We start from the raw sequence: 144179 nt of genomic DNA on the forward strand, positions 1-144179 counted from the left end.
AAACCTTGCATGTTTGAATTCTATAGAGAGTATAACATACTTTTTCACAATGTGTAGTAAATGAGTTTTAAAGCGGTCTAGAATTCTAGTTTTATTTTTTTCACAATGTGTAGTAAATGAGTTTTAAAGCGATCTAGAATTCTAGTTTTATGGTCAAAACTAATGTAGAGATTTATAGCGGTCTAGAATTCCCACCCGGTGACAAGTCATTGCTAACCTTCTCCGGGTGGCGCACCGTATACCCTAAAAAACATTAAAAAAAAACACATTTGCCGACATGTCACATTCTAAAAGTATGACGTTTGGAATGGCCTATTATCCCATCAAACTCTTGACTAAAAGACTTTTCAATGATGGATTTGACTCGCAATACTTAAAAAGACTTGTTTCACGGGTAATTTAATATAAGGGTGAGCGGAGTGGAGCTCGGTGAGAGGCGGTAAACCTCTTTACTGAAACGGTAAACCACCGCCAACAAAGCCTTTACTGATTCGGTGAGAGAGAGGGGGGGGGGGGAGATGGGTGTGTGGTGAGGTCATTCCTTTTCAACCAATCACATATTTTTTTTCCATTTTTTTTTTAAAATAGCTTACCTAAACCCCATTAGGTAAACCACCGTCAACGTTTTTTGAGTATTAAGTAACTTATTTAGGTGAATTGACATGACAATGTGTGATTGAATGAATTAGGAGTTTACCTATTTGGAATAGGTAACCACTCCCTTCACCCTAACATCTTTCTACTCCTATTAAATAGTAAACTGTCATTTTGTTCCTTGAGGTTTGGTCACTTTTGTCACTTTAACCATTGGGTGTCAGCCCAATGGCCACTAGCCCGCATTCTAACCCGGAGGTGGCAAGTTCGAGTCTTGCTCGTTCCCAATGCTCCTACGGTAACGGATTTACCCCCAGACTCAGACTTGCTGGGTGGCGGTCTGCGAGGTGGGATCACCTCGGCGGTTGGGAGGACCGTGGAATAGCCCCCCCCCCCCCCACTTTTGTCACTTTAGTGTAAAACTCAAAACATTTGCATCTGTGTCCCTCTGGTTTCAGTTTTATTACTATTTTGGTCCAAAAGTAAAGTAAAGTCATGTCATATTTGTCTTATAAAATCCTGCTATTTTGTCCTTTTTCTCAGGGGCAAAATAGTCATTTTAAATAAAATTCGATCTTTGACTTATATAAAACCAAATCAACAGTCAACCCCTCTGCTACTCCAACCTTCTTCCATCTTCGTCTCTTATCTCTCTGCAACACCCACTACCTCTTACCACAACATCTACCATGCACCTCCACCTCTGCCACACACACCGATCTGAGAAACGTTTGGAGATCAGAGAGGTCAAAGATCCGTGCTGAGAAGTGGTTGCGACACGACGACGTTTGATTGAGATAGGAGACGGAGAAGATGGTGAATCTGAACGCCATAACCGTTTCAACGAACAGAGAATGACAGTTGTGGAATGCTTAGATTTCGATGAGTCGGCGGTAAAATTTCAGATCCAAATACACCACAAAGAATATATTTTGAAGGGGATTCCGGGTGATGATGGTCGTTTGAAGGGGGTTCGTCACCGACATAGGAATTCTGTTTGAAGGGAATTTAGTTTAAAGGTTTAATCTTCTCTATTATATTGTGATTTATATGTTAGTTGTTGGTTGTGGTGTGATGGTGGTGGATGGATAAGGAAGGAAGTGGTGGTGGTGGAGATGGGAGGTTGTGGTTGTGGTTGTGAACGTTGGTGGTGGTTGTGTTGGTGAATGACGATGGCACTGGTGGTGCACGGTGGTGGTTGGGGTGGGGAATGATGGTTGACGTGTGTGTGTGTGAGAGAGAGAAATAGAAAGTTAGGGGATGTGGTTGTTGTAACTAGTGGTGTTGGCTGCAGTGATGGAATGGTGGTGGTGGGGTGAGGTGAGTGGTGGCAGGTGTAGATTGAATTTTATTTTAGTATTTTAATTAAAAATGACCATTTTGTCCCTGAGGAAAATGACAAAATAGCAGAATTTTATAAGACAAATATGACTTGATTTCATATTTGGACCAAAATGGCAATAAAACTGAAACACAGGGACCCGGATGCAAAAAAGTTGAGTTTTGTACTAAAGTGGCAAAAGTGATCAAACCCTAGGGACCAAAATGACAGTTTACTCCCTATTAAATAAAACAAGCTTAACTATTATACCACAAAATTATATTTGATTCACATATCTTATAAAAAGAGTCGGCTCAAAATATTGTAGGCCCAAAGCGGATAGAAAATTTTTGCCCTTTCGTAAAAAAAAATGTTTTTTATCTTATTATTCATATTCATCTTTGTCATAGATCATAAATCTCAATATCAATAATATTAAATCCAAGATCACCTACATATAATATGTTTTTTTTAGAATTTGACGCCCTACCCCTTGAGCCGGCCCTGCTTATAAAGAATTACACGGATAGGTAATGTGGTTTGTTATAAGTTTAGATTTTATGCTAAGCATCATAGGTAACGTGGTTTATTAAGGTTTAGATTTTATGCTAAGCATTATAAACTATACTTATGATTTCAATAGTTTGATACTTTGTTAATACTAATAGAGTAATACGATTAATATTTTACACTTTTATTAACTAAAACCCTTCAAAACACACTCGGTCACAACTCACCCCTGCAATCTCCACCCTCTTCTTCTGTGCCGTCCCTCTACACCCAACGAACATCTTCTTACCGCGACACCACCGCTAACTTCCTCCATTGACGGGCAATATAGTGTTTGTTATGTTTGTTGGTTGTGGTTCATTTTAACACTCATTTTTAATGTTCATTGTTAAATAAATATCTAATATGTGACAAATATCAAAATTTTGGGGTGGAAAGTATAATTTATAATTTATAAGCACAAAAATCAATTTGAACATAATATATGGATCATTTGTGTAATTTTTTTCTATATATATGTGGTTAGATCTCAAAGAGAAATTTCATAAATATTAAGTCATGGCAACAAAGCTTCTACTACTTGGTCTACTCATTAATCTTCTCATAGTCAAAGGTTTCCTCTCTTTGTTTTTTTTAATTAAAAACATTATTTATGTTTGTATTAAATTTGTATAAGAAAGATAATTAACACTATAGTGTTTGTTTGAATGTAGATGCACAATCCGTAGGCGTGTGCTATGGCCGAAACGGCAACGATTTGCCCTCAGAACGCGACGTGGTAAGCCTTTACCAAAACAATGGTATAACCAAGATGCGGATCTATGATCCACATCAACTTACTCTTGAAGCACTCAGAGGAACCAATATCGAACTCATGATTGGCGTCCCTAACGACGCTCTTCAATCGCTCAACGACCCAAATGCCGCAAACACATGGGTTCGAGACAACGTCCAAAACTACCCTGATGTCAACTTTAAATACATAGCCGTCGGAAATGAAGTTGACCCAAATAACGAAAACAGTCAATACGTTGGCTTCCTACTCCCCGCTATACAAAATGTTTATAATGCGGTTAGAGCCGCGAACCTAGGTGACCAGATTAAGGTGTCCACCGCAACCTACACCGGACTTTTAGGGTCCTCGTCTCCACCAAGCAATGGCGCGTTTAAAGACAACGTGCAAGGGTTTATCGAACCGATAATAAGATTTCTAGCACAAAACAACTTGCCAATGCTTGCCAATATCTACCCCTACTTTAGTGACCCGGGCAGGAATCTCCCATACGCGTTGTTCACCGCGACACAACCGGTGGTGAATGACAACGGCCGCCAATATTCCAACCTTTTTGACGCCATCTTAGACGCTCATTACGCGGCTCAAGCGCGACATGGAGGAGAGAATGTGGAGATTGTTGTGTCCGAGAGCGGGTGGGCTTCGGCCGAAGGGGGTCTGGTCGCAACCGTGGAAAATGCTGGAACTTATTATAGGAATTTGATTTCACATGTTAAAGGGACAAATGGAACACCATTGAAGCCTGGAAGATCTATAGAAACTTATTTGTTTGCAATGTTTGATGAAAATAATAAAGGTGGATCACCGGATGAGAAACATTTTGGGCTTTTTACCCCAAATCAACAACCAAAGTATGGTCAACTAAGCTTCAATTAGCACCACTCGATCAACATTGATGAACAAATCAAGTATATAAAATAAAGGGTTGCCTTGTTATGTTATGTATCTTGTATCAATAAAAACTTCAACTTATTTTAATATTAAATGCTCTTAAATAATTTTTTTTGTTTGTTTATGTGCTACAAAATATTAAATGCTCTTAAATAATTTTTTTTTGTTTGTTTATGTGCTACAAAATAAAGTGTTAGCTATGAAGATAATATTACCAACGTTAAGGACATGTGTAGTTATAAAGCCTTTTTGAAGGCGTTATGTGATAAATGGCACGCCACGTCATATAAGGGCTTTATGGGGCGTTATATCACTAGAGCACGTAGTCATAAAGCCTCTACTCATCATTACCTAATTATTAATTTTCATTTTTATTAATTAATTAAAAAAACACTTAACTATTTTTGATTGGTCAAAATTTTGAAACTCTTCTCCTTCACGCCGCGATTAACATACCACCCCCAACATTTTGAGACCCCACAACGCCGCCTGTTTTGGTGTGCCCAGGCGCTATAGATGAGATTGGGGTGATATACCGCCCCATTATACATGATCTAAGTAATAATAAAAAGCCTACATGATCTACACAATCAGGATAGGTAGAGTATCATATCCATAAAGAGTATTACGTTAGTATTATACGACTTGTTGATTATGATTTAACTTAGTTACAAGTTTTATGATGAACTAGGTTTAAAGAAGTTCGCCGCGTTGCGACGAATTTCTTTTGTTATTTAGTCTGTGTTTACATGTGTTTTGAAATCACTACGAGCGTGTTGCGAACGGAATTGCTGACAAGAATAAAAAAGAAAATGTAGAAAAAACACTAAAAGATAACCGGAAGAAAATCAACCAAAAAAGTTGTAAGGTAACGATGTTGTTCGTATGAAACCCGTGATCAGAGATGAGCAAATTGTTCTGGGTACCGATACCAAATTTGCCGAACCAAAAAATCTTAAGTACCAATTCGCTACCGTTTTTTACCTTCATATACCGGTACCGTAACTGGTATTTTCGGTATCAGTACCGATTCTGTATCGGTTGGCACCAAGCTCATCCCTACCCCTGAAACTAAAAAAAGAAGAAATTAAAAGTTGAAGAAAATCAACAAAAAAAAGTTGTACGATACCGTTGTTCGTACGGTAACCGTGATCAGGGATGAGCAAATGGTACCGGGTAGCAGCACTGAATTTCCCGAACCAAAAGATTTCAAATATCAATTCGGTACCAATTTGTGGTGTTTTCTGTATTAGTGTCGGTTTTTACCTTCATGTACTGATACTGAACAGAACCGTACCGGTATTTTCGATACCAGTACTGGTTCGATACCGATTGACACCAAGCTTATCCCAACCCCTGATATAAAAATAGGATTAAAGTTAAAAAGTAAAGAAAATAATTATTATTATAATATTAAAATAATAGAAGTATTAAAAAAACTATATATTATTATAATATTAAAATCATTATTCATTTTAATTCGTTTATTAATATATAGTAAAGTAATAATAATAATTGTTTAATTAGCTACATAGACATAATTTAACTTAATCATATGATTATTCTAAAACACAATCCATGTACTTACACATCAAAAGTCCGATCCCTTAACTTTGCGTTTTTTTTAAAGAATAAATAGCCAATATCATTCCACACGAAAAATGTCACGACCCTAGCCCCGGTTTGACCCGGTCAAGAGCCGCGGGACAGGAACCCCGTGGTATTTAATTTAGGCGACAGCGGAAGTCTTTAATACAGGATCTTTTAATACTAAAAATGCCCGTTTACTTTATTACACAATTTAGGGATAAAAAAAACCTGTAATTTACAATAAAGTGATTTCACTGGGAAATCTTTATTTTACAAAACATGTTTCTTTATTTATTTATATTGAGCCACTTCCTTAAGCTTGTAGTGCTTCACGACACTTTTCCTGGATTACATATAATCACCTGAAACATGTTTGAAAAAAGGTTTTGTCAGCGGAGAAATACTGAGTGAATCATTCTTTTTGTCTAAAACGATGCATTGTTATAATTTACAGTATTAAGAGCGATTACAATGTTTCTACATGTCAACAATATATCCATGGTATTTGTCACTCGACCACCCATTGGCTATCTCATTGTCCAATGGTGTCTGTGACTATGGTCATATCACCCCTTGGCTATCTCGTTGTCCTATGGTGATGGATTAACAAGTAATGTATACAAAACCCCACATATCGGCTGTAATGGAAGACTACAAAGACTTAATCCCTGTAATTATAACTTTGAAAACAAACATGATTTTGAAAGCAAGTTTGGTAAAAAGAGAGTGACTCACATTGCAGATTTATGCGGGGGGAGTTTAGTCTACTGATTAGCCTGTTTAACCTAATTTAAATAACAATGCACACGAACTGGGTTAGTAACTAATACAGCATTTACGACAATTCACGAGATTAAACCCTCACAACAAACGACAAAGTGCAATACTTAAACATCCATCGAATTAACGACGAATGACAAAGTATAAACCCAATTTGAGCAGCACTTAAACATTCGTTGGATAGTTTCAATCGATCGGACCTTGAATCGTAATAGCGATCGAGTTATTACCCTGTTTATCGCGGCAGCGTTTAGTGATTCGTGTATGTTTGTAGTATTTGGACTATATCTCAGCGTATAATTGGAATTTGAACGTCGTTCTAACGCCGAAATGCAAGTCTCAAAGCCCTCTATTTATACTGAAAATTTGATCCCCTCACGTGACGCGAGGGGTCTACGTGGGGGCGTCGCGTGACGCGAGGGGTCACCCTACACCATAGGGTAGCCACGTCCCTAACTAGCTTAGCTGAGTTGACGAAAATGATAAATTCGATTTCTACAACAAGTTATGTGGATAATCATAAGCTAGGGTTTACCCCCCTTGAGTTTTAGGGGCCCTGATCCTGATTCTGATTGTTCTGAAAATTTTAGGGGTTATGCAGGATTACTTGGGTTTCTCAATTAGGGTTTCCTTTTTGGACAAGTAACATAATAAGTAATAATTATAGTGAGAGTTGTTACAAAAAAGTCCGATCCTTAACTAAAATAATTAAGGTGTGCTTGGGGATTATTTTGGTGTATGATAAACTATGTGTTGGATTAACATGTATATGATTAACACTTGTTCAAATGTTTAAACACGGACATCATTCAATAAGTTGGATAACCACTTGTTAACTTGGTTTTTGATATAAACTAGCATTAATGACCCGCACTTTGCAGCGGGATAGTTAAACAAAACAAAACGTCGATGTAAAAACAGTGAACCACACACGCGTGTTGCAGTGTGTTAACTTGCAAAACTTAAACCGAAACGTAGAAAAAAATAACTAAGTCGACTTAGGACCCGCACATCGTGAAATAACGCAAAAATGTTGAGCCACACATGCGCGTTGCACGTGTTAACTCCCAAGATTTAGATTAAAACGTAAAATGATAAATTTGTAAAAGATGAAGAAAAGAAAACTGAAAGTGAAAAGGTATTGCAGTAAAAAATAAAAAATGATTTTTGATAAAGTTGTAAAAGAAGGAAATTCTAAGGGTAAAAAGATTAACAAAATTGAATAATGATCTTGTCATACAATCAAAAGTTGGTAAATAATATATGGTTAATATTCAATTACTTATACATTGACATAACATATGTTGTGTGATTAACTAACCTTAAATCATAACAAATTGTAGCAATGAGATATCTACTACACATCATACACCAAAGTTAAACATCACAAGAAGTTGTGTGATTAACTAACCTTAAATCATAACAAATTGTAGCAATGAGATATCTACTACACATCATACACCAAAGTTAAACATCACAAGAATAGATACATGTATCCAAATTGTCAATAAACATCAAGTGGTGCGTCAAAGTTAAACAAACTAAAATAACCAAACCAGTGATCAAAAGAAAAGTGTTACTCAACCATAAATACAAAAGTAATATCATTGTCACTTTATAAATCCTCATACCAAGTTTTTATAAGGAATCATAGTAATTAAAATTACATGTAAAAGAATTAGAATTAACACTTTATTCTAGCTGTTAAAACAAGGGAGCTAAAAGCTTCCTCGGGGTAACTGCAAGCAAAGAAGCACCGTTAGCCTTAGCGCAAGAGATGGCCTCCTGCGTTTGGACTTCGGCATGAGAATCAGTAAAGGATTCCCAAGAGTACACAAGTTGGAGATAATAAGACTATCTCCAATGGGAGATCCATAATCTCATCCAAGATGACTTGGAATAAATCCTTGTTTAAGGGCTCATTGGAGAACATTTGATTTTGGTATATCCAAAAGAAAAATCCTTGTGCAAGGACTTCATTATTTGGGTTCTTGTGCCATTTTGAGCCATTTTTCATTTTCTTTTATTTTTTCCCAATAGTATTAACCAATTGATTTGTTTACAGCTTTACTTAATAGCTCATTATCATGCAATTTATTTTATAGCTATTAATTAATAATTGATTTACCATCCTGATAAAAAGCAAGCCTTAAATCTAGTTTAATTATGATTTCTAAGTAAAGATATATCTATAAAAGATATATATACGTTTTCTTAAATATTGTTTACTTTTTATTTTAAACATTATTTATTTACGTAATTTGATTGTATAATCATTTAATTATAATACATTTATATTTTAATAATTTAGATAACTAAGTTTAAATAAAAAAAATAGGTAATGATGTGGAAAATGTAAGGATATGTAAGGATATTTGTATGGTTGGAGATGAAACTATGAATTTTAAGGATTTCTAAGGATCTTTAAGGATTTGTGAGGATATGATGTGGCAGCTGACTAGGCAGCTAAGGGCGCCTAAGGGCACCCTTAGCATTGTAGATAGTCTAAGTGTAGTGAGAGAATTCTAGAGAGAGTGTGAGAGTGAATACCGAGATGTGAAAATGTTCTTATATAGGCAGGGTTTCCTGCCTAATGAACAAACTCCTTTACAGCTCACCTTCCCATTAGGGCAAGTCTTATCATCCATGATGTAACATGTACAAGTTGCCTTATCTTTTTAAAGTAAGTTCAAAGTTCGTAGAATTTGTGTGTCTGAAGGAGACTTTTATATGCTTTTGGATAATGTCCTCCAGCCTTGGAAATTGAGATGTGTATAGTTGAGCTTCCGGCTTCTATCGCATGCGCTCCAGCTTCCTGCTTGTCGCCTCCAGCTCAGCTGAGTGGGAGTTTCCGGGCACCCACGTCATCACCAGCCGACCATTCTACTTGTTTATTGGGTTGAAAGATAAATTTGACTTCCTTGGGCTCCATCATGTGGGCTCTTCTACTTTGTTTATTGGGCTGAAGATAAATTAGATCTTCATGGGCTCAAACATGTGGGCTGGAATATTAGCCTCTTAAGACCATTTTAATTATTAAATTTTATGCCAAATCCATCTTTAATTCTTTGATTCGATATCTTTAACTTTTCATCGTATTCGTTCTCTTTTCATAAGTTAGCCGTTTTCCTCGTTTTTTCCTTGATACCTATAAACTATAAAAACAAAAACAAGTAACAGATTTTATAGATATATTGATGCGTTTAATAAAAAAAATATATACAATAATGTAGAAGTGCATGATTAATGCAACCCTTCGAGCGGGTTAGACTCCAAACAAAGATGAGAGAACATAATATACTTCGATCCAGTTTTTCTACATTTTCTTTTTATTTTCTTGTAGAACCATTTGAATGTGCAAACAATCAGGGGCGGACCCACCCTTTGGCCAAGATGGGCGGCCGCACCCTTTAAAAAAAGTTAAATGCTATTTTAGTCCCTTGGTTTGGACTATTTTGTCAGTTTAGTCTAAAAGTTTCGTTTTTCTCCTGTGGGTCCAAAAATGTTTCACAGTTGCCATTTTAGTCTACTGGTTAATTTCATCTATTTTTTGTTAACGAGAAAAGCAATTCGGTCATTTTATATGGCCAAATTGCCCTTCTAGTTAACATAATTACATATAAAAATGACCGAATTACCCTTCTCGTTAACAGAAAAAATGGATGAAGTTAACCCAATGGACTAAAATAATAACGGTGAAACCTTTTTGGAACCACAGACGAAAAATGAAATCTTTGGACTAAACTGGCAAAATGGCCAAAACCAAATGGACTAAAATGCCATTTAACTCAAAAAAAAATTGGTGTATATTTTAATAAAAAAATCCGACCGCATCTCTTGAAAATATGACTAAACACCTTATTTGCACGGTTGCACCCCAAACAAATAATTCCTACAACTGAACAAGAAATATGTTCTGCAAGTATGGAGATCATGCAATACATGAATGAATTCAAACGTGATCTAGTGAAGTTACAACCATGCATACACGTAAAAAAATGTGGAAACATAAAACATGTTAAACTAATAGAAACATGGGCTATGTGGCCCTGTTGGTGAATCTGGGATCATGGCAGGTGACTTGTATCAATAATCATAATTATGGCATAAACGAGTTTATTCATTTGCGAGCTACTTAAAATCAACTTACTAAAAGTTTTAACCGAGCCTATCTTGTAGTGAATTACTAGCTAAAAGCTCGATATCCTATCTTGCTTAAACTAATATGAGTTCGATATTTGATTTATGTTAGCGAGTTTAAATAAGCCTATTACTTGTACGAATATAACAATATTTGTATAATATACAAATATATATTATTATGATAAAAAAAGAAACTATATAATATATATTATACATGCTATATTCTATATTATATTTATATGTATTTAAAAAAATCAAAATTATGCATACACAGAGTTAATATAATATTTAAAAAATCAAAATGAACTCTTTTTTTACAAGGATTCCAATTTTATTATCTGCTTCGAGGCTCCAAAAAACTTGAAAAGGCCTCGGGCCAACACCTCACAATCTATTTTTTTCACTTTTTCTAACACCCTCTGTTGCATTCCTCGTCTAATCACTTATCAGGGCTTAATGTTCAATCACGAAGTCATTGGCTGCAATTGTAGCGGAATGTAAGTGTACAATATGTTTATAGTGTAATTCAATATAGGTTGCAGATAGCCCGTAACACTATAGCCTAGTGGCGTCTTAAGTGTGGGTTAAGGCTTTGAAATCATTAGGTTCTTGGTTCAATTTCCATAAGGGGTTTTTTCTCATATTTATTCGGTTTCTTCCTAAATTGGTTTATAGGCATTGTAGCCTAGTGGAGATAGATATGATCTTGGGTTTCCTTCGGAATTGGTGTATAGACATTGTAGCCTAGTGGAGATGGATATGATTGGGTGATTCCGCTGATGGTACGAGGATGCTCTGATGATCCGTCAGTGATCCAAGTTTGTCGTTCACATATATATATATATATATATATATATATATATATATATATATATATATATATATGTTGCGGATAATTACCGGAGTTTGAGGGACTCATTTGCATCTTTCAGCAAAGTTAGTACGTCTTTTGCTATTGTCCAACACTTCAACATTTTAGTTTGTTTATATGGAAACAAATAAGATAGAAGTGTTCATATTGCGCAATGGGGAGATATAAAAGGTCGATAAATTTAGGTGATCTTATTTTCAAGATTCTTCACAATAGCTTCAATGTTGCTACAAAATACACCAAAGCCATTGATGGTCATCATACTTGTTGGTGTAGTAATCACATATATATCATAGATTCTTAATAAAGTTTGATGCTTAATTTTATAATGAATGTTTAATATTTAGTATTGCATGTTTTTACTAAAAGTTGCATAATTTCTTATGAAAGGAAATATCGAATTTTGTGTGATTTTTAGAGTCAACAAAATATTGATGAATTTATATCTTAGCTCATTTGAAGTATTGTCAACCTATGTGAGCCTCGTTATTTTTAAAACGAAGGATAAATGGAACGACCCAGCAAAAATAATCTATGAGATGATGAGAGATTATGGATAACCAAGTTACTCCTGAATAGATGTGAAAACACATTCTTGAACGGATGTGAAAACAATGTTCTTAAATAGTGAATTGGACGAAGAGATCTATATGAAGTAGCCAGAAGGATTTTGATTCACACTCCATGTTCTGAGAAATATTTACCATCCGAAAAGAGGAAAAAACGGAGATTTTGTCTAAAGAAATGCGTTGAGAAATTGTGTCGAGTCACGAGTATAATGTGTGTAAGCTAAGTAATTCATGGACAAATACAATCACTTAAGTAATGACATCAACATTTGATGATATTATCTTGTTTAATGAATATTAATTATGCCAATCAAACAAATGTGTGTATAACAAAGGTTAACACCCTGGAAAAGCAATTATTGTTTGCTTATATGATGATGACATGGTGATGTGAATTTGGTACAAGTCAACATCAAGTTAATAGAAGAAAAAGAATTTTTTTTTTTTCAATCTTATTTGTTCCTAAAAGTTTTTAGATAGGCTAAAAGTGATACTAGATTAAACAATCAAGCATGAGAATAAACTAATTTTTATTTCACAATCTCGTTATATCATGTATTATTCTCCTACAAGGGTGGGGGAGGGGCATCTCATGATCTTCAAAGAAGTAAACTTTTATAAGAAATTCAACTATAGAGTTTGAGTTTGTAGCAGTAGCCGTAGCCGGTAAAGAGGCTGAGTAGTTAAGAAACTTGAAATACGAGTATTCGTTATGGCTAAGGCTTATAGCCAAGTATACAATTGTAAGTTTAGCCACTTAGGTGCTAGTCATATCATGATTCGTGAACTCATCATGTATGGAGTGATCTCGTTTAAACTTGTCCGTTCACAACAAAATCTAGCCCACCATTTAACTACAAAATTAGGTAGAAACTTGATGCATAATTCAGTCATGGGGATGGGGTTAAAACTTAAAATCCATCAAAACACTCTTTTGATAAGATACTCAATTCCCCTCTATTACACCATCTTGAATTTGAATAAAACATAGAATTTGATATATATCATTTTAAGGTATGTTTAAATAATTATTTTACCAACTGTTTTAAGCGTTGATTGACACTCTTTCGTGAAGCGTTGTGTTGTTTCAACATATCATTATGATGCTTCACAAACTATAAAACATATGATTTTGGTATATTTTCGGGTACATAATTTCTTATTAGAAAATACATACTCGTTTTTAATTCTAAATTATCCGACTAAAATACTAGTGCACATCAAAATATTTCAATCTGACATTGATGAAACACTGTTAAAAAAATAATTCAATACATTTCAAACATATTGCAACAAAAAGTTGTGAAGAGTTGTTACCGCTTGCAATGCTTCTTTCCGGGTGACCGGTTCCAAAGAAACTGAATCATCATCAACCAGATTTTGAACAGTATCCGCCATAATTTCTTCAATGCTTTGAACCTCGTAACATTCATTATTTTCACCTGGATAATCCAACAACTCATTCACATCCATTTTGTGCCGATAATGCATTCCCGTAATCAAGTTCTCAAGCTCACGAATGTCTTCTCCAGAATTTACATCTTTTAAATCATTTGAGCCGGTTGGATTAGTCGAACGAATTTTACAGTGTCGAAACCAATTTGCTATAGACTCTTGTTTCACATTTCTCCAAGTCGAGACGACCAAATTGATGGCATCTAAGACATTAATCTTTTCTGGGGAAGAAATGTCCAACTCATAACCTTTCAAAATCTTACGATAAAACCTTTTACGGTAGTACATTTATAAGGCTCTAATTATCTCAGCATCACATGGTTGAATTTTTGAAGTCATGTTTAGTAGTAGAAAAAACAACTCGATGTTTTGCAACCCTTTAATATTATTTGAATGGGCAGGATAATTATCCACTACCAAGAGAATTTTTCGATCGTGCATTCAGTGGCGGATCCAGGAATTTTTTTCGGTGGGTTCAATTTTTAAGATACTCTAATATAATAGGACCGAACGTAAAAAAAATTCGGCCGATTGGACGGTTCGGGTCGGGTAAAATTCATCATATAATAAAAATACGATACAATAATAAAAAAAAACATGGTCATTAAAAATAAAAAAAATGTAATACAAATACGACGGTTCTTACAAATTAAAAAAAATATTACCTATAATTGTTCCATACGGGTTTTCATCTTTTGAAAACATTGCATAACATCTTCGACCGAAACTTGTTGAAAGAATAAAAGGTCTGATGATGTTGTGCGTTCTTTGATAATGGGTATATTGGGGTTGGGCGCCGCTTGTCTAATGATAAAACCCTAGATGGATTTTAGATTAAAAAAAAAACAAAAATAAAAAAATAAAAGCAGAATAATGCTCAAGAAGGGAATCGAACCGGAGACTTAGCCTTACAAATGCAGCGCCTCAACCTCCTAGCCATCCCTCAAATTCATGAATGGGTTCATCTCAAAACAAATTTATGGGTTCATTAGGATTTTTCTATTAAAAATAACACTAATAATTTGAAACCGAGTGGGTTCGGGCGAACCCGTATGGATCAATGTAGATCCGTCCCTGCGTGGATTTGATCATCTAGCCAACAAATATATTCTTCGAAAAGCAACCCAGACATCCATGCTCTTTTGTTGGCACGATATTCACAATCTAGGTTATTCATGTTGACATTCTTAAAACAACGTGGCTTTGCATACTTACCAACGATCCATAGAGGATTTTTTTCGGAGCCATCCTCATTGCAATAAGTTTTTCCTTGTCCTGTTTCCTACCTTCAAGTTGTTTTGTTGCAAGTGAATGGTCAGCTAACCTGTAAAACAACCCAGTTTCATCCATATTAAATACGTCTTTCATTTGGAAATTGATTAATTTTTCCCCTTATAGACTCCAATTTATTCTCCATGTCATGTGTGTCGACTGAGCCACTTTCTCTGAATCGGTGTTACGATTTGATACCATGCCTTAACTTGAATTTCTAAAGCCAGCCCTGTGAAAGTTTATGTTCAGAAGAATCCTGTGGATACAAAAGTTTCAACGCCTCAACCGCCTTCTCTATAATTAGCTCTCCTGTTATATTCACACGCTCTTGATGTTGGAGAAACCATTCATAAACAACTTTCTCCATGTCTAAATACTTGGCTGCTTTGTGACGCTTGTAAGATCCATCTTTGTCAAAGTTAGCCGATAAGAACTCCGATGATCTCTTAAGAGTGTTTGAATGTACATGAGAATTTTGAAGGTCCTTGTTTCTGTTTTATTCAAATAGGTAAAGTGAACGGACATTGAAATTTTGAAGGTCGATGCATTAATTTGAGAGTTGCTCATGACTATAAGTCAACTTTTTAAATTAATAATTTATTAATTTATCGATATAATAATATCTCGCTAAATTAACAAAATATCTCAGTCTCATCATTATTAATTTATAAAGGTTTTACTGTATATAACCCACGTATATTGTAATATACGAAAAAAATATACAATGATGAATTTTTATAATAGAATACATCAACATATTTGTTTATTTTGCCATCGGAAGCTTGAAAATTCAACGGAAAAAAGATACAATGATGAATTTTTATAATTGAATACATTAACGTATTTGTTTATTTTGCCATCGGAAGCTTGTTTATAATAGAATACATCAACATATTTGTTTATTTTGCCATCGGAAGCTTGAAAATTCAAATTTAGGTATAGATAATTGTTTGTATGTAGTCTATATCGAGAGCGACAAATTTTACATTTAGGCAGGACCCAAAGTAGTATTTTGTCTTTGTGTCACATACATAGAATGAGAAAATTTATCACTTGTCACGTGGTATGAGAAAATGTCAACACAAGACTTAAGACCTTATTTTATAATGTTTTTCTTAATTTGCAAGAATGATTTGCGGATGACTATATAGACGTCGATGTATAATATCGTAAAAGACGTCGATGTAAGCGCAGTAGCGGAGCTTGAATGGAAACTTAGAGGCCACACTTTAAAAATTCAAATCGGTGGGGCTGGACACTTAAAATTACAATATTTTACACTACGAAAAACATTTTTTTTCAGAATTTTTTTGTAAAAATAACACGACGCGTGAAAAATCGTCTCCGCTATTCTCCGCCAATGCATGTAAGACCATATCAATAGCCATCTAATAAAATCCGATATAAATATTGGATAAAATATTGATTAATTTCTTAGGTTTGTTTTGTTATCGTTTTTGCCTAAATTAATTTTTTCTACGATAATGTTTTACGTCTCAGTTTAAATTTGACGAGTTAACGCTTTGTAACGCGCATTTTGGTTCAACATTTTTACATTCATCTTTGGTATAATTTGATAGTACTGCCATAATGCGTGGGTCATAAACTCATAATAACTCGTTGGATAAAATGTTTGAACACAATACCCAAGGGCGGACCCAAGCTTCGGCTTGGGTGGGCGGGCGCACCCTTTGAAATTTTTTTTTTTTTTTTTTTTTTTTTGTGTTTGTTCGAGGTAAAAATCCTGACTGCACCCCTTGAAAATTTGGTTGAACCTTTCGTTCGCACACCCAGAAAATAATTCTTGAGTTCACCAGTGATAATACCTTAATCAAATGACTTGTTCGCTTACTATAATTTCATCCTTTAAGTTCATGTTTCAATGGGAAAAACAGTTTAAGTTGGAGAAATAACTAATCCATTATGTGGAAAATATTGGTTCGCATGTTTGAACTTAACAAGGCCTTAGATAAATTTACAATTTTTATTAATATATTCGAAAATAAAAGAAAATATTTTTATTTAATAAGATATTCAAGATACTCGTTTGTTAACTTATAGAAGATTGGTGGCCCGGGGGTGTCCTGGTCTCCACTGATTTGTTCGTAGTGTTAGTTATACCGAAAATAAAATTTTGTAGTGTAAAATATTGGATTTTTAAGAGTCCGGCCTCAACTGATTTGGATTTGAGCGTTTGGTCCTCACTGAATTTTTGTTCAAGCTCCGCCACTAAGTACAATTGTCTTGTCGAATTGGCGATTAGTTGAATTTAAACTAGAGATATAAATGAGTTGGTTTAGGATGGATTTTGGTAGTTTTAGTTTCATATCCTATATGTTGGATACTCACAATTACTCGGTATCCCCAAGATTCGAGGTTTCTTGTGGGTAATTTGGGTTTTTTTTTATAAATTAATGTTGAATTACCCAAAATCGTATGTCAAACTCACCACATATTCCTATTTGAAAATATCAAATAATCAAGTATAATTTTAACAATTTCAACTTTCTACAACTTAAAATTACTATTTATTATAAATTTAATAATATAATATGTAATATAATAATATGTTTAATTTCAAAGCTACCATGAGATCGGTTTTGGGTTATCCTGCGGGTCTCATTTAATGTTATATTCGTCGCAGTGCCACACAAATTTTATAGTTATTCCGATACTCAATCTCATACCCAAGTATTGGTCTCATATGTTTCAGGTTTTGGTTTTTATCGTCAGGCTCTATTCTTTTAGTTATCTATAATTTTAACGTTCCAGAAGACAAATGGCTGGTCATCTTACTCAAAAACCCTAACTATGACATCTATTCTATCCCCCTTCATTGCGTGCTAACCATGTTGTTGAACCCGCTATTATGATTAAATTACAAACATATCACGTTTTAATTAGAGGAGCCATAAAAAAGTGACGAGTAGATTCTGTTGTGTCCTCCATTACTTCACCTTAGGTTTACGATGAACTTAATGTTGAACTTCCTTGATTTTTAGTTAATATAATGGTTAGTAATATGTGTAGTACTTACTTAGCTTTAAGCTAACATGTTCGATATGCTAGGTGAATAAATAAGCACTTGCTTATTATTGGGAAAAAATAGCATGTAAGATAGATACATAGAGTTGTGGGACTGGGAGATTGAATCATCTGATTTGTATGAGGTCACTAGTGTGTGTATATATATATTGGATAAAGATCCGTTAGGAATCACCCTTTATTGCGAGAACCAATGTGAACACAACCAAAAAATGCCTAAAAATAGCTAAAAAACACACAAATTTTTTTTTTAATATTTTTTTTATAAAAAAATCGCTACTTTTAGTAGCCCAAATTTTTTCTTTCTAATTTAAATTTTTTTTTAATTAAAATTTTTTTTTTTGGCTACTAAAAGTAGCGATTTTAACATAAAAAATATTAAAAAAGAAATTTTTGTAGATTTTTTTTTTAGATTTTTTTAGGTTTTTTAGGGGTTTAGTTTTTAGCATTTTAGCTTGGGGGTGGGGGGTTTAGGTTTTTGGGGGGTGGGGGAGGGGGGGGGGGTTTAGGTTTTTTAAGGTTTTTTTTAGCTATTTTAGGTTGTGTTCACGTTGGTTCTCGCAATAAAGGTGGTTCTCGCATGAACCTTACCCTATATATATATACACTAGGTATTGTTGCATGTTAATGTCAAAGAACGGTGAGCCTGCTTAGAGGATCACCGTCTTTTTGTTGACGTCTCTACGTAGATTATTGATCATGTTATCATGCATTTCGTGAAGCTTGCCTCCTTAGCACTTAGCAGTGCTCCACAATGCCCCCAACATAGTCTAGATCCCAAGATCCGGACGCCATGAATTATACCCAACCCTAATTAAAGGGTTCGATACCATATCTCTTCATGCGCTTAAGATGATTTTTAGATTTTTGTATGGTGTACTTGACTTATGTTACATACACTCCTCTTTATAGTCATCTCAAAAGGTTTCGTAGTTGATGTTACATGTTTAAAAAAAATCATTTTAAGCAATTGTTTTTGGGTTGTTCCTTTCAGTAATATTATATTAGAGGGGCAGGGGCGTCCATTACTCATCACTCACAACATCCAATCAAGTTCCGTCATGTCATCAAACATTATTCCATCACTAGTAATGAATTTTAGTGGAAAATGGAAATGTCCATCACTCACCACACCCAACAATTTCCCTCACAACCCAACAATTTCTCTCACACAACATTCAGCAACTTCTTCACGTGATAGTGGCCACGCGTTGGCGGATTCACGTGTGAAAACAACCACCGGCGGCGGTGTTCCACGGTAATCCACGCGTGGTGGATGGATGATAACGGGGCGCCCCGTCCCCCCTTAGGGGTTAGTTAACGTACAATTGGCCTTAACGTAGGTTGCATACGGGATGAAAAAATAACATGCGGATTTAGGTTACAACATGCGGCTTTTGTTCATACGTGATGAATATAACATTCGGATTTGATATGTTTATAACATGCGGATTTGGGTGATTTGTATGTCTGTTGTATATGCGGGTTTTCGTTTTTGAAGATTATAACATGCGAAATTTACATCGCGTACGATCGTACTTTAAGGCCAATAATTATACATTACACTTTCTTTATTATATTATATATAGAGAGAGAATCTGTGTTTTTATTTCTATTTTCATAATGCAAATGAAGCACGACACTCTATTTATATAAGAGGTGTTGACAAACTCAAAACAGAAAATGCATCATAATAACTAAATATAGCTTCACCGAAACAAAAAGTATAACATGCTGACTTCTATAATATCTTTAAAAAAATATTCTAATTCATTTAAATTTTTTTGTTAAATGAGTAGTTTTTATAAGTTTTTAACTTCTAATCAAATATTTGTTACTAAACAATATATTTTATAATGTTAATCAACCAAATCGTTAAATGCAGCCTGAAATAAATTCATCAAATTCTTGAGTACACTCAAAAAGACTTTTCAATGACGAAAGTGACTCAAATAATAATTAGACGACTTAATGACTTGTGGTGTGGAAATTTCTTATAGCTTGTGTGACAGGTTGTTTACATCCATTAAACGTTATAAGTTAATAAATATATATTACGTATACAAGTTATTTTTGACCGGCCTATTTTAAGAACAAAGTTACATGAAATTACACATTTGATCCTAAAGATTCGACACTTTGTCACGCACTGATGGATTTTAAAGATAAACTTACAGATGTCAAAAATTACTTTAAGATATAAAAAAATAAAAATATCCTCATAAAACGTCCCTTAGTCACCAGAGTCCAAACCACTTGTCGTCGCCCACCACCAACGTACAACCTTCAACCCATCGCCTGCTCCACCATCACCAGCGGTTGTGTGAGTGGTTATCATCGTCATAGTGCGCATGTTGTCTGCGGTTGAGAGTGGGGATCCGAAGAGAAGGAAGGAAGATGGGTATAGCGTTAGGTTTTTTCGTTTTGTTGTTTTTCTTTTAACTAAACGGGTATACTTGTCATTTTAACATCTGTTTTGACGACCTAGTTAAATACTAAATCCATGATAAAATATCAAACTTTTGGGCACCAAAAATAAATTTAAAGTACTTAAGGGCGAAATTCATAAACTAAACAAATCTTGGGCACCATTCATGTAACTATTTCCAATATATATATGGTTAGATCCCAAGAGAAATTTCATATACCAAAAGTTATGGCATCCAAGCTTCTACTACTTGGTCTACTTATAAATCTTCTCATAGTCAAAGGTTAGCTAGCTCTCTTATCTTTATATGCATGTTTGTGTGTTTTGTTATAAGTTTGTACACTAAAGTTAATAACATGTTGCTCATTTTATTTTTACTTGTTTAAATATAGATGCACAAGCCGTAGGCGTATGCTATGGCCGAAACGGCGACGGCTTACCCTCCGAACGCGACGTGGTTAGCCTTTACCAACGAAACGGCATAACCAGGATGCGGATCTATGATCCCCATCAACCTACTTTGGAAGCACTAAGAGGAACCAATATCGAACTCATGATTGGCGTCCCTAACGACGCCCTACAATCGCTTAACGATCAAAATAATGCAAACACATGGGTTAGAGACAACATCCAAAGGTACTCCAACGTAAGATTCCGATACATAGCCGTTGGAAATGAAGTCGATCCAAATAACGGCAACAGTCGATACGTACAATACGTACTCCCGGCCATGCGAAACATCCATACGGCCGTTCGAAATGCGGGCCTCGGTAACCAAATTAAGGTGTCTACCGCGACCTACACCGGTCTTTTAGGGAAGTCGTTTCCACCAAGCGATGGCGCGTTTAACGACAACGTCCGAGGGTTTATACAACCAATAATACAATTCCTAGCACAAAACAATTTGCCAATGCTAGCCAATATCTACCCATACTTTAGTGACCCGGGTTCGAATCTCCCATACGCGTTGTTCACCGCACCAGGGACAGTGGTGCGCGACAACAACAACGGTTTACAATATTCCAACCTTTTTGACGCCATCTTAGACGCTCATTACGCGGCTCAAGCGCGCCTTGGTGGCCCGAATGTGGAGATTGTTGTGTCCGAGAGCGGGTGGCCTTCGAGTGGGGGTCCGGTAGCGACGGTACAAAATGCTGGAACTTATTATAGGAACTTGATAGCACATGTTAGAGGGACAAATGGGACACCATTGAAACGTGGAAGATCTATAGAGACATATTTGTTTGCAATGTTTGATGAAAACAGGAAACCTGGGAACGAGGTAGAGAGACATTTTGGGTTGTTCACACCGGGTCAACAACCTAAGTATGGTCAACTGAGCTTCAATTAGCACATTGGATCGGGATTTCTGAATAAAGGATATAAAATAAAAGAACTCTTAAAAGGGTTTTATAGCTATGTAACAAGTTGAAAATGGTTTAATAAAAGGGTTGATTGGTTATATGTATCAATACAAACTCTAATAAAAGTGTTTTATGGCCATGATCTTCCCAAATAGCACTTACACTATACGGAACAATATAATATATAATTAAAAAGTTTCTAATAACCTCTATTCAACCTCTATTCGAATCCGTATCTGAAATTTCGGATTTCCAAACGGATATCCGAATTTATAAAAAAAAAAAAACAAAAACACTATATCGTCGATAGATTAAACCTAAACCTCTATTCGATTTTTCAAATTTCCAACATTGAAAACAAAAAAAACATTCATAAATCTAGATCCGAATCCAATTATTTACAATTTTTTATTATATTTCAAACTAAATATAGTGCTTAATACCATATATATTTAAAAAATATTAGTTTTACTCGGATAATCAGAAATTATTAAAATTCGTATTATTTGGTTTTCGGATATCCGAATTTTTGGATATCGGAAATTTTGAATATTTCGGATACGGACTTTCGGATATTTCGGATTCAGTTTCGGATCCGGATTTTTTCAACACCCCTAGTTTTTTTTTTAATCTTCTTTCCAATAAAATTTATAATACTCAAAGGACGATATCTAAAATCCAAACCAATCATATGGACCATTCATGTAACTCTTTCCATTATATATATGGTTAGATCCCAAAGAGAAATTTCACATACCAAAAGATATGGCAACAAAGCTTCTACTACTTGTTCTACTTTTAAATCTTCTCATGGTCAAAGGTTTGCTAGCTCTCTTATATTTATAGTTTATATGCATGTTTGTGTGTTTTTGTTATAAGTTTGTAAACTAAAGTTAATAACATTTTACTGATCTTATTTTAACTTGTTTGAATATAGATGCACAATCCGTAGGCGTGTGTTACGGCCGACTTGGCGACAACTTACCCTCCGAACGCGACGTGGTTAGCCTTTACCAACGAAACGGCATAACCAGGATGCGGATCTATGATCCCCATCAACCTACTTTGGAAGCACTAAGAGGAACCAATATCGAACTCATGATTGGCGTCCCTAACGACGCCCTACAATCGCTTAACGATCAAAATAATGCAAACACATGGGTTAGAGACAACATCCAAAGGTACTCCAACGTAAGGTTCCGATACATAGCCGTTGGAAATGAAGTCGATCCAAATAACGGCAACAGTCGATTCGTACCATTTGTACTCCCGGCCATGCGCAACATTCTTACGGCCGTTAGAAATGCGGGCCTTGGTAACCAAATTAAGGTGTCGACCGCCACCTATTCGGGTCTTTTAGGATCATCATTTCCACCTAGCAATGGCGCGTTTCGTGACAACGTACGAGGTTTTATCGAGCCGATAATACGATTTCTCGCACAAAACAACCAGCCTATGCTTGCCAATATCTACCCCTACTTTAGTGACCCGGGTAGGAATCTCCCATACGCGTTGTTCACCGCGACACAAGCAGTGGTGAATGACAACGGTCGCCAATATTTCAACCTTTTTGACGCCATCTTAGACGCTCATTACGCGGCCCAAGCGCGCCTTGGTGGTGGGAATGTTGAGATTGTCGTGTCTGAGAGCGGGTGGCCTTCGAGTGGGGGTCCGGTAGCGACGGTACAAAATGCTGGAACCTATGTTAGGAATTTGATAGCACATGTTAGAGGGACAAGGGGAACACCCTTGAAGCCTGGAAGATCTATAGAGACATATTTGTTTGCAATGTTTGATGAAAACAGGAAAACTGGGAATGTGGAAGAAAGGTTTTTTGGGCTCTTTACCCCTAATCAGCAACCTAAATATGGTCAACTCAACTTCAATTAGCATAAGGGTTATATGGATGAATAAAAGTGTTGATTGCTTCTATGTATCGATACAAACTCTAATAAAAGTGTTTTATGGCAATTATATGCTTGAAGTTTGATTAGCTTTGTGAATTTAAAAGAGTACGTTAAATTATTAGTAGTACTTAGTTACATGATAAATATTTATGTAAATAGTTATAATAAAAAACTATATAACAATATATAACACTATACGTCTATCATAGACATGCTATCAGACAAAATATAGTGTTATATTTGTTATATAGTGTTACATGGTGTTATATGGTGTTACATCGTGTTATACGGTATTTATATGGTGTTATATAGTGTTATATATAGTGTTATATTACACTTCTCACACTTTTGGATTAATGTACAGGATCTTCTACCTATACTATGTATTATATATGTTGTGAAAGTGTAAAATACAATATTACTTAACGTGCGAGCGTACGATAGGAAATTACGCATGTTATAAAACTCAAAACCCTAATGACGCATGTTGAAAAACCATAATTACGCATGTTGAAAAACAATAATCACGCATGTTGAAAATCATAACCACACATGTTGAAAAACAATACTCACGCATGTTGAAAAACAATATTCACGCATGTTAAAAAACCATACTCACGCATGTTGAAAAACCATAATCATGTATATTGAAAAACCATACACGCATGTTGAAAAACAATAATCACGCATGTTGAAAAATCATAACCATGCGTGATTATGTTTTTCAACGTGCATGATTAGGGTTTTGAGTTTTAACGTGCGTAATTTCATATCGTAGGCTGGTACGTTAAGTAATAGTGTACGTTAACATCCACCTGTATATGTTACACATATCTAAAATAATTAAATAATAAACGAGTTAAGTGTAAATCAAACTTAATCTTGTGAAATTACCCATGAGTAAAACGCTCAAACTTAGATTTTATATGTAGGGTTCACTTTGCAATGAAATTAGTGATTAGGGGTGTAAACGAGCCGAGTCGAGCCCGAGCTCGACTGGGCTCGAGCTCGGCTCGTCATGTTTTTATGAAGCTCGAGCTCGAGCTCGGCTCGGTTTGAGTCTACTTATTTGAGCTCGAGCTCGGCTCGCGAGTAAAACCTAAAGCTCGAGCTCGGCTCGACTTGGCTCGGGCTATTTTAAGAACAACCTCGGACGAGCTAAAAACTCGGCTCGAGCTCGCTTCAGTATCGCTTAAACGATCCAAAGCTCGGCTCGCCAATGTTATTATCATTATTATATATTATATATAAAATAAATAACTTTTTGTTTGGGCCCATTTAGGCTCGCGAGCCTAATCGAGCTTTGTATTTCAGGCTCGAGCTCGGGCTCGATAACTAAACGAGCTCTATTTCAGGCTCGAGCTCGGGCTCGTTAAAGCTTGGCTCGTTCGAGCTTTTAACCGAGCCGATAACGAGTAGCTCTCGAGCCTCTAGGCTTGTTTACACCCCTATGAGTGATATATCTCTCACTATTTTTCTTGTAATAATTTGCTTGTATTCTAGTATACCAGTAAACGCAAATAACTTTTTAAGTTAGATTTTATTGTTATAAAGTAAATCTTAACATCTTCTAGATAAGTTGTTGACATGATGTTGAATTATGATAACTTGGTGAAAAATGTTGTTGGGTCTATGTACCCTATAGGGTCACGTATTAGAGCAATTATGTATTTTCATACAATTTGAAATACATTCGACCCAAAATAATAGTCTTGTAATATTAATACTATATTTAAGTTAATTGCAAACTAATACATCGAAACAAAGGTAACGGATAGTATGTTGCGCTGCTACCTTTTTAAATAATAGAATTGTTGTTTAGGATAAATAACAATACTCATAAAGATATATGTAATGTGTATGTATTATTTTTCAACGTGAATTATAAAACTGCAATTTCTAAATATTTATAAGTTTTGGTACATAATCTTTTATACATATACATGTATATTTTTAAAGGATGATGCACGTATGTTACGTCAGGGTTGGTCCAACATTTTTGGAGGCCCTAAGCGAATTATAAAAGTCGGGGCCTTTTTTTAAAACTTTTCAAAATAATCCCTTCTCTTTTACCTAGGTTTGGGATCGACAATTATAAACTTAAAAACTTATAGTTGTCAGAGTTAATCTTTTTTGAGCTATGTGTTGTGTGTATAAATATAATATATGTTTAGATTAAATTTATTGATGCAAATTGTTTAATAAGGTTGTGAGGAATGCAGATGGGAGCGAGGATGCGTTGAAGGTGGATGACGGCGTTCAAGAAAAAAGGGATCCAGACCAATAGTTCTTCAACTTTTGGTCCTAAATATTTTACATGTTTAGGTCATTATCTTTTTACTTATTTGTTACTTTATTTGGGCCAGATACGCATGTAACATATACAATTAAAATTTAAAAGTGGAGGCCCTTATCTTTTGGTGGTCCTGGGCCTTTGCCTAACCTGCTAAGCCTATAGGACCGACCCCGTGTTACGTGATGATTTCATTTCATACGTATAAAAAAAGTTGTACACATATATCAGCAGTGGCGGACCTAGAAATTATTTGTTGGGGGTGCGGATGAGGTGTTCAACCATATTTTCAAGGGGTGCGGTCGGATTTTTAGCCTAAAATATACACTAAATTTTTATTTTCAAGGAGTGCGGCCGCCCACCATGGCCAAAGGGTAGGTCTGCCACTGCGTATATGTGTGTGTATATGTACATAGTATGACCCCTTGTTAGTATTGTATTTATTATGGCTGCCCTTGTTAGTTGTTTCCTCCATGCATCTTAATATTGTTTAGAAAAAAGGAGATGAAAGAGTGGACTTTAAAATTTACAACTGGTTTTGTATACGTTTTACCTTCCATAGTATAGCTTCTTTTTCTTTGTTTACCGATTAATTCCCTTTAAAAGTTGATGGACTTTAGGTTTTTGAAGTCCGATGTTCAATGAAATTGGAGTTGAATTTTTAATATGTCAAGCAGGGCGAAGTATAGAAGGGGCCGGAGGCGCTTGATCTCCCGAACTTTTCGCTCAGTAGTGTTATACATGTAGTTTTCGTGTAGAAATTTTTTGGTATATACATTTTCGACCCCACGGTTCTATAGAATTTTTTTGGTATATACGTTTTCGACCCCCCGTCATTCGGATCAAGCTTCGCCACTTATGTCAAGTCTATTATCTTTGAAAAATAACGAGTATGAGCATAATGTTGTAGAAAAGGAGCTTTTAAAGATTACAAGTTTTTGAGAAAGAAAAAAATATTTGTTTTCGCTTGCTCAGATTACATACAAATGTTCGTAATTTTCAAAGAATATGTTATATATATAGTGCTTGTTAGAAATAGAAGAAAATGATTTAGAAAAATAAAAGATCCCTAACATCATCTCCATATTTAAGTATTTCCTTTTTTATTCTTCTTGTAAAGCCTATAAATAAAGGCTAGTTTTTTATGTTTTTGTATGCAAGAAATAAATCAATAAAATGAAGTCCCTTTTTTATTATCTCTGATTATCATTTACAACATGGTATCAGAGCAGGTTTCTGATTCTTGAAACCGAATTGCTCATCACCTACAATTTATCCTAGCCTGTTCAATCTCAAACTAGAAAAACCAAAATCAAACTCTCCAAAAAATTTAATCTCCTGTTATTGTTCTTTGAACCCTAACTATCCATCAATGGCGCCGAAGAAAGGTGTGAAGGCAGTCGCAACCAAGAAGAAAACGGAGAAGGTTGTGAACCCTCTGTTCGAGAAAAGACCGAAGCAGTTCGGGATCGGTGGAGCATTGCCGCCTAAGAAGGATATTCATAGGTTTGTGAGATGGCCGCAAGTTGTTCGGATTCAGAGGAAGAGGAGGATTTTGAAGCAGCGGTTGAAGGTTCCACCTGCTTTGAATCAGTTCACTAAGACTCTTGATAAAAATCTTGCAACTACTTTGTTCAAGATGCTTCTGAAATACCAACCAGAGGATAAAGCAGCTAAAGAGAGCGCCTTCAGAAAAGGGCACAAGCCGAGTCTGAAGGAAAGATAGTTGAAGCCAAGAAGCCTCATATGGATCAATCGGCACTTGAGATGTTGACAGGATGCTATGGGTTCCTATAAAGGCAAAGGGCTCCTTTTTGAATAAAAAAAATATTAAAAAAAAAGAAAAGAAAAAAAACAAGTAATGTTTCCGCTAAAAAAAATCAAAGTTCAAAAAAAATAGAGCTCAAAAAAAAAAAAAAAAAAAAAACAAAATCAAAACCCAAACAAATGCCAAACCCCAAATGGCCAAGTTGATTTTTCGGCTTGAGGGGAACCCAAAACCCAAAAAAAATCCAAAACCCAAAATTGGCTGCCATGTCGAAAGGCGGTAGCCTCAAATTAAACCAAAAGTTGCCATGTCGAAAGGCGGTAACTCAATAGCTCAAACTACCATGTCAAGGAGACGGTAGCCAAACCAAAAACCAAACAAAACCCAAAATCAAAACCAATCCAAGTTGAATCATGGATATCCCACAATTCAACTTGAGGGGGAGTGTTAGAAATAGAAAAAAATGATTTAGAAAAATAAAAGATCCCTAACATCATCTCCATATTTAAGTATTTCCTTTTTTATTCTTCTTGTAAAGCCTATAAATAAAGGCTAGTTTTTTATGTTTTTGTATGCAAGAAATAAATCAATAAAATGAAGTCCCTTTTTTATTATCTCTGATTATCATTTATAACAGCTTGCAAATCTTATCTTATCTTACTATATAATAAAATAAACCAATAAAAGGACACTTGTCATTATTCTAGATCATCTAATATTACTTAATTGTAGATAATTATTATTTAATTTAAATTATTAGCCTCAATTTCATACTTATTTTATATGAATTAAATAATAAATTAATATTAAATTTTATCCTACTTTAATATTAAATTTTATCCTATGAAATGAAATCCTTTAAATTTCATAAGAGAAATAATTATTCAATATTAAATATTATAATATAATATATAATTCACGGTTTCAAGAAACTTTTTAGATTTAAAATTAAAAAATTGTCGTCATACTTAGATAATTAGATTTTTCAACGGTATGCCAAAATTTAAAATTAAAAATTTCTATCGTACTTAAATAATTATATTTTTTCAAAGATATGACACAATGCATCACAGGAAGATATAGACCACACTCAATTAAACACACTGAAGTTTAGTTAATCTAAATATTATTTTCAAATTAAATTCAAATAAAATTATAAAAAAATAATTTTATCTTACGAATAAATAGCAAAAACGGGAAATAATAGTTTAAACGTATGAATATAATCTAATCTAAATATTATTTTGCAAATCCAATTAAAAATGACAAAAAATAATTTTATTTTGCCAATATATAGAAAAAACTGGAAATAATAGTTTAAACATATAAATTTAATCCAAACATAGATGATTTCTTAGCTTAATTCCTATTTACCATTCATGCGAATGAAAAAATATTTTTTTTGTTTACATGTATTTAAATTATTTACATAGTAATGCAAGTTTTTTATTATCCATGATTTATTTTTATTAAAATATAAAACACATATGAAATAACAAACCTATAAAAATGGCTAATTCTTATGTAGGTGATGACCGTTATAATGAAATAACTCATTTATATGACATTGTAAATGGTATGATATATATCACCTTACATTGTATACTATTAACGTGTTTTGGAACTTTTTGTGTCAACACTCTAACCATTTTTATTATCTTGCAATTTGTACTACCGATAATGCTTATAGAATGCTTATAGAGACGACAATATTACAAATAAAATAGTCAATCTTGTATGTAAGGAGATATTTAGAGATACTTGAATTTTTTATATGTTTTGTGAATTCTAATATATTGTATAGATTTCTCACTTATTTACATTAATATATTATCTTATTTAGTTATAGCTTTAAACTCTATATAAATATTATTTGTTATACCCGTGTGTCACATGGGAAACTAAACTAGTATAATATATCCTAAAGATACTCTATGAAGTATAATTTGTGAACATGGTTCAGTGGGTCGTGTATAGTAACTTTTCGATCCCTAAGACTCAAAGCTTTGTTTTCCTAAGATCGATTTTATTATCCAAAATGGGGTCAAAATGGGGTTGTAGCGCAGCTTATTGACCATATACCAGCCACTTTATTCTAACTGAGTAAATGAAAGCATCCATTTACTTGTTAAAGCATGCTTCAAATTCATAATATTTCGGCTTCTTAAGTACATGCATATTGGTCATTGGTGAGGGGCTTTAAAATAGTTTAAACTTCTTGTATTTATTTTTTTCGTTGCATTTATAAACCTAAATACAAACCGGGTGGAGTCCTTGCATTTTAAGGAAAAAGATAAGGCAATGGCCAATGAGAACTCCTACACGCCACAAAGATATCTTAGATTTTTTTTTTCTCTTAGGTTGACTTGATCACTTTGTGGTGGCTTACACAAGCCGACTAGAAATAGGTTTCACTAATTTCCCTCGTATATATTATTTTGACATTTGTCCCTCTATTTGACAATATGATGCACTCTATTATTATTATTATTATTATTATTATTATTATTATTATTATTATTATTATTATTATTATTATTATTATTATTATCAAATATATTATAGTTTCACTACAAGAAAACGTGGCAATAGCGACGACAGAGACAGATGTCGCCGCTAAAGACCCTGATCTACGACGCTACTAGTAATAAACCCTTGTCGCTGCTAATAAGTCGTCGCTATCTGTTCTCGTTGCTAAAGGGCTGCCTCAATGTGTCGCTGCTAAAAGTCTTTTTCTTTTTTGATTTTTTTGATGCATTTACAATATTTCCGGTTATATACAAATCTGACAATTTTCCAGTTTTTTCGTAAAACAAACAAACTAAATAAACATAATACTTAACATCCTAAAATTGCATAAAACGTTTAATTCGCACATTAACATCCTAGAATTGCATAAAGTGTAAAAAACTACAAGATGGTTGTCATATGTCGATAATACTTAACCGTCATCGTCATCCTCATCGTCATTATCGAAAATGTCATCACATCGTTTGCGAGTTGCTTTCCCTTCGAAGCAAGATAGCAGTCAAGTTGATTAAAAAACGCCGGGGTTTGGAACAAACCAGAAACATATTCCTACAATAATACATATCAAGACCCACATTAGCATATTAACATACTACCAACATATATTTACCAAAGTAACATGTGTTCGCCAAAGTAATATGCGTTCACCAAAGTAACATAACATGTGGTCGTTGATCTTTTATAACTTTTTAAAGTAAAATTGTATAGTTTACCTTAGAAAAGAGTTGTTGAGTTTGAGGTTGCCCACCCAACACATTCGAGGGCATATTGGAAGAAGGTTTATGCCCAATTCCCCGTATCCATCCCCGCCGATCACTCAACACATTCTGAAACACGACAACCTCCTTCGGCGGTTGAGAACCGCTGCCTTCTTCGCCATATTCATAAACACTTACCGAACGAGATTTTATGTTCTTGTTGGTTTGTTAAGAAAATGAACTTGTTCGTGTTTGTTTGTTAATTTTAGGCAACGAGCAAAAACGAACATTGGTAAACACAAATGAGCACAAAGTTCATGAACACAAATGAAAATAAACGAACACAAACGAACATTCATGAACTAAATATAGAAGGGGCCGGAGGCGCTTGATCTCCCGAACTTTTCGCTCAGTAGTGTTATACATGTAGTTTTCGTGTAGAAATTTTTTGGTATATACATTTTCGACCCCACGGTTCTATAGAATTTTTTTGGTATATACGTTTTCGACCCCCCGTCATTCGGATCAAGCTTCGCCACTTATGTCAAGTCTATTATCTTTGAAAAATAACGAGTATGAGCATAATGTTGTAGAAAAGGAGCTTTTAAAGATTACAAGTTTTTGAGAAAGAAAAAAATATTTGTTTTCGCTTGCTCAGATTACATACAAATGTTCGTAATTTTCAAAGAATATGTTATATATATAGTGCTTGTTAGAAATAGAAGAAAATGATTTAGAAAAATAAAAGATCCCTAACATCATCTCCATATTTAAGTATTTCCTTTTTTATTCTTCTTGTAAAGCCTATAAATAAAGGCTAGTTTTTTATGTTTTTGTATGCAAGAAATAAATCAATAAAATGAAGTCCCTTTTTTATTATCTCTGATTATCATTTACAACATGGTATCAGAGCAGGTTTCTGATTCTTGAAACCGAATTGCTCATCACCTACAATTTATCCTAGCCTGTTCAATCTCAAACTAGAAAAACCAAAATCAAACTCTCCAAAAAATTTAATCTCCTGTTATTGTTCTTTGAACCCTAACTATCCATCAATGGCGCCGAAGAAAGGTGTGAAGGCAGTCGCAACCAAGAAGAAAACGGAGAAGGTTGTGAACCCTCTGTTCGAGAAAAGACCGAAGCAGTTCGGGATCGGTGGAGCATTGCCGCCTAAGAAGGATATTCATAGGTTTGTGAGATGGCCGCAAGTTGTTCGGATTCAGAGGAAGAGGAGGATTTTGAAGCAGCGGTTGAAGGTTCCACCTGCTTTGAATCAGTTCACTAAGACTCTTGATAAAAATCTTGCAACTACTTTGTTCAAGATGCTTCTGAAATACCAACCAGAGGATAAAGCAGCTAAAGAGAGCGCCTTCAGAAAAGGGCACAAGCCGAGTCTGAAGGAAAGATAGTTGAAGCCAAGAAGCCTCATATGGATCAATCGGCACTTGAGATGTTGACAGGATGCTATGGGTTCCTATAAAGGCAAAGGGCTCCTTTTTGAATAAAAAAAATATTAAAAAAAAAGAAAAGAAAAAAAACAAGTAATGTTTCCGCTAAAAAAATCAAAGTTCAAAAAAAATAGAGCTCAAAAAAAAAAAAAAAAAAACAAAATCAAAACCCAAACAAATGCCAAACCCCAAATGGCCAAGTTGATTTTTCGGCTTGAGGGGAACCCAAAAAAAATCCAAAACCCAAAATTGGCTGCCATGTCGAAAGGCGGTAGCCTCAAATTAAACCAAAAGTTGCCATGTCGAAAGGCGGTAACTCAATAGCTCAAACTACCATGTCAAGGAGACGGTAGCCAAACCAAAAACCAAACAAAACCCAAAATCAAAACCAATCCAAGTTGAATCATGGATATCCCACAATTCAACTTGAGGGGGAGTGTTAGAAATAGAAAAAAATGATTTAGAAAAATAAAAGATCCCTAACATCATCTCCATATTTAAGTATTTCCTTTTTTATTCTTCTTGTAAAGCCTATAAATAAAGGCTAGTTTTTTATGTTTTTGTATGCAAGAAATAAATCAATAAAATGAAGTCCCTTTTTTATTATCTCTGATTATCATTTATAACAGCTTGCAAATCTTATCTTATCTTACTATATAATAAAATAAACCAATAAAAGGACACTTGTCATTATTCTAGATCATCTAATATTACTTAATTGTAGATAATTATTATTTAATTTAAATTATTAGCCTCAATTTCATACTTATTTTATATGAATTAAATAATAAATTAATATTAAATTTTATCCTACTTTAATATTAAATTTTATCCTATGAAATGAAATCCTTTAAATTTCATAAGAGAAACAATTATTCAATATTAAATATTATAATATAATAAATAATTCACGGTTTCAAGAAACTTTTTAGATTTAAAATTAAAAAATTGTCGTCATACTTAGATAATTAGATTTTTCAACGGTATGCCAAAATTTAAAATTAAAAATTTCTATCGTACTTAAATAATTATATTTTTTCAAAGATATGACACAATGCATCACAGGAAGATATAGACCACACTCAATTAAACACACTGAAGTTTAGTTAATCTAAATATTATTTTCAAATTAAATTCAAATAAAATTATAAAAAAATAATTTTATCTTACGAATAAATAGCAAAAACGGGAAATAATAGTTTAAACGTATGAATATAATCTAATCTAAATATTATTTTGCAAATCCAATTAAAAATGACAAAAAATAATTTTATTTTGCCAATATATAGAAAAAACTGGAAATAATAGTTTAAAAATATAAATTTAATCCAAACATAGATGATTTCTTAGCTTAATTCCTATTTACCATTCATGCGAATGAAAAAATATTTTTTTTGTTTACATGTATTTAAATTATTTACATAGTAATGCAAGTTTTTTATTATCCATGATTTATTTTTATTAAAATATAAAACACATATGAAATAACAAACCTATAAAAATGGCTAATTCTTATGTAGGTGATGACCGTTATAATGAAATAACTCATTTATATGACATTGTAAATGGTATGATATATATCACCTTACATTGTATACTATTAACGTGTTTTGGAACTTTTTGTGTCAACACTCTAACCATTTTTATTATCTTGCAATTTGTACTACCGATAATGCTTATAGAATGCTTATAGAGACGACAATATTACAAATAAAATAGTCAATCTTGTATGTAAGGAGATATTTAGAGATACTTGAATTTTTTATATGTTTTGTGAATTCTAATATATTGTATAGATTTCTCACTTATTTACATTAATATATTATCTTATTTAGTTATAGCTTTAAACTCTATATAAATATTATTTGTTATACCCGTGTGTCACATGGGAAACTAAACTAGTATAATATATCCTAAAGATACTCTATGAAGTATAATTTGTGAACATGGTTCAGTGGGTCGTGTATAGTAACTTTTCGATCCCTAAGACTCAAAGCTTTGTTTTCCTAAGATCGATTTTATTATCCAAAATGGGGTCAAAATGGGGTTGTAGCGCAGCTTATTGACCATATACCAGCCACTTTATTCTAACTGAGTAAATGAAAGCATCCATTTACTTGTTAAAGCATGCTTCAAATTCATAATATTTCGGCTTCTTAAGTACATGCATATTGGTCATTGGTGAGGGGCTTTAAAATAGTTTAAACTTCTTGTATTTATTTTTTTCGTTGCATTTTTTTTTTGAAAGGAGAACTTCATTAAACAACGCCAACCCGAAAACCGGGCCCGACAAAACAAACAAACAATTACATATTCACAAATCTACACCACTCACCCCAATCTAACAACCCTCTTTTTCTTCTATACTTAAACCAAACAAAACTAACCGAACGAACCTCACAAAACAAATCTTCCACACTCCTTCTTTTGTTAGAGAACCGGGCTTCGTTTCTAGCTTTCCAAAGTAACCAGCAGGCAGTAAATATGACCCCTTGAATGGCTTTCTTCTCCGACTCCGACCCCGTCCCGTGATTGTGGACCTCAACCAGATCTCTAAAGGAAAAAATGAAAAATCTGGTTACCCGACACCACAATGTGATCTTCTCCCATAGTCTTAATGAAAATGGACACGAAGTGAACAAATGGCTGACCGAATCCGCTCCTTCATCGCAGAAACAACACCCGGGATTCTCCACCGTAATCCCCCTTCTGTGAAGAGCCTCCACCGTTGGGATCCTGTCTAATTCCGCCCGCCACACGAAGATGTTGCACTTTAACGGGACCCAAGAGCACCAGTCCAGCACGAAACGATTACTAAAATCCTTCGATCCATCAATGAGAATCTTGACTGCAGCCACAGAAAAGTTTTCCGACCCAGCCCCCAACCATGCCCACTTGTCCGGACCAGACGAGCACGAAACCGACCCCAGCGCTGAAGATAACTCGGTCCATTCCTTTTTTTCCGACTCCGCTTCCAGGTCATGCTTCCAAAGCCACAAACCATCCCCGCTAATTCTATCGCTGACGCTGCAATTCTTAACCAATTCTAGCTTAAACAGGTCAGGGAATTTTTCTTTAAGAGGGATATCGAACAGCCACGGGTCCAACCAAAAGAAGATACTCTCACCCGAGCCTACTTCACCACGAATGAACCTCCGAATCGGGAAATTCTCCACAATCGGCTTCTTGAGCAAGGATGCAATATTACACCAAACTCCACCTATAGTCTTTCGGCTCGGAAGAAAATCCCACGCGGACTCGCCAGAATGGATAGCACCAACCACTTTAGCCCATAAATTCTCCTTTTCCGTTTTGAATCTCCAACACCACTTAGCGATGAGGGCTAAATTAACCTCCTTCAGTTTACGCAGACCAAGGCCTCCCGACTTCTTAGGCGAAGCAACTCTATCCCACGCTACCCAATAAAGTTTTTTGGCTCCATGCGTACCCCCCCATAGAAACTTCCTGATTATGCCTTCTAAATCCTCCACAACTTTTACCGGAGCACGATAGAGAGACATAAAATAAGAGGGAAGACTTTCGAGGACTGACCGAATCAACGTGACTCTCCCCCCTATGGAAAGCAAAGAAGCTTTCCACAAGGACAACCTCCTTTCGAAAATATCGTAAACCGGCCTCCAATTATTGATCCTGTTCATATTCGCTCCAACAGTCAGACCTAAATATTTGAAAGGAAACTTTTCTGCCCTGCACCCGATCGAACCCGCCATATCCTCGACACTGTCATCGTCCACCCCAAGGCCAAAGATATTCGATTTCCCAAAATTAATGTGCAACCCAGAGCAAGCATGAAAACACCTCAGGATCCTCACCACGTTCATTATATTCTCCTTATCCCACTCCCCTAGGATAATAGCATCGTCGGCGAAGAAAAGATGAGAAACCGACGGACCGTCATTAGGAAGCACCACGCCCTTGAATATACCCAAATCGCACGCTCTAGAGATCAAGAATGACAACGCCTCCATCACAATAACAAACAAAAAGGGAGATATAGGATCCCCTTGACGCATCCCTTTGCAACACTTGAACTCAAAGGTAGGGGCCCCGTTCACCAAAACAGAGGCTCTAGCCGACGAGATTATCCCTCTAACCCAAGCACACCATCTACTAGAAAAACCCATCTGAGACAGAATATCCACAACGAAGTTCCAGTTCACGTTGTCGTACGCCTTTTCGAAGTCAATTTTAAGAAAGAAAACTTTCTTCTTCGCCTTCTTAACCCAACTATGAATTTCGTTAATTATAAGCGGACCATCAAGAATATACCTTCCACCGATGAAGGCCGATTGAGAAGGAGAAACAACAGTATCCAATACCATTTTCAACCTATTCGCCAAGAGTTTCGAGATGACTTTATTAATAACCCCAATAAGGCTAATAGGACGATAATCCTTAAGACCGAGAGGGTCCTTAATTTTCGGAATCAGAGCGATGAACGACGAACCACACCCCACATTAATCACCCCAGACTCGTAGAAAGCCGTCAAAATATTATAGAAGTCGTCTTCGAGAACGGACCAGAAGTGCTTAACAAAACGGAAGTTAATCCCGTCCGGGCCAGGAGCCCTGTCATCCCCACAATCAAAAGCAGCTGCCTTGATTTCCTGTCTAGAAAACGGAGCCTCCAGAGACTGAGCTTCGTCAACCGACAACCGTTTGATGCCTGGGCAAACAAGACTAGGCCGAACCTCCCAAGGCTCCACAAATTTGTCTCTAAAGTATCGAAAGACCTCCTTCTTCACCAAAGACGGTTTAGACACCCAACTGCCTTCAATATCCAAACCATGAATCACATTTGACGCCTTTCTGCAGTTGATCATAGAGTGGAAGAACTTGGAATTTTCATCTCCATCCTTGGCCCATCTAATGCGAGCCCTTTGCTTTAAATCCCTGTTTTTTCTATCTTCCTCTTCTTTCAATTTCTTTTTGCATTCCAACATAATCCACTCCTCCTCCTCACTCAAGTCTCTAGACTCCATAACAAGCTCCAAATGTTCGAGATCTGAAAGAGCCGTATTCACTTCTTCGGAATTCTTAGAAAGCATATCATCTCTCCACTTTTTTAACCTCTGTCTGAGAATGCCTAGTTTTCTCATGAGAACCGTATCGGGAGGTCCGGAAACCACCTCACAACCCTTTAAAGCCCCAACAACCACTTCCTCAAAACCATCCATACCAATCCAAGAGTCGAACACCCGAAAGGGTTTAGCACCGTAATTGTTGTTAACCGAAGACAGAATAATGGGGCGATGGTCCGACAGAAAACTGGACACCGCTTCAACTTTAGCTTCAGGCCAAGCATTGAAAAAATCGTTATTGACCAAAAACCTGTCCAACTTACTCATCTTCCTACCATCGGCCGAGGCGTACGTAAATCTACTACAAACCTAAATACAAACCGGGTGGAGTCCTTGCATTTTAAGGAAAAAGATAAGGCAATGGCCAATGAGAACTCCTACACGCCACAAAGATATCTTAGATTTTTTTTTTCTCTTAGGTTGACTTGATCACTTTGTGGTGGCTTACACAAGCCGACTAGAAATAGGTTTCACTAATTTCCCTCGTATATATTATTTTGACATTTGTCCCTCTATTTGACAATATGATGCACTCTATTATTATTATTATTATTATTATTATTATTATTATTATTATTATTATTATTATTATTATTATTATTATTATTATTATTATTATTATTATTATCAAATATATTATAGTTTCACTACAAGAAAACGTGGCAATAGCGACGACAGAGACAGATGTCGCCGCTAAAGACCCTGATCTACGACGCTACTAGTAATAAACCCTTGTCGCTGCTAATAAGTCGTCGCTATCTGTTCTCGTTGCTAAAGGGCTGCCTCAATGTGTCGCTGCTAAAAGTCTTTTTCTTTTTTGATTTTTTTGATGCATTTACAATATTTCCGGTTATATACAAATCTGACAATTTTCCAGTTTTTTCGTAAAACAAACAAACTAAATAAACATAATACTTAACATCCTAAAATTGCATAAAACGTTTAATTCGCACATTAACATCCTAGAATTGCATAAAGTGTAAAAAACTACAAGATGGTTGTCATATGTCGATAATACTTAACCGTCATCGTCATCCTCATCGTCATTATCGAAAATGTCATCACATCGTTTGCGAGTTGCTTTCCCTTCGAAGCAAGATAGCAGTCAAGTTGATTAAAAAACGCCGGGGTTTGGAACAAACCAGAAACATATTCCTACAATAATACATATCAAGACCCATATTAGCATATTAACATACTACCAACATATATTTACCAAAGTAACATGTGTTCGCCAAAGTAATATGCGTTCACCAAAGTAACATAACATGTGGTCGTTGATCTTTTATAACTTTTTAAAGTAAAATTGTATAGTTTACCTTAGAAAAGAGTTGTTGAGTTTGAGGTTGCCCACCCAACACATTCGAGGGCATATTGGAAGAAGGTTTATGCCCAATTCCCCGTATCCATCCCCGCCGATCACTCAACACATTCTGAAACACGACAACCTCCTTCGGCGGTTGAGAACCGCTGCCTTCTTCGCCATATTCATAAACACTTACCGAACGAGATTTTATGTTCTTGTTGGTTTGTTAAGAAAATGAACTTGTTCGTGTTTGTTTGTTAATTTTAGGCAACGAGCAAAAACGAACATTGGTAAACACAAATGAGCACAAAGTTCATGAACACAAATGAAAATAAACGAACACAAACGAACATTCATGAACTAAATATATAATACACCATTTGTTGAATATTTTATTTGTCGAAATTTTAAATTCATAAAATAAAATAAAAAACACTAATAAAAAAAAATTCTTGTTCGTTACAAAAACCCTATCTTCCGTCTCCAATAAACCCTCAGCCAATCTCCGCCGTAGAACGCCGCCGCACCGTCGTCTCACCTCTCAAAACAACCTCCGGAATCAAACAATTCAACACAATGGCGAACGTTGCAGACGTAGACGCACTGGATTTCGAACCAGATGACGATGATCTAATGGATGAAGATGCCGCCGTTGACGTCGATGCAACTTCACCTAGGGTTTCCGCTCACATACCGAAGCTTAAATCCGCCATCACCGGTGGCTCCGTCGCCGCTGCCGCTGTTAAGAAAACCAAAGGCCGTGGTTTCCGTGAAGAAACTGACGCTGAACGGAATAATCGTATGTCAGGTCGCTTTGATTCGCTTGATTCCGATGGCGGACCCGGTCCAGAACGATGTGAGTTGTTTTTTGAATTTGTGTGTGTGTGACTGTGTTTTTTTTTTTTTTTTTTTTTTTTTTTTTTTTTTTTTTGTGAATTAGTGTTGTTCTATACTTAATTTGTAGTTGTTTTAGTAGTTTTGTTGAGATTTAATGTAATTAGTTTGTGTAGCGATCGCTTTAGCGTGCTATGTAGCGTATAGGTCTAGGTCTAGGCCAACGATAATAGCAACAATTTTTTTTGTTTATTGTTAATATAAATAGCAATTAAAATATTGCTATAAAATTGCTTGATTTTAGGTCTTTGTTAAATATTATGATATAATACACATATTAAAATTTTAAAATTTTTTTCTCTAGTGTATTGCTATTTATAAAATAGCTGCCCGCGATTTATCGTTATTCGCTATGTAGCATGTTGGTACCTTATCTCTATTTGTCGTTGTTCGCCATTAACAACTGTAGGTTAAAGTTTGTATATCTATTTTTTTCAAACGGTGCGTCGGAACAGTTTCAGTAACTTGCAAATTTAAATTCTTTTTTGTATGTCTGAATGGTGTGTCGGGTAGTAGTAACTCGGAACTTTAAGTTGCTTTTTGTATAGATATACAATTTGGAGGTGTATTTGTATAGATGCTTTGTTTATATTTAAGGTTTAATTGTTAGGGTTTCAGTGGTGATTTGTGAGTTTCATAGGGATGTTATTTATAAGAATTGATGTTTATGTTAATGGTGACAGTTTTGAGGCAATAATATCATTTTATGCAGATGTGGTTGTTGAATGATATGAGTGCTATTTGGTAAAAGTCAAACTAATTGCCTCCAGTAACATAGGATGGGGTTATGCATTATAGGATGAGTAAATTACAAAAATTGTCCTTTATGTATATCACTTATTGCAAATTGTGTTCTTTGTCTTCAATAATTACAGAAAACGTACTCGATGTTTGCAAACTCTTGCAAGTTATGTCCTTTAGCCCTAACTCAGTTAATTTTTGTTGTTAAATCTGACCAAATGGACCCCACATGATGATAATATTTATGGTTAAATCTGACCAAATGGACCCCACGTGAGAGTAAAATGACCAAAATACCCTCATGTGGGGTCCATTTGGTCAGATTTAACCACAAAAAGTAACTGAGTTAGGGCCAAAGGACATAACTTGCAAGGGTTTGCAAACATCGAGTACGTTTTCTGTAATTATTGAAGACAAAGGACACAGTTTGCAATAAGTGACATACATAAAGGACGATTTTTGTAATTTACTCTTATAGGATGGTGAAAGATGATTAAAATAATGGGAAAAATCGGATTCAGTTGTCAACTGTCCCTATCGGAAATAGGGTTGACTACGGATTCGAGCCATAGCACATGGTTTCATAAAACCACACGATTTTCCCGATCTAAATCAAGCAGGTTTTACATGAAGAAGATTTGGCTCAGCGTGTTCTATTCGATACGGGTAGGAGAAGAACCCGACCCGGTATTATTAAAATAATAGAGGAAGCAGAACCAAGTCAAGATGATACGGATCAACCCCTTTTTTTGCGCCAAAGATCTGACCATTTTGAGTGTGTAAACTAACATCATATGTGGTTAATTTAGGATGGTTTAAGATGATCAGTAATTTTCTTGTATGTGGTTGGTATAATGTTTGCCAAGTGACATAACAAGTAGCTTTAAAAGAGTTGATTTTTTGTTTTGTTTTTTGATTATCATTTGCATGATGTCGTTTATCCTTGTGTTATATACTTCCAATTGAGAGCATACATAACATTGTCACATCACATGGTCGAGAAGCTTGTAGAAGCTTCTAAAACCGTTCAGAACTCTAGACTATGCTAGAGTCTCTCTGGAACTATGCAGTTAATACGGTAAAATATCGGATATCGGTCTAGGACCGATATTTGAGATATAGGTTATCTCAGTGGGATATCGGTAATTTTAATATCATGCAGAATTTATATATATATATATATATATATATATATATATATAGGGAGGAGCTCATGCGAGAACCACCCTTATTGTGAGAACCTTGAGAACCAATGTGAACACAACCTAAAATAGCTAAAAAACCTAAAAAAACCTAACCCCCAACCCCCCCCCCCCCCCAAAACCTAAACCCCCCCCCCACCCAAAAAAAACCTAACCCCCCCCCCCCCCCCCAAAGCTAAAAAAACCTAAAAAAAACCTAACCCCCACCCCCCCCCCCCCCCCAAGCTAAAAAAAACCTAAAAAAAACTAAAAAAAACCTAACCCCCCCCCCCCCCCAAAACCTAAGCCCCCCTCCCCCACCCCCCAAAAACCTAACCCCCCCCCCCCCCCCAAGCTAAAATGCTAAAAACTAAACCCCCAAAAAACCTAAAAAAATCTAAAAAAATCAAAAAAAAATCTAAAAATTTTTTTTTGATTTTTTTAATATTTTTTAGGTTAAAATCGCTACTTTTCGAAGCAAAAAAAAAAAATTTTTTTTTTTTAAAAAAAAAAATTAAAAAAAAAATTTTTTTTTTTTTTTTGCTTCGAAAAGTAGCGATTTTAACCTAAAAAATATTAAAAAAATCAAAAAAAAATTTTTTATGTGATTTTTAGCTATTTTTAGGCATTTTTGGTGTGTTCACATTGGTTCTCGCGGTTCTCACAATAAGAGGTGGTTCTCGCATGATCTTCTCCCTATATATATATATATATATATATATATATATATATATATATAGCAATTTAACACTAACAATTCCGTGATATATCGGCTATCTTGGTTTAAAAAAGCTTTCCTTAAGCGCGATTAAGCGCGAAGCGCACCTAGGCACAAAGTAGATCGCCTTGTGTGACATAAGGCGCAAGGTGTACAACAAGCGCAGCTGAGGCGCGCTTTTTAGGGGGAAATCGACATAAGGCAAAGCTGAGGCGCGCACTTTTTGTACGTGGGGTGTTTCTATGCTTCTGAGTGTTGTACAACAGGCTTTTTATGCTGTACATTTATGTTTTTTTCATTTTAAAACATATATAAAGCTTAATTATAGCTAAATCATAGGTATTGGATGCTAAACACTTATGGGATATATAAAATAAATTATATAATCACTTTGCGCTTCGCGTAGGAAAAGCTCACCGCTTTTGTGCTTCGCTTTTTAAAAATCGGTTTTAGGACTCATCGCTTTTGTGCGCTTCCCGCTTTTTTAAACCAAGTCGGCTATATCAGTCAATCTCGGTGATATATTGGTTTTATCGGTCAAATATCGCTGATAATATCGTTACCGATATTCTGACCAATATTTTACATAGGACCGGTCAATATATCACCGATATTAACTGCATAGCTCTGGAAGCTTAAGGAAGTTCGGAAGTAGGTAGAAGTGTAGACCTAATAGGTTATTGTAGACCGTTACGCCTTGTAGACTTCCGACTTGTTGATTTGTGCAGACATAACTATTTACCAATCATTTTTTACCTTCTGTATATAAATTGTAAAAGAAGACTACTTGTTTAGGATAAAGCTTTTAAATTATACAAATGTTCTGCAGCAATTGAAGGGTGGATTATGCTGGTTACCGGAGTACATGAAGAAGCCCAAGAGGATGACTTACAAAATGCGTTTGGAGAGTTCGGTGAGATTAAGAACTTGCATCTGAATCTCGATCGACGAACCGGTTTTGTGAAGGTATAATGATTATTTTCAACTTAGTTATATTCTCTTAATGTATATGAGTGTTCAATTATGAACCACAAATGTTGAGAATGTTAGGAATCAAACATGAACACAAACAAAGAAACTTTAAAGAAGAGATACGGGGATTTAACGTGGTTTGGTCAGTATGAACTACGTCCACGGGCTGCAAGTAGTACTCTTTTAGAGTTAATTACTGTTTTCGTCCCTGTGGTTTGTCAAAAATCACTATTTCAGTCCATTAGTTTAAAATCGCGATTTCAGTCCCTGAGGTTTCACTTTCGTAACCATTTCAGTCCATGTGGTTTCACTTTCGTAACCATTTCAATCCATTATTATGTTAAGTACAGGGACCGAAATGGTTACGAGGTGGATTGAAATGGTTACTAAAGTGAAACCACAGGGACTGAAATCGCAATTTTTAAACTAATGGACTGAAATAGTGATTTTTGACAAACCACAGGGACGAAAACAGTAATTAACTCACTCTTTTATTTAGGTGTTAACAGAGTTACAATGCTAAGACCACTACTTATAATATGTAATTTATCTCGTGTCATGTAATATATGATGTGAAGTATGTATTATACAGGGGTATGCGCTGATCGAATACGAAAACTATGAGGAAGCAGAGAAAGCTATAACTACAATGGACGGAGGTGAACTGCTGACTCAGACGGTCAATGTCGATTGGGCTTTCAGCAAAGGTCCTTTTAGAAGGATAAATAATAGGAGAAGGTATGTTTTCTATTATTCTTGACCCAGGTCAAGTTACCAATTTTTTTTTCAATTTTTTCGAGCCTTAAAAAGTCAAAAATTTAGGTTGGAGTTATGTGGTGGAGGCTCTCATATATCACTTAATGCACAAGCAACATACTAAATTTTGTTTCTTTTATTATAAATATGAATAATCTTTTATTTTCAGTTCAACTCTTATTTTATAACTATGAATAATCTTTTATTTATAGGTTATCCATGTGTTACTATATTGGTTCTTATAGTTTTTAGATTTAATTTAGTTTGTATATGATCCTAATCCAATAATTATAAATATTATATATGATTTTTACAATTATTTTTATTGTTTTTATTTAAAAATAAAATATAAATTTAAAAAGAAAAGAATAAATGGGTAAATTGCCAAAACGGTCTCTAAGGTTTGGAAATTGCCAAAATCGTTTTTGAGTTAATGATACATTTTTACCGAGTTAGTGATTTGGATGGAAATGGCAACAAAAATAAAACGTTAGTGCTTCTGTTACAAAAAAAAAATCTTAATTTGGATGTAACAGGCAAAAGTGCTCGAACCTCGGGGACAATTTTGGCATTTTACTTTTTTTATTAGTTTGCTTTTTATAATCACATTTAATATATTGTCCTTTTTAAAAGGTTAATGGGTCAGCCCAACCAAATCAAACTCATGAAACTATATGTGGCAATCATGATCCATTCTACAAAGAAAAGGTTGATTTGGAAAAGAAATAATGTGTACGGGTCCATTCAAATTAGACAATGGGTCAATTTAGGTCTGCTCAAATTTGACAACATGTCGAAACATGCAACTCTTATAAAACTTGTTACATGACCTGATACCTGTTTGCGCAGATCACCTCATGGCCGTCGATCAAGAAGTCCAAGGAGGAGATTTTGATTTGTTGGACACTTAATCTACAGTGTGCGTTTTGGTTACGTTTATGTTTAGATCGCCAGGGAGTGAGTTTAATTTGTTGTTTTTTATAGTTTCGTTGTTCTTGAATGTTTTTCATTGCCTTTGAAATTCTGATGTATGTTCTTGGACTTTATCCATATGTTCTTGACCCATCTTCATCTACTACACACATATGCTCTTCACATATGCATAAATAATTTGTATTAAAAATAGTTTTGTTTGCTTTGATGCCGTTCATTGCGTTTTCTTGTATTTCTGCATCATTGTTCCAAGTTCGTTTGCTTTAGGATAACCGTTAGTTGATGTTCTATATGTTACTACATTTGGTCCAACTAGTAACTAGTACTCGCACGTTGTGGCGGGACCGTTATAAACGTTTGCAAATTGAGATTGAAACGTAAAACATAGAAAAGAATAACTAAGTCGAAACGGTAAAGAACGTTAAACATATAAAAGAATAAGTAAGTCGAAAGGGTGAGCATTATTCAAGTAGGTTAAAATTAATACAGTATATTGAAATTCCAGGTGCATTGTTACGGATATCAGCCGATATCGGTTTAGTTCATTGTAGTGTCGGTACGATGTTGGTCAGTACAGGTGTTTTGCATTGATTGAAAATCATGGAAACGATACTAGTATCAGTTATGAAAAATAATGAAAATTTTCTATAGTAAATATTATTTAACTTAATGGCGCTATAAATTGTCGTAATTTTGGTATTTAGAAATTTTAAAGTTTTAGAGAATTTAGCTAATTATACTTGTAATAAATGTGAATTAAAACTTAAAGTAAATGGTGATATTTATTTAGAGTTTAGTTAGTTTAAAAGAAGAAAAGAAAAAAGAAATTGAAAATCAGAAATCTTAGTAATCAATGAAAAAGACGAAGACATGGTCACAAAACGAACCTTATCAAATGGGACAATGGATAGTGGATTCAATAGTGGACAGGTGACCCAATAGGTGTATGTAAATTGAATAGTAAAGTTGTCTCAAAAAGTATTTTTGCTAATTTATAGTGGGTAATCTTGGAATAAATGTGAATTAAAACTTAAAGTATTTAGGTGATATTTATTTAGAGTTTAGTTAGTTTAAAAGAAGAAAAGAAAAAAGAAATTGAAAATCAGAAATCTTAGTAATCAATGAAAAAGACGAAGACATGGTCACAAAACGAACCTTATCAAATGGGACAATGGATAGTGGATTCAATAGTGGACAGGTGACCCAATAGGTGTATGTAAATTGAATAGTAAACTTGTCTCAAAAAGTATTTTTGCTAATTTATAGTGGGTAAATTGGATAATAAGCTTGACACGTAGAGAAAGATGTCATGATTTAAGTCAACTAGTTTTTTTACATCGCGTGTTGCGGTGAAACCGAACAAATGATAAAACAAACGTGATTTAAAAATAGATCGTGTTGTTTAGAAAGACAAACCATTAGAACAATTTAGTTTATCATAAAATGATATCAAATACATACTTTATTTTGATTACAACTTCGTTTTTAACAAAACTTATAACGGAATGTCAGGTAAAAAAATTAAGTACAACTACGTACTTAAGTTTTTGGAAAAAAAGTTATAAACGTAGATATTATTAATGAGGTATCAAATTAATCAATCGATATATTAATATATGTTCTAAAAAAAGAAAAAAAGAATTATTAAAAAGATGGTAAAAAAAGATATGGTTTTAAAAAAAGAAAAAAATAAAAATATGTTATTAAAAGTAAATATAATAATAAACTATTATAATATATTAAATAAAAAATAATAAAAAGCTATATATTATTATAAAAATAAAGTTACTATCTATCACTCTTCAACAACAATATATATAATAATATATATAATTGTTTGGTGGTAACATTGTACCAACTTAGGGAGATGAACATTTTTACAAGTTACTACTACCAATTTTTAACCACTTGATGGCATTTTGTTTATAAAAGTAAACGGAAAAGATATGGAAAAATACGACGACACAAACACAACGATGTATAGTGGTTTTGATTGATATTACCAAAATAACAAACTCATCTTACATCCGCTTTGTAAAACTCGGATTAGATTATATTTAATAAGTTGAGATTACATGGAGTTGAAAAACATACTCAAAAATGGCTAATGAATATTTAAACACAACCGAAGTGAGGTTTGGGTCAAATGATGAACCAGAGATTTGAAGTTGTAATTTAGCTAAATCTATAAATTTATTTTAACGGTAAACGAAAATTATATAAATAAAAAGAAAAGAACGACCATCGAGAAACTGACATACAAAGTTGAATTACACTAAATACTATCCTAAGAAAACCAACCACCACTTGTAGCTTATGTATACACTAATACACATTAAAACAAGAGTATTCACCATCTTAGTAAAAGATCCCTCATGTTTTATATACGGGAAAATCTCGAACTTCATAAGAGATCCCCCATGTTTTATATATGGGAAAATCTCGAAAATGGTCATTGACCAATCTCAATTTTCAAAATGGCCACATTTCAAGTTTTGGGAGAGACGTTTCATGGATCCATGTGAATGGAAACCGACATCCAATACAAACATGAGTACATGACACGTGGCGCCTCCCAAAGGTTTCAGACGCTTCCCAGAAGTTTCAGACGCCTCCTAGAAGTCTCGGACATCTCATAGAATCTCAGACGCTTCCCATGCACATGGATCTCTGAAACATCTCTCCCAAGACTTGGGAGGTGGCCATTTTGGAAATAAAGGCTGGTCAATAACTATTTTCGAGATTTTCCCTTTATATATTTCTTGACGACTAAACATTATGTAAATTTTCATGTAAAACCTTAAACGTGAAAGTAGAACATGGGACTCAAAATGGCATGAACCATACGTTTAATTTTGGGTTGTATAAATGTATAACGAGCTTCTTTCACCTCACTTTTGATTTGTAATAATGAATTGAAAATCAACCAATGAGTTAATAATGTTGTAGACCTTTTAAAATTCTTTGCTACAATTTTATATATTTTTTTTTTTTTGAAAAAAGGGAGTTGTGACTCACCGATGAAATATTTCAAATGAACCAATTATTATTATAAAAAGGTTAAAAAATGTGGGTATCAAATTGATGGGTGCATACGTAATACGACTTTGTAGGGATTGTTGTTGTGTTGAAAATAACAAATATTACGTTTTGTGGTGATTTAGATATAAATAAGACGATTAATATAATTAGCAAGTAGTTATGGGTGTATACATAATTAATAAGTAGTGATGAGTGAATATATAATTAGTCTGTGGGCGCGTATGAAATAGGATGTGGGGACTCTTACTCAGCATCCGTAAACCAATGATATGATATCACATGTTTGATTCACACGCTCCCAGTCGTTAATAACTAATTGATTATTGTACGAGAATACCGATGGAGTCGTCGTGAGCTAACCACACGCCACAGTTAGGGTAACATCACTAAAGTCACAATGGCATGTTGATGGAGTTAAAGCCAATTTGATCATATTACTTGAACCTAATATACTATTATAAACAAAAGTTTTAAGGATAAACCAAATATAATCATATGTATATGGTTCCTCTTGCATCTAACATTTTCGAACCCACTAATTTTTTATCAGTGTAACCGTATTTAAAAAAATAGTAAATGTTTTAAATCCGGATCTATCGGTTAAATTGCACACCACTTATCTTACGTTGCTAGTTACGAGTAAAGGAACTAAGTAATAGAGATAACTTAGTCACATAATATATTATACTATTATTGTAATTATTTATAGTTGATGTATCTACTTTGTAATATCTCATATATATATAATCTCATCGCTCACCCTAATTTTAGTTGACGTTTCCAATTATCCACACGGTACAGAGCCAGATTTGCTCTCCCTTCCTCTCCCTATTGCGATCGTAACCTAATTTCCCCAGCTGGTCTCTCCATATGACCCCGACTTAATCAAATGGTTCCCCTTCTCTCTTACCAAAAGCTATCACGTCATATTGATGGATCTTCTATCGCTCCTCTTACTACCATCACTTCTTAGGCAAAATCAGTCCCCAACCCGGACTATGCAACATGGTTCGATTTTGATCAACGAGCCATCATTCTACTCTATTCATCTCCCATTGAGGAAACAGTGTCTGAAGTTCTATTTTTAGTTGGTGTCCCTACTTAACATCTTATTTATATATAATCTGATCGTTCACCTAACTTGCGTTGACATTTCCAATTATTCCCACTAAGAATAAACAAAAAAAGCCGATTTAAAAAAAATACAGATAAACCAAATACCTGAAAACCGATTTAATATTAATGATTACCATCAAACATAGATTTTTAAAGGTTATACAATTTGCATATCGCATTTATTACATCCTCAAGACTCAATAAGCTAGATATTATCTCTAATATCATTTTAAAATCTTAACGTTCACATTACTAACGGTAACTAATAAACTAGATAACATGTCATAGAAAGAAACATTTCAAAATTTTCTACAAAAAAAGGAAGTACATAAATGTACAGGGACTAAACCTGTCAAACCCTATACTACAAGTCCCATTCTTGCCACAAACAAAACTTTTATAACTTATTTCTGAGCGGGAAACCCCTACTATTTAACCCGAAATCTCACACTTGTTTTTTCACACACACATACGCTCTCTCGCTCTAGGTTTTCTTCTCTCTCTAGAAACGATGAACGAAAACGGTCACAAATCGGAATCGGAGGTTGAATCTGCTCGGATTCGGCTTCGTGCGCGTTGGGAGCTAGCGTCTGTTCTCAATTTCTTGCAGGTAGTTTGCGATTTTTGGGGTTTTTGATTCGTAATTATTAGGTTTGATGTTATTAGGTTTAAAAGTTGTGTTTTTTGTATTGGAGGATGTGAATTTATAGTTTTGATATGATGTTTATGTGAAATGTGTTGAATTTTGATGAAACTCGATTGTTTTTGGAAAACCTAGAAATTTGTGTGTTGGTAACGTAGGGAAATAGGGGAAATTGATAGGATAGATTGATAGATACAGGTATAATCGTTGAAACGGACCGAATGTTTGATATTGAGGAAAGAGTGTGTGTGAGTGTGGGGGGGGAGGGGGGGTTGTTCTGTATTTGGAACCTGGAGAACTTTTGAAGATGGAAAATTTGAAGCCTGGAAGCTGAAAGGATATTAAATTGTGAAATGGTTTTTGACATGCAAATAAGTGTGTATCTAATGCATTTTGTTAATAGTTAAGGTTACTACAAACTAAAATGATATAACTTATATAAAGTGAACATGTAAAGAATGATATCGTAAATTTTTTGTTTTTACGGTTATTATGTTTTTATATGGTTGTTTTGATGATCTGCATTTGTACTGTTTGTGATGTTTCTGTGAAACGTTAGTGGTAATTATTGAGTTTTGATGGAACTAGATTTTTGTTAGAACGAAAGCGAGAAATTTGTGTTGTTGAGAGAGTTGGGAAATAGGGGAAATTGACAGGAAAGATAGGATAATTTTTATGGACTATAACATATAGAATGTATCGATTGCATTGAGAACTTTTAAACATAGCTATTAAAGGCGCGAGGCGCACTCAAGGCGATTTATTGGACCCGTGGCTTTATTTGCGCCTGGGCGCTTGCTTTAATAACTATGACATGAACTAACCTGAAGCATAGTTATTAAAGGCGCGAGGGTGCACTCAGGGCGATTTGTTGGGCCCGGGGCTTTATTTGTGCCTAGGCGCGCCTGAGCGCTCGCTTTAATAACTATGCTTTTAAAGATGGTCATTTGAAACCTGAAGAAGTCTTGGAGATGGTAATTTGAAGCTTGAATATGAAAGGATACCAAACTATGTTATGATTTTGACACGCAACTAAGTGTGTATCTAATGCATTTAGTTAAAATGATATTGTTATACGGACTAGATGCTGTGAAACCCGCTGACCCATGAACACCTAGTCAAGCTCCATGTTTCTAGCTGCACGTTTATTTACCCACGTACGTATGCATGAAAAGTAGTTTTCTGTGTTTCCCATTTCTGCACGTTTAACCTCGTGTCTCTTTAAATTCTCGTATGCATATCATGTTTCCTATTCATGTATTGTAAGCCTATTTAAATGGGTTTTATCAATGAATTCAGTAAGAAGAAAACTTTGAAATTTGAATCAGTTTATCGTTCATTTATTTACTTAGTTTGCTGCTTATTTCCTTTCGGAGTCTGGTCTACTCGAACCGACATTATCATTATTAATTAGTGTATATAGTGAACATGTAAAGAATAAAATCATAGATCTCCTGTTGTTTCAGTTATTATGTGTATATATGGTTGTTTTGATGAGTTTAAAGTTTAACGAATCAGCATACGTGTAAGTTTTATAATATGATATTCTATGCAGGTGTTTGAGTCTGTAATAGGCAGTGAGTTGAAGATTGATGCAGAAGAAATTGAGCAATCACTGATTTTACCAGACAGACGTCTTCGTCTGCTTCACATTGCACTCTTGAAGGTTCTTTTTTTCTTCTGTACCGCTCACTACATTGTTACTCGTTTTGTTATGTGTAGTCTTTGTTGTGGATGATGAAATCGTTTTTTTTGTTTTCCAATAATGTTTTTCACTTTGTTGTTGGCGGTTTAGGGTAGCCGTTCAATAGGTCTGAAGCAAGTGTTAGTTTCTTAAATGTTAAACCTTTAAATTCTTATGCTACTTTTTGAGCATGATGAACACGTCACTTATGTTTGCTGATAATGAGAGCTTACAGCTGTTTTTAAATAATTGTAGAGTCAATAATATTTGATATATACGAAAACAATCCGTACTTCTACATATACAAAGAACCACTTAAATGTGATCTGTCACATAAATATGGTGAAGTTGATTACAATACAGTTTCATATGAAAGCTATTGTTACGGTCAGATTGTTCAGTTATGATATTTACATTAATGAACACGGTCGCAAAGTGTTGTGATATTTACGTATCAGGAAATGAGCTCAATCTTTAATGCTACTTGCATGGCTTCATGGTATGGAAATATCAACGTAATAATGTATGATGATATGGACACTGAACTTATATATATATATTTGTATGCTATTTGGTTGATGTATGTAGATATTAAAGCTTCGGTTATCACTCAAAGTTTGTTTAATAATATTTTCTTCATTTCTTCTTAATTTTTTGAATATTTAGGGAATTCCTCCTGTTAGTAGAAACCTAAAAGACCCTGATGCTTGGGTTGTGATACTCTCTAAAAAGGTCTTCATGTGGTGGCCATGGGTAGGTTTACTGAATATTTTTAATCACTATAATGACCTCAATTATTTTAGATTCACGAGCAAAGTAATAGAAAAATTTATATAACTTTCAGGTTGCTCAGGGGGAGTTTCCATTAAAGGCAGCTAAAGGGTATTTTTTTTATCTCTTTATATCATTCATGAAGCTAGAGAATCATCAAAAAATTAAGAGTAAAATGCCATTTTCGTCCCTGAGGTTTGGCCAGTTTTGTGACTTTTGTCTAAATATTAGACTAAATGATATTTAGTGATAATATAGGGTTGATTATGTAACATTGTGCTCTATATAAGTACACACCTATTGTAACCCTAATGATATTATCTAATACGAATCACATTGTTTGTTTTTCTGTATCTGGATTCAAAAGGTTTGAAATATTGCTATTTTCATCTGGCATGTTAACTCCATCCATTTTTCTCCGTTAAGTCATCCATTTTTCCCGTTAAGTCAGGCCTTTAAGTTAACAAAAAAGACGGAAATATCTCTGACTTAACGGAGAAAAATGGTTGGAGTTAATGAGCCGGATGAAAATGGCAAGATTTCAAACCTTTTGGATGTCCAGATTCGGAAAAACAAACATTTAGACGAAAATCGCAAAACTGGCCAAACCTCAGGGGCGAAAATGGAATTTTACTCAAAAATTAAAATAAAGTAAAATAGTAATTTAACTAACAACTTTCTTTTGTTGCTTTGGTGTAATGCAGGGCGGAGATGGAAACATACAAAAACCTAGATCCTACAGTTCGTCTCGTTATTCTTAAAGCTCTCTGCGAGATTCGAGCTGATGTATTACATCCAATCCTTTTATTTCTTTTCTTATTGCAGTTCATGCAACTTTTATTATTTTCATGTTTCTCATGTAATGTGCTGTGTTTTCAATCACAGCAACATGATGTGATTGCATACATCAACGATGCGGTAAAAATTAAGAAGGAGGTTTCGGCTTTTCGTAAAAAGAACATCGGGGAAGATGGAAAAGGAACTTCGTATTGGTAAGTTCTTAAAGCTAATGCTGCTCTGATAAAAGTAATTAAACTTTAATGTAAATGATTAACAGTTAACTAATGTTCGTGTTCATAGTTGTTAATAGCGGCTATAGCGACCGCTATAGCGCGCTATGTAACGATGCGACGTAGTGTCGCTATATGGGTCATAGCGACAAATAGCGATGATAGTGATAGTTTTTTTTTTGATGTAAATAGCGATTAGATATAGCTACAAAATAGCTGGATTTATAGGTTTTTGTTAAATATACATGTAAAATAGCATATATACCAAGGTATTTTGATATAATATACATATAAAAATTTTCAAAATTCTTTTTCTAGTGTATCGCTATTTATAGAATAGTGGTCGCTATTTGTCGCTATTCGCTATGTAGCATATAGGTCCCTTGTCGCTATTTGTCGCTATTCGCTATTGACAACTATGTTCGTGTTTGGCACACTAACAGGTTGGATGGCAATGAAACTATTGGTTTTAGATTGTATAAGGAAGTAAATACTTTAAAAGGAAAAGAAACACCATCAACTATGAGTTATCAATGGGAAACTCTTGCAACCAATCTAGAGGAGTTCGAGAAAGTTATGGTAAGTGCGTATTTAAATCATTTGTAGAGGTGGGAATTTCGATTCATTTACTTAAGAACGGCTATTCGAGTTGTATTTTCTCTAACGGGTAGTTAAATAAAAGAGTAAAATGCCATTTTCGTCTCTGAGGTTTGGCCAGTTTCGCGACTTTCGTTCAAAGGTTCCAGCTGGTTAACTCCATCCATTTTTTTTGTTAAGTTAGGGGTATCTTTGTGTTCTTTTTGTTAACTTAAAGGGCAATTGAATACTTGTACATTATGCTAAATACTTGTACATAAAGCAAAAAAGACCGAACTGCCCTTTAAGTTAACAAAAAAGACGGAAATACCCCTGACTTAGCGGAGAAAAATGGATGGAGTTAACGAGCTGGAAACCTTTTGGATCTAGATGCGGAAAAACAAACCTTTGGACAAAAGTCGCAAAACTGGCCAAACCTCAGGGACGAAAATGGCATTTTACTCTAAATAAATTTAGCGTAAAAGGAAACAGGGTAAATAGGTCAAATTTGTTTAAATAATTTTAGGGCATAAAACCTTTTGTGTCATTTTACCAAATATTAGATTAGTAATAAAGTAACATAACTCACAACCTTGCACTCTATCTTTGCATGAATAAAGTAAAATGATAAAGTGCATGCTCTTTTTTCTTTAACACAGTACATATGATTAAATTCCCGGACATGTTAAAATTTAGCCGATTTTTATTTTTATGTAGTTAATGCGGTAAAATATCGGATATCGGTTATCGCGGTGGGATATCGATAATTTTAATATCATGCTAAATTTATATATATAGCAATTTAACACTAACAACTGTAACAAGTAAGAACTGATTAAGACTTAAAACACTAACATTTAACAGTAACAACTAACAATTAAGACTTAAAACACTAATAGCAGCAATAAGAAGAAAAACGAACGGTAGAAATAAGAATGGTACTGATATTGGGAAAATCGGTGATTTATCGATCAAATATCGGTCCTATATCGGTCAAATATCGGACAATATCGCTGATATTATCGGTACCGATATTCTGACCAATATTTTGTACTGCTATCTCGGCAGGGGGCCGATAACCGATATATCACTGATATATCGGGATATTAACTACATAGTTTTTGCATGATCAAGTCCCTAAACCTTGCACAAAAGACTTTTTTAATATGTTTTAAAGTTGGGTGTTTTATGTGTAGATTCAGCAAGAGGGTTTTGTTTTACAAGTGTCTCTTGATCATACCATAATCATTTAATATTTCAGGACAATCAATCAACTCAACCAGTTTCTACACACAAAATTTTCCATTTTGGCCACCGTTGGCCAATGTATTTGGCCCGCCCGACAGCCCATTTAACACCTTAAATCATTTGTCAGTTCTAAGTTGTAAATAGAGGCATATAATACCTTCTTTTTTCTGGTAATGGCAGGATGAATATTCATCTAGTAAATCAAAACTGGAAGTTGCCATTAGGACTGCTGTTGAAACCGAAGCCATTCCTGTTCTTAAGAAAATGTTTAAGGTTTGTGTCTCGACTCTTATTTAATGTACACGAAACAATAACATATCATGTGTCCAGTGTCAGTTAGTTACTGGTGTCTTTACAGAAGAAGCAAAGAGAACTGCAGAAAAAAATGAATGAAGAGAGGATTATAAATAATTTCTCTAGATCTGGAATCACGCGTTCGTGCCGTAATCGCAATGCTATCAGTTACACCTTTGGTATGTAATAGGTTTTCTTATTTATCTATATATTCTTAGGAGTGAATTACAAGTTTTGTCCTTTATCTTTAGGCTGTTTTGCAAGTTTTGTCCTTTATGTTTAAATTTGACGAGTTTTGTCCTTTATGTTTAAAAATCAAGCACGTTTTACCCTTTGGGCCTAAAAAATCAAGCACGTTTTGTCCTTTATGTTTAAAAATTAAGCACGTTTTGTCCTTTATGTTTAAAAAATCAAGCACGTTTTGTCCTTAAAAATCAAGCACGTTTTGCCCCAAAGGGTAAAACGTGCTTGATTTTTAAACATAAAGGACAAAACTCGTCAAATTTAAACATAAAGGACAAAACTTGCAAAATGGTCTAAAGATAAAGGACAAAACTTGCAATTCACTCTATTCTTAGGAAATCTTTGTTTAGTAATTGTATCGAGTTAAAAAGCTTAAATAGGTAAATATTATGCATGATTCATTGGAAGATTTTTTAATGCGAGCTTGTTCTGTTACGTTAACTTTACAGATGAATACGACAAAGTCATCAGCGAGGCCATACGAGATGGCAAGTAAGTTGCATTTATTTCAGTACTGTTTTTTATTGTTTTTATCTTTTTTGTTAGGGGCGGCAATCCTTGACATGACCCGAACCCGACATGAAATAAAAACAGGTTTAGGTCGACTAACATGACCAGGGCCGTTCCAACGTTTTTGGAGACCCTAAGCGAACTATGAAGTGGGGACCTTAATTTCACCCATAAACTCTCCAATCCCGATGGACCCGTCGCCATGGGTGATTACGGTTACTTTTTTTCGTCTAGTGATAGCCGATAGCCTAGAAATTGAAAGCAGGTTGTGATGGGAAGTGGGAACGATGATTGCGGCTGTATTTTAGGTGCTTTAGGCCGCTGAATAATGATGATCAGGTCGATGGTTGTTGTGTTGTAATAGCTGGAATTCAATACGAAATGGGCTTTTAAACTGGGCCCTTTTCTTTTGCTAAACGATATTTACTTTGGGCTCCTTCAATGAAAAACTAGTTAGGTTTTGAAATAAACGTATTTATTTGGGCATAATACATATACTATATATAAAACTTTCTAAAAAATTGGAGGCCCTTATTTTTTTGGTGGCCCTAGGCACGCGCCTAGGTTGGCAAGCCTATGGAGCCGGCCCTGAACACGACCAATTTAAGAAAACGGGCGCGTTTGGGTTGACCCGTATTAAATACAGGTCGGGTTCGGGTTGACTCGTATAACAATGGTTGACCCATTTAGCTATTTAGAAAAAAAACTTCTATATTTTTGTTTTTGTTTTTTTCATTTCCATTTTACATGGTTAGTCATAATAATGTTAGTTTTGGCACACTATATTATTTACTTGTCACACTCATACTCACCATTAAACATGTTATCGATAATTCGCTTAAAACCCAACAATTCGCATATAAATTGTCTACATTTATGACTTATTTAAAAATACAGGTTAAGCGGGTCGTGTCGGGTTGGCCCAAGGGTTGAAATCTTTGACACGGATAATAAATGGGTCCAGTTTGGGTTGCACATTTCAACCCGCCAACCCATCAACCCGACACGACTGACACCCCTAGTTGTTGTCATCCAATTCACGTGAAATATAAGTTGAAAAATCCGAATTTGGATCTTAAATCTCACATAGTTTTTTTTATAAATATATACTACCATTAAAGTAACAGTTTTTAATATTGCTTTGATAGGAAGATGAAAACTAGAGACGAACAAAAGAGTGTAAAAAAGGAAAATGTAGCAAAAGAGGATCCACAGCAAGCTGGTGAGGGTGAGTCCAGTGAATCAGATGAAAAAGTTGGTTCCGGAGGTTCTGGTGAAGATTCAGATGAAAATGTTGGTTCTAAAGATGAAATTGCTGAAGATTCCGGTGAAGAGTCAGATGAAGTTGCTGAAGATTCCGGTGAAGAATCAGATGAAATTGCTGAAGAGTCCGGTGAAGAATCAGATGAAAATGTTGTTTCTAACGACTCTGGTGAAGAATCAGACGAAAACGATGTTTCTGAAGCCTCTGATGAAGAATCGGATGAAAATGTTGCGTCTGAAGCATCTGGTGACGAATCTGATGAAAATGACAAAGAAAACATGAACCATAAAGACAGGTCAGTTCTAAATTCTCAAAACTTTAAAATTGTAGAGTTATCAACACAACGATTAATGATTGCAGAACTAATATTATAAATTATTACAGTAATAATTCAAATCTTTTGAAGAAGAACGATTTAGGGGCGTTTGGGATTAACTTAACAGGTTATTGCATAATTTAAAAGAAGATAAGCATTTTTCGGTGTTTTCATAAAGCAGTTTGAGATTGCTTAATATCAAACTGATTGATTACTTTTGGCAGATTCAAAAATCAAAATTACAATTTTAACCTTCGTGTGAAATAAGCTCTTTTTTTGATCCGATTCGTCACCATTAGGAGGCTTTATGCATGAAAATATAGTTTAGATCAAGGTTGGAGAACTCGCTAGTCGCTAGCGGGTCGGTGAGTTAGGGACTAGCGACTACTCGGGATTACTCGGGATTAATCGGATCGGACTTTTTATGTATAATTTTAAGTTTTTATACATATATACATATATTTTTATACGTAATTTTTTTAAGTGGACAAGTTTTGACCGGAATCTGGGAGGTTTTGGCCGAAATATGTGTTTTTTTCCGATTTTTTCTGATTTTTCCGATTTTTTTTTGTTTTTTCCCGATTTTTTCCGATTTTTCCCGACCGACTAGTCGCGATTAGGGCCGACTAGGCCGACTAGCGATTTTTTTACTGATTAGCTGAAAATTACTCAGTTGATGGGCGACTAGCGAGGCTAGTCGCGATTTTTGCAACCATGGTTTAGATGACTTTCATTCCGTTTGACCATTGACATGTCACTCCGTTTGACCCATTGACTTGTCTAATCCTCATACAATTTGACCCATTACAGATGAAACACAACCTAAATTGATCCATTCATAGCTAAATGGGTCAAACGGAGTTTGAGGGACATTTAACCTGTTTGACCCGTCTATTTCTGACCCATTTTAGATGAAACACACATGCTCATAATAATATTGGGATGAAATTGTCACCTGATAAATATACTACTAATTTACTATAGCAGCACTTATGCATATTTCTTTAATCTATGTTTCAGGAAGACGAAATCCAGAAACCAACAACGAATTAAGAAAAAAGAAACTGAAGAAAGCGAAGCTGGCGAGTCAACTGAATCTGACTCTGAGAGCGGCAAGCTTGAAGCCAAAGACATTTCTGAAAACGACGATGACAACAAAGAAAACACAAACAACATCAGCAAAAAAAATACCGAGAACGGTGACCGTTTTATTCAAGAGAAACAACACTTTGGTACCAAGAAGCGATTGGTACAAAGGCCAAACCGCAACACCGCCCTTGAGTCTGCCATTGTTCCTGATTCAGAGGATGAAGTTTCTTCGGAAAACAGTGATGACTAAATTTAGCAGAAGAATATGTCTGAGGTATTTAGGAGTTTTGGATTTTGTCTGTTGTTAGTTAAAACAGTTAGTGGGGGCTGTTATGATAGAATGGTGATTGTATCTTTTTGAGCCTAGTGGATGGTTTTTCTTATGCAAGAGAAATCATCCATGTATACACCAATTGCCATACATCAATAGTTTTGTTTAAACCAACTTGTGGGTTTGACTAGTTGAAGGTTTGACTAGTTGTGAATAACTGTTAAACAAACATATGGGTCAAAATTAGGGTGTAAACAGGCCTAGTCGTTGTGAGTTGCTTGAGATCGGCACAATAAAAGCTCAAATCGAGCTTCAACAAGTTCAAGCCCGAGCTTCACATATCGAGTTTGATTAGGCTCGCGAGCCTAAATGAGCATATTATTTTATACGGTTTTATTTATTATCTTAAGATTTATTTTGCAAAGTTTATGATAAAAAAAACAAATAATATAGGGTAAATTATACTTTTCGTCCATTATGTTTATATCAAATTGCAATGGATGCCATTTTTCTTTCAAAATTACAAGAATCATCCTTTATGTATTAAAAACATGGCACCGTATGGCCGTTAGCACTAACCCAATTATATTTATCAGTTAAGTTTGAGCAATTTAGTTATTTTATCCATATGTTTAAAAAAGTATATAAAAAATAAAATATAAAACAAAAAGAATAAAAAATAAAAGATATATTTAAAATAAAAGGTTATTTATCAGTCAAGTATCAAATAGTTTTGAATAGAAAAAAAAAAGATATATTAACTGATGAAACAATGGTTAACTGAGGTGGTTAACTCACTGGTCTCGTCAAGTAGGGTTAATTCCTTCTTTCCGAGGATCGCTGGCTAGATCGTCCGCTGCTTGATCTCCTGCACAAGGAAACAAACCGTGACTCGTAACAAGGAGGATGGGGTGGGGGGTGCTCCTTGTTACCACTCTTCGGCGTGAGAATCAGTAATTTGCTTGAGCTGACCGCGAGTGACCATTACCCTTATCAAAAACCCCCACCAGCAAGAACTTATCTGTGTCCGTGCGGGCACGCACGAACACACCCTTAGAATCCAATCGGTCCAAGAATAAGAAGAAGTCTTACCTTGTTTATGAAAACGGGTGTACATAGCGATGCGGCTGGCACCGCATCCTATGAACATTTTCGTCATGACAAGGGATCTGGGCAACAGCAACAGTCACCACAAGTGGCGATGCGGCTTGGCACCGCATCCCGCATATGTCTTCGTCAGAACGGGAACGCAGGAACATCAACAGTTACCGCAGACAGCGATGCGGCCCGACACCGCATCTTGTCTATGAGGCAAGTGGGACTGACACCACAGAGCAAGTGACACCACTGGCAGTCGCCTGTCAGTCCATACGTAAGCAACAGACTGACACTGCAGTAGGACGCGGCTTCACCTCCACAACCGACAAGCCTGACACACCTGCATAAGGGCGGTACGTCGTCGGTCTGTCCTCTCCTTCACTCCTCAGCTATAAATACCCACCCCAAACCAGATTTGAGGTATCTCTTCACAACTCTCTCACTACTACTATCACACTTTGTTTCTCAAGAAAATTACTGATTCTCACGCCGGATAGTGGTAACAAGGAGCACCCCCCACCCATCCTCTTTGTTACGAGTCAAGATTTGCCACAATTGATGTAATTTATATGTTGCATTTTATGCACATCAAATACCCCCACACTTGAATCTTTGCTTGTCCTCAAGCAAAACTCCTTATAATGTGGCTTTTTCACTCCCAAATGGAATGGGTAGAAGAGAAGATATTTTGGGCTTGTCATAGAGTGTCGGGATTTCCAAGATTCTTTATTAAGTTTTATTTTTATTTATTTACTATCCTATTCGTCATGATTTATTAAAAACATTACATAAGATAGATTACTTATTAGGGCATAACCTGCCTTTTTAAAATTTCATTTATATACAAGTTCACATACCTCACGGGGAATCACTCAACACTCGGCCGAAGATGTATTTTAGTGAATCACTCGAGAACGGAATGAAACTTACTCCTACCATAAGCTTGCCAAGCAATCAATCCTCCTCCTTTTTAAATATATACCTTTGTAAATATCAAGAGGACTTTTGGGGTGAAGGGTTAGGCTTGGGCTAAAGGTGAGTGGTTGGGTTAGTGGTTAGTAAAAGGGCGAAAGGTGTAAAAAGCATCAGTTTTTGAAAGACTTTTTTATTTTTTGATATTTTATTTTGATGAACCATTTCTTTCAAACAAAGTTATTTTTGATAAACTTGTTTGTTTATTTGGTTTCATCATCATAGAATATATATATATATATATATATATATATATATATATATATATATATATATATATATATATAGGGGAAGGATAAATCGAAAACCCACTTGAGTTGAGAAAACTCAGAAAACCTTTGTAAAAACCCATGTAAACTCAAGAAACATTTCTAAAAAATAGGAAATGTAATATACATATATTTGAACATTTTTAAAAAAGAAACACAAAAAAACACCAAGTAGTTTTTTTTTTTTTAAAAATGTTACAAAATTTCAGGTTACATAATATATATGTCCAAAAAAAAATGTAACATACAAATTTTCAATATTTTTTTAAAAAAATAGTGTCACACCCCGATTTCCACGTGTCTCACCAGTGGGCTCGGTGGGGGATTACCGTGACGATGTTGGCAACAATATAGTCAAACCACACAATTATATAAATGCACAGCGGAAGCTTAAAGATAAATATATACTTCAACCTCTGGTTGTAATATCAAATGTATTACAGAAGTCGAATATATCCACAACGGATCAAAATAATAATAAAATATTGTTCATTCAGATACGGCATCGAGTTTGCGAGACTATTCGTGATGCTTAGGAAGCTAATACCAGCCCATTTCGTATAGTACCTGCATTTAATCTTTTTGGGGAAAATACGTCAGTTTACACTGGTAAATACATTCAACTGACACATTTGAAAATGTTTATTAAAATTGATTTGAATGCACAAGGCACAAACTCTTTTATAACTTGGGAAAATTATTAAAATCTTGTGAACGTTTTACATGTTCTTTTATGCGTTCAGTAGCCCGGGTCATGCCGGGTTAAAGATTTATAGACACACCACATCGCGTAAAACCGTAGTATAAAAACCAATGGCTACGTCTTTTAATTTAATGTCGACAATATATACCGGGTGTACGCCTACACCGGGATGTCGATGGTCGTGGCCATTTCGTAAAATGATGCCAAGGATATCCGGGACAACGGTCATTAAACCCCCCAAAGGCTTTTAAGAAACAAAACTGTTTAAATGAGCCGATCATATTATTTAATTAACCACCTAAGCGATGGAAAAATATAATGCTCAATCAAGCGGTATTAATATACCGTAACCCAAGCCCATATAGGGGAAATAAGTTAAAGTATTTACCTTTGCAAGTATATATCCTTAGTTCGATTAAATCACCGATAGCTTTTACCGGGGCTCCTAATCTGGAACGAAGGTTTTAATTAACCTCTTAGAATCCTAACGGGTCCTTATATTAGCCGTAGCCTAGACCGGTTGGTTCCGATATATATAGATATGGTTTAATCGCGCGAAAAGGCGAAAACCGAGAATGGAGTGTGATTCTGACCCAACAAGTTCAGAGACTTGTTTTATATGGGTTTATGGTTCACACTTTGGATTTTGGGGCTCAAATAATATTATTTGACCCGTATCGGCTAATTTATGAAAACTAGTTTCATAAGCCGAACCGTGCGCGCAATAGGCGAAACGGCAAACCATGAGAGTCTTACGCTTATTTCCTAAGTCAATATGCCTTAAAGAGGTTGTGGTATCAGTAGGATACCTCCCGTGATGCCCGTAACGAGTTTAAGTTAATATTATGCCCCGTAGGGGCTTTTCGGTCATTTTAAAGACTTTTAAAGAGCTTTTCGAGTTCTACAGGAAATCTGAGTTTCCCGAACAGCTTATAAAGCTTAAAATACTTTATTTATTATTTAAAATCAGTAGCAACTGGAATCGGGTCAAAAGACCTTGTAGAACTCAAGTTTTGGCCGAAAAGGGCATATTCGGTATTTACCGAACCGTAGCCATAACCGCAGGTTATGAGCGAGGTAAAAATTATTAAAAATCTTTAAAATTCCCAAAATATTATTTTAATACAGTGGGTAAAAGTGTTGGTGACGAAATCTTGGTTTAGATGGGCGTTATGCTAATTGCGCCGTTTATTACAAAAGTTTACTTTAATTGCGCTATTTAGCATAACTCTCATTCTAGACCTTGGATTGACGTGAAACTTTAAGGACATGCTTGTAATTTAATAAGCAAGGTTCTGGTCCGTTCACGTGCCCGGAATACTCATTTTATTTTCAAAATGGCGTTACGGTCAACTTTTAGGCGATTAACGGAAATGTGCAAAAGACTCGGATAACTCATGAACCGATCACAGAGGTTTATACCATCATGTAACCTGGTCCTAAGAGAGTCCTAAGGTATATCTATACCTCACTAAAACGGGTCAGAACTGAAGTCAATGCAAAAGTCAAACTTTTGCGACATTCGGCTCCGAACCGGGTCAACATAGCAAACGGTCGATTCAAACGAGCGCAAACAAGTTTATATGCTTAATATCATGTTTTATGAACATCAAAACAGGTTTCATAACGTATACATTACAGATTATGTAGAAAACGACAAAATGACTTTCTGTTGACTTTTTAAGTGCGCGTTTGACTCGATATTTGACATAGTTAGAGTGGTGATCAGAGGGAACCCTTTTAGGGGTTTATTACTCACATAAATCCCAACTCAAAACTACTTTTGATTCGTCATAAGACTGAACCATCACTGATTTATTTTAAAGTCAAACCGTATTTACGACGGTTTGGTTTTTAGCTATTTACTAAGGAAATGTGAAACTACAAAGGGTTAGATCACTTACAGAAGCTTGAGAGAAGACTTAAGAACACAGGGGTATGCTAGAGAGCTCTTGGAATGATCAGATGAGTGTGTTTTGTGTTGTGTGAATGTTATGAGCATAATGTGGCTATTTATAGTGAAATTTGGGCTCTAGGATCATTACAACACATGCTACACTGAGTATGGATGATGGGCAGGTGCCCCTAAGTGATATGGGTCGAGCATAGGGTGCCCATGCCTCATTTATTGGTTGTTGGTCGTTCAAAGGCTCCAAAAGGCATGTAGTTACAACTTTCTGCATCTGGGCGTCCCACGCGGCCCGCATGGGAGTTCCATGCACTTTTAATGCGGGTCGCCTGAGTTTCAAATATCAGACGCGTAAAAGAGGAGGCTCGCGGCCCGCCTCAACTTAGGCCAAAACATCACGCGGGTCGCGAGAGGCCTGTTTTTCAGATTTTTAAAATCTTTTGTAATGATTAACAGAATCCGGTAATTAATAACGAAATCTTTCGTAATGATTTACCTGACCTTTCGGGTTTGAAGGGGTAACTTTGCGGTTTGGCCCTCGGTTAATTACAACTAAGGACCTCGTGTTATTTACCCGCGTTGTTAAGTCCCCGGTTTGTTTATTAATTATTCAGAAAGCCTTAACTTTCATTATTGACGCTTTTAACCCTTCTTATACGAGATCGTAACTTTCCTGTTTCATAACGAAACTTCGCGAAATTTATATATTATATTTTAGTGAGTGTATAACACTGTTACGAAGCTTTGGGAACGTTAAAGGGTCACTCAGAGGTATAATTAAACATGTTGACACGGTTAACCCCTGTAGCTTGTAATCTCTCACTTTCTTTCGCGTTTCGCTTCTGTACGATCTATGATTTATTCGTTTGAAGGTTCAAGCATTTATTTAGGGTTACTATACAGTATATTTACCCTTGTTGACATTTATAACCCTCGAATTTATATACTTTCAAGGTTTGTCAAAATTAGTCCTTTATTTAATATCAATGCTACGTGTAAACAAATGACACGTGTTAGCACATTATTGGACACAAAAATTCGAGGTGTTACATCCTCACCCCCTTAAAATAAATCTCGACCCGAGATTCACTCAAATAAATAGGGGTACTTTTCTTTCATTGTGTCTTCGACTTCCCACGTATATTCGGGACCTCTACGAGCATCCCATTTTACCTTTACAATCGGCACGTGTTTTCTTCGAAGCTTCTTCACCTGTCGATCTTCAATCGACAAAGGTTTTTCTATAAATTTTAAGCTCTCATCTATATGCACATCTGTGTGTGGAATCACCAATGATTCATCGGCGAAGCACTTTTTGAGATTGCAGATGTAGAACACATTGTGAATTCCACTGAGCTCTTCAGGCAAGTTCAACTTATAGGCGACTGACCCGACCCGTTCAATGACCTCAAAAGGTCCTATGTATCTCGGACTCAGTTTTCCTTTCTTGCCGAAACGCATCACCCCCTTCCAGGGCGATACTTTAAGCAACACCTTCTCACCTACCTCGAAGTGAAGATCCTTACGTTTTGGATCAGCGTAGCTTTTCTGCCTATCACGGCAGCCTTGAGACGTTCCCGGATCTGGACAATCTTGTCCGTTGTCTGGAAAACAATCTCTGGTCCTGATAATTGGACCTCTCCTACTTCCGCCCAACAAACAGGCGATCTACATTTCCTACCGTATAATGCCTCGAAAGGCGCAGCCTTTATGCTGGTGTGGTAGCTATTATTGTAGGAGAATTCGATTAGGGGTAGGTTCTTATCCCAGTTACCACCTAAATCGATCGCGCACGCACGAAGCATGTCTTCCAACGTTTGAATGGTACGCTCACTCTGACCGTCCGTCTGTGGATGGTAAGCCGTACTGAAGTTCAAACGCGTGCCCAAAGATTGCTGGAAACTCTTCCAGAAGTGAGACGTGTACCTGGTATCCCTGTCGGAGATAATAGTCACAGGTATGCCGTGTAAAGCTACAATCTTATCAACATACAGTTGGGCTAACATATCGGAGCTATATGTCTCCTTGATGGGTAGAAAATGAGCTGATTTAGTCAGCCTATCGACTATGACCCATATTGTATCGTTTCCTTTCCTGGTTTTGGGTAACTTGGTTATGAAATCCATAGTTACGCATTCCCACTTCCACTCGGGAAGTTCAGGCTGTTGTAGCAAGCCAGACGGCTTTTGGTGCTCGGCTTTGACTTGAGCACAAGTCAAGCACTTTGCTACGTGGGCGGCTATAGACTTTTTCAAGCCTATCCACCAATAGTTTGCCTTTAAATCTTGATACATCTTGTCTGCACCAGGATGGACCGAATATTTGGAACTATGGGCTTCCTGGAGGATAATATCTCGTAGTCCCCCATAAATCGGAACCCATATACGTCCGTTCAGCCTCAAGATTCCATCCTTGCTAAGAGTCAACTGCTCCTCAGTTACTCCTAGCTTTTCATTCGGATAGTTAGCTTCCAACACAGCCTCTCGCTGTGCAGCTAATATCCTTTCAATTAGATTGTTCTTGACCTCAATGCTCTTGGCATTGATTTGAATGGGTTTTACCCTTTCTTTTCTGCTCAAGGCATCGGCGACTACATTCGCCTTGCCGGGATGGTACCAGATCTCACAGTCATAATCATTCAGGGTCTCCATCCAACGGCGTTGCCTCATGTTCAACTCCTTCTGGTTGAACAAGTGCTGGAGGCTTTTGTGATCTGAATAAATCACAAATTTAATGCCATAAAGGTAATGCCTCCATAATTTTAGTGCAAATACAACGGCACCCAACTCCAAGTCATGGGTGGTGTAATTCTTCTCATGCACCTTTAATTGTCGTGAAGCGTAGGCAATAACCTTGCCCTTCTGCATAAGCACACACCCCATGCCTGTGTGTGATGCATCGCAGTAAACTACGAATTCTTCTGTACCCTCAGGTAAGGTCAACACAGGTGCGTTGCTTAGCTTTTGCTTCAGTATTTCGAAGGACTCTTGCTGCTTTGGGCCCCAAATAAACTTTTCTTTCTTCTTGGTTAGGGAAGTCAAGGGCGCAGCAATCCTTGAAAAAATTTCAATAAACCTCCGGTAGTATCCTGCTAATCCCAGGAAACTACGAATTTCGGTAGGCGTCTTTGGCTCTTTCCAGTTCATGACTGCCTCTACCTTAGCGGGATCCACTTGGATACCACGCTCACTCACAACGTGACCTAAAAACTGAACCTCTCGTAGCCAGAATTCACATTTCGAGAATTTGGCGTAGAGTTTCTCACGCTGTAGTAATTCGAGAATGCAACGGAGGTGCTTCTCGTGGTCAGCTTGGTTCTTGGAATATATAAGGATATCGTCGATGAAGACTATGACAAATTTGTCCAAATACGGCTTGCAGACGCGATTCATGAGGTCCATGAACGCAGCCGGTGCATTTGTGAGCCCAAAAGGCATCACTAGGAACTCGTAATGACTATAGCGAGTCCTAAATGCTGTCTTATGTACATCCTCATCTCTGACCCTTAGTTGATGATAGCCCGACCTCAAGTCGATCTTTGAGAAATAGCTTGCTCCTTGCAGCTGGTCGAACAGATCATCGATCCTTGGCAAAGGATATCTGTTCTTTATGGTAACTTTATTTAGCTCTCGATAGTCGATGCACAAACGCATCGATCCGTCCTTCTTCTTTACAAATAGGACTGGTGCTCCCCAGGGAGACGAACTAGGTCGGATAAAACCTTTTGCCAGCAGTTCGTCCAGCTGGGTCCTTAGTTCTTTCATTTCCGTTGGAGCTAATCTGTAAGGCGCTCTAGCTATAGGAGCTGCTCCAGGAAGGATGTCTATTCTGAATTCCACTTGTCTATCCGGTGGCAAACCAGGTAGTTCTTCAGGGAAAACTTCAGGATATTCAGAAATGACAGGAAGATCTTCTATCTTCGGCTTAGGCTCTTCTATTATCACCTGAGCCATGTAAATTACACAGCCTCTGTTCAAGCACCTTGAAGCTTTGAGCATAGATACGTCCTCGGGTAACCCGTACTGCGCATCTCCTCGAATGGTAAGAGATTCACCACTCGGAGTCTTTAAAACTATCTGCCTCTTGCCGCAAATGATTTGGGCCTGGTTATGGGATAACCAGTCCATGCCTAGCACAATGTCAAAACCCGCTAATTTGAAGGGGAGTAGAGATAGAGGAAAAGATTGGCTCCTAATGGACATTTCACATCCTTCTAGAACAGTTGAGACGGTTTCTATCGTGCCGTCTGCTAACTCTACTTCGTATTTCACATCAAGGGTTTTGATAGGCATATTTAGTAGTTGGCAAAATTTCTGGTCTACAAAGGATTTATCAGCGCCAGAATCGAATAGTACTCTTGCAAATATATTATTTACGAGAAAAGTACCTGTAAGCACGTTGTCGTTCTGGACCGCTTCCTTTGCATCCATACGAAAAACTCTCGCATTTGACTTCTTTGTCTCTTCCGCCTTCTTGGCATACTTAGGGCAGTTACTCTTGATATGCCCCTTTTCGTTGCAACCATAGCAGGTCGCATCCTTGATCTTTTTGCACTCCACAGTCTTATGATCCTTGGACTTGCATAGTCCACAGGAAAGAGTCTTTGATTGCGACTGTGAGTTCGATGCAAACCTACACTTCCCAGAGTGAGGTTTCTTGCAGATTTTGCAGTTGGGCCTTTCACCAGCTTGCCCATCTTTCTTTGCCTCCGACCCCTTTTTGCCATCACCGTTTCCACGGTGCTTTTTCCCTGATCTTCGTGAGGTATCATCCTCACGTTTTCTCTTCTCAGCCTCCTTGCTCCTTAGTGTCCTCAGACGGACAGCGTCTAAGGTGAGAGACAAGGAGAGGTCAGTAACTGACCTGAAGGTCGTCGGCCGGGAGGCCTTTACACTCGCCTTTATCGCAGGCTCCAAGCCCCCAATGAAACAGGAAATTCTTCGGGGTTCTGGTGTCACAAGGTATGGGACCAGGCGAGACATCGTATTGAAGCTCGTCAAATATGCCTGGCAGTCCAGGTTCGTCATCACTAGTGACACAAAGTCAGCCTCGATCTTCTCAACCTCATGCTGAGGGCAGTAGTTTTCCTTAATGAGAGCAATAAATTCCTCCCATGTCATCTTGTACAAAGCAGACTTACCTGATGCCTGCACCAACGCTCTCCACCACGCCAGGGCCTCGCCCTTAAATGACTGGGACACATACTTCACCACATCCCTCTCTGCACACCCGCTGATGTCCACAATAGTGTCTATCTCATCTAGCCAGGTGATACAATCAACATCACCTTTCTCCCCTGTAAACTCCCGGGGCTTACAAGATACAAAGTATTTGTAGGTGCAACCCTTAGCATTTGATGCATCAGTATATTCCCTATCGCGATGAACGCTGTTCTCAGTGGACGAGTGTTTATCGTCATCTTTCTTGGGTTGAGAGGGTGGTTTGGAGTGTGTCTTTGGTTTAGAGGGTGGTTTTGATACGGTTCTGCCTTGGGACTCAGTATATTGACAATCAAGAGCTGCCTGAACAGCATTGTCAATCAGAGCCTTTAGCTGTGCGCCTGTCAGATGCACTGGCGTATTGTCGTAGTCATCGTCATTAGTATGGCTGTTCTCTCCATTGGGATCCGCCATTGTAACTTGAATCTGTTACAGAAGATAACAAAATTTTATTCAGGAGATTATTATATAATTGTCTTTTATGACAATTTGTCAACCATGGTAACAGAGACCATATTTGGTTAACTTTTTACTTCATTACATATTAGGATTTGAATATATCCTATTTCAGCTATATCAATAATAGTGGCGGCATAAAGCCTAATCACGAGGATGTTTTATACTATTAGCCGAGATTTCAGAGAATCAAAGGCATAGAGATTTGGACCGTAGTCCTTTTATCTTTTTCTGACAGGGAGTCATAGACCACCACTGCCTTTTGTCTTTATAAGACAATTATTACGGCCCATAGGCACTTACACCTCTAATGGATGTTTTGATATGGTTGGCCCGTAGGCACTACATCACTAATGGATGGTTTAATATGATTGGCCCGTAGGCACTACATCACTAATGGATGTTTTAATAGGGTTGGCCCGTAGGCACTACATCACTAATGGATGTTTTAATAGGGTTGGCCCGTAGGCACTACATCACTAATGGATGTTTTAATATAATTGATCACCTTCATTGGTGATTTAACCCACGATTTATAAATCATTTAGTTGGGTTTTGAAATCCTTAAAGGATCATTGTATAAGAATGACGCGCGTGATTTTAACGAATCACATCTGCCATGGTTGTTAACATGCTTGCAGCGGTTAACAAGGAATCTGAATCTTTTAATTAAGTCCTACCATCTTGACCGGATCTTAAAAGACACCAGGCTAGGTTTCACTCTTTAAGATTCTTTATTTAGGCAGATCAATTTAAAAGGAATGGTTTTGATTTATTTCATACATATTAAAAACAAAACTCATAACATACATTCCATAATCTCAAATACAATCACATATTGCCCTAAACGGGTCTTTCAAATAGTACATACCTCCCTAGAGGTTTTAAAATAAGTGACAAGTCCACGCAGGGACTAATACAAGATAGGTGTCCATGTAAGGACTAAAAGATAAGTCCACGCAGGGACTGAAATGCGATAAGTGTCCACGCAGGGACTTATTTCAAAATAGAAATTACATTAGTACAACTGTTAAGGGCTAATGGTCACGTTTCTTCTTTTTGCCCTTTAGTAGGTTCGCCAAGCCTTTGAGAAATCCTCGGTGGCTCTTTTTCTCTTCTTCGAACTCTCTCTCCACACGATCTAGTCGATGGAGTATCTCTTCCTGTTCAGGAGGAGAAAATCGTGGTTGTGGCGCGTGTTGCGGAGCTGGGGGTCTGGGAGGTATTGGATACCCATGAGCTGAGTAGTCCGGCGGTCCCATGTTCCCATGAGCTCCGTCGGGGTAGTGCGCATTATATCTAGCCGACACCACATACGGGTCGCGCTCATAATTGTAGTTATATTGTGCTTGTGACGGTTCGAACGGGTTGTAAGCCGTTGGACCCGTGTAAGCAGGTATGGGTTGGTCATACCCAAATGGTGGCGAATTTGGTGCAGCTGGTGCGGAGTTCGCCTCCTGTATAGGACTTGAAGGTCCTTCTTCTTTTAGTGGCGGATAGTGGCTACTACTAGAGTGTCGAGGGGTGCTGAAGTGGATACCCCCTCCTCCTCGTGTGGACATACGAGCATTTGTCCTCCTACGCCTTGGCGGATCAGGCATTACTGGTTGCGCCGGTGGCGGAGGTGGTGGCGTAACTGCCTCAAAGCGTGAATCCTCAGAGGGATCCTGTGGATGTCGCGGTTGTTGAGATGTCTGTTGAGGTGGCGTGTAGTACCACTCATGTCGGTCGAACAACGCTTGGAAACTGGCTGGTCCCTGATAGGGTGTGCCATGGAAGGATGACCCATCAGAGACTTCTATCGGATGCGTGGGCGTACCACGAGCAGGTTCAGTTGGATCAGTATCTTCATCCATATGGTCTTCGGAGAAGTGATCTTGTGACCCTAATGGAACAAAGCCTGAAGGTTCCTGTATGTAGTCAGCCGGATTAAACTGACCTATGAAGTATGGAGTAGGGTCGTCGTAATTTCGGTGTGATACCGAACGTTGTAGAGGTATGAAGGAAGGTTGTGGGTTGTTGGGATCATTCTCTGAGTTTGGCCCAAAGGAGTGCCGGTAGGATGGCGTCGAGCTGTGCGAGGTGGAATGCCTCGCGGGTTCGTAAAGATCTCTTCGTCGTTGTGGTTCTTCGCTCCTTGTCATTGAAGGATGTCTTGTACCTGATGGTCCAGCTTCGTTATCGTGATGTGTCACGACATCTCCTCTGCCTCTTCTTCCCCTTCCTCTTCCTCGGAATATAACAGGTGGCATTTTCCTGCTTTATAAAACTTTAAATTCCAGTAATAACAAGAAAAAGACAAAATTGGAATATCAATTCGAATTTGTCCTAAGTTCTTGTCTAGACTCAAGTATGTGCAATTGTGTCATTGAGATTAAACACATTAGGATCGTGTTTAATTTACTCAATGTTGGCTCTGATACCAACCTGTCACACCCCGATTTCCACGTGTCTCACCAGTGGGCCCGGTGGGGGATTACCGTGACGATGTTGGCAACAATATAGTCAAACCACACAATTATATAAATGCACAGCGGAAGCTTAAAGATAAATATATACTTCAACCTCTGGTTGTAATATCAAATGTATTACAGAAGTCGAATATATCCACAGCGGATCAAAATAATAATAAAATATTGTTCATTCAGATACGGCATCGAGTTTGCGAGACTATTCGTGATGCTTAGGAAGCTAATACCAGCCCATTTCGTATAGTACCTGCATTTAATCTTTTTGGGGAAAATACGTCAGTTTACACTGTAAATACATTCAACTGACACATTTGAAAATGTTTATTAAAATTGATTTGAATGCACAAGGCACAAACTCTTTTATAACTTGGGAAAATTATTAAAATCTTGTGAACGTTTTACATGTTCTTTTATGCGTTCAGTAGCCCGGGTCGTGCCGGGTTAAAGATTTATAGACACACCACATCGCGTAAAACCGTAGTATAAAAACCAACGGCTACGTCTTTTAATTTAATGTCGACAATATATACCGGGTGTACGCCTACACCGGGATGTCGATGGTCGTGGCCATTTCGTAAAATGATGCCAAGGATATCCGGGACAACGGTCATTAAACCCCCCAAAGGCTTTTAAGAAACAAAACTGTTTAAATGAGCCGATCATATTATTTAATTAACCACCTAAGCGATGGAAAAATATAATGCTCAATCAAGCGGTATTAATATACCGTAACCCAAGCCCATATAGGGGAAATAAGTTAAAGTATTTACCTTTGCAAGTATATATCCTTAGTTCGATTAAATCACCGATAGCTTTTACCGGGGCTCCTAATCTGGAAAGAAGGTTTTAATTAACCTCTTAGAATCCTAACGGGTCCTTATATTAGCCGTAGCCTAGACCGGTTGGTTCCGATATATATAGATATGGTTTAATCGCGCGAAAAGGCGAAAACCGAGAATGGAGTGTGATTCTGACCCAACAAGTTCAGAGACTTGTTTTATATGGGTTTATGGTTCACACTTTGGATTTTGGGGCTCAAATAATATTATTTGACCCGTATCGGCTAATTTATGAAAACTAGTTTCATAAGCCGAACCGTGCGCGCAATAGGCGAAACGGCAAACCATGAGAGTCTTACGCTTATTTCCTAAGTCAATATGCCTTAAAGAGGTTGTGGTATCAGTAGGATACCTCCCGTGATTCCCGTAACGAGTTTAAGTTAATATTATGCCCCGTAGGGGCTTTTCGGTCATTTTAAAGACTTTTAAAGAGCTTTTCGAGTTCTACAGGAAATCTGAGTTTCCCGAACAGCTTATAAAGCTTAAAATACTTTATTTATTATTTAAAATCAGTAGCAACTGGAATCGGGTCAAAAGACCTTGTAGAACTCAAGTTTTGGCCGAAAAGGGCATATTCGGTATTTACCGAACCGTAGCCATAACCGCAGGTTATGAGCGAGGTAAAAATTATTAAAAATCTTTAAAATTCCCAAAATATTATTTTAATACAGTGGGTAAAAGTGTTGGTGACGAAATCTTGGTTTAGATGGGCGTTATGCTAATTGCGCCGTTTATTACAAAAGTTTACTTTAATTGCGCTATTTAGCATAACTCTCATTCTAGACCTTGGATTGACGTGAAACTTTAAGGACATGCTTGTAATTTAATAAGCAAGGTTCTGGTCCGTTCACGTGCCCGGAATACTCGTTTTATTTTCAAAATGGCGTTACGGTCAACTTTTAGGCGATTAACGGAAATGTGCAAAAGACTCGGATAACTCATGAACCGATCACAGAGGTTTATACCATCATGTAACCTGGTCCTAAGAGAGTCCTAAGGTATATCTATACCTCACTAAAACGGGTCAGAACTGAAGTCAATGCAAAAGTCAAACTTTTGCGACATTCGGCTCCGAACCGGGTCAATATAGCAAACGGTCGATTCAAACGAGCGCAAACAAGTTTATATGCTTAATATCATGTTTTATGAACATCAAAACAGGTTTCATAACGTATACATTACAGATTGTGTAGAAAACGGCAAAATGACTTTCTGTTGACTTTTTAAGTGCGCGTTTGACTCGATATTTGACATAGTTAGAGTGGTGATCAGAGGGAACCCTTTTAGGGGTTTATTACTCACATAAATCCCAACTCAAAACTACTTTTGATTCGTCATAAGACTGAACCATCACTGATTTATTTTAAAGTCAAACCGTATTTACGACGGTTTGGTTTTTAGCTATTTACTAAGGAAATGTGAAACCACAAAGGGTTAGATCACTTACAGAAGCTTGAGAGAAGACTTAAGAACACAGGGGAATGCTAGAGAGCTCTTGGAATGATCAGATGAGTGTGTTTTGTGTTGTGTGAATGTTATGAGCATAATGTGGCTATTTATAGTGAAATTTGGGCTCTAGGATCATTACAACACATGCTACACTGAGTATGGATGATGGGCAGGTGCCCCTAAGTGATATGGGTCGAGCATAGGGTGCCCATGCCTCATTTATTGGTTGTTGGTCGTTCAAAGGCTCCAAAAGGCATGTAGTTACAACTTTCTGCATCTGGGCGTCCCACGCGGCCCGCATGGGAGTTCCATGCACTTTTAATGCGGGTCGCCTGAGTTTCAAATATCAGACGCGTAAAAGAGGAGGCTCGCGGCCCGCCTCAACTTAGGCCAAAACATCACGCGGGTCGCGAGAGGCCTGTTTTTCAGATTTTTAAAATCTTTTGTAATGATTAACAGAATCCGGTAATTAATAACGAAATCTTTCGTAATGATTTACCTGACCTTTCGGGTTTGAAGGGGTAACTTTGCGGTTTGGCCCTCGGTTAATTACAACTAAGGACCTCGTGTTATTTACCCGCGTTGTTAAGTCCCCGGTTTGTTTATTAATTATTCAGAAAGCCTTAACTTTCATTATTGACGCTTTTAACCCTTCTTATACGAGTTCGATCGTAACTTTCCTGTTTCATAACGAAACTTCGCGAAATTTATATATTATATTTTAGTGAGTGTATAACACTGTTACGAAGCTTTGGGAACGTTAAAGGGTCACTCAGAGGTATAATTAAACATGTTGACACGGTTAACCCCTGTAGCTTGTAATCTCTCACTTTCTTTCGTGTTTCGCTTCTGTACGATCTATGATTTATTCGTTTGAAGGTTCAAGCATTTATTTAGGGTTACTATACAGTATATTTACCCTTGTTGACATTTATAACCCTCAAATTTATATACTTTCAAGGTTTGTCAAAATTAGTCCTTTATTTAATATCAATGCCACGTGTAAACAAATGACACGTGTTAGCACATTATTGGACACAAAAATTCGAGGTGTTACAAATAGTAAGCGTTTTTTTTTCATAAATAGGTCCGTGTACATTTATGTTACATTTCCTATTTTTTTTAGAAAAAATAAAAATGTTACATAGGGTTTATTTGGGTTTTCTCAACTCACATGAGTTTTCGATTTATCTTTCCCCTATATATATATATATATATATATATATATTCAACATAAGTTATAAGAAAAACCGAGCTTTGTTACTAAAAGAAAGGGTTAGAATGAAAAAGGGTTTAGGTGGGTAAAAAATGGGTGTTTGTTTTGGGTTAAGAAATGAAAAGGTTTAGGCTCAAAGGGGGTTAACTAGGGAGATTTTGGGTAGGTGGTAAAAAAAATAATAATGGTGTAGAAAGAAAAAGGGTTAGTCCTAATGCCTCCATCATTTACTTACTCGGGTTTAAGTTGGTAAGGACCGGGAATGCATTGTCGTGACAAGTTCTAGAGTTGTAAGAACCAAGCGGCTATTCAAACAAGAAACGAAAAATGAGCATTTAGTTTAAAGATATGTATTTGTATGCTGAACAAAGGCTCAAAAGTCACTTTTGTGGGAATGGGTTTTTATGTGATCAAGTATATATAATCAAATTTTAACTAAGCTTATCATGCCGTTTCATAATTTTCTAATGTTGGTTCTTTTTATCACGACGCTATCGGTTGTAAATTTGTAAAAATATAATCTTGTTAGAACTTGAAATTCCCAAATTAAACCTAGACAAGTAAAAAGAAAATGAAATTTTTTGAAAAAGTTTGGGGTGATTAGCGGTTCCAATAGAGTTTTGTGTAAGGCTTGTTAATTAGGACTTGTAAGATTCAAGGTTTTAGCATCCCCCCCACACTTAAATTACACATTGTCCTCAATGTGTCCCAAAAATAAGTTTTTATGTTGATTTAATGTGTAAAAAGGTGTAAAAAGCAAAATTTTGTGTTACTGGGCGCCTGGACACGGCCCCGTGGTGTCCAGGCACGGCCCAGTGTTCAAGTGCCAGTAACAAAAGTTTGTAAAAAGAAACAGAAGCCTGGACACGGGGGCGTGTTCAGTGAGCACGCCCCGTGTCCAGTTACCTGAACTGGGCATTTTCTACAGACTGTGCAGCACGGGGCCGTGTTGGGCGGACACGGCCCGTGCCGAACTTGCTGTAATGAAGAAATTTTGTCGGGAAGTTATGTTTTCGTGCATGGGGTGCTGTTTCTCATTTCCCTTGTCATCCTTCACCATCCCGAGTGTGTTTTATTTCTGAAAATTAAAATTAAACTAGAAAATATAAAAATTAATCTAAACTAAACTAAGGATAGTTCCGTGGAATACCTCCGTGGTGCGCCACGTTTATAAGGGTCCTTGGCTAGACCCAAAGCCTGGTCATATGTTATCCGAGCGGGATGTTTTGCATCCCATGTTGCACCGTCTGAGAGCATCATCCAAACTCGAATCAATGACCTTCATGTAATTGACCGGGTCGTCGTCCTCTACTCTCTTTCCAACCCCAAACTTTACTTCCTCATCTCCAAACTTCAATGTAAGTGTCCCGTCATTCATGTCTACCACTGCTTGTGCAGTGGCTAGGAATGGCCTCCCTAGTATGAGGGGGACTTCGGTGTCTTGTTCCATATCTAGTATAACGAAGTCGGTTGGGTAGACGAAATTGTCGACTTTGACCAATAGATTTTCAGCGACACCTTGTGGGTATTTGACGGATCTGTCGGCAAGTTGTATACTCATCTTGGTAGGGCTCGTTTTTCCTAGGCCGAGTCGTTTGAACATTTATGCAGGCATGAGGTTGATGCTAGCCCCAAGGTCGGCTAGTGCATTACGAACGAGGGATTCTCCAATTGAGCAAGGAATCGTGGAGCTTCCAGGATCAATCTTCTTTTGCGGGAGTTTGTTGAGTAGTAGGGCGGAGCATTCTTCGCCTAAGTTAACTAATTGCAATGATTCAATTTTCCTTTTATGAGTAAGGAAGTCCCTCATGAATTTTGAGTATTTAGGCATTTGAGTTAGGATTTCAATAAATGGAATATTAACATGCAATTGTTTTAGTAAATTTTCAAATTTTACGAATTGCTCATTGGTCTTTTGGCGAATTAACCTACCGGGGTATGGGACCGGAGGAGTTTTAGTAGGCTCTTGCATTGGTGGAGAAGCCTTTTCTTGCTACGGTACTGGTGGAGCCACAGATTGGCTTCTTTCAGTTGTCGATGGTGGGGTCTCTTCGGAACCCACAGTACGGTTTCTCAAAGCTATGAGATGTACTTGTGCCTTTGGGTTGGTTTCGGTATTACTTGGTAACGCGCCTTGTGGTCTCTCGGAGAAATTTTGAGCTATTTGATTTAATTGTTTTTCAATGTTTTGTATACTAGCTTGTTGATTTCTAAAATTCGATTCCAATTGTTGAAATCGATCCGAGTTTTTCTTTTCGGTGTCGGAGATGAGGCGAGATACAGTATCTTCAAGCCTTTCTCTTCCACTTCGTTGTTGAGAGAAATTTTGTGACTCGTTTCTTGGTTGTTGAAAGTTTGTTCGTTGATTTAGGTTTTGTTGGTTACTACTATTGCCGGGTTCTCTCCAACCAAGGTTAGGGTGGTTACGCCATCCTTGGTTATAGGTGCCCGTTGGAGGACCCGACACTACAAGAAAACTGGGTTTTTAGTACGCGCGAAAGCGTCCTAAAATGCTATTTTATAGGACCTTTCATTTAATAGGACCAACGGTAAAAGCGTTTCATGTAAAGGGGTCGTAATAAGTCCCGAAACTAAAAAAGCGTCCTAACATCTTAAATAAGATTTTGAAACCAATTTTATGGTCGCGTAATATGTCTTTGAACAATCAAAATTGTGTCCTAATAAAAACATATTAGGACACTTTTACGATGTTCTAACATGTGCTTACATACTTTTAATCTTTTGATACGCTTACAAGCGTCCTTAGAAATTAATTGATAGGACCCTTATGATGTAACATTATAGCTAATTTAGTACCAATAAAAGGGTCCTAATATACCAAATAAGATTATGACACCAATTTTATGGTCGCATAATATGTCTATAGACAACTTAAATAGCGTCCTAAAAAGAACATATTAGGACACTTTTACAATGTTTTAATATGTGATTACCTACTTTTAATCTTTTGATACACATACAAGCGTCCTTAAAAATTAATTTATAGGACCCTTATGATGTAATGTTATAACTACTTTAATATCAAGAAAATGGTCCTAATATCCCAAATAAGATTATAAAACCAATTTGATAAAGAGACCATCAACATATAACATCCTAATAGTTATTGTATAACATCAACTAATAAAAGAAATAAAACTTCATTATAATTCAAATAAGCATGTTCATAACAAAAACACTAGCCATAAATAAGTTATAACATTATCTAACATAAAGTCTTAACATTTAACAAAGAAATTAAAAGCAATTTAAGAAATAAGAAGCATAAAATCTTGAGTCATCATGCGTCCTCAATCCTCATGGACTACCTACAAATAAACCATCCATGTATAAGCATTAAGTTCCATGATATTAAAATTATTTATATCATAAGTTTAACAATTACATACCTAGATGAATGAATAGGGGGCATGCGATGGATGCACCAATACAATCTTGAATTGTAGAAAATAAACCACATGGTCTTACCAAGTTTTCATGTTTTTTATTGGTACTTGAACGTTTACCTCACACCGTTCTGGTCCAATCTCTGTACCACCAACTAGATCATTTGGGTCCAAGCTTTAAAACCTTCCTCTTGCTACAGTCTCGGTAGAGTTTAGAATGCTTTTGAGGAAAGCTTCATCTCCGACCTAGATTTTAGTTTTCAACAAATATTTATTTACCTCTAGTAGTAATAGTGCAAAAAATCATTTTACAAAAAAATTAACAAAGTTTTACATTAGCAGGCTAACATTTTTATAAAAAAAAACTAAGAAAAATTGGATTTTAATAATCCCACGTTCAGAATATTGTACACAATAATCCCACCTTTATTCTTGGTACATAATAATCCCATGTTTACAATCTTATACACAATAATCCCACCTTTACTCTTGGTACATAATGCCCAATTTATTTAAGGATCAGTGCTTATAAGACCTGGCAAATGGGTCAGGTCGGGTCGGGTCATTGGTCAAAACGGGTCAAATATAAAAAAAGTTGTTTTGGTTCGGGACGAAACGGGTCCAGGTCAGAACAGGGCTGGGTTAGAACAGGTCGGGGTCAATAAACTAATATATGACTAAACATCATTAACTTTTAGCCATAAACACTTAATGCTTTGTCCCGCTCATTGCGCCAGCGGGACAAAGCATTAAATCGCAAAACAAACTCATCATTAAGCGAATACGTTTCAGTTCTATTTCTCAACCAAACAAATGAAATTTAGATTCTAATTCTAACAAATCATGCTAACCAAGAACATTTAAAAATGAAACTTAGATTCCACTCCCTCTATCTTAATCAAGTTGACCCAGATAAGCAAGTATGGATGCCAAATAAACCAGAAATGTGAAACTGTGAACGCAATCTGCGAGGTCAAAGTGGGAAAGTGCAAGATACAGTAAATAACATACACCAAGTGTAAAATATATCACTTTAAATTCCGCTGCTAGACGTACCTGGATTGCAGCATAAGAGAAGCGACCAAATATATGGAACAGTTGCTTCAACATCAAGAAATGTTTGTAAAACTAACCGGACTGAGAAGGCTCTGCCCAAATCCTCAGCGATCTGGCAGGTCTAATTAATAGTAGTTGGAGAATAAAAAATGAGATTGGAGGAGGCAAAACCCAAGGTCAGGTAACGTGTGAAAAACACTTTTGATTAAACGTACTAACAAAATTTAACATGTGAAGTATGATGAGAAACATTTATTATTTGAATAATAATATAAATATAATCTTTTAATAAAACAATTTAGAATCTTTTATGGATTACTAAACACATCAGACAACCCCATGCCCGACCCATGTTGTAACCCATTTGAGATAAAGGCAAGTTGGCTAACCATTGTAAATACATGTTCCATGCTTTCCCCAATCTCTCTCCTGTAGGCAGAAGATGTCAGCCTGCCACAAAAAAAGTTTTAGACTATGTAAAGGTAAAAGTGTAGCAAGTTTATGCTATTCATGCACGTCCTAAAATTGTTTAATGTTTAATTACCTGAAACTAAGCTGTCCAAAGAGTGGAACTTGTGAGGTGAGAAGGGATAATAGGAGCGTGTTTGTTCAGGTTTTCAAGCCCCAAACCTTTCACTGATTTGTTTCTTCTCTTGGCTGCCAAAATCTCCTTGAGGAGTGCCTTGCTAATCTGAATGTCGCGATGCTATAGACCTAATGTCCGTTCTGGTAACTTATAATTTATCGAGTCGTATTTTGATGACCTATGATTGGTGGGTGTTGTTTGGATTTGTTTCAATTGGTTGATTTTTTTTTGTTTTAAAAACACAACTTTCACGCCCCTCACACTCCGTGCTTTTTTTTACCACGCCCTCTTGCTATGCGACGTGGCTGCCACATGGTGCTTAATGCCCCCTCCTCATCCCCTCCCACTCCGTATAGTCTAAACAAAAGGTTTTAACTACATAGTTAAAAGCCTAGCAAGTTCAACTGCCAAATTAGAAATCAAGTAAAAGAATGTTGCTACTAATTGCAGCCATTAGCCATACTTCAATGGTATGTGTAATTACAAAAAAAAAAAAAAAGCATTACTAACAAAGATAGTGGCAACAAAGATAACAACTTGAACTTAATGTGGGCTAGGGTTTGAAGATAGGCTTCGTCCCAATCTTTCTTTGTTTTGTTGAATTCCTCCACCACAATATCAAAAAATCTATATATAAAGTTAATCACACAAAAAAAGCAACTTATTGCAGAAACTTTTGAAACCAAATCAGAAATAAAAAAGAAATCGGGAAGAGAGATTGATCGGACCTTTACGAACGATGAGAATAAAGGGCCAAAAGGACGATTTCACCGGAACTGCAGATCCATAGATCGTTGAGCGATGATTGATTTAGGGGAGAAAGGTAGAGCAAACACCGAGAATCGATTAGGTTTGGGAGAAATGAGCGGGTTAGAATTAGGGGGAGGGAAGTTAATTTGGGTGTGGTGGAACCAAAATATTTGGGGGAAGCGATGACTTTGATCTTTTGGATTTAAATTTGTTTATTATTAATTATTGATTATTGATTATTGATGATAATACATAATAGAGTAAACTGCCATTTGGTCCCTGAGGTTTGGCCAGTTTTGTCATTTTACTCCAAATTTCAAACCTTTTGTCATTTAGGTCCCTGTGGTTTCGTTTTTTTTTTTTTTTTTGTTGTTGCCATTTTGGTCCAAATTTCAAATTTGGTCAGATTCCCCAACTAAAACCATGATATTTTGTCTTTATCCTCAGGGGTATTTTGGTCATTTTAGATTTATTATAACTCAAAATTGATTAAACATAATTAAACCCAAATACACCACAAATCAACAGTCCCGGGTCTGACCCAAATACACCACAAATTCATTTCAATTTCATTCTCAATTGTTACAAAAATGACATCTGCATCATTCTACTGTGATCAATCAAAGAGATCGTCGAACAAACATATGATTTCACCACAACGAGGTCAGAATCAAATCAATCGGATGATAATGAAACAGATAATGAATTTTGGTTGCTTCGAAGACCACCAGCATGATGATGATGAAGAACACATAATCAAGCTCACCGGAATTGCTGAATTACGTTTTAACCACCACCTGCCTCTCTCTCTATCTCTAGAACCCCTGTCTCTCTCTCTCTCTCCTCTCTCTCTAAACAACCCTATGTCTCTCTCTCTTCTCTCTCTCTAACACCCCCAAATCATCTGCTGCCCCAAATTAGGGTTATTAACATACTTGCAGATCCTAACATTCAAAGCCATTTCTTTAAATACAACCCAGAATGCTCAACCCATGTACGACGGAGATGAAGGACATAAGACCAGGCCGGAGTTTCAGAAACGGTGGTGGTGGTGCTTGTGGCGGCATAAAGGAGAGAGGGAGAGAGAGAGAGAGAGAGGTGATGCTGGCGGTGGTGATCTGAAAGGGGTGATGAAGATGAGGGTTTTGAAGATCTGAAGGGGGAGATGAAGATGAGGGTTTATTGATTAATGTGTATTGTTTAATTAAAAATGTGTTATAATAATTCCAAAATAACTAAAATACCCCTGAGGGTAAAGACACAATATCAGGTTTTAACTTAGGGAATCTGGCCAAATTTGAAATTTGGACCAAAATGGCAAAAAAACGAAACCACAGGGACCAAAATGACAAAAGGTTTGATATTTGGACTAAAGTGGCAAAACTGGCCAAACCTCAGAGACCAAAATGACAGTTTACTCTACATAATATAACTTACACTTATTTATTTGTGCATAGCAAAAATGGTTCTCGTAAATATTCTAATATCTTTTCTTTCAAGATGAGATTCATTTTTTTTTAATTTAGAGTAAATTGCCAAAATCGTCTTTGAGATTTGGGCATGTTTGTCATTTTCATTCGAAACAACTTTTTTGTACCATTTAGTCCTTCATTTTTTTCATCCAAACGTCAGACTTTTTTTTGGCCAAAATCGTCCCTGAGATTTGGGATTTTTTGCCATTTTCATTCAAGTGTTTAATAGAAAAAATAGAACAAATTAGATTTTTGAATGAAAATGGCAAAAAATCCCAAATCTTTTAGTAAAAATCTCCAAAATTTCTTCCCTCCCAGCTAATATTAGAATTTTTCAAGCATTTTAAGTCTTCTACGACTCCCCCCAAAATCACATTCATCAAATCAACTTCCCTTTGCAAACTAGGGCAACTCCAATCCTAAAATTTCTTCCATCCCCATCTCCTAACATCATCAGATTGCAGTCAAATTCCCTCATCGTCGGGCATCGTTGTTTCTGTTGTCGCCATATCGGAACTCGTCACCTAGATACCGGAATCGAGTGCTAGCGGCGATTGGTACCAACGAATGGTTCCGTTGATGCTAATTGGCGGATATTAGTCGGGTTCAGCAGATATGTGTCTGAAAGTGCATTAACTGCATAATTTATAATCTCATGGTAAAAACCCTAATTTCATCTTCTTATTTTCCTAGCAAATTAATCCCCTGTACATTTGATTTTGGCATAAATTTGATACAAATACTTCTTCTTGGTAGTTTATTACATCTTTGATAAACTAAGTTAAATCAAATTTGTATCTTCATGATTCATGTACATGTAGAATGTTAAAAACTTTGACAGATTAAATTCTCTTATTTGAGTTCATGTTAACGTAAACTTTATAGGTGATCCCTCCGTTACAAGGTCAGGGAATCTGGAGAATGATTCTTCAAAGGATCCTAAGGTTTGTAAATTTACAGAATTCTCATGTTCTTTAAGTTTCAGAAAAGGGGTACAGTTTGAGAAAAAAAATGTCAAATTGTGTTTTTAATATGCTAATGGTAGTTTCATTTCGTTGCAGATTGCTTACAAATATAGGTATATTTTTACACTTAACAACTTAATTAATAAATTTGGGTCTAATCTGTTACTAGCAAACTTACCAAACACATCGGTAGGTTGTGGACTCTTTCATCTCAATATATCCCTAAGTTGGATCTGCATTACTCACGCACACGAAGATTGCGAGTATAAGCGGCGTTTGGTGATTAGCATTCTTCTCAAGAGTCGATTGTAAGTATTCTTTTCCTGTAACTTGTAATCGACTTCTTCTTTGTCAGATAGGATGTTGGGCTAGCATTCTTCTCAAGAGTCGATTGTAAGTATTCTTTTCCTGTAACTTGTAATCGACTTCTTCTTTGTCAGATAGGATGTTGGGCTAGTCTATTCGGTTGAGTCTAAGATATGATTTTTAATTGTATGTTAATAATGAATTGATGGCTTAGAATTTGTATGCTTTTTTTATGCAACAAGATTACTGAAAAGTTGAATCGAAGAGAAACTGTTATTGGTTCAGTTTAAGTAATGGGATTATGGGGCTTAAAAGGGAAAAGACATTTAAATCAATTTATTATATCAAACAAAATAGAGTACATCAGTTAACTAAGTTGTATCATGGTTAACATCATTTTGAGATTTAAACAGAGATCTCATAAAGTTGATTTGATTCAAATAAGATCAATATCTATTAAATTTTCTTTTGCTTTCTATTCTCCTGGTCGATTAACAAATGAGTTGGGTTTATTTTGCCTCTATTTGTTAATTGATGGGTAGCAGGTGCTACAAGTCATAGTTTTGCTAATAGCTGCAATATTTTTAGTTAGTCAAAGGTCTTTAATTATATTGGGTGGTCTTTAACTATAGGGGTGCAAACTAGCGGAGCCGAGCTCGAGCTCGTTTAACATATGAAAGCTCGAGCTCGGCTCGATCCAAGCTTTATTTTTAAACCTTGAGCTCGGCTCGAAGGTAAAAGGCAATGTCATTACCTACATCTCAAGCCTCTGGGCTTGTTAACACCGCTAGGTGTATCATTGTTCTTTTGTGTAAGAAAATAGGTTTTTGATAAAAAACAATATATGTTATGATTGGCTTGATTGATGAGCATGTATTATGTTTTTTTTTTTTTTTTTTTTTTGATTCCTCGATTCGTCAATATCAGTTAGATTAGAATAACTGATTAAGTAGATTATATATATATGGTGTTTTGATTTTTTTAATCAAATTTTTAGTTACTTTTATATCAAATTTTAATCCATACACAAGTTGTAGTACCATACTTATTTAGTTATTTTGCATGTATAAAATGGTAGTTATTTTTACTATCATTGAGCAATATATGAAAGCTTTGTTTGGTAGACCTACCAACTGAAGGAACATATGATCTCCTCTAAAGATGAAGTTATTAAAATCAAATATAGTGGGTTGAGAAGGCTTATGCTGGAGGATGTTACGTTTAGTTAATGTTGTGGGATGTTGAGAGCTACGCGGGTTCCAGGTAAGGTAAGACCTGAAATAAATATTTGGTTGGGTACTCCTATTAGTCAACTAGCATGCATGAATTTGTTTTGTATATGTCGACAGGATCGGGTTCAGATGATGATAGCGGAGTCTTAATGAGAGACATGATGGAGTGGACACATGTTGTATGTGATGGTGGGATTGCATGCCTAGGATCGAACACTTCATATGATAACAAAGAAGATGAAGATGTCTATTGTTTTATTAGTGACACTTGTGATTGTGTGATTTATTTTATATTGTAAATAAAAACAGTTTTAAGTAATCAAATTAATTTGATAAACATTTGTAGTGCAAAGAAGATGTTTGTTTTTAGCGACACAAAATTTGTGCGATAAAAGTCTTTTATATTAAGGCAAAACAAAAGTGCCACTAAAAGTAGTATGGTTATGTAATCATGAATAGTTTTTGTGACACAAAATGTATGCCACAAAAATCCATTTTTGTATTGCGGCAAAAAAAGAGTGACACTAAAAGTCCAAAAATTTCTAGCGGCAGAATTAAAAAGTGCCATTAAAAGGCTTTAGTGTCACCACTTCTAGTGGCACTTATTTGTGTGCCACACATTCTTACAAGGGCCATTGGTGGCACTTTTTGGGGTTTAATGGCATTTTTTGTATGCCACTAAATGACATTTTTTTTGTAGTGTTATAAAACTCTAGCGAATAAACGTCCTATAAAACTTACGTTTTACGACTCAAATATCAAGTGTCCTGTTACGGTGTATTATAATAACACCATAATGATTAAGCATCCTATAAAGGTTAAAGTCATAAGACCCTAGTGTGAAGTGTCCTATTAAGTTATGTTATAATAGAACTCTAGCGAATAAGCATCCTATAAAACCTAATGTTTTATGACTCAAATATCAGGTGTCCTATTACAGTGTATTATATTAACACCACAATGATTAAGCGTCCTATAAAGGTGAAATTTATAAGACCCAAGTGTCAAGTGTCTTTTTAAGTTATATTATAATAAAACTCTAGCGAATAAGCGTCCTATAAAACTAATGTTTTATGACTCAAATATCAAGTGTCCTATTACGTTGTATTATAATAACACCACAATGATTAAGCGTCCTATAAAGTTTAAAGTTATAAGACCCAAGTGTCAATTGTCCTATTAAGTTAAGTTCTAATATGACTTCGACTAGAAAGAGTCCTATAACACTGAACATTTATGACTTAACTACATCGTGTCCTATTAAGTTATGTTATAATAGGACCCCAGATGATCAAGTGTCCTAATACAGTACCACATAATGGGACACTAACAACTAAATGTCTTATAAAGTACTTTATTAGGATCTACATTTTAAGTGTCCTATTAAATTATAGGATAATAGGACCCTAAAAAACCATCAATCCCATTAAATAGTTTTTTAGGACACCGGTTTAGTAGAGTATATTATAAAAGGACCCCAAAAGTTCATCAGTCCCATTAAATAGTTTTTTAGGACCATCTTTTACAAGCGTCCCACAGAAAAGGTCCTAAAAAGCCATTTTTGTTGTAGTGCGACGACCTAGGTCTGTTGTCAATGTAGTTTATCGATTCTGGTTGATCATCTGTTTCTTTCATACAACTCCAACTTTCATGTGGCCCACCACACCCTTCACAAGCCATAACCGAGATTGTTTTTGACATTTCTAACTTTTTTATTTTTGAAAAAAGGCCTCAATTTGGGCTTGTAAAGAAGTGCTTTCATTAACCTTATGGGCGCCCGGGGCAATAGATTTATTGCCTCGGGGGGTGTGCCACTGAAAATTGGTTTGAGCAATTTACTCAATATGATTGTATATTTCATGAGGGTGGCGATTACCTAAAAGTCCCCCGGAGCTAGAGTCAAGTGTTTGTCTTGTGTGTGGCAACAACCCATTGTAGAAAGTGGATACTTGTTGCCATATCGCAAGACCGTGATGAGGACACTTTCGTAATAGCTCCTTGAACCTTTCCCAAGTTTCATATAAGGATTCCCCATCCTTTTGTGAATATGTATTAATTTCAGTCATTAATTTAACCGTTTTAGCAGGAGGGAAATACTTATATAGAAATTTTTGGGCTAGTTCATCCGAGGTGTTTACCGAGCCAACTAGGAGGGCGTTGAGCCAAGCCTTTGCTCAGTCCTTTAGTGAGAATGGAAACATTCGAAGGCGGATGGCGTCGTTTGATGCTCCATTGATCCGAAAGGTATCACATATTTCTAAGAAATTAGTAATATGTAGATGGTGATCCTCGTCCGCAAGCCCATGGAAGGTTGCGGAGTTTTGAAGCATTTGTATCAAATGTGGCCAAAGTTCGAAGTTGTTAGCTTCGACATTCGGTGCATTGATAGCGGCGTCGAGATTACCTACGGTGGGTTGTAGGTAATCCATGAGGGTACGTTGGTCCGCCATTGGAAGTGGGTCCCCCGAAACTTTCTCTTGGTTTTTAGCTTTAAGTCTTTTTCTGAGAAAGCGTTCGGGTTCTTATAGAGGTTCTTTTATGTATGTACTAGAACTGGAGCTCATACACTACGTAGAAAGTTCAGATATGGCGCCATCCTTGGTTAAAGTTTTAATAGTAGTTTAACTTATGAGGGGATCAAAGAGTTTGGACCCCCGCCATCCAATACCGGTGGGTATTGAAGGAGGTCCTACTAAATTTGACCCAGGTCCTTTGCAGGATCTATACACTGAACAATGGCAAGACTCTTACTAAACCGTTCCCTTAACCCCCGACCAGGTAGCCAACATACCTCCATATAGATCGTGGAGATATGAATGGTGAAAATCTTTTATTTTATATAGACAGTAAAATAATGCCAAGACACCACGGACAAACGATAAGGAAGAATCACCTTCAACATAAGAAACTAGTTATTAAAGTCATTAATACATAACCAATTAAAAAGTGCAAAAAGATTAAAAATAAAAAGTATTACTGTAAACACTTGTCTTCACCAAGTGATGTAAGAGACTTAGGCAAACATGGCCTGTGATTGTAAAGAACTCTTACGATCAATCTTGAATCCCGAGACGACTCACACACTCCATGATGGACAATGGATGATGGTGGTGGATGATGGTGTTGTGATGGTGGTGGGTGGTGGATGAAGTGTGAGAGAAGTGGTGTGCCAAGGGATGAGTTGCAAGTGATCCAAGCACTCCTATTTATAGGCTGAACAGAAGCTCGGGCACGGCCCCGTGTCCATCCTTCTCTCTTTCTTCATTAGTTGCAGTTTGTCTGCATTAGTTGACCACACCCCCGTGTCCGCTGAGCACGACCCCGTGTGCAGAAGCGTATCTGTACTATTAAGATTTGCCTGGATTCTGCGAATCTTATAGTTGACCACGGCCCCGTGTCCGCTGAGCACGGCCCGTGGTGGGCGATAGAGGCTTCTATAACTTTGTCTTTTCTATTGACACTTGGGCACGCCCCCGTGCTCACTGAGCACGGGGCGTGTTCAGCCTTCTGTTCTCTTGTTTTGCTTGGGAAGATGCTGTCGGGAGGCCAGACATGCCACGTTTGTTCCTTTTCTTGTATTTATGTTAGATTTAGCTGTCTTTTTGCTTCTTTTGTTTATTTGAGCTCATTTAATCCTGGAAATACAAAAGGAAGACAAAAACACACTTTTTCCAACATTAGTACTAAAAAGGGTTAGTTTTATGCCACAATTGATGTAATTTATATGTTGCATTTTGTGCACATCAACAACATATATCCCAAGACAACATATCTCTTCTTTCTCTCTTTTCTCTCAAACCGGATGATTCTAGATCTGGAGCGATGAAATACAAAGACAGAATGCGAGAGATAAAGAGAGCATGAAAGGACGAGGGATGTTAGATCGGTGGTTGCCATAGCTACATCAGTGACGACGGTCAAGCGGCTAGGGTTCCGATTGTTGGTGCATTTATATCTATCGCCTCCGTCAATCTAGTTCGTAGCTGAAACTGAAGAAATCTAGGCTTTATTGTAGGATCGTTTTGACGATCGAATGAGTCAATCAGAGGCAATACACAACTGTTTGAGAGGCGGAATCAATCAAACAACTTAGAATCAGTGTAGAACTGAGTAGAAACATAATATTTCACTTTAAAACAAGCTTCTCATTCAAAATATACTTGATTACACGGTGGAATTTCAGCAGCACTTCGTGACACTCTAGCTAATTCCATTACAAATGAGAAACTGAACATGCCTATTTATAGGCTTCTAATTTCGTTTGAAATGACCACATGTCATTTCAAGCGAAAATACCAATTTACTGTTCACACGAAATTACAACATAATTTCACGCGAAATTAACTTTTGTTTCGTGTGTGTGCATCTTAGAATTATATTTTCACACAAAATTCAATTGTGTTTCGTGTATGCATCTTATTTTGTCACACCCCGAATTCCACGTGTCTCACCGGTGGGGGATTACCGTGACGTAGTTGGCAACGTTATAGTCAAACCACACAATATAAGAATGCACAGCGGAAGCATAAAGATAATATATTTCAACTTTAAGTGTAATATCAATGTATCACCATTGTTGAAATAATAATCCACAGGGGATCAAATAGAAATAACAAAAGTATTGTTCAACAGACTTCAGGCATCTTAAGCTTGCGAGACTTCTAGTGATCCTAAGGAGAAATCCCAGCCGATTACGCCTAGTACCTGCATTTAGTCTTTTTGGGGAAAATACGTCAGTTTACACTGGTAAATACATTCAACTGACACTTTTGTAAAAATGTTTAATAAAATTGGTTTAAATGCTCAAGGCACAACTTTTTATAACTTGGGATAATTTATAATTAAATCTTGTAAAGAATTACATGTTACTATGCGTTCGGTCGTCCGAGTCGTATCGGGTTAAAGTTTAATAGACACACCACATAGTATAAAACCGTGGCGGGTAACCAACGACTACACTTTTATAATTATAGACATAATGCCGGGTGTACGTCTACACCGGGATGTCAAGGTCGTGGCCATTCGTAAATGCTGCCAAGGATATCCGGGACATGGTCATTAAGCCCCCAAAGGCGTCAAGCCAACAAAACAAGTTTTCAAACGGGTCACATTGATAATACCCAACTACTAATGAGTTGGGGTCAATTGCCCGACCAAGCGGTATTTTAGATACCGTAACCGAAGCCCGTATAACGGAAAATAAGTTAAAAGTATTTACCTTTGCAAGTATAATCCTTAATTGAATAAATCACAGATAGCTTTTACTGGTCTCCTATTCTGGAACGAAGGTTTAAAAATAACCTATTAGAATCCTAACGGGTCTTTATATTTGCCGTAGCTTAGACCGGTTGGTTTCAAAGGATAGTTACGGTTTAATCGCGTGAAAGGCGAAAACCGTGAATGGAGTGTGATTTTGACCCAACAAGTTTGAAGACTTGTTTTATATGGGTATAATAATCATACTCTGGATTTTGGGGTCAAAACAATATGGTTTGACCCGTTTCGGCTAATTTATGTAAACTAGTTACATAAGCCGAACCGTGCGCGCAAAAGGCGCAACGGGTAACCGTAAGAGTCCTACACTGTTTTCCTAAGTCAACATGCTTTAAAGAGGTTGTGGTATCAGTAGGATACCTTCCGTATTGCCCGTAACGAGTTTAAGTTCATTATACGCCCCGTAGGGGTTTTTCGGTCATTTTAAAGGCTTTTTAAAGAGCTTTCTGAGTTCTACAGGAAATCTGAGTTTCTCGGACAGTTTATAAAGTCTAAAATACTTTATTTATTATTTAAAATCAATAGCAACTGGAATCGGGTCAAAAGACCTTGTAGAACTCAAATTATGGCCAAAAAGGGCATATTCGGTATTTACCGAACCGATGCATAACCGCAGGTTATGAGCAGGTCAAAAATAATTAAAAATCTTTAAAAATCCCAAAATATTATTTTACATTAGTGTGTAAAAGGTTTGGTGTCGTAATCTTGGTTTAGATAGGCGTTATGCTAATTGCGCCGTTTATTTCAAAAGTTTTCTTTAATTGCGCTATTTAGCATAACTTCTATTCTAGACCTCGGATTGACATGAAACTTTAGGGACATGCTTAGAATTCAGTAACCAAGGTTATGGTCCTTCCACATGTCCGAAATTCTCGTTTTAATTTGAAAAGGGCGTTACGGTCAACTTTTAAGCACTTAACGGAAAGGTGTAAAAGACTTGGACAAACGACGAACCGGTCACAGAGGGTTATACCATCATGTAACCTGGTCCTAAGAGAGTCCTAAGGCATATCTACATTACACTAAAACGGGTCAGAACTGAAGTCAAAGCAAAAGTCAAAGCTTTGCGACTTTCGGCTCCGAACCGGGTCAATATAGAAAATGGCCGGATCAAACAAGCTTAGACTTGTTAATATACTTATTATCGTGTTTTATGAGTGTTTAAACAGGTTACATATCATCTACATTACATATTATGCGTAAATCGCAAAATAGTACTTCTGTTGACTTTTTCTAAGCATGTTTGACTCGTCATTTGAACTAGTTAGAGTGGTGATCAGGGGGAACCCTTTTAAGGGTTTAAAGCCCACATGAATACCAACTTATAACTACTTTTGATTCGGTTAATCACTGGACCATTTGTGATTAACCGTTATGTCAACCGTTAATTACGACGGTTTAACTTTTAAGCTAAAACTAAGCAAAAACTAAACCATAAAGGGTTGAACCAACTTACAGAAGTTCTATGCACGAAATGTGAAGCTTAGATAGAAGTCTTGAGCTCCAGAGATGATCAGAGATGCAAGAGAAGGTGTGAGGAACATTGTTGCAACCTTATGGCCTTTTATAGGCAATGAGGATCACTAAGATCATCACACAAGGGTCTACAAGGCTCCCTTGATGATCAACAACTCTCCCTCAGTGCTAAAATATGATTAGGGGTCGCCCATATCTCTGGAAGATCTTGGCATTAATGTTTTACCGTTTAACACAGCCAACAGCCAACTTTCTGTCGCTGGGCATCGCTTACGGACCGTATGGCTTGGGCCTTGCGGTCCGTAGGCCTATGGCGGAAACAGTTTTACCCCTTCACCCCCCTTACGGTCCGTAAGGCATAACCCTTACGGTCCGTAAGCGATCATCAGTGGCAAAAAAAAATTAACCTTTCATGTATTGAACGGTCAACTTTGAATTAATAATTTTGATGGCTGGCCTTTTACCCATACTTGACCAGATGCCTACCCCATATGCAATATGGGTTTGCAAGAAGGATGGGCTTATGACCTATTATTTGTCTTGCATTATTTTCTTAGGATTAGATTAGCAACTTGTAGGCTTGTGATTATTATTAATGACCCGATTAAGATTAGGTGCTTATAAACTTGCTTGGGGTCTCGGGATTTATAATACGAAGTCGCTCAGAGGTATAAAATTAACATGTCGACATATTCGAAAATCCTACCGCATATCTTAATTAAATCTGGGTTTATATTATTTTTTGTCGTATTTGACACGTGTCATTTATTTATTGGACACAAAAATTCGAGGTGTTACATCCTCACCCCCTTAAAATAAATCTCGACCCGAGATTTACTGAAACAAATAAGGGTATTTTTCCTTCATCGTGGATTCAACTTCCCACGTGAATTCGGGACCTCTACGGGCATCCCATTTGACCTTCACGATAGGTACATGCTTCCTTCGAAGCTTCTTTACCTGTCGATCTTCAATCGACAGAGGTTTTTCCACAAATTTTAAGCTCTCATCTATATGCACATCTGTATGTGGTATCACCAATGATTCATCGGCGAAGCACTTCTTTAGATTGCAGATGTGGAACACATTGTGAATTCCATTGAGCTCCTCTGGTAAGTTTAACTTATAGGCAACTGACCCGACACGTTCGATAACCTCGAAAGGTCCTATGTATCTCGGGCTTAGTTTGCCTTTCTTACCGAAACGCATCACCCCCTTCCAGGGTGATACTTTAAGTAACACTTTTTCACCTACTTCGAAGTGAAAATCTTTACGCTTTGGATCTGCGTAACTTTTCTGCCTATCTCGGGCAGCTTTGAGACGGTCTCGAATCTGGACAATCTTGTCCGTCATCTCGAAAACTATCTCTGGTCCAGACAATTGGACATCTCCAACTTCCGCCCAACAAACAGGTGATCTACACTTTCTACCGTATAATGCCTCAAAGGGCGTAGCCTTAATGCTGGTATGGTAGCTATTGTTGTAGGAGAATTCGATTAGTGGTAGGTTCTTATCCCAACTACCACCCAAATCGATAGCACATGCACGTAGCATGTCTTCCAACGTTTGAATAGTACACTCACTCTGACCGTCTGTCTGAGGATGGTAAGCCGTACTAAAATTCAATCGTGTGCCCAAAGATTGCTGGAAACTTTTCCAGAAGTGCGACGTGTATCTAGTATCCCGGTCAGAGATAATAGATACAGGTATGCCATGCAGGGCTACAATCTTATCAACGTATAACTGGGCTAACATATCGGAGCTATAAGTCTCCTTGATGGGTAAGAAATGCGCTGACTTAGTCAGTCTATCAACGATAACCCATATTGTGTCATTTCCTTTCCTTATCTTGGGTAACTTGGTAATAAAATCCATAGTTACGCATTCCCACTTCCATTCGGGAAGCTCAGGCTGTTGTAGCAAGCCAGATGGCTTTTGATGCTCAGCCTTGACTTGCGCACAAATTAAGCATTTTGCTACATAAGCGGCTACAGACTTTTTCAAGCCTATCCACCAATAATTTGTCTTTAGATCCTGATACATTTTATCAGCTCCCGGGTGAACAGAATACTTGGAACTATGGGCTTCCTGGAGGATAACATCTCGTAGTCCTCCATAAATCGGAACCCATATTCGTCCATTCAAACGTAGAATTCTGTCCTTGCTAAGAGTTAACTGCTCCTCATTTACTCCTAACTTCTCTTTAGGATAGTTAGCTTCCAACACAGCTTCTCTCTGTGCAGCTAACACCCTTTCAATCAAATTATTCTTGACTTCAATGCTCTTGGCATTGATTCGGATGGGCTTCACCCTCTCCTTCCTACTTAAGGCATCAGCGACTACATTCGCCTTGCCGGGATGATATCTGATTTCACAATCATAATCATTTAAAGTTTCCATCCAACGGCGTTGCCTCATATTTAGCTCCTTCTGATTAAACAGGTGTTGAAGGCTCTTGTGATCCGAATAGATCACAAACTTGATACCATACAGGTAATGCCTCCACAGTTTTAGTGCGAACACAATGGCACCCAGCTCCAAGTCATGGGTGGTGTAGTTCTTCTTGTGCACCTTTAACTGTCTCGAATCATAGGCAATGACTTTGCCTTTCTGCATGAGCACACACCCCATGCCAGTGTGTGATGCGTCGCAGTAAACTACGAACTCCTCGGTACCTTCCGGTAGTGTCAGCACAGGAGCGTTGCTCAGTTTTTTGTTTTAGAATATCAAAGGACTCTTAATGCTTAGGGCCCCAATCAAATTTTATCTTCTTCTTGGTCAGGGAAGTTAAGGGCGCAGCAATCCTTGAAAAATTTTCAATGAATTGCCTGTAGTATCCTGCTAACCCCAGGAAACTACGAATCTCAGTAGGCGTCTTTGGCTCTTGCCAATTCATGACAGCCTCTACTTTAGCGGGATCCACCTGGATACCACGCTCGCTGACAACGTGTCCTAGAAATTGGACTGCTCGTAGCCAGAATTCGCACTTAGAGAATTTGGCATAGAGTTTCTCATGATGTAGCAGTTTGAGAATACAGCGAAGGTGTTTCTCATGGTCAGCTCGGTTCTTTGAGTATATAAGAATATCGTCGATGAAGACGATGACGAATTTATCCAAGTACGGCTTGCAGACGCGATTCATGAGATCTATGAACGCAGCCGGTGCATTTGTGAGCCCAAAAGGCATCACTAGGAACTCGTAGTGATCGTAACGAGTCCTAAATGCGGTTTTATGCACGTCTTCATCTCTGACTTTCAGTTGATGGTAGCCTGACCTCAAGTCAATCTTCGAAAAATAACTTGCCCCTTGTAACTGATCGAACAAATCGTCGATCCTCGGCAAGGGATATCTATTCTTTATCGTGACTTTATTAAGCTCGCGATAATCGATGCACAGACGCATCGATCCGTCCTTCTTCTTAACAAACAGGACAGGTGCTCCCAGGGAGACGAACTAGGTTTGATGAAACCTTTAGCTAGCAGTTCATCCAGCTGGGTCCTTAGCTCCTTCATTTCGGTTGGCGCTAGCCTGTAAGGTGCCCTAGCAATAGGTGCTGCTCCAGGGATGATATCAATCCTGAACTCCACTTGCCTATCTGGTGGCAAACCAGGTAGATCTTCAGGGAAAACTTCTGGATACTCCGAAATGACGGGAATGTCTTCTATCTTCGGTTTAGGTTCTTCAATAATCACCTGTGCCATGTAGATGACACAACCTTTCTTTAGACATTTAGAAGCCTTGAGCATAGTCATTTGCTCAGGCAATCCGTACTGGGTATCTCCCCGAATGGTAAGCGACTCACCAGCCGGAGTCTTTATCACAATCTGCTTTCTGTTGCAGACGATTTGGGCCTGGTTGTGAGATAACCAGTCCATACCCAATACTAGGTCAAAACTGGCCAATTTAAAGGGAAGTAGAGATAGAGGAAAAGAGTGGTTCTTAATGGATATCACACATCCATCTAACACAGTGGAGACGGTTTCTATGGTTCCATCTGCTAGCTCTACCTCGTAGTTCACGTTTAAGGTTTTGACAGGCATATTCAACAATTTACAAAATTTATGATCTACGAAAGACTTATCAGCGCCCGAATCAAAAAGTACTCTTGCAAAGATATCATTTACGAGAAAAGTACATGTGATTACGTTGTCATCCAGCACTGCTTCTTTCGCCTCCATCCTGAAGACTCTAGCATTGTTCTTCTTGGCCTCTTCAGGCTTCTTGGCATATTTAGGGCAGTTGCTCTTAATGTGCCCCTTCTCGTTGCAGTTATAGCAGGTCGCATCTTTTATCTTCTTGCAGTCCACGGTTTTGTGGTCCTTTGACTTGCACAACCCGCAAGAATACGACTTCGACTGAGTCTGCGAGTTTGAGTTGAGCCTACACTTTCCAAAGTGATGTCTCTTGCAAGTCTTGCACTTGGGCTTCTCACCAGACCGTTGCCCATCCTTCCTTGACTCCGACCCCCTCTTGTTATCACCGTTTCCACGGTGTTTCTTGCTCGACCTCCGTGAAGTTTCATCTTCATGCTTTCTCTTTTCAGCTTCTTTGTTCCTTAGCGATCTTTGTCGGACCGCATCCAGAGTAAGGGACAAAGATATATCGGCTACAGATCGAAAGGTCGCTGGCCGAGAGGCCTTCACGCTTGCCTTTATTTCGGGGGCTAACCCACCGATGAAACGAGCGATTCTCTTTGGTTCCGGGGTTACCAGATATGGAACCAACCGAGACATCGTGTTGAAGCTCGTTAGGTAAGCTTGGCAGTCAAGGTTTGTCATCACCAATGATAGAAAATCGGATTCTATCTTTTCCACCTCATGTTGAGGGCAGTAATTCTCCTTGATGAGAGAAACGAATTCCTCCCATGTCATGCTGTATAGAACAGCCTTTCCCGAGGCCTGAACCAACGACCTCCACCAAGCCAGGGCCTCGCCCTTGAATGATTGAGACACAAACTTTACCACGTCTCTTTCCGCACAGCCGCTGATGTCCACCACGGTGTCCATCTCGTCAAGCCACGTCATACAATCGACCGCTCCTTTCTCCCCATTGAAGTCTCGGGGCTTGCATGATACAAAGTATTTGTAGGTGCAGCCTCTAGCGCGAGATGCGTCAGTATATACTCTTTCTTGACGGACATTGTTTTCATTGGACGAATGATTATCATCGTCCTTTTTATGCTTGGACAGCGGTTTGCTGTGAGATTTTGTGTGGGTTTTTGGCTTGGAGTGTGGTTTGGATATGGTTCGACTCCAAGATTCAGTATATTCCTCATATTGTCGATCCAGAGCTGCCTTGACAGCGTTATCGACAAGAGCTTTCAACTCTGCGCCCGTCAGATGCACTTGGGCGTTATCATATTCGTCTTCCTTCGAGTGGCTATTTTCTCCACTAGGATCAGCCATGGTAACTTGAGTCTGTTACAGAAGATAACGAAAATTTTATTTAGGAGTTTATTATGGAATTGTCTTTTATGGCAATTCTTTAACCATGGTAACAGAGACCATATCTGGTTAATTTGTTACTTCCTTTTATTTAGGATTTGAACATACTTATCCTACTTACAAATAATATTGTTATTGGCACAAAAGCCTAGTCACGAGGACGTTTTTATAATATTAGCCGAGATTACAGAGAATCAAGGCATGAAGGTTTGAACCGTAGTCCTTTTACCCTTTCTGACAGGGAGTCATAGACCACCACTGTCTTTTGTCTTATTATGACAACAATTATGGCCCATAGGCACTACATCACTAATGGATGCTTAATAATTCGGCCCGTAGGCACTACATCACTAATGGATGTTTAACAAGTTTGGCCCGTAGGTACTACATCGCTAATGGATGTTAAATAATTGATCATCTTTATTGATGATTTAACCCATGATTTATTATATCATTAATTTGGGCTTTGGAATCCTTAGAAGGATTCTTATACAAGAATGACGCGTGCGATTTTAACGAATCACATCTGCCATGAACGTTAACATGATTACAGAGGTTAACTGGAATTCTGAATCTTTTAATCAGGTCTTACCATCTTGGCCGGGTCTAAAAAGACACTTGGCTAGGTTTCACTCTTAAGATTCTTTATTTAGGCAGATTTAAATTTAAAAGGAATGATTTTGATTTATTTCATATATAGTAATAACAAAAATGAAATTTATAACATAACATTCCATAAACTTCAAATACGATTACACGCTGCCCTAAACGGGACTTTTTAAACAAGTACATACCTACATAGAGGTTAATAAAGAGACAAGTCCACGCAGGGACCAATACAAGATAGATGTCCACGCAGGGACTAAAGGATAAGTCCACGCATGGACTTATTTAAAATAGGCACTACATTAGAACATATATAAGGACTAGTGGTCACGTTTCTTCTTCTTGCCTTTCAACAGGTTTGCTAGACCTTTAAGGAATCCCCTGTTGTTCTTTCATTCTTCCTCGAAATCTCGTTCCACTCGAGTTAAACGGTGGAGGATCTCTTCTTGTTCGGGCGGAGAAAAACGTGGTTGTGGTGCCGGTTGCGGAACTGGAGGTCTAGGAGGTGCTGGATACCCATGAGCTGAGTAATCTGGTATCCCTAGGTTTCCAAAAGCTCCGTTGGGATAGCGGGCATTATACCTAGCCGCTATCACATATGGGTCGCGCTCATAGTTGTAATTGTAATGCGTGTGCGACGGCTGTTCAAACGGGTCGTATGCCGTTGGACCCGTGTATGCAGGTATTGGGTGGTCATACCCAAATGGTGGCGAAGATGGTGCAACTGGTGCGGAGTTCGCCTCCTGTACTGGACTTGAAGGTCCTTCTTCTTGTAATGACGGGTAGTGGCTACCACTAGAGTGTCGAGGGGTGCTGAAGTGGAATTCCCCTCTTCGGGTGGACATACGAGCACCCGATCTCCTACGCCTTGGCGGATCAGGCATTTCTGGTTGAACCGGTGGCGGAGGTGGTGGCGTAACTGCCACAAAACGTGGATCCTCGGAGGGATCTTGCTGTTGCTGCTGCTGGTGTTGCGATGTCTGATGGGAGGGTGTGAAGTACCACTCGTGCTGGTTGAACAGTGCTTGAAAACTATCTGGCCCTTGATAAGGTGTGCCATGAAAAGAAGATCCATCAGAGATCTCGATAGGATGTGTGGGCGTACCACGAGCAGGTTCTACGGGATCTGTGTCCTCATCCATATGGTCTTCTGAGAAGTGATCCTGTGGTCCTAACGGGACAAAGCCTGCAGGTTCCTGAATGTAATCTGCTGGGTTAAACTGACCTCTGAAGTAAGGAGTGGGATCATCAAAAGCACGGTGCGATGCAGATCGCTGTAGAGGTAAAAAGGATGGTTGAGGGTTATTGGGATTATTTTCCGAGTCTGGTCCAAATGAATGGCGGTATGAGGGTGTTGAGCTATGCGAGGTAGAATGTCTCGCAGGTTCAAAAAGGTTTCTTCGTCTTTGTGGTTCTTCACTCCTTGTACTGGAAGGAGCTCGCGTGTTCGAAGGTCCAGCTTCGTGATCATTGTGAGTAATGATCGTTCCTCTGCCTCTTCCTCCTCTTCCTCGTCTGATTGCAGGTGGCATTTTTCCTGCTTTTAAAACTTAACAATAAACAATAAAAAGACAAACTGGAATAACAAATTCGAATTTGTCCTATGTTCTTGTCTAGACTCAAGTAAGCGCAATTGTGTAACTGAGATTAAACACAAAAGGCTAGTGTTTAATTCACTCAGTGTTAGCTCTGATACCAACCTGTCACACCCCGAATTCCACGTGTCTCACCGGTGGGGGATTACCGTGACGTAGTTGGCAACGTTATAGTCAAACCACACAATATAAGAATGCACATCGGAAGCATAAAGATAATATATTTCAACTTTAAGTGTAATATCAATGTATCACCATTGTTGAAATAATAATCCACAGGGGATCAAATAGAAATAACAAAAGTATTGTTCAACAGACTTCAGGCATCTTAAGCTTGCGAGACTTCTAGTGATGCTAAGGAGAAATCCCAGCCGATTACGCCTAGTACCTGCATTTAGTCTTTTTGGGGAAAATACGTCAGTTTACACTGGTAAATACATTCAACTGACACTTTTGTAAAAATGCTTAATAAAATTGGTTTAAATGCTCAAGGCACAACTCTTTATAACTTGGGATAATTTATAATTAAATCTTGTAAAGAATTACATGTTACTATGCGTTCGGTCGCCCGAGTCGTATCGGGTTAAAGTTTAATAGACACACCACATAGTATAAAACCGTGGCGGGTAACCAACGGCTACACTTTTATAATTATAGACATAATGCCGGGTGTACGCCTACACCGGGATGTCAAGGTCGTGGCCATTCGTAAATGCTGCCAAGGATATCCGGGACATGGTCATTAAGCCCCCAAAGGCGTCAAGCCAACAAAACAAGTTTTCAAACGGGTCACATTGATAATACCCAACTACTAATGAGTTGGGGTCAATTGCCCGACCAAGCGGTATTTTAGATACCGTAACCCAAGCCCGTATAACGGAAAATAAGTTAAAAGTATTTACCTTTGCAAGTATAATCCTTAATTGAATAAATCACAGATAGCTTTTACTGGTCTCCTATTCTGGAACGAAGGTTTAAAAATAACCTATTAGAATCCTAACGGGTCTTTATATTTGCCGTAGCTTAGACCGGTTGGTTTCAAAGGATAATTACGGTTTAATCGCGTGAAAGGCGAAAACCGTGAATGGAGTGTGATTTTGACCCAACAAGTTTGAAGACTTGTTTTATATGGGTATAATAATCATACTCTGGATTTTGGGGTCAAAACAATATGGTTTGACCCGTTTCGGCTAATTTATGTAAACTAGTTACATAAGCCGAACCGTGCGCGCAAAAGGCGCAACGGGTAACCGTAAGAGTCCTACACTGTTTTCCTAAGTCAACATGCTTTAAAGAGGTTGTGGTATCAGTAGGATAACTTCCGTATTGCCCGTAACGAGTTTAAGTTCATTATACGCCCCGTAGGGGTTTTTCGGTCATTTTAAAGGCTTTTAAAAGAGCTTTCTAAGTTCTACAGGAAATCTGAGTTTCCTGGACAGTTTATAAAGTCTAAAATACTTTATTTATTATTTAAAATCAGTAGCAACTGGAATCGGGTCAAAAGACCTTGTAGAACTCAAATTATGGCCAAAAAGGGCATATTCGGTATTTACCGAACCGATGCCATAACCGCAGGTTATGAGCAGGTCAAAAATAATTAAAAATCTTTAAAAATCCCAAAATATTATTTTATATCAGTGTGTAAAAGGTTTGGTGTCGTAATATTGGTTTAGATAGGCGTTATGCTAATTGCGCCGTTTATTACAAAAGTTTTCTTTAATTGCGCTATTTAGCATAACTTCTATTTTAGACCTCTGATTGACGTGAAACTTTAGGGACATGCTTAGAATTCAGTAACCAAGGTTATGGTCCTTCCACATGTCCGAAATTCTCGTTTTAATTTGAAAAGGGCGTTACGGTCAACTTTTAAGCACTTAACGGAAAGGTGTAAAAGACTTGGACAAACGACGAACCGGTCACAGAGGGTTATACCATCATGTAACCTGGTCGTAAGAGAGTCCTAAGGCATATCTACATTACACTAAAACGGGTAAGAACTGAAGTCAAAGCAAAAGTCAAAGCTTTGCGACTTTCGGCTCCGAACCGGGTCAATATAGAAAATGGCCGGATCAAACAAGCTTAGACTTGTTAATATACTTATTATCATGTTTTATGAGTGTTTAAACAGGTTACATATCATCTACATTACAGATTATGCGTAAATCGCAAAATAGTACTTCTGTTGACTTTTTCTAAGCATGTTTGACTCGTCATTTGAACTAGTTAGAGTGGTGATCAGGGGGAACCCTTTTAAGGGTTTAAAGCCCACATGAATACCAACTTATAACTACTTTTGATTCGGTTAATCACTGGACCATTTGTGATTAACCGTTATATCAACCGTTAATTACGACGTTTTGACTTTTAAGCTAAAACTAAGCAAAAACTAAACCATAAAGGGTTGAACCAACTTACAGAAGTTCTATGCACGAAATGTGAAGCTTAGATAGAAGTCTTGAGCTCCAGAGATGATCAGAGATGCAAGAGAAGGTGTGAGGAACATTGTTGCAACCTTATGGCCTTTTATAGGCAATGAGGATCACTAAGATCATCACACAAGGGTCTACAAGGCTCCCTTGATGATCAACAACTGTCCCTCAGTGCTAAAATATGATTAGGGGTCGCCCATATCTCTGGAAGATCTTGGCATTAATGTTTTACCGTTTAACACAGCCAACAGCCAACTTTCTGTCGCTGGGCATCGCTTACGGACCGTATGGCTTGGGCCTTGCGGTCCGTAAGCCTATGGCGGAAACACTTTTACCCCTTCACCCCCCTTACGATCCGTAAGGCATAACCCTTACGGTCCGTAAGCGATCATCAGTGGCAAAAAAAAATTAACCTTTCATGTATTGAACGGTCAACTTTGAATTAATAATTTTGATGGCTGGCCTTTTACCCATACTTGACCAGATGCCTACCCCATATGCAATATGGGTTTGCAAGAAGGATGGGCTTATGGCCAATTATTTGTCTTGCATTATTTTCTTAGGATTAGATTAGCAACTTGTAGGCTTGTGATTATTATTAATGACCCGATTAAGATTAGGTGCTTATAAACTTGCTTGGGGTCTCGGGATTTATAATACGAAGTCGCTCAGAGGTATAAAATTAACATGTCGACATATTCGAAAATCCTACCGCATATCTTAATTAAATCCGGGTTTATATTTTTTTTTGTCGTATTTGACACGTGTCATTTATTTATTGGACACAAAAATTCGAGGTGTTACATATTTCGTGTGATGTTACTATTTCATGATGCAAGAGTGATGTCACTTGTATGATGTCATCATCAAGAATGATGACATCATTCTTGTTCAGATCTGCAACGAAACCAAGACTCGATATAAGACGAAGTCAACAGACATATGCACCAACAGCCTCCCCCTTGGATGTTGACGGAGTCTTCAGTATGAGACTTTAGTACGTCAAAAGTTCAGTCTTGATCAGTCTTCACGCTTTCCAAAATATTTGACGCTGAAGCATCCTTCAAACTTTCTCTTTCTCTTCAATCACCATTATCAGCTATTCTCCAGATTCTGAATCTAGCTCTTTCACTCTTCAAACTCCCCTTTGCTAACAGACTCCCCCTTAAGTTGTTCCAGGATCGCAATCTGGAATTTCCTATCGCCTTGAGAACGAATCCTGACTCAAACCTGTACACATCTCTACCAACTGTAATATAAACAATTTTGACGTTAATAAACTCTACTTAACCTCTTGAATTCGTAACACTCAAAAAATTTTGATTCAAATTAATGAACCATTTAAACATTTCAGAATCATTTCTCATCTCAAATAAACTCTCCCGACCCACTGTCGTTCATCATGTTTAGCACTTATAATTTTGAAAATCAGCTTTTCAACATCAGTTGTCGAAAATAAAACGAAGTAAAATCTTTTTGATTTTTCAAAATTTTATGCTAAAACACATTCTTTTTGGGTTTTTGGAAATAAAATATACACATACATATTTTTGTGAGTTTGCGTTAGAGGATCATATCAGTTTTTGAGACAAATCACCAACACCGTTGATCTTGATTAATCATTAAATCTTAAACAAATTCACTTCTGATTGTCAATATTGTTATCCACTTAAACTTCTACACCAGGTTCAATTGATTCGAGATACGAAATTAATGTTTTAAGCACTTGAACTTATTCGAGTGTCCCACCTCTGAATATACTCCCGTATCTAGATTCCAATATTCAGTCTTACAGGTGAGTATACCTAGATGATATCTGTAAAGGGTTAAATGCGAGACCGTGAGAGCTCAGGCTATTGCTTTCGCAAAATCAGAGAAATGACAGTTCGACTTTAGGTGTGTTCCCTTTAGAGAATCTTTTCTTTAGCAGCACATGATTAGCATTTTGCAATGTTTCATCATTTATATGCTAAGGGCGGTGCTTTTATTTCAAGCAAGCGAAAAGTATTATACGGGGACTAGGCCATTGCTTCCGCAAAATCAGAAGTCCCGGGATAATACCCCAGATATCACTAAGCATAAAGACTTAGTATCTCAGAAAGAGGGATCTTTCAAACAAGATTTCGGGGGTTACCCATATATCCGAGAGATGTTCCCCACGAGATAAGCAAGTTTTTATATTTATGTTTATATCTCGAATACAATCTACTATTTGTGTGAAGCCTACTGGCACATCATTAGTGATACTTTGTTTAAAATCTTTTGACTTTCCATTTCTCTAGCATGTTGTGATAGTCCACTGATGTACTATCATTTCCTCTTTTTTCTCAACAAAACTCGTTTTGAATTTTCCAATGTTTATGAATTTTTCAAATTTTCAATTTTTTTTTTAATTTTTTCTCCCCCTAAAATCAAAATTATATTTCAAATTTTGATTTTCTGGGAAAATTTGAAAAATAAAACCGTAAACTATACAAACAAAGCGACAACTTGATGAGAATTGCCTCAATTCGCCATCCACTTGGCTTAAACAGTCAGAACTCCCCCTGACAACAAACTATTTTCCCATTATGATTTCAAAACACTTAAGTTTGTTTTAATCAAAATGGTTTTTCCGGAAAATTAGTTTTGTCTGCCATTTCACAAACATGGGGTTTAATTCATCACACTGTTTTCAACCACTTGTAGGTTTATCACAAAACAATTTTTAATAATCATACCACTTGAAAGATAGTTAAATTAAATACAACTTAATGTCCTTGATTAACCACTTGTAAGTCGAAATATCACAGTTACCAACCTGTGAATTTCTGAAGAAAGATGCCGATTCCTACGCCCCAATTACCAACCTGGGAGTTCCGGCAAGTCAGGAGTTTTAAGTATGGAATATAGGCACCCAAGACTGACCAGTCTTGGGTGTATCTGAGTTATTTTTACTCGGGTTTTGAACATATCTTTTTGATTCATAAAATTCTTTAACCCCCTTTACCTTACCCTCAACCATTTTTCCAAATATATTTTTCACTTTTCCATTGAACGCCTTTTCGACATCAAATCCTTTCTTTTCAGAATAGAATTGATTCGAACTTTCCACTTTACCAACTTTTTGTGTAAAATTTTCAGCCCGCAATGGTGGAAAGTTGACATCATCTATTGGCGGGACTGAATTTTATCCTTTTTGCTCAATTGGTGGCTCCCCTGACTTTGACGAGTCAGATTCATCGCCAACACGTGGCTCCTTTGTTTCCGAAGAAACGAATTCATCGCCAGGAAGTGAAAATTTCACTTTCTTTGATTTGTTAATCATTTGATTAACCACTGTTTCTTTCTTTACTCTCTCTTCTGTCCTCAGATTTGTATCTGATGAATTTGTTTTGCTTGACTTGTCATTCTTTGGAGAGCACAATGATTTATCAGAACTGTTATCTGATTTTCTGATTGTATCCGAGGACAAAATCCTTTCAAGATACTCCCTTTCTTTCTTTCTCTTCTTCTCAGTCTATCTTTCTGCCCTTGTGAAACCTTCACTTTCTGTTCTTTCACTTTCGGTTCTTTGGGCTTTTCATCACTTTTGATTGATTTCTTCACTTTTCCATGAGATTCAGCCCTCGATCTTCCCTTTGATCTCATTGGGCAATCTCTTGCAATATGACCTTTGATTTGACACTCATAGCATCTCCTTGTCTCAAATCTCTGACTCTGGCAGTTAACAACAATGTATCCATGAATACCACATTGGTAACACACTTTGTTATCATACCATTCTCCTCTATCAAACCACACACTCAAATCATAACATTGTTTGGCATTATGGTAATCCTCATTCCTCTTGTAAGCTTGATTTGACTTTTGAGCACTGTGGTCAAACCTGCACCACTTATTACCAACTTTTTGTGTGTTTTGATTTTCAAATTTTTGTGAGTTTTTATCACGATTGGATGATTGAACTGATGAGCTTTTATTTTTGTTTTGAACATTTTCTGAATTTTTAACACTTTGTTTTTGTTCTACACTCTTCTTCGAAGGTTTTTGCTTTGAACATTCTCCTTCTTCAGTAGAATGCAAAACAGTTTCTTGAAAATTTTCTTTTAATTTCAAAAATATTTTCTTTTTCTCATCTTCTTCATCAATTTTCTCATCACAATCTTCAATTTTGACTTTGTCAAAATTTGTGACATTGTCATTTATTGGAACTGCATTGATCGGTTTTGGACATATATGATTCAGTATTGATGACGAAGTCTCAAAAACTTTCAATTTCTTCTCTAACTCCTTGATTTTATTTTTAGCACATTCAACTTCCTTTTCAAGTCGAATAATATTATCAAGATGAGAATTTATTGCTATTTGCTTTTCAATATTATTTTTACCAAAAATAGATTTTTCATTTTCTAAAATTTTTATTTGATTTTGAAAATCTTTTTCACTTTTTAATTTTTCATTTTCAACACATGTTATTTTATTTTGAAATTCTTTTTCATTTTCTTATAAATTTTTGTTTTCCAATGTCAAACTCTCCACATCCTTCAAGAGTTTAACATTGTCTGCCTCAGATTTATCACATTTTGAGCACACAAGTTCAGATCTTGCAGTTTCATCTTTCTTGGATTCTTGATTCTTTGAAATATCTTCTGTCTCCGTCTTGTATGTGCCTGCACAAAATTTTTTTACAAAGTTAAGAGGATTCAATTTTTCATCAATATAACAACCTTTCTTAATATCGTATTTCATAGCATTTTTTGCTGCAAGACATATATTGACTCTTCTACTCATATCAATAATCACATCCAAACTTATTTTTTCCAATTCTTTTTCTATTCTATTCATCAACTCTTTCTTTTTCTTATCATTTTCGTAATTGTGTGTTTTGAGCTCATTAAAGAATTGTCTTAAATAAAACTTTGAGAATCTAGAATCCTTTTTCAGATTTTTCAAAAATTTATCCCATTCTGAAGGTAACGCGTCTGCAAATGTTAATATCTTTTCATATTTGACGTCCTTATCTCGTACCTTGTCAAATTGTCCAGTAAATGATCATACCGATTTCCAACTCATTCAACGTTTCATTTTTCTTACACAAAACATATTCAAGTCTATTAACCCAAATATTTTTATTCTCATCTTCTCTCCTCTTAACCCAAAACCCATCAAACCAATCATTTAATCTTTCAAGATCAACGTTTTCCATTTTGTTAAACATTTTAACCATAATTTCTTTGTTAAATGTCTTGGTTTAAAAATTGTTTTTAGCTCAGAATCCACAAAATTTCAACTTCTCGGTATTTGTAAATCACCTCGAATCACCTGACACAATTAAACCTGATTAGGCCTCTAACTTTGAGTAAGTATCTTGGGCTTACTGATTGGACCAAAATATCATAATATCATGTGCACCATTTCAAATGTCCGACAATCTAATCTGAATGATATCACATGCAGCACTAAACTGACAACTTATCTAAATTGATATCTCAAAACTCAATTAAACCAAAGACTCACTTGACTGACAACTTCAAGTAAACAAAATCTGATTGGACCGAAATTGCTTAAGTCACATGGGCCGCTAATTATAAAGTCACATAAACCGAACAATTTGATTGGGCCGATGGACTTAATACAATAAATGGATTCAGGAATTCACGTGATTACAGCTAGTTCAATGACCGACAACTCTGATCAAGATATTAAATGTTTCACATGCAAAAGCTCGAAATCTAATTGGGCCTCCCTTATCACATGCAACCCTTATCACTCTATTCAGACAGATCACATGCATCCTGATTACTTCAATTTACGAGACCTGGAACTTTTCAAACGAAATGATAATATCACATGCACTGATGATTCACTTAATACTTCTGATAAAGTTGACTAAATGACCGATCAAACCAATGCAACCTGACACAAATCACATGATCTCTTTTCCCAACTTACTGACAACCTCGTTTGATGTGTCACACGAATCACATTCACACGAAATAGAACTCTTTTCACGCGAAACACATCACACGAAATAAGCCACCTTCATACGGAATTAGCCAAACGGAATTATTTTCAAACGAAATTAGATACAATTTCAAACGAAATTAGTAATTTCGTGTGAAATACCCTCAATTTTTCAAACGGAATTAGTAATCCCGTGTGAAAATACCTCAACTTTTCAAACGGAATTAAGTATTCATTCAAGCGGAATTACTGTTTGGCCCATTTTTTGTCACTTTTACTTTGAATTTTGATCTGATTCTTTCAAGGGTTTGTTAAAACAGTATTTTACACACAATATCAGAAAATCAGTCCATTTTGTCTGTTAAAATGTCCAAAAGTCCAAGAAAGTGTAGAAAAAGGTACTGATTCAAGTGTATTGACTCATAACTGGCTCTGATACCAATTGTAAGATCGTTTTGACGATCGAATGAGTCAATCAGAGGCAATACACAACTGTTTGAGAGGCGGAATCAAACAAACAGCTTAGAATCAATGTAGAAATGAGTAGAAACATAATATTTCACTTTAAAACAAGCTTCTCATTCAAAATATACTTGATTACACAGTGGAATTTCAGCAGCACTTCGTGACACTCTAGCTAATTCCGTTACAAATGAGAAACTGAACATGCCTATTTATAGGCTTCTAATTTCATTTGAAATGACCACATGTCATTTCAAGCGAAATTACCAATTTACTGTTCACACAAAATTACAACATAATTTCACGCGAAATTAACTTTAGTTTCGTGTGTATGCATCTTAGAATTATATTTTCACACGAAATTCAATTGTGTTTCGTGTATGCATCTTATTTCGTGTGATGTTACTATTTCATGATGCAAGAGTGATGTCACTTGTATGATGTCATCATCAAGAATGATGACATAATCTTATTCAGATCTGCAACGAAACCAAGACTCGATATAAGACGAAGTCAACAGACATATGCACCAACATTTATATTGTTATATGTAGTAAAAGGCAAGGTGGCATTTCTGTAATAATGAGGAATCTCATTAAAGCCACTTGGCCTATAAATAGGAACCTAAGGTGTTAGGTTTAGAACTTTTGCTACTTTTGAGACTTTTGGAGCTTTGGGAGATCTAGACCTAGAGAGAGAAAGTCTAGAGAGAGAAAGTGCTCCACGTGATTCAGGTGCTCTGTACGTTTTCACATCTATTAATAGAATCACAGATTATATTACGTTTGGTGTGTTCGGTCTTGTTCGTGTATGGATTCCGCACGTCACACGTTCGGTTCGCAATCGTTTCGGAGTCAAAACCGGTCCTAACAAGTGGTATCAGAGCAGGAGCTCGATTGCACGGATCAAACACACAAATTCGCATGGAAATTCATCAGATTCAAATCTAAAATCGCATCAGATTCGCTCAATTTCTTCATCTTTTCATCTCTTAACGTTCTTAACTGAAAAACGTCAAATTAATCGAGTTTTAACGGTTAAAAATTGCTAATTTTTGGATAAGTTATGTGAAATTATCTGATCTACATGCCTACAAATTTTCAGATCTTAATTCCTAGCCGTTTGGGAGAAATTAAAGATTTTTGGTTCGAAATATACATGAACATGTTGACTGTTGATGTAGAAGTTCATATGGATGTCAGCCGATCGGCTAGCTGACCGATCCAAAACAAAACATTGCAATTAATTAAAGTCTTTGACCTTGATTGACTTCTGGCCAATCAGACACCTGTCCGATCCACTGCACATCATTACATTTCATTAAAAGCTTTTGACTTTGTTGACCTAACCGATCGGACACCTGTCAGATCCAATGCACCACACTTTATACCCTTTAAAAGCAGTTGACTTTGTTGACTTGCCAGCCGATCGACCGGCACCCTGTCCGATCGGCTAGCATCCCACCTGCACGGTCGACAGTTCGTTTCATCGACACATCATTCAAATTCACTTCATTATAGTCAGTCAACTGTGTCAAGCATTCATTTAATGCATGATACCTTCGGTCCTATAAGAAATTGATACTTATCATAATTATCGGCCATTTTCAAATTTCATGAGATCTCATAGGTGGATGTCATAAAGTGTCATGAGTTAAGTGCATGTGATCATCGGCCCAAGAAATTGTGTGACAGAATAGCTTGTGATTTGTATCAGAATACATGTGATAATTGTTGCAGTCCATGTGATGATATAGTTTTGGTCCATTGGAATTCATTAAGTAATATTGATTATTGACCATTGATTACATAAATCAAGATTGCATGTGCAGATACTTCATTGTTTGTTTGTGATAATAACCAATAATACTGTTGCATGTGATTTTGGGAGAATAGTCAAAAGAGATTGTCAGTATTTGCATGTAATATTGATTTGAGGTTGATACTAAGTGTGAAGGTCCAATAGTATTAGGGCAACATCTGACATGGCATGTGTTAAAGTGATTTGTATATAAGCTTTTAATAATTGTTGATTGTCTGCATGTGAGTTTCTTGTAATCGAGGTTCATTGTTGAAATCATAAAATCAAAATGCTACCCGATCGATCAAGCAATTTGTCGTGTAGTGTGACATTGATCTAAAAGTGGGTCGTATGAGTTACCAACCGATTCAAAGTTCATTGGTTGTGGTCAAAAAGTCAATAGGCTAACCGATCGACCAGCATACTGTCCGATCGACCAGCATCCTGTCCGATCGACCAGCATCCTGTCCAATCGATCAGCATCTTACCCGATCGACCAACACCGTGTCCGATCGACCAGAATCCTGCCCGATCGGACAACACCGATTATTGTCACTGTTGACTTTTGTTGACTCACTCAATCAGATACCCGTCCGATCCAAGTGTTTGATATTTTTGTTGTAACTAATCATTGTTATTTGATTGTTTCTTGTGTTGTGATTTACGAGGTGTGAATATCAAGGAGATAACATCATGGCCGAAATCAAGGAAATAAGTCGAGAAGAAATTTTGAAAGAAAAAACCGAAAGAGAAAGATTTATTGTTGGATGCGGAATGGAGAAAATGCAGGAAGAATATGAAAATGCTGTTAGAAACAAAAGATGGGATAAGAACCGAGAATGTTATGTCAACAGAGATGGTGAACCTGTTGTTCCCAGAAGAGACATAGTTCATGATGATGTTCTTCTAGTAATTCCTCTATCCGACGAATTTTATTCAAAACGTGAAAAAGACAAGAATTATGAGAAAAGCCTGAATAAAATCATCAGAGATGCTATGACATCAAGTCTAAGGAAGAGGGATGAAGAAAGAATGAGGAAAATGTGGAATGTATGGTGAACGATTTGAAGAAAGTTGCTGAAGAAGTTAAAGTCGAAGCTGTGAAAGTTGAAGATGTGAAGAAAGAAGAAGTTGAGAGTGATCAAAAGCTAGTTGGTGATCAGGTGAACACACCAGAAAAGGAGAAAATGACAGAAGAAGGTGGGATAACAGATAAAATTCAAAGTGAATCTTCTGACTTACTCAACAAAAATGAATTGATAAATAATGATACTAAAATTGATAAACAATCTGATAATAAAGTTGTTGACCAGTGTAAGAAATGCATGGAAACATGCAGTGCTTGTATTGAAAAAGACGAAAAATTCAGAACAAGAGATCTTGAATTCACTAAAATCGAAGAAGTTTTCAAAGAAAAATGCAAAGAAATGTTAGAAAACGAAAAGATTTTAAAAGAAAATGATGAAAGACTTTCAGAAAAATGTAAAAAGTTAGAAAAAGAAAATGAAGTTTTGAAAGAAAATGTTTTGAAAAATACAGAAGAATGTGATAAAAAAGAGAATGCTTTTCAAGAGATGAAAAAAGAATACGATTCAATAAAATTGGCATATCATATTACAAAAGAGTCATATGAAAATGTGAAGAGTCAAATGAAACTTGTTCAATCAAGATTGAAATACTGTTCTGAAACAACTGATACGCTTAAGTGACAATATTCGATAAAGCAACAAGTTGTCAGTTCGTACATTTAGGATGTTGCTAAGCTAAAGCGTCAAATAGCTGATTTAGAACAGGATAACAACAAGTTACATAGTTATCATGCGTCATCATATGTGCTTGAACGCATTTTCAACATAAAACTGGGTGATGATGATTCTGAGAAAAACAAGAAAGGTATTGGCTCAGAGTATCATCAAGTTCCTCCACCGAAAAAGTTTGCATTTTATGATGATGAAAAGGTCGAAAAAGCTTTCAACATGGTGGATCAATTGCCAGATAACATTGACATAACCTATTCCAAATCTGATGATTCAAGTGATTCAGAGGTGGTAGGTAAGGTCGTTGAAAGTGTGTTGAAAGAAGAGTCGGTTGTTACAGGTAAAGCTGAATCACATGATGAAAATGAAGGTAGTTTTCATGAAGAATATCTGAAAAACTCAAAATCCGAAAAAAAAATTGAATGATGATTCAAAAGGATTGGTTTATACCATGATTGGATCGGACAAATTATTCTTAGATGTTGTATTCCCGATTCAGAATGTGATTTCAGACAAAATTGACAAAGTTTTCAAAATGGTTGAAATTGAAAAATCTGAAATTCCAAATTTTGTTGGAAAAGCTCACAAAACTTTTTATAACAAACCTGGTTACAAGAAGAAAAACATGAAGGCTAGGTTGGGTTATAAGAAGAAACAAAGTTGGAATAAAAATGAAACACCAATTTATCAGAATAAAATGAATTTTATTCATGGAACAAGTTCCGAAGAAGAGAAAGAACTCCAATTTAGACGTCAGTCTAATGAAGAGTTCTATGCTCAGAAAAAGCAACAACAACAGGTCAAAGATGTGTCCAAGAGAACATGTTTCAAATGTGATCAAACTGGACATCTTGCACGCAAGTGTCCAAATCTGAAACCAGTTGATGTTGAGACGAAAAAGAAGTTTGATGATGTTCAAAAACAGAAATCTGAGGATGTGAGACAAAGGTCAACCAGATTTGATTCCAAACAAACTTGGAGGTACAACACAAACAAGTTTGCTTCGAATCAAACTTGGAAATCAAACCCGAATAGGTTCGATTCAAGACAGACCTGGAATTCTCACACATCCAGATTTAGAATAACACAAAGTTGGAAAACAACTGTCGATGCAACAAAACCAAATCAGTTTTGGAAACCAACTGTTGTTCAGAATCAAAATGTTCAAAAAGATTCACATTTCTACAAAAGAGGGACTCCAAAAGGTCAAACATGGACAGTTAAGAAACAAATGACTTCGGTAAAGAAAGAAAAAGATGATGTCAAAATTGAAAAAGTATTTGTGAAACATGATAAAGATTTTTCGAAGGTGAATGAAGCTTATTGTGTTGAAATGCCTAAGGTCAAACAGACCTGGGCTAAATTGTTCAAGTAATTGAGTAATGTGAATGTGCAGGTGCTTCTAAAGACAATTGAATGTCAACAAGAGGAGTGTCGGAGAAACCTGGCACGAGAAGAGAAGGTTGCTGATCCCTGCGATGGTTAAACAGGGAGTTTGTTTGATTACTGTAAATAAATAAACAATATTTCTAAAAACCCCAAAAATTGAAAAATTTAAAAACCAAAAATATGTTTTTATTTTGTCAAAAAATTGAAAAACCAAAAATATGTTTGTTTTTAAATTTGTCAAAAAAAATAAAATTCAAAAAATTCAAAAATGTGTTGATTGAATATGCCGAAACCCTCATGGCGGAACAAACATGATTAATTTCACAAGATTGAAAAACGGTTTTCAAACTGTAAAAAAATCAATGTGTTGTAAATCATGGGGGTACGTTATATTTTCTGCAAATCAGTGCATGAAAAGCAGAAAATGGATGGCGAGACAAAGCTATCTACATCGGTTATCAAATTTTCTTTAAATGGTTTTGAAATTTAGGGGGAGTAAGAAATTGTCAGAAAATCCAAAAACATTAGAAAATTTGAAAAAGCCAAAAACATGATAAAATTTAAAAATGAGTTTTTGTGTAAAAAGAGGAAATGATAATACATCAGTAGACAATCACAGTATGCTAAAGAAATGGAATGTTTTAATGTGAGAAACGGTCTCACTGATGATATGCCAGTAGGTTTTTACACGCTTAGTAGATTGTTTTTGAGATATAAACCTAAATATCAATACTTACTTATCTCGTGGGGAACATCTCTCGGATATATGGGTAACCCCCGAAATCTTGTTTGAAGGGCTTTCTATTTCTGACATACTAGGTCTTTATATGTGATGATATCTGGGGTATTATATAGGGACTTCTGATTTTGCGGGAGCAATAGCCTAGTCCTCATATAATACTCTGCACTGCTTTAATCATAAAGCTTACCCTCTGCATAAAATTGAAAAATATCGAAAGATATGAATCAGTTGCAGTTAAAGAAAAGATTCCCTAAAGGGAACACACCTAAAGTCGAGCCTTCATCTCTTTGACTGAACGAAAGTTCATACCTGAGCTCTCAAGGCCTCGCATTATCCGTTTACAGATATCATTAGTGTACATTCACCTGTAAGACTGAATATAGAAGTCTGGATACGAGAGTATATTCTGAGGTGGGACACGCGAATAAGTTTAAGTTCTTAATACACTAATCCGTATCTCGGATTAGTTGAACTTTGTGCGAAAATTTAAGTAGATCAGTATACTGACAATCTAAGTGAATCGTTTAGAACTTAAAGTGTTTAAAGCTCAACAATGCTAGTGATTTGTCATAAACTGATATGATCCTCTGACACGAACTTAAAAAAAAATATTGTCTGTAAATATGTTTGTAAATATTTCTTTACTGCTTTATGATTCAGAAAAATACAAAAAGATTTTTGATTCCGCTTTATTTTCGACAACCGATGTCTGGGATGCTGAGTTTCAAAATCTAAGTACGCTGACCGTGTTTCTGAAAATAAAACAAGTTCATTAATTTGAAACTTGAAGTTTTTAAAATCAAAAATCAAAAATCAAAAACAGTTTGTGATATCTCCAAGGTCATTAAATTGGACTTGGATGATTAACTGTGAGGGAGTTGGATTCTTAAACTGTGAAATTTTGTTGAAAAGAGCCAATTTTCGATTTTGGATACTTAATACTGCCAAATCTTTGAAGTTTATTGATAGGGAAGAGTATCAAGTGAATCCTCGATATATTCATATTATTATATCTTAAAGCCAGGATCTTGATTTAAAAATTTTAAAAGAGCCAGGTCACAATTCCTGGACAATTGAATATTCAAAATGTTTGTACTTATTAATGTTTGAGGATTGCAGATGTTGTTCCAGACTACGATCCCGATAGCCGAGTCTAAGGGGGAGTCTGAAGACGAGCTCAACGCAAATGGAAGCGTGCATTCAAAGTGCTAGGAAAGTATCCTGAAGCAGCTTGTATCCGGAAAGCCAGGTGTCGATCCCAAAGCACGGAAGCTTGACGAAAGGGGGAGCCTGAAGAAAAAGAGTCTACTGAAAGAGGGAGCTGAAGCTGAAGACAGATCCACGGGGATTCTGCTCGAGAAAGAGGGAGTCTGTGTTGCTAAAGACGTGTTAAACCTTCAAGAACACTCAGAGAGAAAAAGAAAGACAAGTCGCTACGAGCTTGACTACGGATTGACTGCGGCAATATCCAAGGGGGAGTATGTTGGTGCATTTATGTCTATCGCCTCCGTCACACGTTCGGTTCGCAATCGTTTCGGAGTCAAAACCGGTCCTAACACCGATCAAGTTCTGGCAAGCTTCCAAGGTGATTTGTGAGGAAATCATTCTTTCCATAAATCTGTAAACTCGATTCTGCTTCAATCCATCTTCTTCCACTCATGTTTGATCATCCAAGGTATGTTTTAGGGTTTTAAAAGAATCGTTCGTTCATTTGTTCATCTTTTAGGGTTAAAAAAAAACATGATTTTTTGTTTCAGTTTTGTAAAAACTTGATGTTCGTCTTGTCTTCATGTTTTTTGTGTGGTGAATATAACCTGAATCACCAAATACGTTTCTTTTTTAGAAACCCTAGATTTATGTACATTGGATTTAGTTTTGCCACTTCTTTTCATCGTATTTGGTGAGGGTGCGACTTTTTTGGTTTGATTTCTTCATCAGCATTATTTTCGTTTGTTGATTACATTTTCACTGGTATGTTATAGCTTGATTTTTGTATGATGTTTTGATTTAGGGGTTTAATTTAGTGTTTGAATCGTTTAGGGTTTTGGTATTTTGGGTATATCTTTTGATTTGTGTGTTTGATTGATTTTGGGGGTGGTTGAGTGTTTGTTATGGTTTAGGGTGATGAAGACATTCAGCCATTTAATACCCTAATTGCTACAGAGAGAGATAGATAGATTGGTTCATCTTATTAATTGTTTTTTAATATTTTAGCAATGGTTGGGCAGGTGACATGGAATTTTATGAAACCTGAAAAACAGATGGATACGGATTATCCTGATGTCAACATTGTAAGTCCCTCTGCACACTCAATATGCAACTTTTTATGGATTATTTTTATTTGACATGCATTTTTATTTTTTGTTAGCTTGAGCTATTTGAGGATGATGAGTTTATTATGCTGACATGTGATGGTATCTGGTAAGGGTTTATATGAAATGGAACTATAATTTATGCCATGCAATTATTCTTACTTAATCTTTTGGATCATTACTCAATTATTTTACTTTCATGTGTTTAGGGATTGCATGTCAAGCCAACAGTTAATGGATTTTATCCATGAGTAATTGATATCGGTAAGTTTGAGATAACTCATGTTGCCCTTTAAATTACATCAGGTTAGAGGTGGTTAGAGGTGACGTTGTTTGAAATGTTGTTGCTAATAAGTTGAGGGGGGGATATTCCACGGTCCTCCCAACCGCCGAGGTGATCCCACCTCGCAGACCGCCACCCAGCAAGCCTGAGTCTGGGGGTAAATCCGCTACCGTAGGGGCATTGGGAATGAGCAAGACTCGAACCCGCCACCTCCGGGTTAGAATGCGGGCTGGTGGCCATTGGGCTGACACCCAATGGTTTTGTTGCTAATAAGTTGAAGTCACTTGCAGAGGAATTTGGTCCTCATTGAGGAATGGAGCACATCGTTTCACAGGTTTGTCTCATTATTTTGAAATTCCAGTTATCAATTTTGCCTATTCTGTTTTGTTTTTTTTTTTTTTGTAATTAGATTTCTTAATATTTGCATCACTTATGTTGGTTGCGTAGATATTCGTTTAATAGGACGGTGATGATGAAGGTAAATTTGGCGATGATGAAACTATCACACGTAACTGGTGTGTATCAAATGTTGTTGTTGCAAATTGGACTGTGGCTATGCGCTCTTGATCCTGAGATGTTGGAATGCCCAATTGCATCACTTTTGCACCAGATCCAGCTAATTTAAGTCTTCTGTCACTTTCCGTTTATATTAACATTTGAATTGGGCATTTCAATAAGGGGTTGTTTCGATTGACCCTTTCAACAAGGGGTTGTTTCGATTGACCCTTTCAAAAAAGTCTTTACGATGTTCGATTAAGCTATTCCTGTCCAATATGGTTGACTTTTACTATACAAAAAATGCGCATTTCAATCCCAGCCCGTTTTTACTGCATAAAAATGGTCGCTTTTAACATCAGTTGGAAGTTTAAATCATTTAGTAAATAATGCATCAGTTTTGGTTTTGCTTTATCTCAAATCAATTAAATTGATCAAATTTTATTATGTAACGGTTTGAATTCAGGATTTTATTAAGGGAGATTAGAGGATGACCTCGATTTGCTTACGTGTCACGTTCTTAGCTATTAAGGGAGATTAGAGGATAGCCTCTGTTGAAGAAGCAACCAATGAGAGTGTTTTGGTGGAAAACTTGGACGGGTCGGTGACGTTGTCGAGGGTTGTCAGGAAATGCTAAGTGATAGCATTTCCTGACAACCCTCGACAATGTCACCGACCCCTCCTAAAAATTCCATCAAAACAATCTCACTGGTTGCTTCTACAACAGAGGGTTTCTTTTTATTACCTGAACTTGTATCATCTCAACTGTGTTGACTGACCTTGTATGTGTTGTTACATTAAGATTCAATTAGGATTTTTTTGATTTTGAAAATTGATCGGTTCAGTTTTGATAACCTTAGATGCTTTTGTCATCTGAAGATATGATGGGGAGATCTGGCGTGTTGTTGCAACATGCCCTAATCGTTGCCGGCTGCCGTTCGCGGCTGTTCTAGGTAGCGTTGGGTGTAATCGATGTTTGCTTGATGATAATTAGATCGATGTCACCTAAGGGATATTCAGTCAATGATGTTGATGAGATGCTTCTCACCTGAGACTAAAACTATGATGAAGCAAACGTCTGCCCGAATATAAGCGAGGTCTGATATTTTCAAATCATTTGTATTACTTTAGCAAATCATTTAGTGTTGATTGTGATGATGAATAAAAATGAATTCAAAGTGCATTTTTCTTGTGCTTTCAACATGAGGCTATGATGATTTTGCAAACTATGTAAAACTTGAATGAAGATAGCATTACGGTATGGCAAGGTCGTAGGATAGCAGTTGTTCATGCAACCTCTCTTGCAGCTATGGTGTTGTCATCTTTATGCAGAATCTGAGCCTGATAGTCTGACAATATAAACGTTTTGCAACTTCACCATGAATAGAGAAGAAAGAGAGAGTTGGAAGGAGATATGATTACTTCTGAGTGCATTAAATGGCCAAAACAACTCCCTATGCATTTCAAATTTTGCCTCCTAAAAAAACAGATTATTACCTGTTGGTGCACTACATCTGTTGATTCCGTCTAGGTGTCTAGGATCAAGTCTTTTACCATATTGTATAGCATAGGGCTCTAAATACGAGAAAATGGAAGTCTGTATAGGTTTTAGGTCTTAGGATCGCTTATATGGTCATTAGATGTGTGGACCGCTGATAAGGCACTATCTTGGGCCGGTTATGTGTCAAGATAGTGGGTCGCTTATATGTCAGCCTGGATCGCTTATTGGGCATGTCCAATAAGCGATCCCAGTAGCCTATATATACTCTTAGAGCGAGTTCATTTGTAACGATACCTGATTTTCGTACCGAAGTGCTGCCGGATCGAAAACAGGTTGTATTCATCGTCAAATGTAACAACTCTCATTAAAATTAATAATTAGAATGGTAATTAGCTATTAAGGAAACCCTAATTAAGAAACCCAAGTAATTCTGCACTAACCCTAAAATTTCCAGAACAATCAGAATCAGGATCAGGGCCCCTAAAACTCAGGGGGGCAAAACCCTAATAACGATTATCTTCATAACTAATTATAAAATTCGAAAAATTAAAAACCGTCGACACAGCAAGCCTACATGCACGAAGGGCTACTCTATGAAAATAGGGTGATCACTCGCGTAGCGCGACGCCTAAGGGGGGTACCCCCTCGCGCTACGCGACGGTGTCAAAATTTCAGTATAAATAGCAGGGGTTGGGACTTGAAATTTGGCACTTGAACGACGAAAATCGGAGTTACGTAGATCGAGTTATAAGCAAAACAGTCCAACACACACACACAATTATCGAATCGCTGCCACAGAACAGGGTAATTACTCGATCGCTATTACGATTTAGTTTCCGGGATCAATATACCCAAAGAATGTCTAAGTGCCGCCCACATTGGGCTATGCTTTGTCGTTGTCGATAATTCGATAATGAGTTGAAGCATTGTACTTTGTCGTTGTCGATAATTCGATAATGAGTTGAAGTACTATACTTTGTCGTTTGTCATTTTGATAAATGAGTTGAAGTATTGCACTTGGTCATTCATTGCGAATATTTGATCTCGGGAAATTATCGTAACTGCTGTATTGATCACTAACTCTGTTTTGTGTGCATTATTATGAAATTAGGTTAAACAAGGATAAAATTACATTCTGTCAGTACTAAATCTGCAATGTGAGTTATTCTTCTTTTATAAATTCTTTTCTCACCGTTTGTGAGTTATTAACTATTTTACAATACTCCAAATTCATTTTCCGAGATTATAATACCAGTGATTAAGTTGATGTAATCACCAAATTACAGCCAGTATGTGGGGTATTGTGCACAATATTACAGTTTAAATCATTTTAGGTGGGCGAACCTAATTTAATTGATTTACGTCATTCATTGGGGCAGCCAATGGTGATATGACCACTGTCAGTGATTCGGTCGAGTGACAAATACTGTGGGTAGTTGGTTGATATCAGAAACATGCGTAAAAGATCTTAACACTGTGAATAATCATAAAATGTGTCGTTTTCAGTAACTAGAATAATTCACTCAGTATTTCCCCGCTGACAAAATCTTTTCAAACATGTTTCAGGTGATCTGCTGTAATTCAGGAGAAATGCAGGGGAAGCATTTCAAACTTAAGATAGTGGCTCGATATAAAATAAAGAAATGTGTTTTATTACTAAAAACTTATTATTGTAAATTACCAGGGTTTTATCCCGAATTGTGAAATAAAAATAATCGGGAAAAGTTTTAACTTAGCCGATCCTGTGAAATAAATTTTCCGCTGCTAAACTCACAATAAATAAAGTACCGCAGACTTTCTGTCCCGCGGGTCCTGAAACGGGTAAAACCGGGTCGGGGGCGTGACAGAAACAAGGTGGTATCAGAGCCACTAAGTTAAGCTAATTAAGTATTTAAACGATACTTAATTTTCCTGATTACTATATGTGATTATGTGTTTATGTGTTTTTAACTGATTATTTGTTAGTTACAGTATGGGTAAACAAAAGTTGCAAGATATCTATCTTAAACTAGATAGATCAATTTACGAGAAAGGAAGTTCATCTAAAACTAAAATTTCAAAGCTCCCTACGATTCCTGAGGAAGGAATATTTGTGCAAAAAGCGAATTATGAAAATCCGCTTTCTCCTAGAAAAAGGAGTATGATTATTAAGAAAAGTAAGGAGCAAATCAGAGAAAGGAAAATTAAAAAGGAAACCCAGGATTTAATCGATAAATCACCTTGGGAAGATAAACTCGATGAAAAATGGGCTAATTTATATATATTAGCTACTGTGGCAGAAAATACCAATCTTTAAAAAGTATTTTAAATATAGTACTAGTAATTTTCAGTAAGTAGATAAATAAAACTGAGTGTTTCCTGTATTTTGTACAAATAGTATGCAATAAAACTTCCATGTTATTTGTTAAACTTTGTTCCAAAGTTTTAACTAGATATTTTATGCATTTTGCATATATGCTACACAGCATGAACGAGATATCTGAAGCTTTTCAGAACCTCAATTTGTACCCAGTGAACATAGAAGTTTCTCATGAATTCACGGGATATATTGCTGATGTGGACCAACCTGTAAAACTCCCTACTCCACCAGTGACCAAACCAAAAAGGAGGCCAAAGAAAAATTATGTATGGGGAAGCCGTATACGTAAAAGAAAGACAGTTACAAAAACCCCTAAAACTAGTAAACCTTTAGACAAAGGAAAAGCGATTGTAATCCAGGAAAACCCTAATCCACAAGAACAGGAAACTGAAGCTAATGAGGTTAGGCAAATGGAGGAGCAGTTCGATCAGTATTCTCAGGAAATAGCAATAGAAATAGGGCAAGGTTCTAACCCAACCCAAGTAGAAGTTGGAGAAAGTTCTAACCAAACCAAAAGAGTTACTTTTCAGGATCAGATAGATATTTTACTAGAAAAATGTGAGACTATGCAACCTGTCAGTCCGGGTATTTTTACTTATCCTATCGAAAACCCAATTCCTATGAATTTTGCACCAACCCTCACTGAACCAATAGTCCATAACCAACCTGTAGAAATGGAAGAATGGTGGACCAACGATTGGCAATTTCAAAATATTGTCAATAACGCTTACTCATTCTTTCCACAGTTCGACCCAGAACCCCTACCCAATCCATCGATGAGCAATGAGAACCTGGCTGAACTTCGCCATTTCGGTGAAGAGTTGATAGATGCAGGGAATAGAATTAGGGAAATAGGGGGACAGATTGCATGGAAGTATGACGAGAGGGAACTTCGTTTTTAGGATGACAAGTAGGAGGACGGAAATTATCTTTGTATAATAGTAATAGTAAATAGTAAAACCAGTTGTAACATAACAAATAAAACGTTGTAAAATATCGGTGTGTATTGATGCATACTATACTGATATGAAATGCAATCGAGAAATCGATAATTTTGGGCTTTATGTGTTATAACTTGTTTAATGATTTGTATAAATTGTTAATTACTAATTATTCATAATAATTTATCATCAGATGGCAAATAACGATAACGAACCAGTAAATGAAGTTAATCAATCGGAGCAACACCCAGAAGATCAATATATGACTAAACAAGATATTGAAAATATGGTTGCCCAAGGAATAGCTAACGCAATTCCAATGTTCGTTGCTGCTATGAAAAATCCAAACGATCCACAACATATTGTTCCTAGTAAACATACCATCGAAGATAATTTCAGTAACAGTATAAACGGGGGCAATGATCATATAAATCATGACAATGAATCTCAGCACACGCAGCGCCCTAAGAAACGAAAGGCTGCAACACCTGGTTGCACTTTCAAAGAATTTCTTGCTTGTAAACCCGCTGAATTTGCAGGCAACGAAGGAGCAACTGCAACACTGCGATGGTTAGAGAAAACCGAAGCAGTAATTGCAATAAGTAAATGTGCTGAGGAAGATCAAGTCATGTATGCCTCAAACCTGTTTAAGGAAGGAGCACTAGAATGGTGGAACACGGTGCTACAGGCAAAAGGAAGACGGGTGGCTTATGCTATGACCTGGGAAGAATTTAAGAATCTTGTCGAAAGAAAATTCTGTCCTGAGTATGAAAAGGAACAAATGGCAAATAAGTTCCTAAACCATCGAATGACCGGGGTAGATTGTCGCGGCTATACTTCAACATTCTTCGAGTATGCGAGAGTGGTACCTAACCTGGCTTTGCCAGAACCAGTACTCATTTCTCGATATATTTGGGGATTAATTAGCGAAATTCTCAAAGTGTGAATTTTGGTTACAAGAAGTACAATTCTTAGGCCACATGGTGAATCACGAAGGTATTCACGTAGATCCTGCTAAGATCGAAGCAATTATCAACTGGAAGGTTCCACAAACTGCAATGGAAATTAGAAGTTTTATAGGTTTAGCCGGTTATTATAGACGGTTTATTAAGGATTTTTCCAAGATAGCTGTACCATTAACTAAGCTAACCTGTAAAGCCACTAAGTTTGAATGGGGACCAAAACAAGAAGAAGCTTTTAGAATCTTAAAGCAGAAATTAACCAATGCGCCAATCTTAGCCTTACCAGAAGGAACAGAAGATTTTGAAGTATACTGTGATGCTTCAAAATTAGGATACGGATGTGTGTTGATGCAACGCAAGAAAGTAATTGCGTATGCCTCTAGACAATTGAAAAAGCACGAAGAAAACTATACGACTCATGATTTAGAATTAGGAGCTATAATTTTTGCCCTTAAAATTTGGAGACATTATCTGTATGGAAGTAAGTTTACTGTTTATACAGATCATAAGAGTTTAAGATATATATTCGGGCAAAAAGAGTTAAACATGAGACAAAGAAGATGGATGGAAGTCCTGAGTGATTACGACTGTGATATTCAGTATCACGAAGGAAAGGCCAACATAGTAGCAGATGCCTTAAGTCGTAAGTTCCATGAAAAGCAAAAGCGAGTCCGTGCCCTTAGAATAAATCTACAAGTAGATTTACGGGAACAAGTGAAAGAAATCCAGAAAACGGCAATCAATGACGAAGCCGAAGGAATGAAAGGTTACCTAAAAGAATTAGAACAAGGAAATGATGGAATTTGGAAATTTCACCAAAGCAGAATTTGGGTACCTAAACCAGGAAATTTAAGATCGAAAATTTTAGAGGAAGCTCATAAATCTAGGTATACTGTACACCCAGGAAACAATAAGATGTACCAAGATTTAAGAAAGAACTTCTGGTGGATAGGAATGAAAAAGGATATAGCTGAATATGTATCTAAGTGTTTAACTTGTTCGCAAGTTAAAGCCGAACACCAGAAACCCTCAGGTTTACTACAACAGTTAGAAATGCCGGTATGGAAATGGGAACTCATAACAATGGACTTTGTTACTAAGTTACCCAGAACCAGAAAAGGTAATGATGCAATTTGGGTAATCGTGGATCGATTAACCAAATCAGCTCATTTTCTACCAATAAAAGAAACTTTTAGCATGGAAAGGTTAGCCAAGCTATATGTGGATGAAATAGTATCCTTACATGGAGTCCCGCTCTCCATCGTATCGGATAGAGATAGTCGCTTCACTTCCCGATTTTGGACAAGTTTCCAAGAATCAATGGGAACCCGACTCAACCTGAGTACTGCATATCATCCACAGACCGATGGACAAAGTGAAAGGACAATCCAAACTCTGGAAGACATGCTTCGAGCATGTGTAATTGACTTTGGAGGTAATTGGGATAACCATTTACCATTAATTGAATTCTCCTATAACAATAGTTATCATTCAAGTATTGAAGCCGCACCATTCGAGGCACTGTATGGACGCAAGTGCAGAACACCCGTATGTTGGGCAGAAATAGGAGAAAGTCAATTATCAGGTCCAGAAATCGTACAAGAAACCACAGATAAGATAACTCAAATCAAGGAAAGATTAAAAACCGCTAGAGATCGTCAGAAGAGCTATGCCGACAATCGTCGCAAACCACTTGAATTCCAAATAGGAGACAAAGTACTTCTGAAAGTATCTCCTTGGAAAGGTGTGGTAAGATTCGGTAAGAAAGGAAAACTGAGTCCCCGATATGTTGGACCATTCCCAGTGATTCAACGAATCGGACCAGTTGCTTATCGCTTACAGCTACCAGAGGAACTAGCTGGAGTACATGATATATTTCATGTATCCAACCTTAAGAAATGTTTATCAGATGAATCTCTGGTAGTACCTCTTCAAGACATAGAGGTAAATGAAAAACTGAAATTCATAGAAAAACCTTTACAAATAGAAGACCGGAAGGTCAAATTCCTCAAACACAAGCGACTTGTATTGGTAAAAGTCAAATGGAATTCCAAGAGAGGATCGGAATACACTTGGGAATTAGAGTCAGAAATGAAGCGCAAGTATCCTCATCTATTCCAGTGAATCTCGAGGACGAGATTTTTCCTAAGGTGGGGAGGATGTAACAACTCTCATTAAAATTAATAATTAGAATGGTAATTAGCTATTAAGGAAACCCTAATTAAGAAACCCAAGTAATTCTGCACTAACCCTAAAATTTCCAGAACAATCAGAATCAGGATCAGGGCCCCTAAAACTCAGGGGGGCAAAACCCTAATAACGATTATCTTCATAACTAATTATAAAATTCGAAAAATTAAAAACCGTCGACACAGCAAGCCTACATGCACGAAGGGCTACTCTATGAAAATAGGGTGATCACTCGCGTAGCGCGACGCCTAAGGGGGGTACCCCCTCGCGCTACGCGACGGTGTCAAAATTTCAGTATAAATAGCAGGGGTTGGGACTTGAAATTTGGCACTTGAACGACGAAAATCGGAGTTACGTAGATCGAGTTATAAGCAAAACAGTCCAACACACACACACAATTATCGAATCGCTGCCACAGAACAGGGTAATTACTCGATCGCTATTACGATTTAGTTTCCGGGATCAATATACCCAAAGAATGTCTAAGTGCCGCCCACATTGGGCTATGCTTTGTCGTTGTCGATAATTCGATAATGAGTTGAAGCATTGTACTTTGTCGTTGTCGATAATTCGATAATGAGTTGAAGTACTATACTTTGTCGTTTGTCATTTTGATAAATGAGTTGAAGTATTGCACTTGGTCATTCATTGCGAATATTTGATCTCGGGAAATTATCGTAACTGCTGTATTGATCACTAACTCTGTTTTGTGTGCATTATTATGAAATTAGGTTAAACAAGGATAAAATTACATTCTGTCAGTACTAAATCTGCAATGTGAGTTATTCTTCTTTTATAAATTCTTTTCTCACCGTTTGTGAGTTATTAACTATTTTACAATACTCCAAATTCATTTTCCGAGATTATAATACCAGTGATTAAGTTGATGTAATCACCAAATTACAGCCAGTATGTGGGGTATTGTGCACAATATTACAGTTTAAATCATTTTAGGTGGGCGAACCTAATTTAATTGATTTACGTCATTCATTGGGGCAGCCAATGGTGATATGACCACTGTCAGTGATTCGGTCGAGTGACAAATACTGTGGGTAGTTGGTTGATATCAGAAACATGCGTAAAAGATCTTAACACTGTGAATAATCATAAAATGTGTCGTTTTCAGTAACTAGAATAATTCACTCAGTATTTCCCCGCTGACAAAATCTTTTCAAACATGTTTCAGGTGATCTGCTGTAATTCAGGAGAAATGCAGGGGAAGCATTTCAAACTTAAGATAGTGGCTCGATATAAAATAAAGAAATGTGTTTTATTACTAAAAACTTATTATTGTAAATTACCAGGGTTTTATCCCGAATTGTGAAATAAAAATAATCGGGAAAAGTTTTAACTTAGCCGATCCTGTGAAATAAATTTTCCGCTGCTAAACTCACAATAAATAAAGTACCGCAGACTTTCTGTCCCGCGGGTCCTGAAACGGGTAAAACCGGGTCGGGGGCCGTGACATCAAATCAATAGAGAAGAAGATTAAAGTGATATACAAGCTATTCCTACGTCATTTACTTGTTTTCCGCACCTGTACTTGACGAAAACACCTCTGAACGACTCGTTCGGGTCGTCAAACGATCCTACAAGTGGTATCAAAGCTTCAGGAGGAGGAGTTCTACAGGAAATAGCTGAAAATAGTCGAAAATTCTGTCTTCTACTCATTCTTTTTCAGTTTCAAATATTTTTCACGGTCGAAACTTGCTCAAAATCTCAAGGATTGTGCGCGATGGTACCGAGATAAACCCTTGGAAGTTTGAAGACAAAATTCGAAGTTTTTATAGGTCAAAATATGTTCGAAATATGGACCGCTTGTAATGACATCATCAGAAACCGCTCTTAGGTCACATCTGGAACCGCTCATTCGTACACTTTTGATCTGGACCGCTCCAAAGTAGCCTCTTGAACCGCTCTTTCGAACATTCTTGAATCGCTCGAATGTCACAATCTTGGATCGCTCGAACAACTCACCTTGAACCGCTCGAAAGAACAAAGTGTGAACCGCTTATTTGAATAGCTCCAAAGTGCACATTTCAGGACCACTCGAAAGATATTTTTTCTGGATCGCTTTTTCGGATCAATCTTGGATCGCTTTTAAGGATTTCTCTGGACCGCTTTTCTGACTGTTTTTTTGAAAAACGTGTTAAGTCATCATGAATTCTGAATTTTACAACGCCTTTGCTACATCGACTACTCCAGCCGCGATTGCTCAAGCTATGAACCTGGAAAATGAAACTGGAACCACCCAGAAACCCCCAAAACTGATGAGTATTGAAGAATACTACGGGTGGAAAGATCGCTTTGAAAACTGGGTTCAGGCAAATCATCTCAGATCGTGGGAATGCATATTGGAAAAGTACACATTGCCTCGAACAGAATTGCAAGTCATTAAACAGATATCTGAATTCTCAGAACAAGAACGTGCAATGTACCGAGCAGAGAAAATGATGATCAGTTTGTTACAGCAGGCGATTAAAGAGGATATATTCATTCTGCTACAACACGACAAAACTGCGAAGTCAATTTGGGATGCTCTTAAAGTGAAATTCGAGGGTAGTGAAAGTATGATCAAAAGCAAGAAGGCATTGCTTAAAAAAGAATTTGATTTGTTTAGCAGTTTGCCGGGAGAGGATACTAAAAAGCTGATTGAGAGATACTGCCACTTAGTGCGTTCGTTATCGATGTTGGGAGTTGAAAAAGGTCGTGAGGAATGGGTTGATAAATTGGCTGACGCGTTACCTCAGAAAGAGTGGGGAACGTATTTGATGATACTGAAAAACACGGGTGTTTATGACAAACTTACAATTGGTCAGTTTATTGAGAAAATTGAGAGTCAGGATCTTGAACAGCAAAAGATCGCGAGGATGAATAATCCTAGTGGTCAACAAGATGTTAAAATGAACTATAAAGGTAGTATTCCAGTTTCTGAAACTGAAAGAAGTCCGAAAATTCAAACCGCTTTCAGTGCTGGTGATTCATCTGAGAAAGCTGATCAGGGTTCGAACAAAAGTAGCAGTGGGTTTTCATCATTTCCGAGTGTGAATCCGAAAGAGACTAACACAAGTTTTCAGTCTCAAAGTACAAAAACTGGAAACGGATATATAATTCAGTGCAATATAGCTCTCAACCTTCCAGAAGGTCAAAGCTTCTCTGAAGACACTGCTAAAGATCACATGGCACTTCTGGGTTCAGTTATGTTATCTTATGAAGGTCTAGTTGCTGGTCGGATCGGAAATCCTATGCTCACCAAAGAGGATTACGACCAAATAGACGCCGAGGAAATGGAACTTATGGATATCAAATGGTGTATTGCAAGTGTTCTTCGTAGAGCTGAGAAATTCAAAACCATTACCGGGAGAAATGACTTTCTTGATGCACATGTTTCTACTTTAGGTTTTGATAAATCTAAAGTTACTTGTTTTCGATGCAGGGAGAAGGGCCATTTCAAGCGGGAGTGCAAAGGAAGAGAAGCTAGCGGAGCACAGAATCCATTCGGGAAAGATGATTATTACCGCAAAGCTATCTATCAACAAGTTGGTCAATCCCAAGAACCTCAGACAGCTCATGGGAGAAAGATTGAAGATTCCAAAAGAGCTTGTGTTGTAGATTTCAGCTGGAGTGATTACATATCATCTGAAGCCTCCGCAGAACGTGTTATTGATCAAGATGATGAGAAACTACCAGAAGGTTTCAGTTGGGATATGTTCGTGGATGAAAAGGGAGGTTTTAAAGCTTTCATTGCAAAGATCGTTCGAGAGCCAAATTTGTTTGCTACTTGGATGAGATCTATTAGAGAGAATGTGTCAAGTGGAGATGAAAAATCTGTGTCGTCTGATGATAGTTCAGATAGTACTGATGGAATCTCAGAACACTCTGGGGATATTTCAGATAATTCAGATGAAACTGTTCAAGAACAGGATGTTGTATTTGATAAAACACCATCTGATTCTAGTGTATCTGATGATGATTCTGAAAAATCTGTACATTTTGATCAATCACCAAATCATAGTAGCAGTGATGATGAAGAAGAGAAACATATAAATATTGCAAAATCTCAATTGTCTCCTAATAGTTTTCATTTCTATTTTGCAGAAAAAATGGAGAAACTGGCGAAGGAACGAGTTAAAAAAATCAACAATCTGAATCTGAAGGTGAAGTTCAGAATGCTGAGAATGTTGCTGAGAAGATTGGTGAAGTTGTGAATGAAGTGGAAATGGTGATTGAGGTAGAAAAATTGATTGAAGTTGTAAAAACAGTTGAAGTTGAAAAAATTGTTGAAGTCATCAAACCCTGTGAGAAGTGTTTGGAAGCTTGCAAAGAGTGTGCAGCAAAAGACGATATCATAGCTGAGTACGAGAAAAAGAAAGAGCAGTTATTGTTCAATCTTAATTATGTGAAGGAATCGTACGACGTGTTGAACAAAACAGTAACTGGTCTCCAAAAAACAAACACAGAAAGAGAACAGGCGCTGACGATGATGAATGCAACTTTAATGTCGAAGCAAAAAGCTATAAATTTCTACATTGAAGAAAGTGCCAAATGGAAACAAGAGTTGGAAACTGAAAAGATTGAAAATGAAAGGATTAGGAGGTTATTGTTGAGCTATTCTACCTCTGATTATGTTATTGATCGTGTTTACCCAACTGTTGCAGGTATGGAAGCTTTTCAAGCTGAGAAGCCGAAAGAAAAGAAAGATTGTGGTGGAAGCTCGGAAGATGAACAGCAGAAACCATTTTGGAAACAAACTAACAAAGAGTTTCTTGCTGAAAAGAGAAAGAATGGAACTGGAGTATTTCATCTGAGAAATGCTCAAATCTGTTTGAAATGCAATGAAGCTGGTCACATTGCATCGGATTGTTTGAAAGATATCAAAGCAAAACAGGGAGCTTCTCAGAAGATGAAAGACAAAGTTGTGGAAAAATCTGAAAAATCCAAAATTTTTAAAAATTCGAAAAATGAAGTTGGAGAATGTTCAAAGAAAAAGACAAAATTTTACAAAAGACAAGGAAATGACAACCAGGTCTGGGTTGCGAAGAAGGATGAAGTGAAAGTCGGCGATGAATCTGGTTCCACAAAGCCAGAAGAGCCACAAATTATGGAGAAAATTTCAGAAAATGATGATGTTCTTCCATCATTGAAGTTTGAGGAGGTTAAAAAGAAAATTGGAAAAATTGAAATCTCAAATCAATTTTATGATGATGAAAAAGAATTTGATGTCGAGAAAACATTCAACGGGAATGTTAAGAAGATATTTGGGAAAATGTTGAGTGGTAAAGCTAAAGGGGTAAAAGACTTTTACGCAACTAAAAAGGCGACATACAACCCTACAGCTGAAGAGTTGAAAGTCCTCAAGTCTGAGAAGACTTGGAGGGAAGTTTGCTTCCCAGAATAGTCAAAGGACTACGCCGGAGATCCCAAGTTTATATCGTGGATCAGGAATCGGCATCATTCTAGTTTATGATATGTTTGTTTGAATGATTGTGATTCATGTTTGGATGTTTTGCAGGTGAAAGGACTACGCCGGAGCTTCCAGGTGGTTAATTGCGAAGCAGGAATCGGCATTTTGATTGATATAATGGTGATGTAGACGTAATATTCCTACACGTGGTAGTTTTTGGGTATCTACAAGTGGTAATCTTGATCCCACAGGTGGTAATTATGGTTAAATTTTGAGATGCTTAGATTCATTGAGTTAATTACATTTACAAGTGATACAGAAGGTTCTTAGATACAAATGGTAAATCAGGGACATTAATTTGTACTTGATTTACTATTCATGACAAAAGATAGACAAGATGATGAACCACATCCCCGTACTTAAAATTGATAAACCTATAAGTGGTTGTTATCAACACAAATTCATTTTCCGGAAAAATCATTTTGATTAAAACAAACTTAAGTGTTTTGAAATCTAAATGAGAAAATGATTTGTGATAGGGGGAGTTCAGATTGTTTATGCCTAGGGGATGGCGATTTGATGTGATTCAGTGTCAGTTGTCAAGTTTCTGTACAGTTTGTTTTTATATTTTCTGTTTCTAGTAGGTCAAGAGTATAGAAGTTTTCAAATTTTCTTTAAAATGTGTTTGCATTTTAGGGGGAGTAGGGAATTTCAGAAAATCCAAAAACATTTGAAAATTTGAAAAAGCCAAAAACATGATAAAATTCAAAAAATGAGTTTTGTTGCGAAAAAGAGGAAATGATAGTACATCAGTGGACTATCACGGCACGCTAAAGAAATGTAAAGTTAAAAAGTGTTAAACAATCTTACTGCGGATGTGTCAGTAGATTTTCGCACATTTAGTAAATTGAAACGAGATATAAACCTAAATCAAACTTGCTTGATTCGTGGGTAACTATTCTTGGATATATGGGTAACCCCCGAAATCTTGTTTGAAAGGTCCCATATTCTGAGATACTAGGTCTTTATACTCAGTGATATCTGGGGTATTATCCCGGGACTTCTGCTGTATGGAAGTACTGACCTAGTCCCCGGATAATACTTTCTGCAAATGCTTGAAAAAGCGCCGCCCTCAGCATGCTGATGAAACAATAAAATTGATAGTCGCTGCTGTTGAAATGCAAAAAGATCCTCTAAAGGGGACCCACCAAAAGTCGAGCCGTCATCTCTCTGCTGGACGGAAGTTCTGACCTGAGCTCTCACGGTTTCGCACCTAACCCCTTTACAGATATCAGCTGTGGTATACTCACCTGTAAGACTGAATATTTGGGATCTGGATACAGGAGTATATTCAAGTGGAGTGATACACAATTAAGTTTAAGTTTCTAAAACATTAATATCGTATCTTGAATCAATTTAAATTTGTGTTGAAAATTTAAGAGGACAAATATACTGACAATCTAGGTAAATTGTTTAAAGCTTAAAATGAAATCAAGCTTAATGGTGTTGGTGATAGGTTTCATAAACTGATATGATCCTCTTGCACGAACTCACAAAAATATTGTTTGTAAATATTTCATTCTTTGCATTTTATTTTCTCATATTGAAAATCCAAAAAGATTTTAGTGTGTTTTAGCATAAATTTTTGAAAAAGTCAAAAAGATTTTCGACAACTGATGTTGGAAAACTGATTTTCAAAATTTCGTGTGCTAAACATGATGAGCAGCATTTGAGGGGAAGTGTTTGTGTAAATCTAACTGTTTTCGTTAATTCTAACCTTCTTCAAGTGGTTCATCATAGATTGTTGAGAGAGTCATGTGTTGGAGCACAAGTTTTTGATATGTGATGAATCTAGAAAATTTATTTCTGGGTTAAGATTGTGCAGGTAACCAGGTTTCGATTGTTAAAGATTTCTGTTAAAGAAGAGCCTAGTTTCAATCCTGAAAATCACGTCTGTTGTTGATGCTGATGAACTTAAGGAATCAAGAGATCTGATCAAGAGAATTAAAGTGTTTTAGAGCCAGGTTATTCGATTCCGAAGGCCTGTGTAGATCAGACAACGATCCTGAAGATGTTACTGAAGAACAAAAGAATACCAGTAAATCGAGAGGGGGAGTCTGAAGATAGAGAGAAAGAGAAAGCCCAGAGATTGATCTAGACTGCAGATGAGAAAACACAAGTTTACAGTCAAGGTGTGTTGGCGACTCCATCAACATCTGAGGGGGAGTCTGTTGGTGCACTACATCTGTTGATTCCGTCTAGGTGTCTAGGATCAAGTATTTTACCATATTGTATAGCATAGGGCTCGAAATACGAGAAAATGGAAGTCTGTATAGGTTTTAGGTCTTAGGATCGCTTATATGGTCATTAGATGTGTGGACCGCTGATAAGGCACTATCTTGGGCCGCTTATGTGTCAAGATTGTGGGTCGCTTATATGTCAGCCTGGATCGCTTATTGGGCATGTCCAATAAGCGATCCCAGTAGCCTATATATACTCTTAGAGCGAGTTCATTTGTAACGATACCTGATTTTCGTGCCGAAGTGCTGCCGGATCGAAAACAGGTTGTATTCATCGTTAAATCAATAGAGAAGAAGATTAAAGTGATATACAAGCTATTCCTACGTCATTTACTTGTTTTCCGCACCTGTACTTGACGAAAACACCTCTGAACGACTCGTTCGGGTCGTCAAACGATCCTACATTACCTGAACCTGTATCATCTGAATTCTGAACTGTGTTGACTGACCCTGTATGTGTTGTTACATTAAGATTCAATTAGGATTTTTTTGATTTTGAAAATTGATCGGTTCAGTTTTGATCACCTTAGATGCTTTTGTCATTTGAGGCTATGATGGCGAGATCTGGCGTGTTGTTGCAACATGCCTAATCGTTGTCGGCTGCCATTCGCGGCTATTCTAGGTCGCGTTGGGTGTAATCGATGTTTGGTTGATGATAATTAGATCGATGTCACCTAAGGGATATTCAGTCAATGATGTTGATGAGATGCTTCTCACCTGTGTCTAAAACTATGATGAAGGAAACGTCTGCCCGAATATACGCGAGGTCTGACATTTTCAAATCATTTGTATTACTTTAGTATATCATTTAATGTTGACTGTGATGATGAATAAAAATGAATGCAAAGTGCATTTTTCTTGTCCTTTCAACATGAGGCTATGATGATTTTGTAGATCTGAGTAAAAATTGAATGAAGATATCATTATGGTATGGAAAGGTCGTAGGATGGCAGTTGTTCATGCAACCTCTCTTGCAGCCATGGTGTTGTCATCTTTATGCACAATCTGAGCCTGGCATTCTGACAATATAAATGTTTTGCAACTTCACCATGAGTGACCTTCGCCGACGCTGTGTTGGTGATTAAGGTTTTGAAAAGGGATCGTTTATAATTGTTGTCACATCTATACAAGAAAATGGAGTTTGCAAAATGTCAGAGATGCCTATTTAGCTGTATGTGAGGATGCCGGAAGTTTTTCAATTTTTCGTTTGTAGATTGGTCATATAAATTGATGTTTAGACCTGATTCCTGTGTTTTGTTTTACATGTGGTCGTGTGGCTCTAGTGATTTTACCAACAGTTTTTGGTGAATTAGATCCATTGCATGTGATGTTACTACCGAGGTACTGTTATTATATACAATATTATTTTGATCAAATTGTATTTATATTATGATCAGCATGGACAGTGTGGCATATCTTAGAGGTTGACCCGTAAGAAAAGTGAGGTCATCTTGTGAGAGATGACCTCATTTTGCTTACGTGTCAAATTCTTAGCTATGTCACATAGTCCTTGCTGATGTCATGATTCCGATTTAATCAAAATAATATTGTATATAATGATTTTGTAGATTAAAGTGTCCTTTCAAGATGAGTCTATGATGATTTTGTAGATTAAAGTGTCAAGAAGAAAGAGAGAGATGGATATTTGATTACTTCTCACAGGTACATTTAATGCACAAAACAACTTGAACGTCTCTACTCAGATCGATGAAGATGATTTTGTCATCTGAGGTTACAATGGTGAGACCTGGCCAACTGTTGCAACATATAAAGCATCGTTGCCGGCTGCCGTTCGCGGCTGTGCTAGGTAGATTTCGCTGTAATCCATATTTGGTCGATGATTATGCCATCGCTGTCACATAAGACAACGTTTTTTAGATTTCAAGTGATATTCAGTCAATGATGTTGATGAGTGGTTCTCACCTGAGACTAAAACTATGGTGTTTTCCAATAATTCTATGGTTGGCGGTGCTCCCAGAGTGGTGATATATATATTAGCTATGCCACATTGAAGGAGCTTAGAAGCTGTCACGGCCCTCGGCCCCGGTTTGACCCGGTTCAAGAGCCGCGGGACAGGAATCCCGTGGTATTTAATTTAGGCGACAACGGAAGTCTTTTAACACAGGATCTTTTAATACTAAAAATGCCCGTTTAATATATTACATAAAGTTTTAGGGATAAAATCCCATAATTTACAATAAGATGATTTCGCAAGGAAATCTTTATTTCTCAAAACACGTTTCTTTATTTATTTACACTGAGCCACTTCTCTGAGCTTGTAGTGCTTCACGGCACTTTCCTTGGATCACAACAGATCACCTGAAACATGTTTGGAAAAGGTTTTGTCAGCGGGGAAATACTGAGTGAATCATTCATTTTACTGAAAACATTACGTTTGTTATAAATTACAGTATTAAGAGCGATTACAATGTTTCTAATATCAAACCATCTACCCACAGTATTTGTCACTCGACCATCCATTGGCTAGCCCATTTGTCCAATGGTGTATGTGACTGTGGTCAGATCACCCCTTGGCCACCCGTTTGTCCAAGTGTGACGGGAAACAAGTAATGTATACAAAACCCCACATACCGACTGTAATTTTGGTGATTACATAGACTTAATCCCTGTAATTATAACTTTGAAAATAATTTGGAGTTTTGTAAAACAATTGATAAAAAGAGAATGACTCACATTGCAGATTTAACGAGCAAACTATAAGCCTACTGATTAGCCTCGATTAACCTAATTTAACATAATGCACACACAAACGGGTTAGTAACTAATACAGCAGTTACGACAATTCACGAGATTAAACCCTCACAACGATTAATACGGTGCAATACTTAATAATTCAACGGATTCACGACGAATAACAGAGCATAGTCCGAATTCGAACAGCACTCAAATATTCAAGTCGAAATCACGACGAATAATCAAAGTACAAGATTAATTTGAGCAGCACTCGGACAATCGTTGGATAGTTATAATCGATCGGACGTTGTATCGTAATAGCGATCGAGTTATTACCCTAATTGCGGCAGCACTTCGTGAATTGTGTGTGGTGTGGACTGTTATTGCTATAACTCGACGTACCAGAGAATTTGGACGTCGTTTCAATCACAGAAAGCAAGTGCCAATGTCTGCTATTTATACTGATTTTTGGACACGCTTATGGAGCGTAAGCCATATCCCTTACGGTCCGTAAGGGAAGCAGTCTAATTATATAGGCTAGCTGGGTTCGGGACTAGGCTTGCTGAATTGACACTTTTCTCAAACGAAACTTAGACAGCAAATATTATAGATAATCGTTAACTAGGGTTTACCCCCCTTTAGTTTTAGGGGCCCTGATCCTGATTCCGATTGTTCTGAAAATTTTAGGGTTAATGCAGAATCACTTGGGTGTCTCAATTAGGGTTTCCTTAATAGATAATTATCATTCTAAGTATTACTTTTAGTGAGAGTTGTTACATCCTCCCCACCTTAAGAAAAATCTCGTCCTCGAGATTTATTGGAATAAATGAGGATATTTGCGCTTCATTTCTGATTCTAGCTCCCAAGTGTATTCTGGTCCTCTCTTTGAATTCCATTTGACTTTGACCAGCACTAGTCATTTGTGCTTGAGAAACTTGACTTTTCTATCTTCGATCTGTAGTGGTTTTTCTATGAATTTCAGTTTTTCGTTTACCTCTACATCTTGAAGAGGTACTACCAGGGATTCGTCTGATAAACACTTCTTGAGATTGGATACATGAAATACATCATGTACTCCAGCTAGTTCTTCTGGTAGTTGTAAGCGATAAGCAATTGGTCCTATTCGTTGTATCACTAGGAATGGTCCAACATACCTTGGACTCAGTTTTCCTTTCTTACCAAATCGTACTACTCCTTTCCAAGGGGAAACTTTCAATAGTACTTTGTCTCCTACTTGAAACTCTAGTGGCTTGCGGCGATTGTCTGCATAGCTCTTCTGACGATCTCGAGCCGTTTTCAGTCTTTCCTTGATCTGAGTTATCTTGTCAGTAGTTTCTTGTACGATTTCTGGACCTGATAGTTGATTTTCTCCTATTCTGCCCAACATACTGGAGTTCTGCACTTGCGTCCATACAGTGCCTCGAATGGAGCAGTTTCAATGCTTGAATGATAACTATTGTTATAGGAGAATTCAATTAAAGGTAAATGGTTATCCCAATTACCACCAAAATCTATTACACATGCTCGGAGCATGTCTTCCAAAGTTTGTATCGTCCTTTCACTTTGTCCGTCGGTTTGTGGATGATATGCAGTACTCAGATTTAGTCGGGTTCCCATTGTTTTCTGGAAACTAGTCCAGAAATGGGAAGTGAAACGACTATCCCTATCTGATACAATGGAGAGCGGAACTCCATGTAAAGATACGACTTCATCTACATACAACTTTGCTAACCTTTCCATGCTAAAGGTTTCTTTCATTGGTAGAAAGTGAGCTGATTTGGTTAATCGATCTACAATTACCCAAATCGCATCATTACCTTTTCTGGTTCTGGGTAACTTAGTAACAAAATCCATTGTTATGAGTTCCCATTTCCATACAGGCATTTCCAATTGTTGTAGTAGTCCTGAAGGTTTCTGATGTTCGGCTTTAACATGGGAACAGGTTAAACACTTAGATACGTATTTGGCTATATCCTTTTTCATACCTATCCACCAGAAATTCTTCCTTAAATCTTGGTACATCTTATTATTTCCTGGATGTATAGTATACCTAGATTTATGAGCTTCTAAAATCTTATTTCTTAATTCTCCTTGCTTAGGTACCCAAATTCGTTTCTTGTGGAATTTCCAAATTCCATCATTTCCTTGTTCTAGTTCTTTAATGTAACCTTTCATTCCTTCAGTTTCGTCCTTGATTACTGTTTCCTGAATTTCCTTTAATTGCTCCATTAAATCTATTTGTAGATTTAATCTAAGAGCACGGGCTCGCTTTTGCTTCTCATGATACTTACGACTTAAGGCATCTGCGACTACGTTTGCCTTTCCTTCGTGATATTGAATATCACAGTCGTAATCACTTAGGATTTCCATCCATCTTCTTTGTCTCATATTTAACTCTTTTTGCCCAAATATGTACCTTAAGCTTTTATGATCTGTATAAACAGTAAACTTACTTCCATACAGATAATGTCTCCAGATCTTAAGGGCAAAAATTATGGCTCCTAATTCTAAGTCATGAGTCGTATAATTCTCTTCATGCTTTTTCAATTGCCTTGAGGCATACGCAATTACCTTCTTGCGTTGCATCAACACACATCCAAATCCTAACCTTGAGGCATCACAATATACTTCGAAATCTTCTATTCCTTCGGGTAAGGCTAAAATTGGAGCATTCGTCAGTCGGTGTTTTAAAATCCTAAAAGCTTCTTCTTGTCTAGATCCCCATTCAAACTTAACGGTTTTACAGGTCAACTTAGTTAAGGGTACAGCTATCTTAGAAAAATCCTTAATAAATCTTCTGTAGTATCCAACTAAGCCTAGAAAACTTCTAATTTCCATAGCTGATTGTGGAACCTTCCATTTAGTGATTGCTTCTATTTTAGCAGGATCTACATGAATTCCTTCGTGATTTACCACATGACCTAAGAATTGCACTTCTTGCAGCCAAAATTCACATTTCGAGAATTTGGCATAGAGGTTTTCTTTTCTTAACAAGGTTAAGAGTACATGTAGGTGCTCACAATGTTCCTTTTGGCTTTTGGAGTAAATAAGTATATCGTCGATGAAAACAATCACAAATTTATCCAAGTATGGTTTACAGATCCTATTCATCATGTCCATGAATGCTGCGGGTGCATTCGTTAATCCAAAGGGCATGACTGTAAACTCATAATGACCATACCTAGTTCTGAAGGCAGTTTTAGGTATGTTCTCCTCTTGTACTTTCAGTTGGTGATATCCAGATCTTAAGTCTATTTTGGAAAAATATCTAGCGCCTTGAAGTTGATCAAAAAGATCATCAATCCTAGGTAATGGGTATCAATTCTTAATTGTAACCTTATTTAATTCTCTATAATCGATACACATTCTCATCGATCCATCCTTCTTTTTCACAAACAACACTGGTGCTCCCCAAGGGGATGAACTAGGTTGTATAAATCCTTGGCCTAGTAATTCGTCTAACTGCTTTTTCAGTTCTAGCATTTCGGTGGGTGCTAATCGATAAGGTGCTTTCGCTATTGGTGAAGTACCCGGAATTAGATGAATTCTAAACTCTACCTCTCTATCGGGTGGTAACCCAGGTAATTCTTTTGGAAAAACATGTGGGTACTCTGAAACTACAGGGATATGCTAGAGTTCCTTACTTTTAGTGTTAATGATTACAGAAATCATATACACCATTTCTTGTTTTCTCGAATAGCTAGCCAATTTCATTACTAAGATGAATTTCAGTGGCTTTCGAGGTCTATCTCCTGTAATCAAAATCACCTCTCCTGTGGGGGTACGAATTTCTACGGAATTCTTATCACAGAGGATTCGAGCATGGTTGGCTACTAACCAATCCATTCCTAATACCACATCGAATCCGGCTAATTTCATAGGTAACAGATTTGCAGAAAACTTATGGCCTAATAGTTCTATTTTTCCTTCTTGCAAAACTTTATCTATGTTAACAGAATTCCCTTCTGCGGTTTCGACCGTAAAAATCTGCCTAAGGGTAGTTAATGGTAAATTAAGAGCTTGGCAGAATGAAGTATTAATAAAACTTTGGTTTGCACCAGAGTCAAATAATACTTTTGCAAACACGTCGTGAACTAGGAACGTACCGGCTATTACATCTGCGATGAGTTCAGCTTCTTGAGTGGTTAATTGAAATGCTCGGCCATTCTTCTTGGTTGTTCCGTCGGCCGTTTTAGCTTTATTGTCTGCTGGTTTGGCTAACTTAGGGCATTCAGATTGGAAATGTCCCGTTTCTCTGCAGTTATAACAGATTCTTGTTTTCCTTCTGCAGTCTTCTTCACGATGTCCTCTTGCCTTGCAAAAGTTGCAGATTATATTGCATTGTCCATAGTGTTTCTTCTTGCAATTTCTGCAGAAAGAAGGTGACGAGGATTGCCCTGTTCCTCTTTTCTTAGTATTACCCATACGAAATCCTTGGGTAATCTTTTGAGCCAATTCCTTCTTTCGATCTTCTTCTCTTGTGCATACCAGTTCATCGGTTAAGGTATTAGCTAACTCCACAGCATCGTCAATAGTGCGTGGTCTCGCAGCCTTAACGATGTTACGGATTTCTCCGATTAATCCCCAGATATAACGGGAAATGAGTACTGGTTCTGGCGAAGCCAGGGTAGGTACCACTCTCGCATATTCGAAGAATGTCGAAGTATATCTCCGACAATCTACGCCTATCATACGATGATTTAGGAATTTGTTGGCCATTTGTTCCTTTTCGTATTCGGGACAGAATTTTCTTTCTACAAGACTCTTAAATTCTTCCCAGTTCATTGCATAGGCCACCCTTCTTCCTTTTGCTTGCAATACAGTGTTCCACCACTCTAACGCCCCTTCTTTGAACAAATTCGACGCATACATAACTTGATCTTCTTCGGCACATTTACTTATTGCAATTACTGCTTCGGTTTTCTCTAACCAACGCAGTACTGCAGTTGCTCCTTCGTTACCTGCAAATTCAGCAGGTTTGCAAGCAAGAAATTCCTTGTAAGTGCAACCAGGCGTTGCAGCTTTCATTTTCTTAGGAGGTGGAGCCTGTCGTGGATTATTATTGTCATGATTGCCGCCTCCATTTACACTATGACTAAAATTGTCTTCCTGGGTACGTTTACTAGGAATGATTTGTTGCGGTTCAACAGGTTTCTGAGCAGCAGCCATGATTGCAGGAATAGCATTAGCTATCCCTTGAGTGATGATATTTTCAATATCTTGTCTAGTCATGTATTGGTTTTCCTGATTTTGCTCAGATTGATTCTCTTCATTAACTGGTTCATTACTAGCGTTTTCCATCTGATAATTGGTATAAGTGTAATTTATTAGTGTCAAATAATTGCTAGTTAAATATAACAAAGTAATTACACATAAACACATAAAACCTTACAACACATATCTATAACCAAAATTGTCAATTTTCTCGACTTCTACTTTATTTGATAGATTATATAGGTGTCAATACACACTATCTTTCTTACAATGTTTTATTTCCCATTTTAAAGAGTTAGATTTCACTATTACTATTATTATACAAACAGACTTTCCAACCCCACTATTCTTTGATCAACTGGCAGTTTAGTAGTGACGCTCCCTCTCGTCATACTTCCAAGAGATTTGTTCCCCTATTTCCCGGATCCTATTCCCTGTACCTATCAGTTCTTCACCAAACTGATGAAGTTCGGCCAGGTTTTCATAGCTCACTGGCGGGTTGGGGATAGGTTCTGGATCAAATTGAGGAAGTAAAGTATAGGGACTATTGATCATATTTTGGAATTGCCAGTCATTTGTCCACCACTCTTCCATTTGGCCTAAAGGTCGGGTGTGGATTAGTGGGTCTGGAATAACTGGTTCTAAGTTTATTGGGAATTGGGCTGTGGCAGGGTAAGAGTAGAGATTATTGTTAATAGGTTCTATGACATCACAATTCGCCAGTAGACGGTCTATTTCGTCTTGGAATGTGATCTCCTCAGGTTGTTTAGAGCTCTCTCCGATCTCTATTCCCTTTTGCTTAATATCTTCCCTTATTTCTATTTATGCTTGTTTGGAACTCTCTCCAGTTTCTATTTCTTTTCCTTTGCTCACAGGATTTTCTATTTTAGGAAGTCTCCTAGTGGCTGGCTTCCTCCTGCGCACTTTTCTCCATCCTACATATCTTCTTCTCTTTTTAGGTTTGGCTTTTTCCAGCGGTGGAGCTTGGAATTCCAGGGGTTCCTCTATGTCAGCAATGTAACCAGTAAAGTCGTGGGAGACTTCAATTGGTACTGGGTAGAGGTTGAGATTCTGGAATGCTTCCGATATCTCATTCATGCTGGATAGCATATATGCAAAATGCAGAAAAATGTTAAGTTAAAACTTTGGAACAAAGTTTAACAAATATACATTGAAGTTTTATTGCATACTATTTTGTACAAAGACAACAGGAAAGAGAACACACTAGGATTGATTTATTTACGGAGTAGCAGTTTCCTACTAGTTCAGGTTTATTGGTAATTTAAAGGTTTGCGTTTTCTGCTACGGTAGCTAACATATAAAGATTTGCCCATTTTTCATCTAATTGGTCTTCCCAAGGTGGATTACTGCCTAATTCCTGAATTTCTGGATTAAACCTCACTTTCTTGATTTGGGGTTTCTGGCTTTTCCTAATGATCGAATTTCTTTTCTCTGGGGTGAGAGGATTCTCATATTGTGATTTTCGAACAAAAATCCCCTCGTCCATATTTACGGGATATTTTGAGGAAGTTTCTTTTTCCTTGGGTGCAATGTCTAATTTGTGGTAAATAGCAGAAAGCTTCTGTTTACCCATACTGTATCTAATCAAATAAATCAGTTAATAAAACACATAATCACAGAATGGAAATTAGTAAAAATTAAGTATTTACTTAATTTATTTAAAATAGGCTTAAATCAGTGGCTCGATCAGTGGCTCTGATACCACCTTTTTCTGTCACGGCCCTCGGCCCCGGTTTGACCCGGTTCAAGAGCCGCGGGACAGGAATCCCGTGGTATTTAATTTAGGCGACAGCGGAAGTCTTTTAACACAGGACCTTTTAATACTAAAAATGCCCGTTTAATATATTACATAAAGTTTTAGGGATAAAATCCCATAATTTACAATAAGATGATTTCGCAAGGAAATCTTTATTTCTCAAAACATGTTTCTTTATTTATTTACACTGAGCCACTTCTCTGAGCTTGTAGTGCTTCACGGCACTTTCCTTGGATCACAACAGATCACCTGAAACATGTTTGGAAAAGGTTTTGTCAGCGGGGAAATACTGAGTGAATCATTCATTTTACTGAAAACATTACGTTTGTTATAAATTACAGTATTAAGAGCGATTACAAAGTTTCTAATATCAAACCATCTACCCACAGTATTGGTCACTCGACCATCCATTGGCTAGCCCATTTGTCCAATGGTGTCTGTGACTGTGGTCAGATCACCCCTTGGCCACCCGTTTGTCCAAGTGTGACGGGAAACAAGTAATGTATACAAAACCCCACATACCGGCTGTAATTTTGGTGATTACATAAACTTAATCCCTGTAATTATAACTTTGAAAATAATTTGGAGTTTTGTAAAACAATTGATAAAAAGAGAATGACTCACATTGCAGATTTAACGAGCAAAGTATAAGCCTACTGATTAGCCTCGATTAACCTAATTTAACATAATGCACACACAAACGGGTTAGTAACTAATACAGCAGTTACGAAAATTCACGAGATTAAACCCTCACAACGATTAATACGGTGCAATACTTAATAATTCAACGGATTCACGACGAATAACAAAGCATAGTCCGAATTCGAACAGCACTCAAATATTCAAGTCGAAATCACGACGAATAATCAAAGTACAAGCTTAATTTGAGTAGCACTCGGACAATCGTTGGATAGTTATAATCGATCGGACGTTGTATCGTAATTGCGATCGAGTTATTACCCTGATTGCGGCAGCACTTCATGAATTGTGTGTGGTGTGGACTATTATTGCTATAACTCGACGTACACAGAGAATTTGGACGTCGTTTCAATCACAGAAAGCAAGTGCCAATGTCTGCTATTTATACTGATTTTTGGACACGCTTACGGACCGTAAGCCATATCTCTTACGGTCCGTAAGGGAAGCAGTCTAATTATATAGGCTAGCTGGGTTCGGGACTAGGATTGCTGAATTGACACTTTTCTCAAACGAAACATAGACAGCAAATATTATAGATAATCGTTAACTAGGGTTTACCCCCTTGAGTTTTAGGGGCCCTGATCCTGATTCCGATTGTTTTGAAAATTTTAGGGTTAATGCAGAATCACTTGGGTGTCTCAATTAGGGTTTCCTTAATAGATAATTATCATTCTAAGTATTACTTTTAGTGAGAGTTGCTACAGAAGCGACTGGTAATTTTGCCTATGTGTCATTATATTAGCCATGCCACATTAAATAAAATAGGGTGTATCCCTATGAAATTACGTGTACTGAAAATTTGG

At 36.8% G+C, this 144179-nt stretch overlaps 7 protein-coding genes, 2 long non-coding RNA genes, 1 other non-coding gene and 1 pseudogene across 18 annotated transcripts; 9 read left to right on the top strand and 2 right to left on the bottom strand.

Annotated features, from left to right (window-relative positions):
• The first annotated feature begins 2946 nt into the window (after nucleotides 1-2946).
• LOC110891377 (glucan endo-1,3-beta-glucosidase-like) lies at nucleotides 2947-4213 on the top strand. The gene is made up of 2 exons (XM_022139075.2): nucleotides 2947-3038; nucleotides 3139-4213. The coding sequence occupies exons 1-2, from the start codon at nucleotides 2984-2986 to the stop codon at nucleotides 4092-4094; spliced, it is 1011 nt and encodes a 336-aa protein (XP_021994767.1). The 5' UTR covers nucleotides 2947-2983; the 3' UTR covers nucleotides 4095-4213.
• Nucleotides 4214-13340: 9127 nt separating this feature from the next.
• Nucleotides 13341-16177, bottom strand: LOC110888938 (annotated as a pseudogene).
• A 4288-nt stretch (nucleotides 16178-20465) lies between these two features.
• On the top strand, nucleotides 20466-21765 carry LOC110891378 (glucan endo-1,3-beta-glucosidase-like). The gene is made up of 2 exons (XM_022139076.2): nucleotides 20466-20545; nucleotides 20655-21765. Exons 1-2 carry the CDS (start codon nucleotides 20491-20493, stop codon nucleotides 21611-21613), a joined length of 1014 nt encoding a protein of 337 aa, XP_021994768.1. The 5' UTR covers nucleotides 20466-20490; the 3' UTR covers nucleotides 21614-21765.
• Nucleotides 21766-22322: 557 nt separating this feature from the next.
• LOC110888939 (glucan endo-1,3-beta-glucosidase, acidic) lies at nucleotides 22323-23619 on the top strand. The gene is made up of 2 exons (XM_022136433.2): nucleotides 22323-22446; nucleotides 22564-23619. Exons 1-2 carry the CDS (start codon nucleotides 22392-22394, stop codon nucleotides 23514-23516), a joined length of 1008 nt encoding a protein of 335 aa, XP_021992125.2. The 5' UTR covers nucleotides 22323-22391; the 3' UTR covers nucleotides 23517-23619.
• Nucleotides 23620-27198: 3579 nt separating this feature from the next.
• LOC110888940 (60S ribosomal protein L7a-2-like) lies at nucleotides 27199-27552 on the top strand. The gene has a single exon (XM_022136434.1). The coding sequence runs from the start codon at nucleotides 27199-27201 to the stop codon at nucleotides 27550-27552; it is 354 nt and encodes a 117-aa protein (XP_021992126.1).
• A 4324-nt stretch (nucleotides 27553-31876) lies between these two features.
• On the top strand, nucleotides 31877-32230 carry LOC110888941 (60S ribosomal protein L7a-2-like). Its single transcript, XM_022136435.1, has one exon. The coding sequence runs from the start codon at nucleotides 31877-31879 to the stop codon at nucleotides 32228-32230; it is 354 nt and encodes a 117-aa protein (XP_021992127.1).
• Nucleotides 32231-39067: 6837 nt separating this feature from the next.
• On the top strand, nucleotides 39068-45078 carry LOC110891379 (RNA-binding protein Y14A). Its single transcript, XM_022139077.2, has 4 exons — nucleotides 39068-39533; nucleotides 43041-43177; nucleotides 43776-43921; nucleotides 44789-45078. The coding sequence occupies exons 1-4, from the start codon at nucleotides 39254-39256 to the stop codon at nucleotides 44832-44834; spliced, it is 609 nt and encodes a 202-aa protein (XP_021994769.1). The 5' UTR covers nucleotides 39068-39253; the 3' UTR covers nucleotides 44835-45078.
• Nucleotides 45079-49477: 4399 nt separating this feature from the next.
• On the top strand, nucleotides 49478-59155 carry LOC110891380 (DDT domain-containing protein DDR4). Its single transcript, XM_022139078.1, has 12 exons — nucleotides 49478-49640; nucleotides 51229-51339; nucleotides 52024-52110; nucleotides 52202-52239; nucleotides 52833-52914; nucleotides 53014-53120; nucleotides 53582-53717; nucleotides 55143-55235; nucleotides 55321-55435; nucleotides 55949-55991; nucleotides 57158-57568; nucleotides 58610-59155. The coding sequence occupies exons 1-12, from the start codon at nucleotides 49542-49544 to the stop codon at nucleotides 58926-58928; spliced, it is 1641 nt and encodes a 546-aa protein (XP_021994770.1). The 5' UTR covers nucleotides 49478-49541; the 3' UTR covers nucleotides 58929-59155.
• Nucleotides 59156-78669: 19514 nt separating this feature from the next.
• On the bottom strand, nucleotides 78670-81532 carry LOC110891381. 8 transcript variants are annotated; one of them, XR_002565268.2, is made up of 5 exons: nucleotides 81328-81532; nucleotides 81110-81226; nucleotides 80558-81003; nucleotides 78961-80463; nucleotides 78673-78879 (listed from the first exon to the last, which is right to left on the bottom strand). It is a non-coding gene; the product is annotated as an uncharacterized LOC110891381 (long non-coding RNA). The 8 variants fall into 8 exon arrangements; XR_002565271.2 differs by having other exon boundaries at nucleotides 78674-78879; nucleotides 80558-80956; XR_004873293.1 differs by having other exon boundaries at nucleotides 78672-78879; nucleotides 78961-80134; nucleotides 80403-80463; nucleotides 80558-81532.
• A 1606-nt stretch (nucleotides 81533-83138) lies between these two features.
• On the top strand, nucleotides 83139-85676 carry LOC110891382. 2 transcript variants are annotated; one of them, XR_002565273.2, is made up of 6 exons: nucleotides 83139-83479; nucleotides 83707-83765; nucleotides 83883-83899; nucleotides 83980-84179; nucleotides 85171-85360; nucleotides 85442-85676. It is a non-coding gene; the product is annotated as an uncharacterized LOC110891382 (long non-coding RNA). The 2 variants fall into 2 exon arrangements; XR_002565272.2 differs by having other exon boundaries at nucleotides 83144-83479; nucleotides 83980-84094.
• Nucleotides 85677-87289: 1613 nt separating this feature from the next.
• LOC118484378 lies at nucleotides 87290-87396 on the top strand. Its single transcript, XR_004873489.1, has one exon. It is a non-coding gene; the product is annotated as a small nucleolar RNA R71 (small nucleolar RNA).
• Nucleotides 87397-144179: the final 56783 nt, after the last annotated feature.

This window comes from Helianthus annuus, chromosome 11, assembly GCF_002127325.2.
Source record: "Helianthus annuus cultivar XRQ/B chromosome 11, HanXRQr2.0-SUNRISE, whole genome shotgun sequence".
Classification (NCBI taxonomy): Eukaryota; Viridiplantae; Streptophyta; class Magnoliopsida; order Asterales; family Asteraceae; genus Helianthus; species Helianthus annuus.

Excerpts from the sequence above, each read along its gene's own strand:
- LOC110891377 (XM_022139075.2), top strand. The coding sequence starts at position 2,984 with ATGGCAACAAAGCTTCTACTACTTGGTCTACTCATTAATCTTCTCATA. Across the intron at positions 3,039-3,138 it reads TAATCTTCTCATAGTCAAAG|ATGCACAATCCGTAGGCGTG; the intron begins GTTTCCTCTCTT and ends GTTTGAATGTAG.
- LOC110891378 (XM_022139076.2), top strand. The coding sequence starts at position 20,491 with ATGGCATCCAAGCTTCTACTACTTGGTCTACTTATAAATCTTCTCATA. Across the intron at positions 20,546-20,654 it reads AAATCTTCTCATAGTCAAAG|ATGCACAAGCCGTAGGCGTA; the intron begins GTTAGCTAGCTC and ends GTTTAAATATAG.
- LOC110888939 (XM_022136433.2), top strand. The coding sequence starts at position 22,392 with ATGGCAACAAAGCTTCTACTACTTGTTCTACTTTTAAATCTTCTCATG. Across the intron at positions 22,447-22,563 it reads AAATCTTCTCATGGTCAAAG|ATGCACAATCCGTAGGCGTG; the intron begins GTTTGCTAGCTC and ends GTTTGAATATAG.
- LOC110888940 (XM_022136434.1), top strand. The coding sequence starts at position 27,199 with ATGGCGCCGAAGAAAGGTGTGAAGGCAGTCGCAACCAAGAAGAAAACG.
- LOC110888941 (XM_022136435.1), top strand. The coding sequence starts at position 31,877 with ATGGCGCCGAAGAAAGGTGTGAAGGCAGTCGCAACCAAGAAGAAAACG.
- LOC110891379 (XM_022139077.2), top strand. The coding sequence starts at position 39,254 with ATGGCGAACGTTGCAGACGTAGACGCACTGGATTTCGAACCAGATGAC. Across the intron at positions 39,534-43,040 it reads CGGACCCGGTCCAGAACGAT|CAATTGAAGGGTGGATTATG; the intron begins GTGAGTTGTTTT and ends AATGTTCTGCAG. Across the intron at positions 43,922-44,788 it reads AGGATAAATAATAGGAGAAG|ATCACCTCATGGCCGTCGAT; the intron begins GTATGTTTTCTA and ends CTGTTTGCGCAG.
- LOC110891380 (XM_022139078.1), top strand. The coding sequence starts at position 49,542 with ATGAACGAAAACGGTCACAAATCGGAATCGGAGGTTGAATCTGCTCGG. Across the intron at positions 55,236-55,320 it reads TTCTTAAGAAAATGTTTAAG|AAGAAGCAAAGAGAACTGCA; the intron begins GTTTGTGTCTCG and ends GTGTCTTTACAG. Across the intron at positions 55,436-55,948 it reads TGCTATCAGTTACACCTTTG|ATGAATACGACAAAGTCATC; the intron begins GTATGTAATAGG and ends TTAACTTTACAG.